Source organism: Ornithorhynchus anatinus, chromosome 1 (assembly GCF_004115215.2).
Source record: "Ornithorhynchus anatinus isolate Pmale09 chromosome 1, mOrnAna1.pri.v4, whole genome shotgun sequence".
NCBI lineage: Eukaryota > Metazoa > Chordata > Mammalia > Monotremata > Ornithorhynchidae > Ornithorhynchus > Ornithorhynchus anatinus.
In genome coordinates this window covers 184,453,907-184,568,676 of record NC_041728.1, presented here as the reverse complement: position 1 = coordinate 184,568,676, position 114,770 = coordinate 184,453,907, and the positions used below count along the sequence as shown (strand labels likewise).

General features: G+C 59.7%; 2 protein-coding genes across 3 annotated transcripts; both read right to left on the bottom strand.

The window, feature by feature from the left end:
• Positions 1–23,692: 23,692 nt before the first annotated feature.
• FAIM (Fas apoptotic inhibitory molecule) lies at positions 23,693–34,472 on the bottom strand. 2 transcript variants are annotated; one of them, XM_029071259.2, is made up of 5 exons: positions 34,372–34,472; positions 31,848–31,971; positions 27,309–27,537; positions 25,160–25,209; positions 23,693–24,425 (listed from the first exon to the last, which is right to left on the bottom strand). In XM_029071259.2, the coding sequence occupies exons 2-5, from the start codon at positions 31,956–31,958 to the stop codon at positions 24,276–24,278; spliced, it is 540 nt and encodes a 179-aa protein (XP_028927092.1). In that variant the 5' UTR covers positions 31,959–31,971; positions 34,372–34,472; the 3' UTR covers positions 23,693–24,275. The 2 variants fall into 2 exon arrangements, with proteins under 2 accessions (XP_028927092.1, XP_028927086.1); XM_029071253.2 differs by having other exon boundaries at positions 31,848–32,035; positions 34,372–34,465.
• Positions 34,473–48,775: 14,303 nt separating this feature from the next.
• On the bottom strand, positions 48,776–113,969 carry ESYT3 (extended synaptotagmin 3). The gene is made up of 24 exons (XM_029063267.2): positions 113,721–113,969; positions 98,977–99,018; positions 94,606–94,740; positions 94,413–94,489; positions 92,560–92,626; positions 88,161–88,250; positions 87,946–88,001; positions 84,775–84,895; positions 82,783–82,953; positions 78,764–78,846; positions 75,538–75,586; positions 75,294–75,383; positions 70,399–70,461; positions 68,038–68,100; positions 65,382–65,450; positions 64,228–64,314; positions 61,944–62,093; positions 59,129–59,359; positions 58,971–59,062; positions 58,659–58,760; positions 54,857–54,991; positions 52,810–52,918; positions 51,053–51,102; positions 48,776–49,616 (listed from the first exon to the last, which is right to left on the bottom strand). The coding sequence occupies exons 1-24, from the start codon at positions 113,967–113,969 to the stop codon at positions 49,580–49,582; spliced, it is 2,418 nt and encodes an 805-aa protein (XP_028919100.1). The 3' UTR covers positions 48,776–49,579.
• Positions 113,970–114,770: the final 801 nt, after the last annotated feature.

Below are 114,770 nucleotides of genomic sequence, written 5' to 3'. Positions count from 1 at the left end.
GCCCCAGGAGAAGGGGAGGCCCACATCTGAGGGGCCGGGGGCCAAACCTGTGGGTTTGGAGGCCCAGATCTGAGGGCCCGGGGGCCAAACCTGTGAGTTTGGAGGACCAGGGGAAGGGGAGGCCGGGACCTGTGGGCGCCGGGAGCTGGCTCTGAGGGTTTGGAGGCCCAGGGGAAGGGGAGGCCCGGATCTGAGGGCCCGGGGGCCAATCCTGGGGGTTTGGAGGCCAAGGGAAAAGGGAGGTCAGGACCTGTGGGCCCCGGGAGCCAGCTCTGAGGGTTTGGAGGGCTAGGGGAAGGGGAGGCTGGGACCTGTGGGCCCCGGGAGCTGGATCTGAGGGTTTGGAGGCCCAGGGAAAGGGGAGGCCCAGATCTGAGGGCCCGGGGGCCAATCCTGTGGGTTTGGAGGCCAAGGGGAAGCGGAGGTCGGGACCTGTGGGCCCCGGGAGCCGGCTCTGAGGGTTTGGAGGCCCAGGGGAAGGGGAGGCCGGGACCTGTGGGCCCCGGGAGCCGGCTCTGAGGGTTTGGAGGCCCAGGGGAAGAGGAGGCCAGGACCTGAGAGCCCGGGGGCCAAACCTAAGGGTATGGAGCCCCAGGGGAAGGGGAGGCCCGGATCTGTGGGCCAGGTGACCAAACCTGAGGGTTTGGAAGCCTAGGGAAAGGGGAGGCCCAGACCTGAGGTCCCGGGGACCAAACCTGAGGATTTGGAGGTGCAGGGGAATGGGAGGCCGGGACCTGTGGGCCCCGGGACCTGGCTCTGAGGGTTTGGAGGCCCAGGGGAAGGGGAGGCTGGGACCTGTGGGCCCCGGGAGCCGGCTCTGAGGGTTTGGAGGCCCTGGGGAAGGGGAGGGCGGAACCTGTGGGCCACGGGACCTGGCTCTGAGGGTTTGGAGGCCCAGGGGAAGGGGAGGCCGGTACCTGTGGGCCCCGGGACCTGGCTCTGAGGGTTTGGAGGCCCAGGGGAAGGGGAGGCCGGTGCCTGTGGGCCCCGGGAGGCGGCTCTGAGGGTTTGGAGGCCCCAGGGGAAGGGGGAGGCCGGATCTGAGGGGCACGGAGGGGCCAAACCTGTGGGTTTGGAAGGGCCAGATCTGAGGGCCCGGGGGCCAATACCTGTGGGTTAGGAGGCCCAGGGGAAGGGGAGGCCCAGATCTGAGGGCCCGGGGGCCAAGCCTGTGGGTTTGAAGGGCCAGGGGAAGGGGAGGCCAGGACGTGTGGGCGTCGGGAGCAGGCTCTGAGGATTTGAAGGCCCAGGGGATGGGGAGGCCCGGACCTGTGGGCCCCGGGAGCCGGCTCTGAGGGTTTGGAGGCCCAGGGGAAGGGGAGGCCCAGATCTGAGAGGCCGGGGGCCAAACCTGTGGGTTTGGAGGCCCAGATCTGAGGGCCCGGGGGCCAAACCTGTGGGTTTGGAGGCCCAGGGGAAGGGGAGGCCCAGATCTGAGGGCCCGGGCGCCAAACATGTGGGTTTGGAGGCCCAGAGAAGGGGAGGCCGGGACCTGTGGGCCCCGGGACCTGGCTCTGAGGGTTTGGAGGCCCAGGAGAAGGGGAGGTCGGGACCTGTCGGCCCCGGGACCTGGCTCTGAGGGTTTGGAGGCCCAGGAGAAGGGGAGGCCGGGACCTGTGGGCCCCGGGAGCCGGCTCTGAGGGTTTGGAGGCCCAGAGGAAGGGGAGGCTGGGTCCTGTGGGCCCCGGGAGCCGGCTCTGAGGGTTTAGAGGCCCAGGGGAAAGGGAGGCCAGGATCTGAGGGCCCGGGGGCGAAACCTGTGGGTTTGGAGGCCCAGGGGAAGGGGAGGCCCAGATCTCAGGGCCCGGGGGCGAAACCTGAGGGTTTGGAGGCCCAGGGGAAGGGGAGGTCGGGACCTGTGGGCCCCGGGAGCCGGCTCTGAGGGTTTGGAGGCCCAGGGGAAGGGGAGGCCGGGACCTGTGGGCCCCGGGAGCCGGCTCTGAGGGTTTGGAGGCCCAGGGGAAGGGGAGGCCCGGATCTGAGGGCCCCCGGGGCTAAGCCTGTGGGTTTGGAGGCCCAGGAGAAGGGGAGGCCGGGACCTGAGGGCCCGGGGGCCAAACCTGAGGGTATGGAGGCCCAGGGGAAGGGGAGGCCCGGATCTGTGGGCCTGGGGACCAAACCTGAGGGTTTGGAGGCCTAGGGTAAGGGGAGGCGCAGACCTGAGGTCCCGGGGACCAAACGTGAAGATTTGGAGGCCCAGGGGAATGGGAGGCTGGGACATGTGGGCCCCGGGGGCCGGCTCTGAGGGTTTGGAGGCCCTGGGGAAGGGGAGGCCGGGACCTGAGGGCCCGGGGGCCAAACCTGAGGGTATGGAGGCCCAGGGGTAGGGGAGGCCCGGATCTGTGGGCCTGGGGACCAAACCTGAGGGTTTGGAGGCCTAGGGTAAGGGGAGGCCCAGACCTGAGGTCCCGGGGACCAAACGTGAAGATTTGGAGGCCCAGGGGAATGGGAGGCTGGGACCTGTGGGCCCCAGGGGCCGGCTCTGAGGGTGTGGAGGCCCAGGGAAAGGGGAGGCCGGGACCTGTGGGCCCCGGGAGCCGGCTCTGAGGGTTTGGAGGCCCAGGGGAAGGGGAGGCCGGGACCTGTGGGCCCCGGGAGCCGGCTCTGAGGGTTTGGAGGCCCAGGGGAAGGGGAGGCCGGGATCTGAGGGCCCCGGGGGCTAAGCCTGTGGGTTTGGAGGCCCAGGGGAAGGGGAGGCCGGGACCTGAGGGCCCGGGGGCCAACCTGAGGGTATGGAGGCCCAGGGGAAGGGGAGGCCCGGATCTGTGGGCCTGGGGACCAAACCTGAGGGTTTGGAGGATTAGGGTAAGGGGAGGCGCAGACCTGAGGTCCCGGGGACCAAACGTGAAGATTTGGAGGCCCAGGGGAATGGGAGGCTGGGACATGTGGGCCCTGGTGGCCGGCTCTGAGGGTTTGGAGGCCCAGGGGAAGGGGAGGCCCAGAAATGAGGGGCCGGGGGCCAAACCTGTGGGTTTGGAGGCCCAGATCTGAGGGCCCGGGGGCCAAACCTGTGGGTTTGGAGGCCCAAGGGGAAGGGGAGGCCCGGATCTGAGGGCCCGGGGGCCAAACCTGTGGGTTTGGAGGCCCAGGGGAAGGGGAGGCCTGGGGACCAAACCTGAGGGTTTGGAGGCCTAGAGTAAGGGGAGGCCCAGACCTGAGGTCCCGGGGACCAAACGTGAAGATTTGGAGGCCCAGGGGAATGGGAGGCTGGGACATGTGGGCCCTGGTGGCCGGCTCTGAGGGTTTGGAGGCCCAGGGGAAGGGGAGGCCCAGAAATGAGGGGCCGGGGGCCAAACCTGTGGGTTTGGAGGCCCAGATCTGAGGGCCCGGGGGCCAAACCTGTGGGTTTGGAGGCCCAAGGGGAAGGGGAGGCCCGGATCTGAGGGCCCGGGGGCCAAACCTGTGGGTTTGGAGGCCCAGGGGAAGGGGAGGCCTGGGGACCAAACCTGAGGGTTTGGAGGCCTAGAGTAAGGGGAGGCCCAGACCTGAGGTCCCGGGGACCAAACGTGAAGATTTGGAGGCCCAGGAGAATGGGAGGCTGGGACATGTGGGCCCCGTTGGCCGGCTCTGAGGGTTTGGAGGCCCAGGAAAAGGGGAGGCCCAGAAAGGAGGGGCCGGGGGCCAAACCTGTGGGTTTGGAGGCCCAGATCTGAGGGCCCGGGGGCCAAACCTGTGGGTTTGGAGGCCCAAGGGGAAGGGGAGGCCCGGATCTGTGGGCCTGGGACCAAACCTGAGGGTTTGGAGGCCTAGGGTAAGGGGAGGCCCAGACCTGAGGTCCCGGGGACCAGACGTGAAGATTTGGAGGCCCAGGGGAATGGGAGGCTGGGACATGTGGGCCCCGGGGCCGGCTCTGAGGGTTTGGAGGCCCAGGGGAAGGGGAGGCCCTGATCTGAGGGGCCGGGGGCCAAACCTGTGGGTTTGGAGGCCCAGATCTGAGGACCCGGGGGCCAAACCTGTGGGTTTGGAGGCCCAGGGAAAGGGGAGGCCGGGACGTGTGGGCGCCGGGAGCTGGCTCTGAGGGTTTGGAGGCCCAGGGGAAGGGGAGGTCGGGACCTGTGGGCCCCGGGAGCCAACTCTGAGGGTTTGGAGGCCTAGGGGAAGGGGAGGCCGGGACGTGTGGGCGCCGGGAGCTGGCTCTGAGGGTTTGGAGGCCCAGGGGAAGGGGAGGCCGGGACGTGTGGGCGCCAGGAGCCGGCTCTGAGGGTTTGGAGGCCCAGGGGAAGGGGAGGTCGGGACCTGTGGGCCCCGGGAGCCGGCTCTGAGGGTTTGGAGGCCCAGGGGAAGGGGAGGCCCGGATCTGAGGGCCCCGGGGGCTAAGCCTGTAGGTTTGGAGGCCCAGGGGAAGGGGAGGCCGGGACCTGTGGGCGCCGGGAGCCGGCTCTGAGGGTTTGGAGGCCCAGGGGAAGGGGAGGCCCGGATCTGAGGGCCCGGGGGCCAAACCTGTGGGTTTGGAGGCCCAGATCTGAGGGCCCGGGGGCCAAACCTGTGGGTTTGGAGGCCCAGGGGAAGAGGAGGCCCAGATCTGAGGGGCCGGGGGCCAAACCTGGGGGTTTGGAGGCCCAGGGGAAGGGGAGGCCGGGACCTGAGGGCCCGGGGGCCAAACCTGAGGGTATGGAGGCCCAGGGGAAGGGGAGGCTGGGACCTGTGGGCCCCGGGAGCTGGCTCTGAGGGTTTGGAGGCCCAGGGGAAGGGGAGGCGGGGACCTGAGGGCCCGGGGGCCAAACCTGAGGGTATGGAGGCCCAGGGGAAGGGGAGGCCCGGATCTGTGGGCCTGGGGACCAAACCTGAGGGTTTGGAGGCCTAGGGTAAGGGGAGGCCCAGACCTGAGGTCCCGGGGACCAAACGTGAAGATTTGGAGGCCCAGGGGAATGGGAGGCTGGGACATGTGGGCCCCGGGGCCGCTCTGAGGTTTGGAGGCCCTGGGGAAGGGGAGGCCGGGGACCTGAGGGCTCGGGGGCCAAACCTGAGGGTATGGAGGCCCAGGGGTAGGGGAGGCCCGGATCTGTGGGCCTGGGGACAAACCTGAGGGTTTGGAGGCCTAGGGTAAGGGGAGGCCCAGACCTGAGGTCCCGGGGACCAAACGTGAAGATTTGGAGGCCCAGGGGAATGGGACGCTGGGACATGTGGGCTCCGGGGGCCGGCTCTGAGGGTTTGGAGGCCCAGGGGAAGGGGAGGCCGAGATCTGAGGGGCCGGGGGCCAAACCTGTGGGTTTGGAGGCCCAGGGGAAGGGGAGGCCCAGATCTCAGGGCCCGGGGGCCAAACCTGTGGGTTTGGAGGCCCAGGGGAAGGGGAGGCCGGGACCTGTGGGCGCCGGGGGCTAAGCCTGTGGGTTTGGAGGCCCAAGAGAAGGGGAGGCCGGGACCTGTGGGCCCCGGGAGCCGGCTCTGAGGGTTTGGAGGCCCAGGGGAAGGGGAGGCCGGGGCCTGTGGGCCCCGGGAGCCGGCTCTGAGGGTTTGGAGGCCCAGGGGAAGGGGAGGCCCGGATCTGAGGGCCCCGGGGGCTAAGCCTGTGGGTTTGGAGGCCCAGGGGAAGGGGAGGCCGGGACCTGTGGGCCCCGGGAGCCGGCTCTGAGGGTTTGGAGGCCCAGGGGAAGGGGAGGCCCGGATCTGAGGGCCCGGGGGCCAAACCTGTGGGTTAGGAGGCCCAGGGGAAGGGGAGGCCAGGACGTGTGGGCGTCGGGAGCAGGCTCTGAGGATTTGGAGGCCCAGGGGATGGGGAGGCCCGGACCTGTGGGCCCCGGGGGCTAAGCCTGTGGATTTGGAGGCCCAGGGGAAGGGGAGGCCGGGACCTGTGGGCCCCGGGAGCAGGCTCTGAGGGTTTGGAGGCCCAGGGGAAGGGGAGGCCCAGATCTGAGAGGCCGGGGGCCAAACCTGTGGGTTTGGAGGCCCAGATCTGAGGGCCCGGGGGCCAAACCTGTGGGTTTGGAGGCCCAGGGGAAGAGGAGGCCCAGATCTGAGGGGCCGGGGGCCAAACCTGTGGGTTTGGAGGCCCAGATCTGAGGGCCTGGGGGCCAAACCTGTGGGTTTGGAGGCCCAGGGGAAGGGGAGGCCCAGATCTCAGGGCCCGGGGGCCAAACCTGTGGGTTTGGAGGCCCAGGGGAAGGGGAGGCCCGGATCTGTGGGCCTGGGGACCAAACCTGAGGGTTTGGAGGCCTAGGGAAAGGGGAGGCCCAGACCTGAGGTCCCGGAAACCAAACCTGAGGATTTGGAGGCGCAGGGGAATGGGAGGCTGGGACCTGTGGGCCCCGGAAACCGGCTCTGAGGGTTTGGAGGCCCAGGGGAAGGGGAGGCCCAGATCTGAGGGGCCGGGGGCCAAACCTGTGGGTTTGGAGGCCAAGGGGAAGGGGAGGCCCGGATCTGAGGGCCCCGGGGGCTAGGCCTGTGGGTTTGGAGGCCCAGGAGAAGGGGAGGCCGGGACATGTGGGCCCCGGGAGCCGGCTCTGAGGGTTTGGAGGGCCAGGGAAGGGGAGGCCGGAACCTGTGGGCCCCGGGAGCCGGCTCTGAGGGTTTGGAGGCCCAGGGGAAGGGGAGGGCGGGACCTGAGGGCCTGGGGGCCAAACCTGAGGGTATGGAGGCCCAGGGGAAGGGGAGGCCCGGATCTGAGGGCCCCGGGGGCTAAGCCTGTGGGTTTGGAGGCCCAGGGGAAGGGGAGGCCGGTACCTGTGGGCCCCGGGAGCCGGCTCTGAGGGTTTGGAGGCCCAGGGGAAGGGGAGGCCGGGACCTGTGGGCCCCGGGAGCCGGCTCTGAGGGTTTGGAGGGCCAGGGAAGGGGAGGCTGGAACCTGTGGGCCCCGGGAGCCGGCTCTGAGGGTTTGGAGGCCCAGGGGAAGGGGAGGCCCAGATCTGAGGAGCCGGGGGCCAAACCTGTGGGTTTGGAGGCCCAGATCTGAGGGCCCGGGGGCGAAACCTGTGGGTTTGGAGGCCCAGGGGAAGGGGAGGCCCGGATCTGTGGGCCTGGGGACCAAACCTGAGGGTTTGGAGGCCTAGGGAAAGGGGAGGCCCAGACCTGAGGTCCCGGAAACCAAACCTGAGGATTTGGAGGCCCAGGAGAAGGGGAGGCCGGGACCTGTGGGCCCCGGGAGCCGGCTCTGAGGGTTTGGAGGGCCAGGGAAGGGGAGGCTGGAACCTGTGGGCCCCGGGAGCCGGCTCTGAGGGTTTGGAGGCCCAGGGGAAGGGGAGGCCCGGATCTGAGGGCCCCGGGGGCTAGGCCTGTGGGTTTGGAGGCCCAGGGGAAGGGGAGGCCCGGATCTGAGGGCCCGGGGGCCAAACCTGTGGGTTTGGAGGCCCAGATCTGAGGGCCCGGGAGCCAAACCTGTGGGTTTCGAGGCCCAGGGGAAGAGGAGGCCCAGATCTGAGGGCCCGGGCGCCAAACCTGTGGGTTTGGAGGCCCAGAGAAGGGGAGGCCGGGACCTGTGGGCCCCGGGACCTGGCTCTGAGGGTTTGGAGGCCCAGGAGAAGGGGAGGCCGGGACCTGTGGGCCCCGGGAGCCGGCTCTGAGGGTTTGGAGGCCCAGAGGAAGGGGAGGCTGGGTCCTGTGGGCCCCGGGAGCCGGCTCTGAGGGTTTGGAGGGCCACGGGAAGGGGAGGCCGGGACCTGAGGGCCCGGGGGCCAAACCTGAGGGTATGGAGGCCCAGGGGAAGGGGAGGCCGGGAACTGAGGGCCCGGGGGCCAAACCTATGGGTATGGAGGCCCAGGGAAGGGGAGGCCGGGACCTGAGGGCCCGGGGGCCAAACCTGAAAGTATGGAGGCCCAGAGGAAGGGGAGGCTGGGACCTGTGGGCCCCGGGAGCCAGCTCTAAGTGTTTGGAGGCCCAGGGGAAGGGGAGGCCGGGACCTGTGGGCCCCGGGAGCCGGCTCTGAGGGTTTGGAGGCCCAGGGGAAGGGGAGGCCCGGATCTGAGGGCCCCGGGGGCTAAGCCTGTGGGTTTGGAGTCCCAGGGGAAGGGGAGGCCGGGACCTGTGGGCGCCGGGAGCCGGCTCTGAGGGTTTGGAGGCCCAGGGGAAGGGGAGGCCCGGATCTGAGGGCCCCGGGGGCTAAGCCTGTGGGTTTGGAGTCCCAGGGGAAGGGGAGGCCGGGACCTGTGGGCGCCGGGAGCCGGCTCTGAGGGTTTGGAGGCCCAGGGGAAGGGGAGGCCCGGATCTGAGGGCCCCGGGGGCGAAACCTGTGGGTTTGGAGGCCCAGGGGAAGGGGAGGCCCGGATCTCAGGGCCCCGGGGGCTAAGCCTGTGGGTTTGGAGGCCCAGGGGAAGGGGAGGCCCGGATCTGTGGGCCTGGGGACCAAACCTGAGGGTTTGGAGGCCCAGGGGAAGGGGAGGCGCAGACCTGAGGTCCCGGGGACCAAACGTGAAGATTTGGAGGCCCAGGGGAATGGGAGGCTGGGACCTGTGGGCCCCGGTGGCCGGCTCTGAGGGTTTGGAGGCCCAGGGGAAGGGGAGGCCCAGATCTGAGGGGCCGAGGGCCAAACCTGTGGGTTTGGAGGCCCAGATCTGAGGGCCCAGGGGCCAAACCTGTGGGTTTGGAGGACCAGGGGAAGGGGAGGCCCGGATCTGAGGGCCCGGGGGCCAAACCTGTGGGTTTGGAGGCCCAGGGGAAGGGGAGGCCGGGACGTGTGGGCGCCGGGAAGCTGGCTCTGAGGGTTTGGAGGCCCAGGGGAAGGGGAGGTCGGACCTGTGGGCCCGGGAGCCGGCTCTGAGGGTTTGGAGGCCCAGGGCAAGGGGAGGCCCGGATCTGAGGGCCCCGGGGGCTAAGCCTGTGGATTTGGAGGCCCAGGGGAAGGGGAGGCGGGGACCTGTGGGCGCCGGGAGCCGGCTCTGAGGGTTTGGAGGCCCAGGGGAAGGGGAGGCCGGGACCTGAGGGCCCGGGGGCCAAACCTGAGGGTATGGAGGCCGCAGGGGAAGGGGAGGCCCGGATCCTGTGGGCCTGGGGACCAAACCTGAGGGTTTGGAGGCCTAGGGTAAGGGGAGGCGCAGACCTGAGGCCCCAGGGACCAAACGTGAAGATTTGGAGGCCCAGGGGAATGGGAGGCTGGGACCTGTGGGCCCCAGGGCCCGGCTCTGAGGGTGTGGAGGCCCAGGGAAAGGGAGGCCGGGACCCTGTGGGCCCCAGGAGCCGGCTCTGAGGGTTTGGAGGCCCAGGGGAAGGGGAGGCCGGGACCTGTGGGCCCCGGGAGCCGGCTCTGTGGGTTTGGAGTCCCAGGGGAAGGGGAGGCCCGGATATGAGGGCCCCGGGGGCTAAGCCTGTGGATTTGGAGGCCCAGGGGAAGGGGAGGCCGGGACCTGTGGGCCCCGGGAGCCGGCTCTGAGGGTTTGGAGGCCCAGGGGAAGGGGAGGCCCAGATCTGAGGGGCCGGGGGCCAAACCTGTGGGTTTGGAGGCCAAGGGGAAGGGGAGGCCCGGATCTGAGGGCCCCGGGGGCTAGGCCTGTGGGTTTGGAGGCCCAGGAGAAGGGGAGGCCGGGACCTGTGGGCCCCGGGAGCCGGCTCTGAGGGTTTGGAGGGCCAGGGAAGGGGAGGCCGGAACCTGTGGGCCCCGGGAGCCGGCTCTGAGGGTTTGGAGGCCCAGGGGAAGGGGAGGCCGGGACCTGAGGGCCTGGGGGCCAAACCTGAGGGTATGGAGGCCCAGGGGAAGGGGAGGCCCGGATCTGAGGGCCCCGGGGGCTAAGCCTGTGGGTTTGGAGGGCCAGGGGAAGGGGAGGCCGGTACCTGTGGGCCCCGGGAGCCGGCTCTGAGGGTTTGGAGGCCCAGGGGAAGGGGAGGCCGGGACCTGAGGGCCCGGGGGCCAAACCTGAGGGTATGGAGGCCCAGGGGAAGGGGAGGCCTGGATCTGTGGGCCTGGGGACCAAACCTGAGGGTTTGGAGGCCTAGGGTAAGGGGAGGCCCAGACCTGAGGTCCCGGGGACCAAACGTGAAGATTTGGAGGCCCAGGGGAATGGGAGGCTGGGACATGTGGGCCCCGGGGGCCGGCTCTGAGGGTTTGGAGGCCCAGGGGAAGAGAGGCCCAGATCTGAGGGGCCGGGGGCCAAACCTGTGGGTTTGGAGGCCCAGATCTGAGGGCCCGGGGGCCAAACCTGTGGGTTTGGAGGCCCAGGGGAAGAGGAGGCCCAGATCTGAGGAGCCGGGGGCCAAACCTGTGGGTTTGGAGGCCCAGATCTGAGGGCCCGGGGGCCAAACCTGTGGGTTTGGAGGCCCAGGGGAAGGGGAGGCCCGGATCTGTGGGCCTGGGGACCAAACCTGAGGGTTTGGAGGCCTAGGGAAAGGGGAGGCCCAGACCTGAGGTCCCGGAAACCAAACCTGAGGATTTGGAGGCCCAGGGGAATGGGAGGCTGGGACCTGTGGGCCCCGGGAGCTGGCTCTGAGGGTTTGGAGGCCCAGGGGAAGGGGAGGCCGGGACCTGAGGGCCCGGGGGCCAAACCTGAGGGTATGGAGGCCAAGGGGAAGGGGAGGCCTGGATCTGAGGTCCCCGGGGGTAAGCCTGTGGGTTTGGAGGCCCAGGAGAAGGGGAGGCCGGGACCTGTGGGCCCCGGGAGCCGGCTCTGAGGGTTTGGAGGCCCAGGGGAAGGGGAGGCTGGAACCTGTGGGCCCCGGGAGCCGGCTCTGAGGGTTTGGAGGCCCAGGGGAAGGGGAGGCCCGGATCTGAGGGCCCCGGGGGCTAAACCTGTGGGTTTGGAGGGCCAGGGGAAGGGGAGGCCGGGACCTGTGGGCCCCGGGAGCCGGCTCTGAGGGTTTGGAGGCCCAGGGGAAGGGGAGGCCGGGCCCTGAGGGCCCGGGGGCCAAACCTGAGAGTATGGAGGCCCAGGGGAAGGGGAGGCCTGGATCTGTGGGCCTGGGGACCAAACCTGAGGGTTTGGAGGCCTAGGGTAAGGGGAGGCCCAGACCTGAGGTCCCGGGGACCAAACGTGAAGATTTGGAGGCCCAGGGGAATGGGAGGCTGGGACATGTGGGCCCCGGGGGCCGGCTTTGAGGGTTTGGAGGCCCAGGGGTAGGGGAGGCCCAGATCTGAGGGGCCGGGGGCCAAACCTGTGGGTTTGGAGGCCCGGATCTGAGGGCCCGGGGGCCAAACCTGTGGGTTTGGAGGCCCAGGGGAAGGGGAGGCCGGGACGTGTGGGCGCCGGGAGCTGGCTCTGAGGGTTTGGAGGCCCAGGGGAAGGGGAGGCCGGGACCTGTGGGCCCCGGGAGCCGGCTCTGAGGGTTTGGAGGCCCAGGGGAAGGGAAGGCCCGGATCTAAGGGCCCCGGTGGCTAAGCCTGTGTGTTTGGAGGCCCAGGAGAAGGGGAGGCCGGGACCTGTGGGCCCCGGGAGCCGGCTCTGAGGGTTTGGAGGCCCAGAGGAAGGGGAGGCTGGAACCTGTGGGCCCCGGGAGCTGGCTCTGAGGGTTTGGAGGCCCAGGGAAAGGGGAGGCCCAGACCTGAGGTCCCGGAAACCAAACCTGAGGATTTGGAGGCCCAGGGGAAGGGGAGGCTGGGACCTATGGGCCCTGGGAGCCGGCTCTGAGGGTTTGGAGGCCCAGGGGAAGGGGAGGCCCGGATCTAAGGGCCCCGGTGGCTAAGCCTGTGTGTTTGGAGGCCCAGGAGAAGGGGAGGTCGGGACCTGTGGGCCCCGGGAGCCGGCTCTGGGGGTTTGGAGGAACAGGAGAAGGGGAGGTCGGGACCTGTCGGCCCCGGGACCTGGCTCTGAGGGTTTGGAGGCCCAGGGGAAGGGGAGGCTGGGACCTGTGGGCCCCGGGAGCTGGCTCTGAGGGTTTGGAGGCCCAGGGGAAGGGGAGGCCCAGATCTGAGGAGCCGGGGGCCAAACCTGAGGGTTTGGAGGCCCAGGGGAAGGGGAGGCCCAGATCGGAGGGCCCCGGGGGCCAAGCCGGTGGGTTTGGAGGCCCAGGGGAAGGGGAGGCCCGGATCTGTGGGCCTGGGGACCAAACCTGAGGGTTTGGAGGCCCAGGGGAAGGGGAGGCGCAGACCTGAGGTCCCGGGGACCAAACGTGAAGATTTGGAGGCCCAGGGGAATGGGAGGCTGGGACCTGTGGGGCCCGGTGGCCGGCTCTGAGGGTTTGGAGGCCCAGGGGAAGGGGAGGCCCAGATCTGAGGGGCCGAGGGCCAAACCTGTGGGTTTGGAGGCCCAGATCTGAGGGCCCAGGGGCCAAACCTGTGGGTTTGGAGGACCAGGGGAAGGGGAGGCCCGGATCTGAGGGCCCGGGGGCCAAACCTGTGGGTTTGGAGGCCCAGGGGAAGGGGAGGCCGGGACGTGTGGGCGCCGGGAGCTGGCTCTGAGGGTTTGGAGGCCCAGGGGAAGGGGAGGTCGGGACCTGTGGGCCCCGGGAGCCGGCTCTGAGGGTTTGGAGGCCCAGGGGAAGGGGAGGCCCGGATCTGAGGGCCCCGGGGGCTAAGCCTGTGGATTTGGAGGCCCAGGGGAAGGGGAGGCCGGGACCTGTGGGCGCCGGGAGCCGGCTCTGAGGGTTTGGAGGCCCAGGGGAAGGGGAGGCCGGGACCTGAGGGCCCGGGGGCCAAACCTGAGGGTATGGAGGCCCAGGGGAAGGGGAGGCCCGGATCTGTGGGCCTGGGGACCAAACCTGAGGGTTTGGAGGCCTAGGGTAAGGGGAGGCCCAGACCTGAGGCCCCAGGGACCAAACGTGAAGATTTGGAGGCCCAGGGGAATGGGAGGCTGGGACCTGTGGGCCCCAGGGCCCGGCTCTGAGGGTGTGGAGGCCCAGGGAAAGGGGAGGCCGGGACCTGTGGGCCCCAGGAGCCGGCTCTGAGGGTTTGGAGGCCCAGGGGAAGGGGAGGCCGGGACCTGTGGGCCCCGGGAGCCGGCTCTGTGGGTTTGGAGTCCCAGGGGAAGGGGAGGCCCGGATATGAGGGCCCCGGGGGCTAAGCCTGTGGATTTGGAGGCCCAGGGGAAGGGGAGGCCGGGACCTGTGGGCCCCGGGAGCCGGCTCTGAGGGTTTGGAGGCCCAGGGGAAGGGGAGGCCCGGATCTGAGGGCCCCGGGGGCTAAGCCTGTGGGTTTGGAGGCCCAGGGGAAGGGGAGGCCGGGACCTGAGGGCCCGGGGGCCAAACCTGAGGGTATGGAGGCCCAGGGGAAGGGGAGGCCCGGATCTGTGGGCCTGGGGACCAAACCTGAGGGTTTGGAGGCCTAGGGTAAGGGGAGGCGCAGACCTGAGGTCCCGGGGACCAAACGTGAAGATTTGGAGGCCCAGGGGAATGGGAGGCTGGGACATGTGGGCCCCGGTGGCCGGCTCTGAGGGTTTGGAGGCCCAGGGGAAGGGGAGGCCCAGAAATGAGGGGCCGGGGGCCAAACCTGTGGGTTTGGAGGCCCAGATCTGAGGGCCCGGGGGCCAAACCTGTGGGTTTGGAGGCCCAAGGGGAAGGGGAGGCCCGGATCTGAGGGCCCGGGGGCCAAACCTGTGGGTTTAGAGGACCAGGGGAAGGGGAGGGCGGGACGTGTGGGCGCCGGGAGCCAGCTCTGAGGGTTTGGAGGCCCAGGGGAAGGGGAGGTCGGGACCTGTGGGCCCCGGGAGCCGGCTCTGAGGGTTTGGAGGCCCAGGAGAAGGGGAGGCCCAGAAATAAGGGGCCGGGGGCCAAACCTGTGGGTTTGGAGGCCCAGATCTGAGGACCCGGGGGCCAAACCTGTGGGTTTGGAGGCCCAGGGGAAGGGGAGGCCCAGATCTGAGGGGCCGGGGCCCAAACCTGTGGGTTTGGAGGCCCAGATCTGAGGGCCCGGGGGCCAAACCTTAGGGTTTGGAGGCCCAGGGGAAGGGGAGGCCCAGATCTGAGGGCCCGGGGGCCAAACCTGTGGGTTTGGAGGACCAGGGGAAGGGGAGGCCGGGACGTGTGGGCGCCGGGAGCTGGCTCTGAGGGTTTGGAGGCCCAGGGGAAGGGGAGGCCCAGACCTGAGGTCCCGGGGACCAAACGTGAAGATTTGGAGGCCCAGGGGAATGGGAGGCTGGGACATGTGGGCCCCGGGGGCCGGCTTTGAGGGTTTGGAGGCTCAGGGGAAGGGGAGGCCCAGATCTGAGGGGCCGGGGGCCAAACCTGTGGGTTTGGAGGCCCAGGAGAAGGGGAGGCCTCGATCTGAGGGGCCCGGGGGCCAAGACTGTGGGTTTGGAGGCCCAGGGGAAGGGGAGGCCGGGACCTGTGGGACCCGGGAGCCGGCTCTGAGGGTTTGGAGGCCCAGGGGAAGGGGAGGTCGGGACCTGTGGGCCCCGGGAGGCGGCTCTGAGGGTTTGGAGGCCCAGGGGAAGGGGAGGCTGGGACCTGAGGGCCCGGGGGCCAAACCTGAGGGTATGGAGGCCCAGGGGAAGGGGAGGCCCGGATCTGAGGGCCCGGGGGCTAAGCCTGTGGGTTTGGAGGCCCAGGAGAAGGGGAGGCCGGGACCTGTGGGCCCCGGGAGCCGGGTCTGAGGGTTTGGAGGCCCAGGGCAAGGGGAGGCCGTGACCTGAGGGCCCGGGGGCCAAACCTGAGGGTATGGAGGCCCAGGGGAAGGGGAGGCCCGGATCTGAGGGCCCCGGGGGCTAAGCCTGTGGGTTTGGAGGGCCAGGGGAAGGGGAGGCCGGTACCTGTGGGCCCCGGGAGCCGGCTCTGAGGGTTTGGAGGCCCAGGGGAAGGGGAGGCCGGGACCTGAGGGCCCGGGGGCCAAACCTGAGGGTATGGAGGCCCAGGGGAAGGGGAGGCCCGGATCTGAGGTCCCGGGGACCAAACGTGAAGATTTGGAGGCCCAGGGGAATGGGAGGCTGGGACCTGTGGGCCCCGGGAGCCGGCTCTGAGGGTTTGGAGGCCCAGGGGAAGGGGAGGCCGGGACCTGTGGGCCCCGGGAGCCGGCTCTGAGGGTTTGGAGGCCCAGGGGAAGGGGAGGCCGGGACCTGTGGGCCCCGGGAGCCGGCTCTGAGGGTTTGGAGGCCCAGGGGAAGGGGAGGCCCAGATCTGAGGGCCCGGGGGCCAAACCTGTGGGTTTGGAGGCCCAGGAGAAGGGGAGGCCCAGATCTGAGGGCCCGGGGGCCAAACTTGTGGGTTTGGAGGACCAGGGGAAGGGGAGGCCGGGACGTGTGGGCGCCGGGAGCCGGCTCTGAGGATTTGGAGGCCCAGGGGAAGGGGAGGCCCGGATCTGAGGTCCCCGGGGGCTAAGCCTGTGGGTTTGGAGGCAAAGGGGAAGGGGAGGCCGGGACCTGTGGGCCCCGGGAGCCGGCTCTGAGGGTTTGGAGGCCCAGGGGAAGGGGAGGCCCGGATATGAGGGCCCCGGGGGCTAAGCCTGTGGATTTGGAGGCCCAGGGGAAGGGGAGGCCGGGACCTGTGGGCGCCGGGAGCCGGCTCTGAGGGTTTGGAGGCCCAGGGGAAGGGGAGGCCGGGACCTGTGGGCCCCGGGAGCCGGCTCTGAGGGTTTGGAGGCCCAGGGGAAGGGGAGGCCCAGATCTCAGGGCCCGGGGGCCAAACCTGTGGGTTTGGAGGCCCAGGGGAAGGGGAGGCCCGGATCTGTGGGCCTGGGGACCAAACCTGAGGGTTTGGAGGCCTAGGGAAAGGGGAGGCCCAGACCTGAGGTCCCGGAAACCAAACCTGAGGATTTGGAGGCCCAGGGGAATGGGAGGCTGGGACCTGTGGGGCCCGGGAGCTGGCTCTGAGGGTTTGGAGGCCCAGGGGAAGGGGAGGCCCAGATCTGAGGGGCCGGGGGCCAAACCTGTGGGTTTGGAGGCCAAGGGGAAGGGGAGGCCTGGGTCTGAGGGCCCCGGGGGCTAAGCCTGTGGGTTTGGAGGGCCAGGGGAAGGGGAGGCCGGGACCTGTGGGCCCCGGGAGCCGGCTCTGAGGGTTTGGAGGCCCAGGGGAAGGGGAGGCCGGGACCTGTGGGCCCCGGGAGCCGGCTCTGTGGGTTTGGAGTCCCAGGGGAAGGGGAGGCCCGGATATGAGGGCCCCGGGGGCTAAGCCTGTGGATTTGGAGGCCCAGGGGAAGGGGAGGCCGGGACCTGTGGGCCCCGGGAGCCGGCTCTGAGGGTTTGGAGGCCCAGGGGAAGGGGAGGCCCGGATCTGAGGGCCCCGGGGGCTAAGCCTGTGGGTTTGGAGGCCCAGGGGAAGGGGAGGCCGGGACCTGAGGGCCCGGGGGCCAAACCTGAGGGTATGGAGGCCCAGGGGAAGGGGAGGCCCGGATCTGTGGGCCTGGGGACCAAACCTGAGGGTTTGGAGGCCTAGGGTAAGGGGAGGCGCAGACCTGAGGTCCCGGGGACCAAACGTGAAGATTTGGAGGCCCAGGGGAATGGGAGGCTGGGACATGTGGGCCCCGGTGGCCGGCTCTGAGGGTTTGGAGGCCCAGGGGAAGGGGAGGCCCAGAAATGAGGGGCCGGGGGCCAAACCTGTGGGTTTGGAGGCCCAGATCTGAGGGCCCGGGGGCCAAACCTGTGGGTTTGGAGGCCCAAGGGGAAGGGGAGGCCCGGATCTGAGGGCCCGGGGGCCAAACCTGTGGGTTTAGAGGACCAGGGGAAGGGGAGGGCGGGACGTGTGGGCGCCGGGAGCCAGCTCTGAGGGTTTGGAGGCCCAGGGGAAGGGGAGGTCGGGACCTGTGGGCCCCGGGAGCCGGCTCTGAGGGTTTGGAGGCCCAGGAGAAGGGGAGGCCCAGAAATAAGGGGCCGGGGGCCAAACCTGTGGGTTTGGAGGCCCAGATCTGAGGACCCGGGGGCCAAACCTGTGGGTTTGGAGGCCCAGGGGAAGGGGAGGCCCAGATCTGAGGGGCCGGGGGCCAAACCTGTGGGTTTGGAGGCCCAGATCTGAGGGCCCGGGGGCCAAACCTGAGGATTTGGAGGCCCAGGGGAAGGGGAGGCCCAGATCTGAGGGCCCGGGGGCCAAACCTGTGGGTTTGGAGGACCAGGGGAAGGGGAGGCCGGGACGTGTGGGCGCCGGGAGCTGGCTCTGAGGGTTTGGAGGCCCAGGGGAAGGGGAGGCCCAGACCTGAGGTCCCGGGGACCAAACGTGAAGATTTGGAGGCCCAGGGGAATGGGAGGCTGGGACATGTGGGCCCCGGGGGCCGGCTTTGAGGGTTTGGAGGCTCAGGGGAAGGGGAGGCCCAGATCTGAGGGGCCGGGGGCCAAACCTGTGGGTTTGGAGGCCCAGGAGAAGGGGAGGCCTCGATCTGAGGGGCCCGGGGGCTAAGGCTGTGGGTTTGGAGTCCCAGGGGAAGGGGAGGCCGGGACCTGTGGGACCCGGGAGCCGGCTCTGAGGGTTTGGAGGCCCAGGGGAAGGGGAGGTCGGGACCTGTGGGCCCCGGGAGGCGGCTCTGAGGGTTTGGAGGCCCAGGGGAAGGGGAGGCTGGGACCTGAGGGCCCGGGGGCCAAACCTGAGGGTATGGAGGCCCAGGGGAAGGGGAGGCCCGGATCTGAGGGCCCCGGGGGCTAAGCCTGTGGGTTTGGAGGCCCAGGAGAAGGGGAGGCCGGGACCTGTGGGCCCCGGGAGCCGGGTCTGAGGGTTTGGAGGCCCAGGGCAAGGGGAGGCCGTGACCTGAGGGCCCGGGGGCCAAACCTGAGGGTATGGAGGCCCAGGGGAAGGGGAGGCCCGGATCTGAGGGCCCCGGGGGCTAAGCCTGTGGGTTTGGAGGGCCAGGGGAAGGGGAGGCCGGTACCTGTGGGCCCCGGGAGCCGGCTCTGAGGGTTTGGAGGCCCAGGGGAAGGGGAGGCCGGGACCTGAGGGCCCGGGGGCCAAACCTGAGGGTATGGAGGCCCAGGGGAAGGGGAGGCCCGGATCTGAGGTCCCGGGGACCAAACGTGAAGATTTGGAGGCCCAGGGGAATGGGAGGCTGGGACCTGTGGGCCCCGGGAGCCGGCTCTGAGGGTTTGGAGGCCCAGGGGAAGGGGAGGCCGGGACCTGTGGGCCCCGGGAGCCGGCTCTGAGGGTTTGGAGGCCCAGGGGAAGGGGAGGCCGGGACCTGTGGGCCCCGGGAGCCGGCTCTGAGGGTTTGGAGGCCCAGGGGAAGGGGAGACCCAGATCTGAGGGCCCGGGGGCCAAACCTGTGGGTTTGGAGGCCCAGGAGAAGGGGAGGCCCAGATCTGAGGGCCCGGGGGCCAAACTTGTGGGTTTGGAGGACCAGGGGAAGGGGAGGCCGGGACGTGTGGGCGCCGGGAGCCGGCTCTGAGGATTTGGAGGCCCAGGGGAAGGGGAGGCCCGGATCTGAGGTCCCCGGGGGCTAAGCCTGTGGGTTTGGAGGCAAAGGAGAAGGGGAGGCCGGGACCTGTGGGCCCCGGGAGCCGGCTCTGAGGGTTTGGAGGCCCAGGGGAAGGGGAGGCCCGGATATGAGGGCCCCGGGGGCTAAGCCTGTGGATTTGGAGGCCCAGGGGAAGGGGAGGCCGGGACCTGTGGGCGCCGGGAGCCGGCTCTGAGGGTTTGGAGGCCCAGGGGAAGGGGAGGCCGGGACGTGTGGGCCCCGGGAGCCGGCTCTGAGGGTTTGGAGGCCCAGGGGAAGGGGAGGCCCAGATCTCAGGGCCCGGGGGCCAAACCTGTGGGTTTGGAGGCCCAGGGGAAGGGGAGGCCCGGATCTGTGGGCCTGGGGACCAAACCTGAGGGTTTGGAGGCCTAGGGAAAGGGGAGGCCCAGACCTGAGGTCCCGGAAACCAAACCTGAGGATTTGGAGGCCCAGGGGAATGGGAGGCTGGGACCTGTGGGGCCCGGGAGCTGGCTCTGAGGGTTTGGAGGCCCAGGGGAAGGGGAGGCCCAGATCTGAGGGGCCGGGGGCCAAACCTGTGGGTTTGGAGGCCAAGGGGAAGGGGAGGCCTGGGTCTGAGGGCCCCGGGGGCTAAGCCTGTGGGTTTGGAGGGCCAGGGGAAGGGGAGGCCGGGACCTGTGGGCCCCGGGAGCCGGCTCTGAGGGTTTGGAGGCCCAGGGGAAGGGGAGGCTGGGACCTGAGGGCCCGGGGGCCAAACCTGAGGGTATGGAGGCCCAGGGGAAGGGGAGGCCCGGATCTGAGGGCCCCGGGGGCTAAGCCTGTGGGTTTGGAGGCCCAGGAGAAGGGGAGGCCGGGACCTGTGGGCCCCGGGAGCCGGCTCTGAGGGTTTGGAGGCCCAGGGCAAGGGGAGGCCGTGACCTGAGGGCCCGGGGGCCAAACCTGAGGGTATGGAGGCCCAGGGGAAGGGGAAGCCCGGATCTGAGGGCCCCGGGGGCTAAGCCTGTGCGTTTGGAGGCCCAGGAGAAGGGGAGGCCGGGACCTGTGGGCCCCGGGAGCCGGCTCTGAGGGTTTGGAGGCCCAGGGGAAGGGGAGGCCGGGACTTGAGGGCCCGGGGGCCAAACCTGAGGGTATGGAGGCCCAGGGGAAGGGGAGGCCCGGATCTGAGGTCCCGGGGACCAAACCTGAAGATTTGGAGGCCCAGGGGAATGGGAGGCTGGGACCTGTGGGCCCCGGGAGCCGGCTCTGAGGGTTTGGAGGCCCAGCGGAAGGGGAGGCCGGGACCTGTGGGCCCCAGGGGCCGGCTCTGAGGGTTTGGAGGCCCAGCGGAAGGGGAGGCCGGGACCTGTGGGCCCCGGGAGCCGGCTCTGAGGGTTTGGAGGCCCAGGGGAAGGGGAGGCCCGGATCTGAGGGCCCCGGGGGCTAAGCCTGTGGGTTTGGAGGCCCAGGGGAAGGGGAGGCCGGGAACTGTGGGCCCCGGGAGCCGGCTCTGAGGGTTTGGAGGCCCAGGGGAAGGGGAGGCCCGGATCTGAGGGCCCCGGGGGCTAAGCCTGTGGGTTTGGAGGCCCAGGGGAAGGGGAGGCCGGGAACTGTGGGCCCCGGGAGCCGGCTCTGAGGGTTTGGAGGCCCAGGGGAAGGGGAGGCCCGGATCTGAGGGCCCCGGGGGCTAAGCCTGTGGGTTTGGAGGCCCAGGGGAAGGGGAGGCCGGTACCTGTGGGCCCCGGGAGCCGGCTCTGAGGGTTTGGAGGCCCAGGGGAAGGGGAGGCCGGGGCCTGAGGGCCCGGGGGCCAAACCTGAGGGTATGGAGGCCCAGGGGAAAGGGAGGCCCGGATCTGTGGGCCTGGGGACCAAACCTGAGGGTTTGGAGGCCTAGGGTAAGGGGAGGCCCAGACCTGAGGTCCCGGGGACCAAACCTGAAGATTTGGAGGCCCAGGGGAATGGGAGGCTGGGACATGTGGGTCCCGGGGGCCGGCTCTGAGGGTTTGGAGGCCCAGGGTAAGGGGAGGCCCAGATCTGAGGGGCCGGGGGCCAATCCTGTGGGTTTGGAGGCCAAGGGGAAGAGGAGGCCGGGACCTGAGAGCCCGGGGGCCAAACCTGAGGGTATGGAGGCCCAGGCGAAGGGGAGGCCCGGATCTGTGGGCCAGGGGACCAAACCTGAGGGTTTGGAGGCCTAGGGAAAGGGGAGGCCCAGACCTGAGGTCCCGGGGACCAAACCTGAGGATTTGGAGGCGCAGGGGAATGGGAGGCTGGGACCTGTGGGCCCCGGGAGCCGGCTCTGAGGGTTTGGAGGCCCAGGGGAAGGGGAGGCCCGGATCTGAGGGCCCCGGGAGCCGGCTCTGAGGGTTTGGAGGCCCAGGGGAAGGGGAGGCCGGGACCTGTGGGCCCCGGGAGCCGGCTCTGACGGTTTGGAGGCCCAGGGGATGGGGAGGCCGGGACCTGTGGGCCCCGGGAGCCGGCTCTGAGGGTTTGGAGGCCCAGGGGAAGGGGAGGCCGGGACCTGTGGGCCCCGGGAGCCGGCTCTGAGGGTTTGGAGGCAAAGGGGAAGGGGAGGCCGGGACCTGTGGGCCCCGGGAGCCGGCTCTGAGGGTTTGGAGGCCCAGGGGAAGGGGAGGCCCGGATCTGAGGGCCCCGGGGGCTAAGCCTGTGGGTTTGGAGGCCCAGGGGAAGGGGAGGCCGGGACCTGTGGGCGCCGGGAGCCGGCTCTGAGGGTTTGGAGGCCCAGGGGAAGGGGAGGCCCGGATCTGAGGGCCCCGGGGGCTAAGCCTGTGGGTCTGGAGGCCCAGGGGAAGGGGAGGCCGGGACCTGTGGGCCCCGGGAGCCGGCTCTGAGGGTTTGGAGGCCCAGGGGAAGGGGAGGCCCAGATCTGAGGGCCCGGGGGCCAAACCTGTGGGTTTGGAGGCCCAGATCTGAGGGCTTCGGGGGCCAAACCTGTGGGTTTGGAGGCCCAGATCTGAGGGCTCGGGGGCCAAACCTGTGGGTTTGGAGGCCCAGGGGAAGGGGAGGCCCAGATCTCAGGGCCCGGGGGCCAAACCTGTGGGTTTGGAGGCCCAGGGGAAGGGGAGGCCCGGATCTGTGGGCCTGGGGACCAAACCTGAGGGTTTGGAGGCCTAGGGAAAGGGGAGGCCCAGACCTGAGGTCCCGGAAACCAAACCTGAGGATTTGGAGGCCCAGGGGAATGGGAGGCTGGGACCTGTGGGCCCCGGGAGCCGGCTCTGAGGGTTTGGAGGCCCAGGGGAAGGGGAGGCCCAGATCTGAGGGGCCGGGGGCCAAACCTGTGGGTTTGGAGGCCCAGATCTGATGGCCCGGGGGCCAAACCTGTGGGTTTGGAGGCCCAGGGGAAGGGGAGGCCTGGATCTGAGGGCCCCGGGGGCTAAGCCTGTGGGTTTGGAGGCCCAGGGGAAGGGGAGGCCGGGACCTGTGGGCCCCGGGAGCCGGCTCTGAGGGTTTGGAGGCCCAGGGGAAGGGGAGGCCGGGACCTGAGGGCCCGGGGGCCAAACCTGAGGGTATGGAGGCCCAGGGGAAGGGGAGGCCCGGATCTGTGGGCCTGGGGACCAAACCTGAGGGTTTGGAGGCCTAGGGTAAGGGGAGGCCCAGACCTGAGGTCCCGGGAACCAAACGTGAAGATTTGGAGGCCCAGGGGAATGGGAGGCCGGGACCTGTGGGCCCCAGGGGCCGGCTCTGAGGGTTTGGAGGCCCAGGGGAAGGGGAGGCCGGGACGTGTGGGCGCCGGGGGCTAAGCCTGTGGGTTTGGAGGCCCAGGGGAATGTGAGGCCGGGAACTGTGGGCCCCGGGAGCCGGCTCTGAGGGTTTGGAGGCCCAGGGGAAGGGGAAGCTGGGACCTGTGGGCCCCGGGAGCTGGCTCTGAGGGTTTGGAGGCTCAGGGGAAGGGGAGGCCCGGATCTGAGGGCCCGGGGGCCAATCCTGTGGGTTTGGAGGCCAAGGGGAAGGGGAGGCCCAGACCTGTGGGCCCCGGGAGCCGGCTCTGAGGGTTTGGAGGCCCAGGGGATGGGGAGGCCGGGACCTGTGGGCCCCGGGAGCCGGCTCTGTGGGTTTGGAGGCCCAGGGGAAGGGGAGGCCCGGATCTGAGTGCCCCGGGGGCTAAGCCTGTGGGTTTGGAGGCCCAGGGGAAGGGGAGGCCGGGACCTGTGGGCCCCGGGAGCCGGCTCTGAGGGTTTGGAGGCCCAGGGGAAGGGGAGGCCGGGACCTGAGGGCCCGGGGGCCAAACCTGAGGGTTTGGAGGCCCAGGGGAAGGGGAGGCCAGGACCTGTGGGCCCCGGGAGCCGGCTCTGAGGGTTTGGAGGCCCAGGGGAAGGGGAGGCCGGGACCTGTGGGCCCCGGGAGCCGGCTCTGAGGGTTTGGAGGCCCAGGGGATGGGGAGGCCGGGACCTGTGGGCCCCGGGAGCCGGCTCTGTGGGTTTGGAGGCCCAGGGGAAGGGGAGGCCCGGATCTGAGGGCCCCGGGGGCTAAGCCTGTGGGTTTGGAGGCCCAGGGGAAGGGGAGGCCGGGACCTGTGGGCCCCGGGAGCCGGCTCTGAGGGTTTGGAGGCCCAGGGGAAGGGGAGGCCGGGACCTGAGGGCCCGGGGGCCAAACCTGAGGGTTTGGAGGCCCAGGGGAAGGGGAGGCCGGGACCTGTGGGCCCCGGGAGCCGGCTCTGAGGGTTTGGAGGCCCAGGGGAAGGGGAGGCCGGGACCTGTGGGCCCCGGGAGCCGGCTCTGAGGGTTTGGAGGCCCAGGGGAAGGGGAGGCCCGGATCTGAGGGCCCCGGGGGCTAAGCCTGTGGGTTTGGAGGCCCAGGGGAAGGGGAGGCCGGGACCTGTGGGCCCTGGGGGCCAAAGCTGAGGGCCCGGGGGGCCGGATCTGAGGGCTCGGAGGCAGAGTGCTGGAAGCCGCATGGCTCAGTGGAAAGGGCCCGGGCTTGGGAGTCAGAGGTCGTGGGTTCGACTCCCGCCTCTGCCCCTTGCCAGCTGTGTGACTGTGGGCGAGTCACTTCACTTCTCTGGGCCTCAGTTCCCTCATCTGTCAAACGGGGATGAAGACGGGGAGCCTCACGTGGGACGACCCGATGACCCTGTATCTCCCCCAGCGCTGAGAACGGTGCTCGGCACATAGTAAGCGCTTAACAAATACCAACATTATAATTATTAGAGGGAGGGGGTCGGCCCCGAGGGCCCGGGTGGGGGGTGACAGGGGGCAGGATGCCGGGCGAGCTCGGTGAGCGGGGGCAGGCGGGGTGGTCAGTTTGATTGCAAATTGGGGTGGGGGACTCAACCTCTCCTCCTCCTCCTCCACCTCTCCCGAGCCTCAGTGGCCCGGCAGAGACGGACGTGGGAAGGTCACGGGTTCTAATCCCAGCTCTGCCACGTGTCGGCTGGGTGACCTTGGGCAATCGGGGGAGACGGACGGACAAAAAGCAAGACAACTTAATCACTGACTGTCCTCGTGCTCTGCGCGTGATAAGCGCTCAATAAATACCACTGACTGACTGTCGACGGTATTCACGAGTGCTGTGCGCTCGATGACCTTGAGCAAGTCACTTCGCTTCTCTGTGCCTCAGTTCCCTCATCTGTCAAAGGGGGACGAAGACCGGGAGCCCCACGGGGGACAACCTGATTGCCCAGCGCTTAGAACAGTGCTTGGCACCCAGTGAGCGCTTAAAAAATTTATTTAAAAAAGGAGGTCCCAGAGGCCCGGCCAAGCCACCTCTATTGGGGTCACAGGCCCGGCCCGGGTCACGACGGCCCTTTAGGGGTCGACCTCGGCGGGCAGTGCGGGCTCCCAGGCTGGGGGTCACCGTGGCGACCGCGGCGGCTCCGGCCCCGCAAAGGCCACGGGGCCGGCCGGGCCGTCCCCGCGGCTTCGGCCCCACGGGGCCGGCCGTGCCGCCGCCGCAACGTCACCGCGGCTTCGGTCGCACGATCCCCACGGCGTCGCCGCGGCTTCGGCCCCAGAATCCCCACGGGGTCCACACCACGCCGCCACCGCGGCCTCGGCCCCCGAACCCCCCGCGGGGCCGGCCGTGACTTCGCCACGGCGTCACCGCGGCCTCGGCCCCAGAACGGCCAGGGGGCCACCACGACGTCGGTCGCAGGGTGACCCCCGGCGTCCCCACGGGGGTCGGCGGGGCCCGCGTCTGCGGGGGCGGGGGGGGCGGGACGGGGCGGGGGGGGTCACTCGAGGGCCTCGGGGATCTGGCGCTCGCCGACGATGAGCGTGTGGACGATGCCCTCTCTGCGCTTCCCGCTGCTCACCGCCTTGATGTAGCAGTCGTGGCTGCCCACGCTGAAGTGCGTCTCCGTCCCGTCGTCGACGAACTCGCCCTGGGGAGCGGGCGGTCAGCCGGGGCCGCGAGGGGCGGCGCCGGGGAGCGGGCTGGAGGCCCACGGGGGGCAAGGGAAGGGCGACTGCTGGCGGGGCAGGAGGGTCAGCGATGGACGGGGGAGGGTCAGGGGGGTGGGAGGGTCCGTGCTGGGGCACTGGGGGACGGTCAGGGGTGGAGGGGGGGACGGTCAGGGGGGTGGGATCTTCCGTGTTGGGTCATTGGGGGGAGTCGGGGATGGAGAAGGGAGAGTCGGGGGGTGGGATGGACAGTGCTGGGGCACTGGGGAAGAGTCAGGGATGGAGAAGGGAGAGTCGGGGGGTGGGATGGGCAGTGCTGGGTCACTGGGGGACAGTCAGGGAAGGACAGGGAGAGCCAGAAGTGTTGGATGGTCATCACTGGAGGACAGTGAGGGATGGAGAGGGGACAGTCAGGGGGTGGGATGGAAAGTGCTGGGTCACTGGGGGAGTCAGGGATGGAGAGGGGACAGTCGGGGGGTGGGACGGTCAGTGCTGGGTCACTGGGGGGGACGGTCAGGGATGGACGGGGGAGAGTCAGGGGGGTGGGACGGTCAGTGCTGGGGCACCGGGGGACGGTCCGGGACGGAGAGTGGAGAGTCGCGGGATTGGACGGTCGCTGCTGGGTCAGTGGGGAGAGGCTGCGTCCGGGCTCGGGCCCCCTGGTTGGCGGACTTCTCGGCACCCGCCCCCCAGGGCCCCGCACCCCAGTACTCACCGCCGTCTCCATTTTCTGCCCGTTACACCACACGTCCATAGTGTCCTTCTCTGCCGGCGGAAGGGAGAGGGTCAGCGGCCTCGGGGGAGGGCGGGGCCCCCCGGCTCCTGAGCCCCCGCCACCCCCGGCGATGCCCACCCCGAGCCCGGGACCCGCTCCGACGACCCGAGGGCCGCCTCTCCCCGACCCTGCCCGGGGGAGCCCGGGGGCCCACCGCCACCGGGGAGCCCCCGGGCCTGGGGGTCCTTTGAGCTCGGGGGAGCCCCTCGCCCCGGGGAAGCCCTCCGGCCTGGGGGAGTCGACCGCCGAGGGGGACCCCTCCGGTCCGGGGAAGCCCGTCGGCCCGGGGGAGCCCATCACCGCGGGGCGGCCCTCCAGCCTGGGGACTGGCTCTCTTTATTGCTGAATGGTAAGAATAATGCCGGTGTTTGCTAAGCGCCTTACTATGCGCCAAGCACCGTTCTGAGCGCCGGCGAGGTCATCGGGTTGTCCCGCGTGGGGCTCACCGTCCTCATCCCCGTTTTACAGATGAGGGAACTGAGGGCCAGGGAAGTGACTTGCCCAAAGTCACACGGCTGACAAGCGGCGGAGCCGGGATTAGAACCCGCCACCTCGGGATCCCAATCCCGGGCTTTTTCCACAGAGCCACGCTTTCCAAGCGTTTAGCACGGTGCTCCGCACACAGAAAGCGCTCGATAAATACGACTGAATGAATGAGAAGCAGCTTGCCTTAGCGGATAGAGCCCGGGCCTGGGAGTCTGAAGGACCCGGGTTCTAATCCCGGTTCCGCCACACGTCTGCTGTGTGACCCTGGGCAAGTCACTTCGCTTCTCTGGGTCTCAGTGACCTCATCTGCCAAATGGGGGTAAGGGCATGAGCCCCACGTGGGACAGGGACTGTGTCCAACCCGATTAACTTGTATCTGGCAAGTCATTTCACTTCTCTGGGCCTCAGTTCCCTCATCTGTAAAATGGGGATGAAGACTATGAGCCCCATGGGGGACAGGGACTGTGTCCAACCCGATTTCCTTGCATCCCCTGGCCCCAGCGCTCAGTACAGCAGGCTTGAGAGTCAGGGGTCGTGGGTTCTAATCCCGACTCCGCCACTTGTCTGCTTTGTGACCTTGGGCAAGTCACTTCACTTCTCTGTGCCTCAATTCCCTCATCTGGAAAAATGGGGATTAAAAAACGTGAGCTCCACGTGGGACAACCCGATGACCCTGTATCTCCCCCAGCGCTTAGAACTGTGCTCTGCACATAGTAAGCGCTTAACAAATACCATAATTATTATTATTATTATTATTACAGTGCCTGGTACATAGTAAGCGCTTAACAAATACCACAATTATTATTATCTCCCCCAGCACTTAGAACAGTGCTGAGCATATAGTAAGTGCTTAATAAATACCACAATTATTATTATTATCTCCCCCAGCACTTAGAACAGTGCTGGGCATATAGTAAGCTCTTAATAAAAACCACAATTATCTCCCCCAATATTTAGTACAGTGCCTAGCACATAGTAAGTGTTTAACAAATACCAAAATTATTATTATCTCCCCCAGTGCTGAGAACAGTGCTGGGCACACAGTAAGTGCTTAACAAATACCACAATTATTAGTATTATTGTCTTCCCCAGAACTTAGTACTAGTGCCTAGCACATAGTAAGTGCTTAACAAATACCAAAATTGTTATTATTATTATTATCTCCCCCAGTGCTTAGAACAGTGCTGTGCACATAGTAAGCGCTTAACAAATACCACAATTATTATTATCTCCCCCAGCACTTAGTACAGTACCTAGCATACAGTGCTTAACAAATACCACAATTATTATCATTATCATCATCTCCCCCAGCGCTCAGAAGAGTGCCGGGCACATAGTAAGCGCTTAACCAATAGGACGATTGTTATTTTTATCGCCCCCAGTGCTTAGAACAGCGCCGGGCACGTAGTAAGCGCTTAAAAGACGGCACAATTATTACGATCACTGTCTCCCCAAGCGCTTAAAGAGCGCCGGGGACTCAGGAAGCGCTTCTCAAGTACCGCTATTATTAAAGGAAGCCAGGGGAGGCCGTCAGGCCCGGGGGAGGCGGTCCCCGGGGGCGGGGGGCAGCCCTCCGGCCCGAGCCCGCTCCCCGGCGGCGTACCGAGCACCACTCTCCAGTCGAGGCCGTCCAGGTGGAGCAGCCAGGTGTGGGTGGTCCTGGAGCGGTCCTCCCGGTGCTTCTTCAGGCTCTTGCCGTCGATCTCCAGCGTGTACTCGTAGGCGAAGCCGCTGACGGCGTCGATGCTGATGGAGGCCTTGGTCTGGGCGGCGCCCACTCGGAACGTCTCCTTCCCCACCAGTTTGAACAGCCACTCCCGCCGGATGGCCTCCTGGCGGCAAACACACACGGGCGGGCGCGGGCCCACGTGGGACCACGGGCCCGGCCTCATGGGGCGCGGGGACCCCTGGGGGGCTCCGAGTGGCCCCGGCGGGGGGGGGGGGTCTTGGGTGTCCTGGGGGGGATCTGGGGCGCTCTGGGTGGTCCTGGCGGGGGTCTCGGGTGCCCTGGGGGCGGCTGGGGTGCTCTGAGAGGTCCTGGCAGGGGTCTTGGGTGCCCTGGGGGGGGGGGTCTGGGGAGCTCTGAGTGGCCCTGGCGGGGGTCTTGGGTGCCCTAGGGGAGTCTGGGGCGCTCTGAGTGGCCCCGGAAGGGGTCTCGGGTGCCCTTGGGGGGATCTGGGGCGCTTTGAGTGGTCCTGGCGGGGGTCTTAGGTGCGCGGGGGGGTGGTCTGGGGCGCTCTGAGTGGCCCTGGCAGGGGTCTTGGGTGCCCTGGGGGAGGTCTGGGGAGCTCTGGGTGGTGCTGGTGGGGGTCTTAGGTGCCCTGGGGGGGCTGGGGTGCTCTGAAAGTTCCTGGCAGGGGTCTTGGGTGCCCTGGGGTAGGTCTGGGGCGCTCTGAGTGGTCCCGGCGGGGGTCTTAGGTGCCCGGAGGGGGATCTGGGGCGCTCTAAGTGGCCCTGGCGGGGGTCTTAGGTGCCCGGAGGGAGATGTGGGGCACTCTAAGTGGCCCTGGTGGGGTCTCAGGTACCCTAGGGGGGGTCTGAGGTGCTCTGAGTGGCCCTGGCAGGGTCTCAGGTGCCCTGGGGGGGTCTGGGGCACTCTGAGTGGTCCTGGTGGGGGTCTCAGGTGCCCTGGGGAGTCTGGGGGGCTCCGAGAGGTCCCGGTGGGGTCTGAGGTGCCCTGGGGGTGTCTGGGGCACTCTGAGTGGCCCTGGAGGGGGTGTTAGGTGCCCTGGGGAGGGTCTGGGGGGCTCTGAGTGGCCCTGGTGGGGGTCTTAGGTGTCCGGGGGGGGGGGGTCTGGAGCGCTCTGAGTGGCCCTGGCTGGGGTCTTAGGTGCCCTGGGGGGGATCTGAGGAGTCCTGAAGGGATCTTAGGGGCGCGCTGCAGCAGCGAGCACCACATGGGACAACCTGATCACCCTGTATACCCCAGCACTTCGAACAGTGATTTGCACATGGTAAGCGCTTAACAAATACCACCATTTATTTTCCGTTTTTAGTGGGGAGAGCACGTCAGAAGGTCATGGGTTCTAATCCCGGCTCCGCCACTCATCTGCTGTGTCACCCTGGGCAAGTCACTTCACTTCTCTGGGCCTCAGTTACCTCATCTCTTGAGACAGTGAGCCCCGTGGGGGACAGGGCCTGTGTCCAACCCAATTTGCCTTTATAACAATAATAATAATAATGATGTTATTTGTTAAGCGCTTACTATGTGCCTAGCACTGTTCTAAGCACTGGAATAGATACAGAGTTATCAGGTTGTCCCCTCATGGGCCTCACAGTCTGCATCCCATTTGACAGATGAGGTCACCGAGGCCCAGAGAAGTTAAGTGACTTGCCAAGGTCACACAGCTGACAAGTGGCGGGGCCGGGATTAGAACCCACCACCTCTGACTCCCAAGTCTGTGCTCTTTCCATAGCCACGCTGCTTCTCTTATCCACCCCAGTGCTTAGTACACTGCCTGGCACATAGCAAACACGTAAGAAATACTATTATTATTATGAGCTCTGTTTGTTTTATGGTACTTAAGTGCTGACTATGTATCAAACATTCATTCAATCGTATTTAATAATGGTGGTATTTGTTACGCGCTTACTGTGTACCAAGCACTATTCTAAGCGCTGGGATAGATATAAGGTGATCAGGTTGCCCCACATGGAGCTCCCAGTCTTCATCCCCATTTTCCAGATGAGGTCACTGAGGCCCAGAGAAGTGAAGCGACTTGCCCGAGGTCACACAGCAGACAAGTGGCGGAGTTGAAATTAGAACCCATGACCTCCGACTCCCAAGCCCGGGCTCTTTCCACTGAGCCACGCTGCTTCTCTCCTATTTATTGAGCGCTTACTGTGTGCCAGGCACCGTACTAAGCACTTAGGCACTGGACATTTTTCTAAGCGCTGGGGCAGGTTAATTAGGTCGGACACCGTCCCTGTCCCTCATTGGGCCTCACCGTCTTAAGTAGGAGGCGGAGGAGGTATTGAATCCCCATTTTACAGGTGAGGAAACTGAGGCCCAGAGAAATTAAGTGACTTGCCCAAGGTGCCACTGCAGGCAATTGGTGGAGAAATCGGCAGAGCCCGGATTAGAACCCAGATCTTCTGCCAGGCCCCTGCTCTTTCCACTTGGCCACGCTGCTTCTCTGATGCGTCTGGGGCGCTCGGAGGGGTCCTGAGGGGTCGGGGGTTTGGGGCGGGGGGGCTCTGAAGAGCCCTGGGAGGTTTTAGGGGGGGCTCTGAAGAGTTCTGAAGGGTCCTGGGGGGGGTTGGGGGGCTATAAAGGGTCCTGAGGAGTATTAGGGGGTGCTCTGAAGAACTCTGAGGAGTCATAGGGGTCCAGGGTGGGGGCTGAGCAGTTTGAGGGGCCCTGAGTTTTCTGAACACCTGGGAGGGGTCCGGGGGGCCAGGGAGGGCACCTTGAAGAGCTCTGAAGGATCTGGGGGTGCGGACTGGGGAGTCCTGAGGGGTCTTAGGGGGCTCTCTGAAGAGCTCTGAGGAGTCATAGGGGCCGTGGGAGGGGGGGGCGAAGGGCTTTGAGGGGTCTGGGGGGCTCTGAATAGCTACGAAGGGACCTGGGGGCTCGGAGGGGGCATCTGGAAGAGCTCTGAGGGGTCTGGAGGGCTCTGAGGAGTCCAGAGGGCTCTGAAGAGTCACAGGGGTCTTGTGGGGGGATCTGAGGGTTCTCAGGGGGTGCTCTGAAGAGCTCTGAGGGGGTTTTGGGGGGCTGGGGGACTATAAGGGATCCTGAGAGGTGTTAGGGGGTGCTCTGAACAGCTCTGAGGGGTCACAGGGGTCTTGTGGGGGGATCTGAGGGTCTCTGAGGGGCTTGGGGTGCTCTGAAGAGCTCTGAGGGGGGTTCAGGGAGCTGGGGGACTATAAGGGGTCCTGAGAGGTGTTAGGGGGTGCTCTGAAAAGCTCTGAGGAGTCATAGGGGTCTTGTGGGGGGCTCTGAAGAGCTCTGAGGGGGTTTCGGGGGGCTGGAGGACTATAAGGGGTCCTGAGAGGTGTTACGGGGTGCTCTGAACAGCTCTGAGGAGTCACAGGGGTCTTGTGGGGGGATCTGAGGGTCTCTGAGGGGCCTGGGAGAGACTCTGAAGAGCTCTGAGGGGTCTGGGGGGAGTTCCGGGGGGCTGAGGGATTGTGAGGGGTCCTGAGGGGGGTTAGGGGGAGCTCCGAAGAGCTCTGAGGAGTCACAGGGGTCCTGCGGGGGGGTCCTGAGGGGCTTTGAGGGCTCCTGGGGAGTCTGAGGGACCCCGGGGGGCTCTGAGGACCTCGGAGGGGTCTTGAAGAGCTCTGAGGAGTCTGGGGGTCTCTGGGGGGCATCTGGGGGTTGGGGAGGGCACGAGTTGTCCCCATGGAGCAGGCGGAGATTTCCCCTTTGGGAAAGCGGAGTCATTCATTCATTCGTATTTATTGAGCACTTACTGTGTGCAGAGCACTGTACTAAGCACTTGGGAGTCCAATATAATAATAATAATGATGAAGGAATCTGTTAAGCGCTTACTATGTGCCAGGCACCGTACTAAGTCCTGGGGTGGAGACAGGCAAGTCAGGTTGGACCCAGTCCCTGTCCCCCGTGGGGCTCACCGTCTGCATCCCCATTTTCCAGGTGAGGGAACCGAGGCCCAGAGAAGTGAAGCGACTTGCCCAAGGTCACACAGCAGACAAGGGGTGGAGCCGGGATTAGAACCCAGGCCCTTTTGCCTCCCAGGCCCGGGTTCTAACCGTTATGCCACGTTGCTTCCCAAAATAATAGACATGTTGGCCACCCACAGCAAGCTCACAGTCTACAGCTATAGGCCCGGGCCGTCCCCTGATTTACCCAGTGAATAATAAATGATTATTACTGTATTTAAGCGCTTACTGTGTGCCAAGCACTGTTCTAAGCACTGGAGTAAATACAAGGTAATCAGGTCGCCCCACGTGGGGCTCACCGTCTTAAACCCCATTTTTCAGATGAGGAAACCGAGGCTAGAGAGGTTAAGCAACTATCCCAAGGTCACACAAGTGGCGGAGGCGGAATTAGAACCCAGGACCTCTGACTCCCAAGCCCGGGCTCTATCCTCCAGGCCACGCTGCTTCCCTCGGCCCCGGGGCACCCCACGGCCCGCCGGCCTCCCTCCGCCCCCCGCCCCCCACCTCCCCTCACCTTCCCGTCCACGTAGACGACGCGCTTCCCGGACGTGGTCCCGTGTTCGAATTCGATCTTGTGGACGCCGTCGCTCAGGGCCACTTCCCACACGGCCACCAGGTCACCCATGGCGTCCCGGCGGCTGCGGGGGGCACGGCCGGGTGAGACCCCCCGCCGCCCGAGCTGATCACGGGGTGAAGCGCGGCCTGGGGGGGGGTCAGAGGACACGGGTGCAGGGAACCCCCAGCCTCCCCCGTCGGACCTCCCCGCCTCCGGCCTCGCCGTTCTCCGCGCCAAGGCTTGGCCCTGCCGCCCGGACCCCTTTCCTAAGACGTCGTTCGGTCGGCCGCTCCCCGCGACCCTTCGGCGGTCGCCCCGTCCCCTCGGCATCTCATTTACTCATTCATTCAACAGTATTTATTGAGCGCTTACTATGTGCAGAGCACTGGACTAAGCGCTTGGAGTCTACACTTCGGCAACAGAGAGAGAGACCACCCCTGCCCAATGACACCACTTATGTCCCTCTCCATCATTTATTATTTTTTATATTAACGCCTGTCTCCTCAACTCCAATAATAATAATATTAATGGCATTTCTTAAGTGCTTACTATGTGCCAAGCACTGTTCTAAGCGCTGGGAGGATACAAAGTGATCAAGTGGTCCCATGAGGGGCTCACAGTTTTAATGTCCATTTTATAAATGAGGTCACTGAGGCCCAGAGAAGTTGAGGGACTTGCCCAAAGTCACACAGCTACCAAACGGCGGAGCCGGGATTTGAACCCATGACCTCTGACTCTCAAGCCCGGGATCTTTCCGCTGAGCCACGCTGCTTCTCTGAGACCGACACACCTCTAAGTCACACCTCTTGTGGGTGGGGAACGTGACTATTTAATAATAATAATGTTGGTATTTGTTAAGCGCTTACTATGTGCAGAGCACTGTTCTAAGCGCTGGGGGAGATACAGGATAATCAGGTCGTCCCACGTGAGGCTCACAGTTAATCCCCATTTGACAGATGAGAAAACTGAGGCCCAGTGAAGTGACTTGCCCACAGTCACACAGCTGACAAGTGGCAGAGCCAGGATGCTGCACTGTCCTCTCCCAAGCATTCAGTACAGTGCTCTCCACACGGTGAACGCTCAAGAAATAGGATTGAATGAATAATAGAGCCTGTTGGTTCTATCGTCCACTTCCAAGCGCTCAGTACAGGACCAGGGAGAGAGAGGCTCCCCTCAGTGTCCCTCCCCTGAGGGTTGGGGCCGATCTGGAAAGTGTTGCTGGGCATTTTTGTTTGTTTGAGTTTTCAATGCTATTTGTTAAGCGCTTAGTAATAATGTGGGTATTTGTTAAGCGCTTACTATGTGCCGAGCGCTGCTCTAAGTGCTGGGGGAGATACAGGGTCATCAGGTTGGCCCACATGGGGCTCAGTCTTCATCCCCATTTTCCAGAGGAGGTCACTGAGGCCCAGAGAAGTGAAGTGACTTGCTCAAAGTCACACAGTTGACAGGGGGCGGGGCCGGGATTTGAACCCATGACCTCTGACTCTCAAGCCTGGCCTCTTTCCACTAAGAGTATTTACTGAGTGCTTACTATGTGCAGAGCACTGTACTAAGCGCTTGATTGCCGAGCGCTGTTCTAAGTCCTGGAGTAGATACAATAATAATAATAATGATGACATTTATTAAGCGCTTACTATGTGCAGAGCACTGTACTAAGCGCTTGATTGCCGAGCACTGTTCTAAATCCTGGAGTAGATACAATAATAATAATAATGATGATATTTATTAAGCGCTTACTATGTGCCGAGCACTGTTCTAAGCGCTGGGGGAGATACAAGGGGATCAGGTTGTCCCTCGTGGGGCTCACAGTTAATCCCCATTTTACAGATGAGGGAACTGAGGCCCAGAGAAGTGAAGTATCTCCCCCAGCGTTTAGAACAGTGCCCGGCACATAGTAAGTCCTTAACAAATATGCGTGGCTCAGTGGAAAGAGCCCGGGCTTGGGAGTCAGAGGTCATGGGTTCGAATCCCGGCTCTGCCACGTGTCAGCTGTGTGACTGTGGGCGAGTCACTTCACTTCTCCGGGCCTCGGTTGCCTCATCTGTAAAATGGGGATGAAGACTGTGAGCCCCACGTGGGACATCCTGATTCCCCTGTGTCTACCCCAGCGCTTAGAACAGTGCTCGGCACATAATAATAATGTTGGTATTTGTTAAGCGCTTACTATGTGCAGAGTATAGTAAGCGCTTAACAAATAGCAACATTATTATTATTATGAAGATGGCGACGGCCGGGGGCGGGGGGGGGCGGATGGGGGCGGGGGGGGGCGGATGGGGGCGGGGGGCTGATGGAGCCTCCACCGCGCATGCGCGCGGGCCGCGCTCCCTGGGCTCCCCGGCAACGGGGCCGGGCTGCCCTCCCGTCACCATGGCGACGGGCGGCACCTCCCTCCCGCGGGGGCTCTGGGGAGCCCGGCTGGCCGAGCCCCGGCCGTGGGGAGGGGGAAGAGGCGCCATCTCGGGTCGGCGCCGGCCCCGCTTACCTTTTTCCTCAGCCGCTGCCCGCCCGGTGGGAGGGGAAGGGGAAGGGTCTCGGGTCTCGGGTCTCGGGTCTCCGGTCTCCGGCCGCTCCCGCCCACAATGGCCGCCGCGCCGACCACGGAGCCGAACGACGACGCCAGGGATGACGTCACGGCGCAGGGCAGCCAATAGAGCACCGAGAGGCCGATGAGGAAGGAGCGCCGCAGCATCGATGCCTTGAGGCCCCGGACCCAGGGCCCTAGTCATCCATCCATTCATTCATTCAATAGTATTTATTGAGCGCTTACTATGTGCAGAGCACTGGACTAAGCGCTTGGAATGGACAAATCGGCAACAGATAGAGACAGTCCCTGCCCTTTGACGGGCTCACAGTCTAATCAGAGTTCACGTGCTCCGTCCTGCTGGCGATATTATCCATCCATCCGTCCATCCATTCATAATAATGTTGGCATTTGTTAAGCGCCTTCCATCCATCCATCCATCCATCCATCCATCCATCCATCCATCCATCCATCCATCCATCCATCCATCCATCATAATGTTGGTATTTGTTAAGCGCCTTCCATAGAGAAGCAGCGTGGTACAGTGGAAAGAGCCCGGGCTTGGGAGTCACAGGTCATGGGTTCGAATCCCGGATCCGCCACTTGCTAGCCGTGTGGCTTTGGGCAAGTCACTTAACTTCTCTACGCCTCAGTTACCTCAGTACAGTGCCTGGCACAGAGTAAGCGCTTAACAAATACCACGGTCATTTTATCATTGTTATTATTATTCCGTTTCTGAAACCTGAGGAGGCCCAGTGATGTGGACCAAGTGTGTGTGTTTGTGTGAATGTGTGCTGGGTGAGATTAGAGAAGCAGCGCGGCTCAGTGGAAAGAGCCCGGGCTTGGGAGTCAGAGGTCACAGGTTCAAATCCCCAGCTCTGCCGCTTGTCAACTGTGGGACTGTGGGCAAGTCACTTCACTTCTCTGGGCCTCAGTTCCCTCACCTGGAAAATGGGGATTAACTGTGAGCCTCACGTGGGACAACCTGATGACACTGTATCTCCCCCAGCGCTTAGAACAGTGCTCGGCACATATTAAGTGCTTAACAAATACCAACATTATTAAAGCACTAAACAAGTACCATAATTATAACTAGCACACTTCCCCCCCAGCCTTCAAAATCCTACCGAGCGCTCACCTCCTCCAGGAGGCCTTCCCACACTGAGCCCCCCCTTTCCCTCCGCTCCTCCTCCCCTCCCCATCGCCTCGACTCCCTCCCTATGCTCTACCCCCTTCCCTGCCCCACAGCACTTGTGTATATTTGTACATATTTATTATTCTATTTATTTTATTATTGATATGCATATATCTATAATTCTCTTTATTTTGTCGCTGTTGATGCCATCTACTTGTTTTGTTGTCCTCCCCCCTTTCTAGACAGTGAGTCCATTGTTGCATAGGGATGTTCTCTATCTGTTGCCAAATTGTACTTTCCTAGCGCTTAGTACAGTGCGCTGCACACAGTAAGCGTTCAATGAATACGATGGAATGAATGAATGAATTGAATGAATGAATGAGACAGATATCAATAAAAATAAACAGACACAACTATCAGTAAATAAAATTACAGGTATATACATAAGGGCTGAGGGGCAATCAATCAGTCATATTCATTGAGTGCTTAATGTGTGCAGAGCGCTGAACTAAGCACTTGGGAGAGGACAATAAAACAATCAATAGACACATTCCCTGCCCACGAGGAGTCTACTATAAATAAATAAAATTACAGATACACAAGCATATATCGATAATAATAATGGTACATACTAAGCATTTACTAGAAGAAAATAGAGAAGCAGCGTGGCTCAGTGGAAAGAGCCCGGGCTTAGAAGTCAGAGGTCATGGGTTCGAATCCCGGCTCCGCCGCTTGTCAGCTGTGTGACTGTGGGCAAGTCACTTCACTTCTCTGGGCCTCAGCGACCTCATCTGGAAAATGGGGATGAAGACTGTGAGCGTCACGTGGGACGACCTGAGGACCCTGTATCTCCCCCAGTGCTTAGAACAGTGCTCTGCACAGAGTAAGCGCTTAACAAATACCAACATTAAATAATAATAATAGTAAATAATTATTATTTACTATGTGCTAAACACTGCTCTATGCATTGGGGTAGGTTCAAGCTAGGTTGGACACAGTCCCTGTCCCACATAGGGCTCACAGTCAATCTCCATTTTACAGATGACATAACTGAGGCCCCCAAGAAGTGAAATGACTTGCGTAAGGTCACACAACGGACATGTGGTGGGGTCAGGATTAGAACCCGGGAACTTCTGACTCCCAGGCCCGGGTTCTAGCCACTAAGCCAAGCTGCTTCTCGTAAGTGGAGCTAAGATGGGGGAGATGAATAAAGGTAATAAATCAGGGTGATGCAGAAGACTGTTGGAGAAGACAGTTGAGAAGCAGCGTGGCTCAGTGGAAAGAGCCCGGGCTTAGGAGTCAGAGGTCGTGGGTTCTAATCCCGGCTCCGCCACTCGTCTGCTGTGTGACTTTAGCCGAGTCGCTTCACTTCTCTGTGCCTCAGTTCCCTCCTCTGTCAAATGGGGATGAAGACTGTGAGCCCCACGTGGGACAACCTGATGACCTTGTATCTCCCCCAGGACTTAGAACAGGGATTGGCACATAGTAAGCGCTTAGCAAACACCAAAATTATTATTATTAAGTCGAAAGGAGGGCTTAATCAGGGAAGGTCTCTTGGAGGAGGTGGGCCTTCAAGATGGTTTTGAAGGAGGGGAGGGTCATTGTCGGTGGGATTTGAGGAGGGAGGGCGTTCCGGGACAGAGACGGGAAGTGGGTGAGCGGTTGGTGGTAAAATAGATTCATTCATTCATTCAATAGTATTTATTGAGCGCTTACTATGTGCAGAGCACTGTACTAAGCGCTTGGAATGGACAAATGGGTAACGGGAAGTGGGTGAGCGGTTGGTGGTAAAATAGATTCATTCATTCATTCAATAGTATTTATTGAGCGCTTACTATGTGCAGAGCACTGTACTAAGCGCTTGGAATGGACAAATGGGTAACGGGAAGTGGGTGAGTGGTTGGTGGTAAAATAGATTCATTCATTCATTCAATAGCATTTATTGAGCGCTTACTATGTGCAGAGCACTGGTCTAAGCGCTTGGAATGGACAAATCGGTAACAGATAGAGACAGTCCCTGCCCATTGACGGGTTTACAGTCTAATCGGGGGAGACAGACAGACAAAAACAATAGCAATAAATAGATGGAGGGACCGCGAGAAGGTTGGCATTAGAGGAGTGGAGTGTGCGGCGGTCTGGGCTGGAGAAGTAGAGAAACGAGGTGAGGAAGGAGGGAGCAACGGGATGGACGGCTTTAAAGGTAGAGCCTAGTGAATAGAGCTCAGGCCTGAGAGGTAAAAGGACTTGGGTTCATTCATTCAATAGTATTTATTGAGCGCTTACTATGTGCAGAGCACCGTACTAAGCGCTTGGAATGAACAATTCGGCAACAGATAGAGACGGTCCCCGCCCTTTGACGGGCTCACGGTCTAATCGGGGGAGACGGACGGACGAGAACGATGGCGATAGATAGAGTCGAGGGGAAGAACGTCTCGTAAAAACCGATGGCGACTGAATAGAATCGAGGCGATGTACATTTCATTAACAAAATAAATAGGGTGATGAAAGTATATACGGTCGAGCGGACGAGTACGGTGCCGAGGGGAGGGGAAGGGAGAGGGGGAGGAGCGGAGGGAAATGGAGGGAAGAGAGGGTTAAGCTGTGGAGAGGTGAAGGGGGGGTGGTAGAGGGAGTAGAGGGAGAAGGGGAGCTCGGTCTGGGAAGGCCTCTCGGAGGAGGTGAGCTTTAAGTAGGGTTTCGAAGAGGGGAAGAGGATCAGTTTGGCGGAGGTGAGGAGGGAGGGCGTCCCGGGACGGCGGGAGGAGGCGGCCCGGGGGTCGACGGCGGGACGGGCGAGACCGAGGGACGGGGAGGAGGTGGGCGGCGGAGGAGCGGAGCGTGCGGGGTGGGCGGGAGAAAGAGAGAAGGGAGGAGAGGTAGGAAGGGGCGAGGGGATGGAGAGCCTCGAAGCCTAGAGTGAGGAGTTTTTGTTTGGAGCGGAGGTCGACAGACAACCACCGGAGGTGTTTAAGAAGGGGAGTGACAGGCCCAGATCGTTTCTGCAGGAAGATGAGCCGGGTGGTGGAGTGAAGAATAGACCGGAGCGAGGCGAGAGAGGAGGAAGGGAGATCGGAGAGAAGGCTGACGCGGTAGTCTAGCCGGGATATAACAAGAGCCTGTAGCAGTAAGGTTCTAATCCCAGCTCTGCCTTTTCTACAAAAACGTTCAGAACATGTCACCCCACTCCTCAAAAATCTCCAGTGGTTGCCCATCCACCTCCTTATCAAGCAAAAACTCTTCACTCTTGGCTTCAAAGCCCCCCATCCCCTGGCCCCCTCCTCCCTCACTTCCCTTCTCTCCTTCTCCACCGCAGCCCGCACGCTCCGCTCCTCTGCCGCCGGACACCTCCCTGGCCCTCCATCTCACTTATCTCGCTGCCAACCCCTGTCCCACGTCCTGCCTCTGGCCTGGAACACCCTCCCTCCTCAAATCCAACAGAAAATGACTCTTCCCCCGGCCCACCTCTTCCAGGAGGCCTTCCTTAAGCCCCCCATTCCTCTTCTCCCACCCCCTTCTGCGTCGCCCTGACTCGCTCCCTTCCTTCATCCCCCCTCCCAGCCCCTCACCACTCATGTCCACATCCCTCATTTATTGATTTCTATTCATGTCTGTCTCAGTCATGTCAGTGCCTTTGACACTGTCGACCATCCCCTCCTCCTCCATACCTTATCTCACCTCGGCTTCACGGACTCTGTCATCTCCCGGTTCTCCTCTCACCTCTTTGGCCGGTCATTCTCGGTCTCCTTCGCCGGAGCCTCCTCCCCCTCCCATCCTTTAACTGTCGGAGTTCCTCGAGGGTCAGTTCTCGGCCCTCTTCCGTTCTCCATTTACACTCACTCCCTCGGTGAACTCATTCGCTCTCACGGCTTCGACTACCGTCTCTACGCGGATGACATGCAGATTTACATCTCCGCCCCCGTCCTCTCCCCCTCCCTTCGGGCTCGCGTCTCCTCCCGCCTCCGGGACGTCTCCACCTGGATGTCTGCCCGCCACCTAAAACTCGACGTGAGCGAGACCGAGCTCCTCATCTTCCCTCCCGAACCCGGTCCTCTCCCAGACTTCTCTATCACCGTGGATGGCACGACCGTCCTTCCCGTCTCTCGGGCCCGCGACCTTGGTGTCATCCTTGATTCGTCTCTCTCGTTCACCCCGCACATCCTATCCGTTACCGAAACCTGCCGGTTTCACCTCTACGATATCGCCGAGATCCGCCCTCTCCTCTCCACCCAAACGGCTACCTTACCGCTACGGGCTCTCGTTATATCATGGCTAGACTACCGTGTCGGCCTTCTCTCTGACCTCCCTTCCTCCTCTCTCGCCCCGCTCCGGTCTATTCTTCACTCCGCTGCCCGGCTCATCTTCCCGCAGAAACGATCTGGGCCTGTCACTCCCCTTCTTAAACAACTCCAGTGGTTGCCCGTCGACCTCCGCTCCAAACAAAAACTCCTCACTCTAGGCTTCGAGGCTCTCCGTCACCTCGCCCCTTCCTACCTCTCCTCCCTTCTCTCTTTCTCCCACCCACCCCGCACGCTCCGCTCCTCCGCCGCCCACCTCCTCGCCGTCCCCCGGTCTCGCCCGTCCCGCCGTCGACCCCCGGGCCGCGTCCTCCCGCGGTCCCGGGACGCCCTCCCTCCTCACCTCCACCAAACTGATCCTCTTCCCCTCTTCGAAACCCTACTTAAAACTCACCTCCTCCGAGAGGCCTTCCCAGACTGAGCTCCTCTTCTCCCTCTACTCCCTCTGCCAATCCCCCTTCACCTCTCCGCAGCTAAACCCTCTTTTCCCCCTTTCCCTCTGCTCCTCCACCTCTCCCTTCCCATCCCCACGGCACCGTACTCATCCGCTCGACTGTATATATTTTCGTTACCCTATTTATTTTGTTAATGAATTGTACATCGCCTCGATTCTATTTAGTTGCCATCGTTTTTACGAGATGTTCTTCCCCTCGACTCTATTTATTGCCATCGTTCTCGTCTGTCCGTCTCCCCCGATTAGACCGTGAGCCCGTCAAACGGCAGGGACCGTCTCTATCTGTTGCTGACTTGTTCATCCCAAGCGCTTAGTACAGTGCTCTGCACATAGTAAGCGCTCAATAAATACTATTGAATGAATGAATGAATGAATGTCTCCCCCATTCTAATAATGTTGGTATTTGTTAAGCGCTTACTATGTGCAGAGCACTGTTCTAAGCGCTGGGGTAGACACAGGGGAATCAGGTTGTCCCACGTGGGGCTCCCGGTCTTCATCCCCATTTTGCAGATGAGGGAACTGAGGCCCAGAGAAGTGAAGTGACCCGCCCACAGTCACACAGCTGACAAGTGGCAGAGTCGGAATTTGAACCCATGACCTCTGACTCCAAAGCCCAGGCTCTTTCCACTGAGCCACGCTGCATTCTAGACAGTCAGCTCATTGTGGGCAGGGAATGTATCTGTTTATTGTTGCATTATACTCACCCAAGCGTTTAGTACAGTGCTTGTTGATTGACCGATAATATCGCCAGCAGGACGGAGCACGTGAACTCTGGTTAGACTGTGAGCCCGTCAAAGGGCAGGGACTGTCTCTATCTGTTGCCGATTTGTCCATTCCAAGCGCTTAGTACAGTGCTCTGCACATAGTAAGCGCTCAATAAATACTATTGAATGAATTTGGAGGGAGCCTGTAAACACAGAGAATACGTTCAAATGACTACATTTAAAGCAGCATGGCCTAGTGACAAGAGCCCAGGTTTGGGAGTTAGAGGATAATAATAATAATGTTGGCATTTGTTAAACACTTACTTTGTGCCAAACACTGTTCTAAGCACTGGGGGAGAAACGAGGTAATCAGGTTGCCCCAGGTGGGGCTCTCCGTCTTCATTCCCATTTGACAGATGAGGTCACTGAGGCTGAGAGAAGTGAAGTGACTTGCCCAAGGTCACACAGCTGACAAGTGGCGGAGTCGGCATTAGAACCCACAACCTCTGACTCCCAAGCCCGGGCTCTTTCCACCGAGCCATGCGAGGATGTGGGTTCTAATCTCGGCACCGCCACTTATCTGTTGTGCGTCCTTGGGCAAGTCACCTCACTTCTCTGGCCCTCAGTTCCCTCGCCCGTCAAATGGGGATGAGTGCGAAGCCCCACGTGGGACAGGGACTGTGTCCAACCTGATTAGCTCATACCTATCCCAACGCTTAGAACAGTGCTTGGCACATAGTGAGCACTGTACTGGACGATTTACCAGTCTAGCACAATATGGGAAGGAGAGAGATCAGAGACAGGATGGTAAATCGTCCAGTATAGCACTTAACTAGTACCACAGTCATTATTATTATTGTTGTTCTCGAGTCAGGGTCAGGCGATCGCAATGACCACAGTGCGACTGAAGGCCCACCTCCTCCAAGAGGCCTTCCGAGGCGAAACCCCACCTTTCCTCATCTCCCGCTCCCTTCCGCCTCACCCTCACTCGCTCCCTTTGCTGTTCCCCCCCTTTCTCCCCACTGCACAGCCCAGAATATATGTATACATTTATAATTATATTTATTTATATTTATTTATTTATATTTATTTATTTTATTTCTGTTGATGCCTATTTACTTGTAACGTGGCTCAGTGGCAAGAGCCCGGGCTTGGGAGTCAGAGGTCATGGGTTCGAATCCCTGCTCTGCCACTTGTCAGCTGTGTGACTGTGGGCGAGTCACTTCACTTCTCTGGGCCTCAGCGACCTCATCTGTCAAATGGGAATGAAGTCGATGAGCCTCATGTGGGACAACCTGATGGCCCTGTATCTACCCCAGCGCTTAGAACAATGCTTGGCACATAATAAGTGCTTAACAAATACCAACATTATTAGCGTGGCTCAGTGGAAAGAGCACGGGCTTGGGAGCCAGAGGTCATGGGTTCGAATCTTGACTCTGCCACCTGTCAGCTGTGTGACCGTGGGCAAGTCACTTTACTTCTCTATGCTTCAGTTCCCTCATCTGTCAAATGGGGATGAAGACTCTGAGCCTCATGTGGGACAACCTGATGACCCTGTATCTACCCCAGCGCTTAGAACAGTGCTGTGCACATAATAAGTGCTTAACAAATACCAACATTATTATTATTATTGTTGTATTGATGTGTGTCTCTCCCCCCTAGACTGTAAACCCCTTGTGGGCAGGGATGACTTCTCTTTATGGCTGGATTGTACTTTCCAAGCGCTTAGTACACCAATCTGCCCACAGTAAGCACTCAATAAATACGATTGATTGGATGGATGGATGGATGGATGGATGGATGGATGGATGGATGGATGGATGGATGGATGGATGGATGGATGGATGGATGGATGGATGGATGGATGGATGAATGAATGAATGAATGAACGAACGAACGCGAGAAACCCCATCCTCGCTGCACTCTCCCCGCATGCGCAGTTCAACGAATGGGCCCTGGCGCTCTCCCCGCATGCGCAGTTCAGCATCTAGGCCCAGGCGCTCCCCCCGCATGCGCAGTTCAGCAACTACGCCCAGGGGCTCTTTCCGCATGCGCAGTTTAGCAAATAGGCTCAGGCCCTCCCCCCGCATGCGCAGTCCGGTGAAGAGGCCCCCCCCTCCCCCCCCCCACCGTTAAGCACGCGCCCCCAGCATGCGCACCTAAGAGAGAGGCTCCACCCTCCTCCCTTCATTCTCCCCGCATGCGCAGTCCGGGAACTAGGCCCCCGTCCCCGCGCGCCCCCGCCGCATGCGCATCACGGAGAAGCCCCGCCCTCCCCACATGGTCCCCGCATGCGCGGTCCGGGAAATGCCCCCCCCAACAAGAGCACCCGGAAGAGAAGTTCGCCCTCCGCTCATGCGCAGTTGAGGGCCGACCTGCGCCGCTCTTTTCCGACGCTAGGGGGCCTCCTGGGTCAATCTCACTTCTCTGTACCTCAGTTTCCTCATCTGTAAAATGGGGATTCATAATAATGTTTGTATTTGTTAAGCGCTTACTATGTGCAGAGCACTGTTCTAAGCGCTGGGGGAGATACAGGGTCATCGGGTGGTCCCACGTGAGGCTCACAGTTTTCATCCCCATTTTCCAGATGAGGGAACTGAGGCCCAGAGAAGTGAAGTGACTTGCCCACAGTCACACAGCTGACAAGTGGCAGAGCTGGGATTCGAACCCATGACCTCGGACTCCCAAGCCCGGCCTCTTTCCACTGAGCCAGGCTGCTAGGCTGTGAGCCCCACGTGGGACAACCTGATGATGCCCTTGTATCTACCCCTGCGCTTAGTACAATGCTTGGCATATAGTAAGGGCTTAACAAATACCATCATTATTATTATTATCTGTGACTGTGGGCAAGTCACTTCACTTCTCTGGGCCTCAGTGACCTCATCTGTAAAATGGGGATTAACTGGGAGCCTCAAGGGTGACGACCTGATGACCTTGTATCTCCCCCAGCGCTTAGAACGGTGCCCGGCACATAGTAAGCGCTTAACAAATACCAATATTATTATTATTATTACCTCCACATCACACAAGAACTCATCACCGTTGGCTTTAAAGCCGTCAATCCCCTGGCCCCCTCCTACCTCCCCTCCTTTCCTCCTCCATCCCAGCCCGCACACTCCGCTCCTCTGCGCCTCGAACCTCCTCCCCGGGCCTCCGGCTCGCCCGTCCCGCCGCCGACCCCTGACCCACGTCCTGCCTCTGGCCTGGAACACCCTCCCTCCTCAAATCCCCCCCGACAATGACTCTCCCCCCCATTCAAAGCCTTATGGAAGGCCCACCTCCTCCAAGAGGCCTTCCCGGACTAAAATCCACCTTTGCCTCATCCCCCACTCCCTTCTGCATCGCCCCGACTCGCTCCCTTTGCTCTTCCCCTCTCCCAGCCGCACACCGCTTATGTCCACATCGGTCGTTTTATTTATCTGCATCGATGTCTGCCTCCCCGCCTCCAGACTGTGAGCTCCTGGTGGGCAGGGAATGTCACTGTTTATTGTTATATTGTCAAAACAAAAAAAAGATGGTATTTGCTAAGCACTTACTATGTGCCAAGCACTGTTCTAAGCACTAGGGTAGACACAAGGTTATCAGGCTGTCCCACGTGGGGCTCACAGTCTTCATCCCCATTTTCCAGATGGGGGAACCGAGGCACAGAGAAGTTAAATAACTTGCCCAAAGTACACAGCCGACAAGTGGCGGAGCCGGGGTTAGAACCCATGACCTCCGACTCTGACCTTGTACTTTCCCAAGCGCTTAGTACAGTCCTCTGCACACAGTAAGAGCTTAATAAATACTATTGAATGAATGAATGAATGAAGGGACGCCCCTGCCCCTCCTCTCCCTGGGACCCCCACCCCCATCCTCTCCCCAAGACCCCCGCTCCCTCTCCCCAGCCTCCCTCCTCCTCCTCCTCCCTCAGATCCTCCACTCCACTTCTTCCCAGGAACCCCGACCCCCACATCTCTTCAGGATGCCTAACCCTAATTATAATAATATTCGTATTTGTTAAGCGTTCACTATGTGCCGAGCACTGTTCTAAGCGCTGGGGGAGATACAAGGTCATCAGGTCGTCCCACGTGAGGCTCCCAGTTAATCCCCATTTTACAGATGAGGTCACTGAGGCCCAGAGAAGCGAACTGACTCGCCCACAGTCACACAGCTGACAAGCGGCAGAGCCGGGAGTCGAACCCATGACCTCTGACTCCGAAGCCCAGGCTCTTTCCACTGAGCCACGCTAATAATGATAATAATAATAGTATTTGTTAAGGTTTTCAAGCACTGGTCAAACCGCTGGGGTAGTTACAAGCTAATCAGGTTATACACAGTCCTTGTCCCACATAATAATAATAATCATAATGATGGTATTTTTCTTAATGGTATTTGTTAAGCGCTTACTATGTGCCAAGCACTGTTTGAAGTGCTGTCTTAGGCACTTAGTGCCTGCCAGGTATTAAACGCTGGGGTGGGTACGAGCAAATCGGGTTGGACGCAGCCCCTGTTCCATGTGGGGCTCACTGTCTCCATCCCCATTTTCCGGATGAGGGACCCAAGGTCCAGAGAAGTGAAGTGGCTTGCCCGAGGTCACACAGCAGACAAGTGGCGGAGGCGGGATTAGAACCCAGGTCCTTCTGACTCCCAGGCCCCGGGCTCTTTCCGCTAAGCCACGCTGCTTTCCTCCACCTCTGCCTCTCCCCAGGACCTCCAACCTTTTAGACTGGAAGCTCTTTGTGGGCAGGGAATGTGTCTGTTTGTAATAATAATAATAATAATAATGTTGGTATTTGTTAAGCGCTTACTATGTGCAGAGCACCGTTCTAAGCGCTGGGGTAGACACAGGGGAATCAGGTTGTCCCATATGGGGCTCACAGTCTTCATCCCCATTTTACAGATGAGGTCACTGAGGCACCGAGAAGTGAAGTGACTCGCCCAAAGTCCCACAGCTGACAAGTGGCCGAGCTGGCATTCGAACCCATGACCTCTGACTCCCAGGCCCGGGCTCTTTCCGCTGAGCCACGCTGCTTCTCACTCTAATGGTTATACTGTGCTCTCCCAAGTGCTCAGTACAGTGCTCTGCACGCAGTAAATTCATTCATTCATTCAATAGTATTTATTGAGCGCTTACTATACTGTACTAAGCGCTCGGAATGGACAGTTCAGTAAGTGAAGCAGCGAGGCTCAGTGGAGAGAGCCCGGGCTTGGGAGTCGAATCCCAGCTCCGCCGCTTGCCAGCTGTGTGACTTTGGGCAAGTCACTTCACTTCTCTGGGCCTCAGTGACCTCATCTGGAAAATGGGGATTAAAAGTGTGAGCCCCACGTGGGACAACCTGATCACCTCGTATCCCCCAGCGCTTAGAACAGCGCTTGGCACCTAGTAAGCGCTTAACAAATACCACCGTAAACATAAGTGCTCAATAAATACAATTGAATAAATTTGTCGGGGGACACTGAGGCAGGCGGGGACAGGGCGTGTTGTCCCGGGCATCCACAGGGAGACTCTACCCTCAGGTCTCGTTCATCTCATCCGGTCATGGTCCACCTCATCTGGTCAGTGCAAGGGGACACTGAGGCAGGCGAGGGCGGGGAGGGTTGTCCCGGACACCCTCGGGCCTTGTCCACCTCGGCCGGCCGGTGTCCGCTGCGGATCCCTCTCCCCCTCCCTCCGGGCTGGCATCTCCTCCCGCCCCCGGGACGTCTCCGCCCGGATGTCGGCCCGCCACCTCAAACTCAACCTGTCCAAAACGGAGCTCCTCATCTTCCCTCCCAAACCCCGTCCTCTTCCTCACTTCCCCGTCACTGTGGACGGCACCGCCGTCCTTCTTGTCTCTCAAGCCCGCAACCTCGGCGTCACCCTTGACTCGTCTCTCTCGTTCACCCCACACATCCGATCCGTCACCAAGGCCTGCCGGTCTCACCTTTATAATATCGCCAAGATCCGCCCTTTCCTCTCCACCCAAACAGCTCTCTTACCGCTACGGGCTCTCCTAATATCCCGGCTGGATTATCGTGTCAGCCTTCTCTCTGATCTCCCTTCCTCCCGTCTCTCCCCGCTCCGGTCTATTCTTCACTCCGCCGCCCGGCTCATCTTCCTGCAGAAACGCTCCGGGCCCGTCACTCCCCTTCTTAAAAACCTCCGGTGGTTGCCCGTCGACCTCCGCACGGAACAAAAACTTCTCACCCTGGGCTTCGAGGCCGTCCGTCCCCTCGCCCCCTTCCCACCTCTCCTCCCTTCTCTCTCTCCACCGGCCGCCCCGCCCGCTCCGCTCCTCCGCCGCCCGCCCCCTCGCCGTCCCCCGGTCTCGCCCGTCCCGCCGTCGACCCCCGGGCCGCGTCCTCCCGCGGTCCCGGGACGCCCTCCCTCCTCGCCTCCGCCAAACTGATGCTCTTCCCCTCTTCCAAGCCCTACTGAGAGGTCACCTCCTCCGAGAGGCCTTCCCACACTGAGCTCCCCCTTTTCCCTCTGCTGCCTCTGCTCCCCCTCTACCCCCCACTTCCCCTCCCCTCAGCTAAGCCCCCTTTTCCCCCCTTTCCCTCCGCTCCTCCCCCTCTCCCTTCCCCTCCCCTCGGCACCGTGCTCATCCGCTCGTTTGTACATATTTTTATTACCCTATTCATTTTGTTAATGAGATGTACATCCCCTCGATTCTATTTATCGCTATTGTTTTCGTCCGTCCGTCTCCCCCGATTAGACCGTGCGCCCGTCAGTGGGCGGGGACCGTCTCTATCTATTGCCGATCTGTCCATTCCAAGCGCTTAGTCCGGTGCTCTGCACGTAGTAAGCGCTCAATAGATACTATTGAATAAATGAATGAATGGGTGAGGCCCCACGTGGAGATGGGGGGACGCAGAGGGGACGTGCAGGGGACACGCAGAGGGCGGACGACACCGACGGGACGTTTCGACTGGCGCATTTTATTGCGAAGCTCCGCAAGTAAACCAAAGAGAGTCAAGCTTGGGGGAAGGGGAGGGTGGGATCTGGGGGGGCTCTGCCCCCATCCCTCGCCCCCCTGGATCGAGTTACAGGGGCTTCGACCCCCACCGCCGTCCCCCATCCCCTTCCACCTGCAGACTCGGGAAAGCGCTCAATAAAGACCACCGATTGACAGATTCCCTAGCAGAACACCGCTCAGACAGTGTGGCCCAGTGGACAGAGTGGGGGGGCGGCGGGGCAGGACCCGTGGGTCCTCGTCGTAGCCCTCCGGGAGACCGTCACCTCTCCGGACCTCAGTTTCCCTCTCTGTTCAGTGGGGAGAAGGTCCCCGTGCTCCCTCCCTCTAGCCCCTGCAGCCCTGTGGGGGGCGGGGACTGTGCCCAACTCGATCATCATAATAAAAATATCGATAATAATTATGGTATTTGTTAAGTGCTTACTATGTGCCAGGCACTGTTCTAAGCGCGGGGGTAGATACAAGCTAGGCGGGTCGGACACCGTCCCTGTCCCCCGTGGGGCTCACAGTCTTCATCCCCATTTTACGGATGAGGGAACTGAGGCCCGAGGTCACACGGCAGACAGGCGGTGGAGCCGGGATTAGAACCCATGCCCTTCTGACCGCCAGGCCCGGGTTCTAGCCGCTAGGCCAGGGCGGCTCCACCCCAGCGCTCCGCACAGTGCGAGCGCGGAACCGATGCCGTCGTCAAGAGAGGACGGGACGGCTTAGACGCCCCGGCCCGGACCCGAAGCTCCCCAAGCTGAGTGGGTTCCGGCTGGGCCGGATCGCCACCCCTCACCAAGGACGGCGAATTGCTCCCACCCTCTGCGGACGATGGGCGGACCACCACCCCCCGCCCCCAGCCCCCCGCCTGGCTCTGACCAATAACCCAGGCGTCGAAATCCCAGGACGTCCGGTTTTACACAACCCACCGGAAGGCTGGGCTGACATTCTGTCAGCTCCAGGGAGGACTGTCCACCCATCTGGGGTCGTCCGCCTGTCCTGGGTCAGCTGTGGGCCCGTCCATCCGGGGTCGTCCGACTGTCCATCCGGGGCCAGCTGCGGGGCCGTCCGTCCGTCTGGGGTCAGCTGAGGGGGCCGTCCGGGGTCAACTCCGGGGTCGTCTGTCCATCGGGGTCGTCTGTCCATCCGGGGCCAGCCGCGGGCCTGTCCGTCCGGGGTCAGTTCCAGGGCCATCTCTCCATCCGGGGTCAGATCTGGGGTCATCTGTCCGTCTGGGGTCGGCTCCGGGGTCGTCCGTCCATCCGGGGTCAGCGGCAGGCCCATCCATCTGGGGTCAGCTCCGGGGTCACGTGTACATCAGGGGTCAGCTGTGGTTCTGTCCATCCAGGGTCATCTTTCTGGGCGGATCAGCCGCAGGCCCGTCCATCCGGGGTCATCTCCGCTATGTCTGGCCATCCGGGGCCGGCCGCAGGTCCGCCCTCCCGGGGTCAGCTCCGGGGTCGTCCGTCCATCCGGGGTCAGATCCGGGGTCGTCTGTCCGTCCGGGGTCAGCTTTGAGCCCGTCCAACTGGGGTCAGCCCCGGGGTCATCTGTCCATCTGAGGTCAGCTCGGGGGTCGTCTGTCTGCCCTGCGAGCCCTCCATCCGGGGTCGGCTGGGGGCCCACCCGTCCGGGGTCGTCCGTCCGTCCATCCGGGGTCAGCTGCGGGGTCGCCCATCCGGGGTCAGCTCCCACCTGCGTGGACAGACGGCCACCAGGGTCACATCGCCTGCGTGTCGGTGAGCAGCAGTCCACGCCCCGGTTCCAACGGGTTGTGGAGGGGGAGGTGGGAGGCCCCACCTCCTCCAAGAAGCCTTCCCCGATCACACCCTCTTTGCCCTATGCACTTGCCTCTGCGTCCTCTTGGGCTTCGGATATTTGCCCCACACCCAACCCTACGAGATGTACGCACGTATCATTAAATTATAGAGGATAAATTACTTATTTGATAATAACGTTGGTATCTGTTAAGCGCTCACTACGTGCCGAGCACTGTTCTAAGCGCTGGGGGAGATACAGGGGAATGAGGTTGTCCCACCTGAGGCTCACGGGGGAAGCGGCATGGCTCGGTGGAAAGAGCCCGGGCTTTGGAGTCAGAGGTCATAGGTTCGAATCCCCGCTCTACCACTTGTCAGCTGTGTGACTGTGGGCAAGTCATTTGACTTCTCTGGGCCTCATCTGTCAAATGGGGATGAAGACTGTGAGCCTGACGTGGGACAACCTGATGACCCCGTATCTCCCCCAGCGCTTAGAACAGTGCTCGGCACATAGTAAGCGCTTAACAGATACCAATATTATTATTATTATTAATCCCCATTTTACAGATGAGGGATCGGAGGCCCAGAGAAGTGAAGTGACTTGCCCACAGTCACACAGCTGACAAGTGGCAGAGCCGGGATTCGAAGCCATGACCTCTCACTCCCAACCCCGGGCTCTTGCCACTGAGCCACGCTGCTTCCCTGCATTTAGAGTAATGTCCGTCTTCCCCTCTAGACTGAAAGCTCACTGTGGGCAGGGGACGTGTTGACCAACTCTGTCATTTTGGACTCTCCCAAGCGCTTAGTCCAGTTCTCGCTACATTGTAGGGACTCGCTAAATACCGTTGATTCCTTCATTCGGTCGTATTTATTGAGTCCTTACTGTGTGCAGAGCACTGTACTAAACACTTGGGAGAGGACCATACAGCAATAAGCAGACACAATCCCCGCCTACAACGAGCTGACAGTCCAGAGGGGGAGACTCAGACATTAATATAAATAAATAAAATGACAGACCTGGACATACGTGGTGTGGGGCGCGACGGGGGGATATGAATGAAGGGAGCGAGTCGGGGCGATGCAGAAGGGAGCGGGAGAAGAGGGGAGGAGGGCGCAGTCAGGGAAGGCCTCCTGGAGGAGGTGGGCCTTCAGGAAGGCTTTGAGAGGGGAGAGTCGTCGTCTGAGGGATTTGAGGAGGGAGGGCGTTCCGGACCGGAGGCGGGACGTGGGCCGGGGGTCGGCGGTGAGATAGATTGGTTTGGGGAGGATGGGGACGGCCATGGGGGTGGCTACGGAATGGGAGCCCCTCTTCCACCCGCCCCCTGGGAATTCCAACCCCGGGAATTCCAGCTTCCCCATCCCGTCTGGACTCACCATCGCGTAAACCCTCTGATCAAATCTTCCCCGGAGAGATCAATCAGGACCTGCGGCAGGACAGAGCACGAGGCGGGAGCGGGGCCCGAAGGGGTGGACGGCACCCCGGACGTACGCTCGAGGGGGGCACCGGACACGGAACCTCTGACCCACCCACCTCTGCCCGGGCCTCGCGGGGCTCAGAACGTGCCCCCCTTGCTGATGGTCAGGGGACCGGTGAGACCCCCATTCCCTGGGGTCTGCGATTCCCTGCATCCTCTGGGGACGGGGACGGAGGCCCTCTTGGAATAGACCCCAGAGGGAAGCTGGAACGATTAGCAGGTCCGGAGGGGATCGGAAAATTCAAGCATAAAGGTCCATGCTGGGGCTTGGAGGGGAGGGGAGAGTCGGGGGGGGGGAGTGCGGGGTGGTCCTTGTGGGGTCACTCGAGGAGAGTCAGGGGTGTGGGATGGTCCGTGCTGGGTCAGTGGGGAGAGTCGGGGATGGAGAGGGGAGGGTTGGGGGGGTGGGATGGTCCGTGCTGGGTCACTTGGGGAGAGTCAGGGGTGTTGGATGGTCAGTAATAGGTCCCTGGGGAGAGTCAGGGATGGAGAAGGGAGAGTCGGGGGGTGGGATGGTCCGTGCTGGGGCACTGAAGAGAGTAAAGGGTGGAAAAGGGAGAGTCGGGGGGGTGGGTTGGTCCATGCTGGGTCAGTGGGGAGTGTCAGGGATGGAGAGGAGAGCCCTGGGGGGTGGGCTGGTCCCCGCAGGGTCATCTGGGGAGAGTCAGGGGGTGGGAGGGTCCCCGCAGGGTCATCTGGGGAGAGCCGAGGGTGTTGGATGGTCAGTAGTAGGTCCCTGGGGAGAGTCAGGGATGGAGAGGGGAGAGTCAGAGGGGTGGGATTGTCTTTGTTGGGTCACTGGGGGAGAGTCAGGGGTGTTGGACGGTCCGTGCGGGGTCACTGAAGAGAGTCAGGGGTGGAGAAGGGAGAGTCAGGGGTGGGGGATGGACAGTGCTGGGGCACTGGGGGAGAGTCAGGGAGGGAGAGAGGACGGGCAGGGAGGTTGGAGGGTCCAGGCTGGGGCACTGGGAAGAGTCAGGGAGGGAGAAGGGAGAGCCGGGGGGGTTGGACGGTCCACGCTGGGGCATCGGGGAGAGTCAGAGGTGTTGGATGGTCCGTGCTGGGTCACTGGGGGGAGTCAGGGTGGAGAAGGGAGAGTCGGGGGTGGGATGGACAGTGCTGGGTCATCGGGGGAGAGTCAGGGATGGACGGGGAGAGTCGGGGGGTTGGACGGTCCGTGTTGGGTCACTGGGGGGAGTCGGAGTGTGAGAAGATCGACCCTTGACCACGAGGGTGGGGTCCGGGAGAGTGACCGGTACCCGCCTCCTCCCACTTTCCTGTTGGAGAATCAAGGGCCGGGGGGGGGGGGGCCGCTGGGGAATGTCAGCCCCTGGATAACTGTGGTATTTGTTAAATGCTTACCGTGTGTCAACCGCTGTACTAAGCGCTGGGGTAGATACGAATTAAGCAGGTTGGACACAGTCTCCGTCCCACACGGGGCTCACAGTCTTAATCCCCGTTTTCCAGAGGAGGGAACCGCGGGCCCAGAGAAGTGAAGGGACTTGCCCAAGATGACCCAGCAGATAAGTGGCAGAGCCGGGTTTGGAACCCATGACCTCTGACTCCCAGGCCCGGGCTCGATCTACTAGACCACGCTGCTTCTCCACGGGGAAGCCCCCAGGCCGGCAGGGTGGCCGCCCCCAGCCCCAGCCTCACCTGCCCCAGGCTCTTTCCTCGGTAGGAGCCCCCGAACCTCCGGCTGTTCTTCACCGCGACGTCCAGCGAACGCCCCTTCGCCTCCTCCAGACCCACCGAGAACTCAAACCTGCGGGCGGGGAACGTGTCCGTTCAATAATGTTGGTATTTGTTAAGCGCTTACTATGTGCAGAGCACTGTTCTAAGCGCTGGGGGAGATCCAGGGTCATCGGGTCGTCCCACGTGAGGCTCACAGTTAATCCCCATTTGACAGATGAGGTCACTGAGGCCCAGAGAAGTGAAGTGACCCGCCCACGGTCACACAGCTGACGAGTGGCAGAGCCGGGAGTCGAACTCATGACCTCTGACTCCAAAGCCCGGGCTCTTTTCCACCGAGCCGCGCTGCTTCCGTTTATTGTTCTAGTGTCCTCTCCCAAGCGCTTAGCACAGTGCTCTGCACCCAGTAAGCGCTCAGTACGAACAACTGAATGAATGAACGGGTATCCATTTATTGTTATACTGTCCTCTCCCCAGCGCTTAGTACAGTGTGCTGCACATAGTAAGGGCTCAATCAATACGATTGAATGAGTGAACGAATATATATCCGTTTATTGTCATATTGTCCTCTCCCCAGCGCTTAGTACAGGGTGCTGCTCACAGTAAGTGCTCAATCAACACGATTAAATGAGTGAACGAATACGTGTCTGTTTATTGTTATAGTGTCCTCTCCCCAGTGCTTAGTACAGTGCTTTGCACGAAGTAAGTGCTCAGTACATGCAATTGAATGAATAGGTGTCTGTTTGTTATATTTTCCTCTCCCCAGGGCTTAGTACAGTGCTTTGCACACAGTAAGCGCTCAGTACATACGATTGAACAAATGAATGAATAGGAGTCTGTTTATTGCCCTCTCCCAAGCGCTTAGAACGGTGCTCTGCACACAGTAAGCACTCAATACATATGGATTGAATGAATGAATGCGCCTGTTTATTGTTATACTGTCCTCTCCCAAGCGTTTAGTACAGTGTGCTGCACACAGTAAGCGCTCAATAAATACAACTGACCGATCGATTGACAAAACAAATGACCGAGGGTCACCCAAACTCCCACCACAAAAAGGCTGCTGTTTCTATCATTCACTCATTCATTCATTCATTCGATTCTATTTATGGAGCACTTACTGGGCGCAGAGCACTGTACTGAGCGATTGGGAGGGCACACTGATAATAACTGTGATATCCGTACTAAGCGCTGGGGCGATTCCAGGCAAATCAGGTTGGACCCGGTCCCTGGCCCACACGGGGCTCCCAGTCTCCATCCCCATTTCCCAGATGAGGTCACCGAGGCCCAGAGAATAACAGTAATAATGATGCCGACTATGTGCCGAGCACTGTTCTAAGCGCTGCGGTAGACACGAGGTCATCAGGCTGTCCCACGTGGGGCTCACCGTCTTCAGCCCCATTTTTACAGACGAGGCCACGGAGGCCCAGAGAAGTGAAACGATAATAGTGTTGGTATATAGAAAAGCAGCGTGGCTCAGTGGAAAGGGCACGGGCTTTGGAGTCAGAGGTCATGAGTTCGAATCCCAGCCCGACCACCTGTCAGCTGTGTGACCGTGGGCAAGTCACTTTACTTCTCTGGGCCTCAGTGACCTCATCTGTCAAATGGGGATTAAGACTGTGAGCCCCACGTGGGACATCCTGATTCCCCTGCGTCTACCCCGGCGCTTAGAACGGTGCTCGGCACAGAGTAAGCGCTTAACAAATACCAACGTTATTATTATTTGTTAAGCGCTTACTACGTTCTGAGCCCCGGGGTAGACCCAGGGCCATCAGGTCGTCCCCCGTGAGGCTCGCGATCTTCGTCCCCATTTGACAGACGAGGGAACTGAGGCCCAGAGAAGTGAAGCGACTGGCCCACAGCTGCCAAGCGGCCGGGGATCCGAACCCATGACCTCTGACTCCCGGGCCCGGGCTCTTTCCACTGAGCCGCGCCGTTTCTCCTCCGAGAGAGCAACGAACGGGCACGGTCACCGTCCACGCCGAGCTCTGAGCCCTGGCCTCGCACGTACCTCTCGTCGTACTGGGGGTTGAGGGTCTTCCTCCTGACGGACGTGCGCTTCCGACCGGCCCAGCCCCTGTCGGGCAGCAGGTAGACCCGGACGTAGGCGTCGGCCCCGCCGTCGCGGCCGCGGGGGAGCAGGTTCCTGGGGGCGGGGGGGGACCGAGACGGGGTGCTGGGGGGGGACGGCCCACTCCACGGGGGGCTCGGGTGGACCCTGGGTTCGAGGGGCCGAGCCACAGTGGCCACCTAGATCCCGAACCCCACCCTCTGCACTCCCCTCCAACCTCTTCTTTGTGAATAATGTTGGTATTTGTTAAGCGCTTACTAGGTGCCGAGCACTGTTCTAAGCGCCGGGGGAGATACGGGGTCATCGGGTTGTCCCCCGTGAGGCTCCCAGTTAGTCCCCATTTTACAGATGAGGTCCCTGAGGCCCAGAGAAGTGACCTGCCCACAGTCACCCAGCTGACGAGTGGCCGAGCCGGGAGTCGAGTGGAAAGAGCCCGGGCTTCGGAGTCAGAGGTCATGGGTTCGACTCCCGGCTCTGCCACTGGTCAGCTGGGTGACTGTGGGCGAGTCACTTCACTTCTCTGGGCCTCAGTTCCCTCGTCTGTAAAATGGGGATTAACTGGGAGCCTCACGTGGGACGACCCGACGACCCCGTATCTACCCCGGCGCTTAGAACGGTGCTCGGCACATAGTGAGCGCTTAACAAATACCGACATTATTATGACCTCTGACTTCGAAGCCCGGGCTCTTTCCGCACTTTCATTCAATTCAAAGGTATTGACTGAGCGCTTACTGAATGCGCAGCACTGTACTAAGCGCTCGGGAGGGGACAATACAACACTAAATAGACACATTGGTGGCTCTGTGGAAAGAGCCCGGACTTGGGCGTCAGAGGTCATGGGTTCGAATTCCGGCTCGGCCACTTGTCAGCTGGGTGACTGCGGGCAAGTCACTTCACCTTTCTGAGCCTCAGTTCCCTCAACCGTAAAATGGGGATGAAGACCGTGAGCCCCGCGTGGGACAACGTGATTACCCTGCGTCTCCCCCAGCGCTTAGAACAGTGCTCTGCACATAGTAAGCGCTTATCAAATGCCAACGTTCCCTGCCCACGAGGAGCTCGCGGTCAAGCCGGGCGGGGAGACTGACGTGAATAGAAGAAAAGAGGGAGGTGGACGTAAGCGGCGCGGGGCTGGGGAGGGGGGATGAAGAAAGGGAGCGAGTGAGGGAGTCGCAGAAGGGAGCGGGAGAAGAGGAGAGGAGGGCGCAGGCGGGGAAGGCCTCTTGGAGGAGGGGGCCGGGGGATGGGGCGCTTGGAAGCCACGACCGAGGAGCTTTCGTTCGATGCCGAGGTGGATGGGCAACTACGGGGGGTTTTTAGAGGAGGGGGATGACACGTCCCCAACGTTGTTGTGGAAAAATGATGCGGGGAACAGAATCTAATAATAATGACGTTGGTATCTGTTAAGCGCTTACTACGTGCCGAGCACTGTTCTAAGCGCTGGGGTAGACACGGGGGAATCAGGTTGTCCCACGTGGGGCTCACGGTCTTCATCCCCATTTTACAGATGAGGTCACTGAGGCCCGGAGAAGTGAAGTGACTCGCCCACAGTCACCCAGCTGACAAGTGGCAGAGCTGGGATTCGAACTCATGACCTCTGACTCCAAAGCTCTGACTCTTTCCACTGAGCCACGCTGCTTCTCGTGACTGGAGTGGGGAGAAACAGGAACCTGGAAGGTCAGCAAGGAGGGTGAAGCAAGCAGCGTGACGTAGCGACTGGAGCACAGGCCTCGGAGTCACAAGGTCATGGGTTCTAATCATCATGATAATGTTGGTATCTGTTAAGCGCTTACTACGTGCCGAGCACTGTTCTAAGCGCTGGGGTAGACACAGGGGAATCAGGTTGTCCCTCATGAGGCTCACAGTCTTCATCCCCATTTTCCAGATGAGGGAACTGAGGCCCAGAGAAGTTAAGTGACTTGCCCACGGTCACCCAGCTGACAAGGGGCAGAGCCGGGATCCGAACCCATGACCTCTGACTCCCGGGCCCGGGCTCTTTCCACTGAGCCACGCTGCTTCTCTAATCCCGGCTCCGTCACTGTCTGCTGTGGAAAAGTGCGCTAGTCACCTCACTTCACTGGGCCTCGGTGCCCTCATCTGTAAAATGGAGACTATTAATACTAATGTTGGGATTTGTTAAGCGCTGACTATGTGCCGAGCACCGTGCTAAGCGCTGGGGGAGATACAGGGTCATCGGGTTGTCCCACGTGAGGCTCACAATCTTAATCCCCATTTTACTATTAATAATAATAATGTTGGCATTTGTTAAGCGCTTACTATGTGCAGAGCGCTGTTCTAAGCGCTGGGGGAGATTCAGGGGAATGAGGTTGTCCCACGTGAGGCTCACAGTTAATCCCCCTTTGACAGATGAGGGAACTGAGGCCCAGAGAAGTGAAGTGACTTGCCCACGGTCACACAGCTGACGAGTGGCAGATCAGGGATTCGAACCCATGACCCCTGACCCCCCCCAAGCCCGGGCTCTTGCCACTGAGCCACGCTGCCTGAACCCCATGTGGGACGGGGACTGTGTCGACCGATTCGCTTTGTATCCACCACAGCTCTTAGTACAGTGCCTGACACATAGTAAACACGGCTTAGTGGAAAGAGCACAGGTTTGGGAGTCAGAGGATGTGGGTTCTAATCCCGCCTCCACCACGTGTCTGCTGTGTGACCTTGGGTAAGTCACTTCACTTCCTCTGTCCCTCAGTGACCTCATCTGGAAAACGGGGATTAAGACGGTGAGCCCCACATGGGACAACCTGATTCCCCCGTGTCTCCCCCAGCGCTTAGAACAGTGCTCGGCACGTAGTAAGCGCTTAACAAATCCCAACATTATTATCATTATTATTATTAGGAAGGACGGTAGCGGTGTCTACGGCGATGGGAAAGGCGGGGGAGGCCGGGGTTTGGGCGGGAAGACGAGGAGCTCGGTTTTGGACCTGGGAAGCTTGAGGCGACGGGAGGACGACCAAGTAGAGGGGCCTCGAAGGCGGGAGGAGATGCGAGACCGCAGAGAGGGAGAGACGGCGGGGCCGGAGAGGGAGATTTGGGGATCGTCCGCGGAGAGGTGGGGGTCGAAGCCGTGGGGGCGGACGAGTTCTCCGAGGGAGCGGGTGGAGACGGAGACCAGAAGGGGACCCGGCACTGAGCCTCGAGGGACCCCCACGGCGAGGGGGCGGGAGGAGGAGGAGGAGGAGGAGGAGGAGGAGCCCGCCGAGGAGACGGAGAATGAAAACCGGGAGAGGACAGTGTCTCCCCCTGTAATAATGAAAATATGATAGTAATCATTATTATCGTATCTGCTAAGCACTTACTCTGTGCCAGGCGCCGTACTAAGCGCTGAGGTGGATACAAGCGAACGGGAGCGGGCCCGGTCCCTGTCCCACGTGGGGCTCACGGTCTCGATCCCCATTTTCCAGTCGAGGTCACCGAGGCCCAGCGAAGTGAAGCGACTTGCCCGGGGTCCCAGGGCAGACGGGCGGCAGAGCCGGGATTAGAACCCATGACCTTCTGACCCCCAGGCCCGGGCTCTACCCGCGACGCCACGCTGTGGACCGTAAGCTCCCCGTGGGCGCAGGATGTGTCTGCTTACTGTTCTCTTGTCCTCTCCCAGGTGCTTAGTACAGTGCCCCGCACCCAAGCCGGGCTCCGGAAATACCAACGGATAAACGATCCCCCCCCCCCCCGTGGCGGGTTTGTCTCCTGGCGCCGATCGCAGTGCTCCGCACAGGACGGGTGCTCTCACCTGCAGCCGCAGACCAGCACGACGAGGCAGCGTCGGAGAGGGGCGTAGCGGACGGACAGCTGCACCTCGCCCAGGGTGGCCCCGCTGGGGAGGTCCGGCGGGCTGGGGGGGGAGAGGGGAGGGACGGACGCGCGGCGGCCTCGGTGACCCCTGGACCCGCCCTTTCCCCCGTCCCCCCAACGCCCCAGCCCTCTTTCTTCCCTCCCCGCCGTCCCGCACCCCTAGCCGAGGGGGCCAGAGACCCCCCCACCCCTCCGCGTCCACCACGGGGGCCGGGAGGCCTCGCCCGTGTGCCGGCCACGTGGCGCCTACCGGTCGTCGAGGTCGCCGTCGCTCAGCTCGAAGCAGGAGGAGCCGAGGGAGCCGAGGGAGCCGAGGCCCGGGTCCGAGGGGAGCGGGGCCCCGGCCGGGGGCGCCCCGGGAGGCCGAGGGGGACGGGGGGACTTGAGCGGTCGCGGGGGGCAGGGCACGGCCAGGAACCGGGGCGGGGGGCTTTGGTCCGCCGGGCCCGCCGCGGCCTCCCGGCTGGGCCTTCGGGCCTCCTCGGCCGCGGCCGGGGCCGCGGGGGTCTCGGGGGGCGGGCGGGCCCGGTCCTCGGGGTCCCGGCCGCCCCCCGACCCCTCGAGCGGCACGGGGCCTTCCTTCAGGGCTTCCGGGCCGGTGTAGGGGCTCCCCGGCTCCCGTTCCTCCGTCTGCAAGAGCTGGGGGACGCCCCCGGCCCACGCGACACGGCCGGTCAGAGACCCCCCCCGCCCTCGGAGACCCCCGCCTCGCCCCAGGCCTCGGCCTCCCCTCCGCCCCGCACGGCCTCCCGGCTCCCTCCGCCGCCAGGGACACCGATGATCACCGTAATAACCGTTGAGCGCTCACTAGGTGCCAACCACTGTTCTAAGCCCTGGGGTGGATACCCGATTTGCTTGTAATGATAATAATTGTGGTATCTGTTAAGCGCTTACTGTGTGCCAGGTACTATAATGATAATAATAATGCTGGTGTCTGTTAAGCGCTTCCTATTTGCAGAGCACCGTTCTAAGCGCTGGGGGAGACACAGGGTCATCAGGTGGTCCCCCGTGGGGCTCCCGGTCTTCATGCCCATTTTCCAGATGAGGGACCTGAGGCCCAGAGAAGTGAAGTGACTAAGGTCACGCAGCAGACAAGTGGCGGAGTCGGGGTTGGAGACTCTTGGCAGTCAGAGGTCGTGGGTTCTAATCCCGACTCCGCCACTTGTCTGCTGCGTGACCTTGGGCAAGTCAACTTCACTTCTCTGGGCCTCAGTGACCTCATCTGGAAAATGGGGGTTAAAAATGTGAAGCCCACGTGCGACAATCCGATCACCCTGTATCTCCCCCGGCGCTTAGAACAGTGCTCGGCACATAGTGAGCGCTTAACAAATACCGTGATTATTATTATTATTAGTAGAACCCCCCGCCTTCAGACTCCGAGGTCCGGGCTTTAGCCACTGGGCCACAGTGCTCCTCCTTAATTGCCAGCTGTGTGACCTTGGGCAAGTCCCTTCACTTCTCTGTGCCTCAGTTTCCTCATCTGTAAAATGGGGATTAAGACTGTGAGCCCCAGGTGGGACAACCGGATCACCTCGGATCAAAACCCAGCGCTTAAAACAGTGCTCGGCACGTAGTAAGTGCTTAACAAGTACCGACATTATTATTATTATTATTGATGAAGATAATGGTATTTGTTAAGCACTTACTACGTGCAAAGCACCGTCCTAAGCGCTGGGTGTCCGTTCTCAGGGCGGAGGGAGGTCTACCCTTGGTGGGCAGGGGAGGGGGCTGGGCATCCATTTTCGGGAGGGGGAAAGGAGGGTGGTGAGGGGATAGTGGGAGCCCGCTGTGGGCGGGAATCATCTCTCTTCCTTGCTATACCGTCCTCTCCCAAGCGCTCAGTACAGTGCTCTGCACTCAGTAGAGAGAAGCAGCTTGGTTTAGTGGCAAGAACCCGGGCTTGGGAGTCAGAGGACATGGGTTTTAATCCCGGCTCCGCAACATGTCTGCTCTGTGACCTTAGGCAAGCTACTTAATAATAATGATGATGACGATGGCATGTGTTAAGCGCTTACTACGGGCCGAGCACTGTTCTAAGCGCCGCAGTAATAACAGTAATAATGATGGCATTTGTTAAGCGCTTACTAGGGGCCGAGCACTGTTCTAAGCGCCGGAGTAATAACGGTAATAATGATGGCATTTGTTAAGCGCTTACTAGGGGTCGAGCACTGTTCTAAGCGCCGGAGTAATAACGGTACTAATGATGGCATTTGTTAAGCGCTTACTAGGTGCCGAGCACTGTTCTAAGCGCCGGAGTAATAACGGTACTAATGATGGCATTTGTTAAGCGCTTACTACGTGCCGAGCACTGTTCTAAGCGCCGCAGTAATAATAGTAATAATGATGGCATTTGTTAAGCGCTTACTAGGGGCCGAGCACTGTTCTAAGCGCCGGAGTAATAACGGTACTAATGATGGCATTTGTTAAGCGCTTACTAGGTGCCGAGCACTGTTCTAAGCGCCGGAGTAATAACGGTACTAATGATGGCATTTGTTAAGCGCTTACTAGGTGCCGAGCACTGTTCTAAGCGCCGGAGTAATAACGGTACTAATGATGGCATTTGTTAAGCGCTTACTACGTGCCGAGCACTGTTCTAAGCGCCGGAGTAATAATAGTGATGACGATGGCATTTGTTAAGCGCTTACTAGGGGTCGAGCACTGTTCTAAGCGCCGGAGTAATAACGATACTAATGATGGCATTTGTTAAGCGCTTTCTAGGTGCCGAGCACTGTTCTAAGCGCCGGAGTAATAACAGTGATGACGATGGCATTTGTAAAGCGCTTACTAGGTGCCGAGCACTGTTCTAAGCACCGGGGGGAATACGAGGTCATCACGTTGTCCCCCGTGGGGCTCACGGTCTTCATCCCCATTTTCCAGATGAGGTCACTGAGGCCCAGAGAAGCGAAGCGACTTGCCCCAAGTCCCACAGCAGACGAGTGGCGGAGCCGGGATTAGAACCCACGCCCTCTGCCTCCCAAGCCCGGGCTCTTTCCACCTAGGCCGCGCTGCCCGCGCCTCGGTTCCCTCATCTGACAAATGGGGAAGACCGGGAGCCTCACGTGGCATCACCTCCTTACCCCGTATCTACCCCAGCGCTTAGAACAGTGGCCCATGAGAAGCGCTTAAGCCACACCAGAATTAGTATTCTCATTCCAGGAAGCGCTCAGTAAGTAGGACCGAAGGAACGGAGGGATGGAGGAGCGGGGAGGGGTGGCGGACTCACTCTGACGACGAGCTTCATGGTGAGGAGGCTGTCGAGGCCGGAGTGGGCCAGCTGGAACCGCTCCTCGAAGGCCGAGTCCGGCTGGGCGAGGACGGGGGCCAGGGCCACCTCCAGGACCCCCAGGGCGCAGTCCTGCTCGTCGTCCACCACCTGCCCGACGACCCCCGACCCCCGGGATCATCCTCACGGCTCCCTCCGGCCCGGCCTCACCCCGACCCGGGCCTCCGTCTCCCCACCCGAACGGGCTTCTGTCTCCCCTGAGCCCGTTGTCGGGCCGGGATAACCGTTATAATGTAGGTATTGGTTAAGCGCTTACTTTGTGCGGAGCACCGGTCTAAGCGCTGGGGGAGACACGGGGGCATCAGGTCATCCCACGTGAGGCTCCCGGTTCATCCCCATTTGACAGATGAGGTCACTGAGGCCCGGAGAAGTGAAGCGACTCGCCCGCGGTCACACGGCTGACGGGTGGCAGAGCCGGGAGTCGATGTGGCCCAGTTGGCGCTCAGTACAGCGCTCGGCACCCAGTAAGCGCTCGATAAATACGGCCGAATGAACCGATGAACGATGAGGGGAGCCCACCCACCTAGGGCGGGGCCGAGGGGCTGATGATAATAATAGTTAGGGCATCTGCTCATTCATTCAATAGTATTTATTGAGCGCCTACTACGTGCAGAGCACTGGACTAAGCGCTTGGAACGGACAGTTGGGCAACAGATAGAGACCATCCCTGCCCGATGACGGGCTCACGGTCTAATTGATTTCTTAAGCGCTTACTATGTGCCAGGCACCGTCCACCCTCTGCTCCTCCCCTTCCCCCCAGCTCAGCACTGTGCTCATTCAATAGTATTTATTGAGCGCTCACTATGTGCAGAGCACCGTACTAAGCGCTTGGAATGAACAAGTCGGCAACAGAGAGAGACGGTCCCTGCCGTTTGACGGGCGCACGGTCTGATCGGGGGCTCGCTCATTAGTATATATTATTTATTCCCCTATTTATTTTGTTAATGAGGTGTCCATCCCCTTCATTCTATTTATCGTGATTCTGTTGTCTCGTTTTTGGTTTGTTCTGTTCAGCTTCGCCCGTTACGACCGTGAGCCCATCGCTGGGCAGGGATCATCGCTCTCTGATGCCGAACTGTCCATTCCAAGCGCTTAGCACAGTGCTCTGCACACGGTAAGCGCTCAATAAATACGACTGAATGTAAGAATGACTACTAAGCGCTGGGTGGAGACAAGCAAAGCGGGTTGGACGCAGTCCCTGTCCCACGTGGGGCATAGAGATGCCGCGTGGATCAGGGGCAAGAGCCCGGGCTTGGGAGTCAGAGGTCATGGGTTCGAATCCCGGCTCCGCCGCTTGTCAGCTGGGTGACTGTGGGCAAGTCACTTCGCTTCTCTGTGCCTCAGTGACCCCATCTGTCAAATGGGGATGAAGACTGGGAGCCCACGTGGGACAGCCTGATCACCCTGTATCCTTCCCGGCGCTTAGAACAGTGCTTGGCACATAGTAAGCGCTTAACGGATGCCATTAGTTATGGGGATCCACGTCTCCATCCCCATTTCCCAGAGGAGGGAACTGAGGTCCAGAGAAGTGAAGCGACTTGTCCAAGATCCCACAGCAGACGAGCGGCGGAGCCGGGATTAGAACCCACGACCTTCTGACTCCCAGGCCCAGGACTCTTGCCACTAGGCCCCGCCGCTTCTACGTGCTCAACACGCCGCTTGACTGTTGTAGCCGCTTGTCTGTTGCGTGACCTTAGGCGAGTCACTTCACTTCTCTGGGCCTCAGTTCCCTCATCTGGAAAATGGGGATGAAGACCGTGACCCCCCCCCCCCCCGAGGGGGACAGGAACTGTGTCCGCCCTGATTAGTCTGTATCTCCCCCCAGGGCTTAGAACAATGATTGGCACATAGTAAGCGCTTAACAAGTACCATTATTATTATTATTTTTATTACATGCTTCCCCCCTCTTCTTTATGGTACTTGTTAAGCGCTTACTATGTGCCAAGCACCGTACTAAGCACTGGGGAAGATCCAGGCTAATTGGATCCCCACGTGGGGCTCCCGGTCTTAATCCCCCTTTTATGGGTGAGGAAACTGAGGCCCAGGGTAGTGAAGTGACGCGCTCGAGGTCACACCGCAGACAAGTGGCGGAGCAGGGATTAGAACTCAGGTCCCGGGGATTCCCGGGCCCGGGCTCTATCCACCGGGCGACCCAGCCTCAATTCTCCGCACCCCCCCCGCTCCACCCCCACCAAGTCTCCGCCCTCCCCCCTCCGCCCGCCACCTTCAGATGGAGCTGTTCGGCCGCCACGCTGCCCACGAAGAAGGTGAACACTTGGTTCCACACGGGGTCCTTGCTGTTGGCGCAGGTCTGGGGGATCGGGAGAGAAACCGGACCACCCGCTCTCGATTATCGGCCACGTGGATCATCCGCCGCGCGGATCATCCGCGGTGCCCGCGTCCTGGTTCTCTCGCCCCCCTACGCCTCCCCAGGCCATTGGGGCGGGGGCTCTGGCGCTCGTCCACATCCAAGATGACCCCGCCAAGGAGAGGGAGAGGGGCGGGAGGAGGACGGGGAGAGGATGACAGATGGGGAGGTGGAGAGATGGGGAGATGGAGGGATGCAGAGATGGAGAGGTGGAAGGATGCAGAGATGGGGGGCTGGAGGGATGCAGAGATGGAGGGATGGAAGGATGCAGAGATGGACATACGGGGGGCTGGAGGGATGCAGAGATGGAGAGATGGAAAGATGCAGAGATGGGGAGATGGAGGGTTGGAGGGATGCAGAGATGGAGGGATGGGGGGCTGGAGGGATGCAGAGATGGAGAGAGGAAGGATGCAGAGATGGAGAGATGGACGGATGGAGAGATGCAGAGATGGAAGGATGCAGAGATGGAGAGATGGGGGGCTGGAGGGATGCAGAGATGGAGAGATGGAAGGATGCAGAGATGGGGAGATGGAGGGATGCAGGGACGCAGAGATGGAGAGATGGAAGGATGCAGAGATGGACATATGGGGGGCTGGAAGGATGCAGAGATGGAGAGATGGGGGGCTGGAGGGATGCGGAGATGGAAGGACGCAGAGATGGAGAGATGGAGGGATGGAGAGATGGAGAGATGGAAGGATGCAGAGATGGAGAGATGGGGGGCTGGAGGGATGCGGAGATGGAGGGATGGAGGGATGCAGAGATGGAGGGACGGAGAGATGGAGGGGTAAGGGAATGGAGAGGCAGAGAATAACAATAATAATAATGATGGTATTTGTTAAGCGTTTACTATGTGCGAAGCACTGTTCTAAAGTGACCTGGGGAGATGGGATGGAGGGATGGGGAAGAGGCCAATCCGGCGGGCTGACCGGAGTCGGAGTTCCGGTCCCGTGGGGGGCCCCGGCCGGTCCGCCTCTCCTCCCCCGGCCCCCCGGCCCTCCCCTCCGCCATACCTTGCTCTTGACAATCTTCCTGCCCACCGACAGCTTCACGTAGGCCGACGGGTCCTTGTCCACCCGGGCCTGCGGACGTGATAATGACGTCGGTATTCGTTAAGCGCTTACTATGTGCCGAGCGCTGTTCTAAGCGCTGGGGGAGATGCAGGGTCATCAGGCTGTCCCACGTGAGGCTCGCGGTCTTCATCCCCGTTTTACATTTGAGGCGACCGAGGCCCCGAGAAGGGAAGCGACTTGTCCAAAGTCACCCAGCGGACAGGGAGCGGAGCTGGGATTAGAACCCATGACCTCTGACTCCTAAACCCGGGCTCCTTCCACTGAGCCCCGCCGCTGGGGTCAGGGCCGGGGGCGCGGAGGCCGGGGAGGCCGGGAGACCCTTCCCCAGAGGCAGAGCCGACCCAGCTGTCCATGAGGGGTGGGAGGGTGGTCTCTGACCCGGCCCCACCTCGACCTTTTCCCTGGCCTCCCTCTCCCCCCATTCATTCTGCCAGGTGGCAGAGGCGGGATTAGAACCCATGACCTCTGACTCCCAAGCCCGGGCTCTTTCCACTGAGCCACGCTGCTTGTCTAAGGTGAGTACTCCTGAAACCCCCCTCCTCCAGGGGCCTGCCCTGATTCACCCCCAGCATCCCTAATCCCATTCATTCATTATTCATTCTTTCAATCATATTTATTGAGGATTACCGAGTGCAGAGCACTGTACTAAACACTCGAGAGAGTCCTCCTCCTGAAACCTGCCTCCTCCAGGAGCCTGCCCCGATTAACTGTATATATCTTTATACAGATATATATTTATTTTGTTTAATGAGATGTACATCACCCTGATTCTATTTAGTTGCCATTGTTTTTATGAGATGTTCTTCCCCCGACTCTATCTATCGCCATCGTTCTCGTCCGCCCGTCTCCCCCGATCGGACCGTGAGCCCGTCAGAGGGCGGGGACCGTCTCTATCCGTTGCCGACTTGTCCATTCCAAGCGCTTAGTCCAGTGCTCTGCACATTGTAAGCGCTCAATAAATACTAATGAATGAAGGAATGAATAATTTTGGTATTTGCTAAGCGCTTACTATGTGCCAATCACTGTTCTAAGCGCTGAGGGAGATACAAGGTGATCCGGTTGTCCCACGTGGGGTTCACAGCCTTCAACCCCATTTGACAGATGAGGGAACTGAGGCCCAGAGAAGTGAAGTGACTCGGCCAAAGTCACACAGCAGACGAGCGGCGGAGCCGGGATTAGAACCCTCGACCTCTGACTCCCAAGCCCGGCTCTTTCCACTGAGCCGCGGCCGCTTCTCAACTGTCTTCTCCAAACTATGTGCAAAGCACCGTTCTAAGCGCTGGGGGGATTCGGGGTCATCAGATTGTCCCAGGTGGGGCTCACAGTTTTAATCCCCATTTTACAGATGAGGGACAGAGAAGTTAAGTGGCCTGCCCAAAGTCACACGGCTGGCAAGCGGCAGAGCCGGGATTAGAACCCACGACCTCTGACTGCCAAGCCCGGGCTCTTGCCACTGAGCCACGCTGCTTCTCAACACCCCTAACGCTAACCTGCTTTCCCCGCCTTCACCGCTTCCTGAAACGCATCTCCTCCAGGAAGCCTGCCTGGACCTATTTCCATGATCCAGACCTTCCTAGTTTCCATCTGCTCCCTCGGTCTCGGCCCTGGCCTTTCGTCCTGGACCGTGGGCTACCGTCCTGGGCTCTGGGCTACCGTCCTGGGCTCTGGGCCACCGTCCTGGGCTCTGGGCGACCGTCCTGGGCTCTGGGCGACCGTCCTGGGCTCTGGGCCACCGTCCTGGGCTCTGGGCGACCGTCCTGGGCTCTGGGCGACCGTCCTGGGCTCTGGGCCACCATCCTGGGCTCTGGGCTACCGACCTTGGCTCTGGGCTACCGTCCTTGGTCTCTGGGCTACCGTCCTGGGCTCTGGGCCACCGTCCTGGGCTCTGGGCTACCGTCCTGGACTGTGGGCTACCGTCCTGGGCTCTGGGCGACCGTCCTGGGCTCTGGGCTACCGTCCTGGGCTCTGGGCTACCGTCCCGGGCTCTGGGCTACCGTCCCGGGCTCTGGGCGACCGTCCCGGGCTCTGGGCGACCGTCCCGGACTGTGGGCTACCCTCCCGGGCTGTGGGCTACCGTCCTTGGCCTCCGGGCTACCGTCCCGGGCTCTGGGCGACCGTCTTGGGCTCTGGGCGACCGTCTTGGGCTCTGGGCTACCGTCCTGGGCTCTCAGTCTACATCTTCCCCTTCTTTTATCTCCAGGCGGCCGGCGAGCACAGCGCTCTGCACAGCACCCGGCATCCGGACCCATGACGGGCCCCCTGACATCGAACCAGCACCCCGCCCGGCATTCTGATTCTCTCATTCGATCGTAGTCACCGAGCACTTACTGAGCGCAGGGCACTGTACTAAGCGCCGGGGAGAGGACGATCCCCAAAATAAAACGGACCCGTTCCCTGCCCGCGACGGGCTGAGCGCGTGTCGTCAGACCGGGGCCCTTCGACGTCGGCCCCGCGTCGGGCCTTGGGCCGAACCCCGTCGGCTCGTGCCGTCCTATTTATCGAGCGCCCGCTGCGTGCTGCGCTGAGCGTTGGGGCGAGGACAACGGGACAAGAAGGGGACCCGTTCGCCGGCCGCGGGGAGCCCGCCGTCTCTCACCTTGGCCAACCTGGGCAGCTTCTTGGCGCGGTACTCTCCGTTGACGAAGTCGAACGGGCTCCTCTGGGCCGAGGGGGGCGGAGGGGAAGGGGCCGGTCAGATCCGGGGTCCGGGGGAGGACCCCCGGGCTCAGGGGGGGCGGGCAGGAGTTTGCCGGGGGGGTCGCGGTGGGGAAGGGGCGCGGAGGTCGAGGGTCACGGGGATCGACGGATCGATCTAGAGAAGCGGCGTGGCTTAGCGGAAAGACGGTCGCGACGATGATAAGGATGGCGTCTGGGCAGCGCTCACTATGTGCCAAGCGCTGTTCTGAGCGCTGGGGGAGATGCGAGGTCATCGGGTTGTCCCCCGGGGGGCTCCCGGTCTTCGTCCCCACTTTTCCGGATGAGGTCACCGAGGCCCAGAGAATAATACTAGCGTTGCTATTTGTCAAGCGCTTACTCTGTGCCGAGCACTGCTCTAAGCGCTGGGGGAGATAGGGGGTCATCACGTTGTCCCCCGGGAGGCTCCCGGTCTTCATCCCCATTTTTCCGGATGAGGTCACTGAGGCCCAGAGAAGTGAAGCGACTGGCCCAAGGCCACCCGGCGGACGAGTGGCGGAGGCGGGATTAATAATGTTGGTATTGGTTAAGCGCTTCCTCTGTGCAGAGCACCGTTCTAAGCGCTGGGGGAGATACAGGGTCATCGGGTGGTCCCACGGGAGGCTCCCAGTTAATCCCCATTTTCCAGATGAGGGCACCGAGGCCCAGAGAAGCGAAGTGACTCGCCCACGGTCACCCGGCTGACAAGCGGCGGAGCCGGGATTAGAACCCATGACCTCTGACTCCCGAGCGTAGACTTCTTCCACTAAGCTACGCTGCTTCTGCAAGACACCGGGCCTGGGACTCAGGAGGACCTGGGTTCTGATCCCGGCCCCGCCCCTTGTCAGCTGGGTGACTTTGGGGCGAGTCACTTCACTTCTCTGGGCCTCAGTGACCTCATCTGTCCAATGGGGATGAAGACTGGGAGCCCCATGTGGGACGGGGACTGTGTCCAATCGGATGACCTTTTATCTACCCCAGCGCTTAGAACGATACTCATCTGTAAAATGGGGGATTAACTGGGAGCCTCGCGGGGGACAACCCGACGACCCTGTATCTGCCCCAGCGCTTAGAACAGCGCTCTGCACATCGTAAGCGCTTAACCAATACCGACATTATTATTGTTACGTAGTATGCGCTCAACAAGTACTATCATCATTATTATTATTGTATCTAACCCAACGCTTAGGACAGAGCTTGGCACCTAGTGCGTGCTTAACAAGTACTTTATAATGATAATAATCATTCTTATTATTACAAGATAATGTCACAAGGTAATAGTTATTACAGGCCAATCAGGTTTTCCCACATGAGCCTCATAGTCTCAATGTCCATTTGACAGATGAGGTAACTGAGGCCCAGAGAAGTGAAATGACTTGGCCAAGGTCACACAGCAGACGAGTAGCGGAACCGGGATTCGAACCCACGTCCCCTGACTCCCAAGCCCATGCCCTTTCCACTAAGCCACTCAGCCTCATTGTCGTAGCCATCCCAGCGTTCAGAACAGTGCTTGGCACATAGTACGCGCTTAACAAGTATCCTTGTTATTATGATCGTTGTTGTTGTATCTACCCCAGCGTTCAGAACAGTGCTTGGCACACGGCACGTACTAAGCAGCGTGGCTCAGTGGAAAGAGCCCGGGCTTGGGAGTCAGAGGTCATGGGTTCTAATCCCGACTCCTCCAGCTGTGTGACCTTGGGCGAGTCACTTCACTTCTCTGGGCCTCAGTTCCCTCATCTGGAAAATGGGGATTAACCGTGAGCCTCCCGTGGGACCACCCGATGACCCCGGATCTCCCCCAGCGCTTAGAACGGTGCTCTGCCCGTAGTGAGCGCTTAACAAATACCAACGTTATTATTCTCTGGGCCTCGGTTCCCTCATCTGGAAAATGGGGATGAAGACTGTGAGCCCCATGGGGACAACCTGCTCACCCTATATCCGCCCCCAGCGCTTAGAACAGCGCTTGGCCCGTTGTAAGAGCTTAACAAATACCATCATTATTATTATTATTATTATCATTATTCGCCAGTACCATTATTATGACTATTATTGTTGTTGTATCCACCTCAGTGCTCCGAACAGTGCTTGGCACATAGTACGCGCTTAACAGGGATCATATTATCATTAGGATGATTACGGGCAGGGAGCAGATGCTTTGTGGGGGGTGGGGAGGAGGGAAGGGTACGGGGGCGGGGGTCCCCGGGGTCGCTCCCAGGGAGGTCGCAGACGCCGTCCGGCGGTCGGGGACGGGGGAAGGGGCGAGGGGGTCTCGGGGGTCTCTCACGGGCAGGTTGCAGGCGCTCTCCAGGAAGACGATGAGGAGGGCGGTGTTGAGTCCACGGGGGTCCTGCGGACACGGGGGTCCGTGATGCCCCCCCAAACCAGCCCCCTCCCCCTTCTGAGCCCCAAGGCCGGGGATTGACCCTGCTGGGGGCCCAGGCGGGGGGCGGGGGGTGTCTCCTTCACTCCCAACCCCCCAGACCTCTTTCCCACTGCTAGCCCCCCCAACCTCCCAGGCCCACCCCGAATCCCCTCCTCCCGGAGCCCCGATCCCACCGCCTGGGAGCTCTGTGTCCCCTCCCCTTGGTTTCCACCCCTGCGATCCTCATGTCACCCCCCCCCCCCGCCCGCCACAACCCATTCCCCTCCCGGGACCCCCCCAGAACCTCGCGTCCCCTTCCCCCGGCCTCCACTTCCACCCCTTGGCACCTGCAGGTTGTCCCCCCGCCACCCCAGGCCCCTTCCCCTGACCCTCATGTCCCCTTCTGCTTCGCCCTGACTTGCTCCCTTTATTCACCCCCCCGTTCCCAGCCCCACACCACTTAATAACAATTATGGTCCTTGTTAATAATAATGTTGGTCTTTGTTGAGCGCTTACTATGTGCAGAGCCCTGTTCTAAGCGCGGGGGGAGACACAGGGTCATCAGGTTGCCCCACGTGAGGTTCACAGTCTTCATCGCCATTTCCCAGATGAGGTCACTGAGGCCCAGAGAAGTGAAGCGACTCGCCCCCGGTCACCCAGCTGCCAAGTGGCAGAGCTGGGATTCGAACCCATGACCTCTGGCTCCCAAGCCCGGCCTCTTTCCACTGAGCCACGCTGCTTCCCTAGGTTAAGTGCTTACCGAGTGCCAAGCACTGTTCCGAGCGCTGGGGTAGATACCGGTTCGTCAAGTTGGACACAGTCGCCGTCCTACGGGGGGCTCACGCTCTTAATCCCCATTTTGCACGGATGAGGGAACCGAGGCCCAGAGAAGTGAAGTGACTTGCCCAGGGTCACACAGCGGACAGGTGGTGGAGTCGGAATTAGAACCCATGACCTTTTGATTCCCAGGCCTGGGCTCCGTCCCCTACACCATGTTGCTTCCATATGCCCTTATGTCCGTATCTGTCATTTATTTATTTCTATTCACACCTCCCTCCCCCTCTAAACTCTAAGCTCGTTGTGGACAGGGAACGTGTCCGTTTATTGTCGTACCGTTCTCTCCCGAGCGCTTAGCGTAGTGCTCTGTACACAGTAAGCGCTCAGTAAGTACCATTGAATAAATGAACGAACAAATGACCTTTCCCTCTCAGAAACCTCATAATAATAATAACGTCGGTATTTGTCAAGCGCTTACTCTGTGCCGAGCACTGTTCTAAGCGCTGGGGGAGAGACGGGGGAATCAGGTTGTCCCCCGTGAGGCTCCCGGTCTTCATCCCCATTTTCCAGATGAGGTCACTGAGGCCCAGAGAAGGGAAGTGACTCGCCCACAGTCACACAGCTGCCAGGTGGCAGAGCCGGGATTCGAACCCCTGACCTCGGGCTCCCAAGCCCGGGGCTCTCGCCACTGAGCCACGCTGCTTCTCTAATGATGGCATCTGTCAAACGTTACTGTGTGTGTCAAGCACTGTTCTAAGCGCTGGGGTAGATACGAGGCCGTCAGGTCGTCCCACGTGGGGCTCACGGTCTTCACCCCCATTTTCCAGATGAGGTCACTGAGGCCCAGAGAAGTGAAGTAGCTACCGCGGCAGACAGTGGCGGAGCAAGAATTAGAATGATAATGATAATATTAATGTGGGTATTTGTTAAGCGCTTACTATATGCCGAGCACTGTTCGAAGCGCTGATCCCCGTCCTCTGACTCCCAAGCCCGTGTTCTCTCCCCTAAGCCTCGCTGCTCCTCTTCCCCGTCTCCACCCCCGTCCCCTGGGACCCTACGTGGCTCAGTGGCGAGAGCCCGGGCTTGGGAGTCAGAGGTCATGGGTTCGAATCCCGGCTCTGCCCCTTGTCAGCTGTGGGACTGTGGGCGAGTCACTTCACTTCTCTGGGCCTCAGTTCCCTCATCTGGAAAATGGGGAATTAACTGTGAGCCTCACGTGGGACGGCCCGATGACCCTGTATCTCCCCCAGTGCTTAGAACAGTGCTCTGCACATAGTAAGCGCTTAACAAATACCAACATTATTATTATTATGTTGTCCCCGATGGCCCAGCCCAGTCCCCCTTCCCCGGGACCCCCTTGTCACCCCTTTCCTCCTCCCCCGCTTAAGTCGGTCATTTATTCATTTCTATTCACGTCTCTTTACCCCTCTAGACTGTCACCTCACTGTGGGCAGGGAATGTGTCTGATTATTATTCTAGTGTCCTTTCCCAAGTGCTTAGTACAGTGCTCCGCGCACAGTAAGCGCTCAATGAAGACAACTGAATGAATATGTGTCTGTTTATTGTCGTACTGTCTTCTCCCGAGCGCTTACTACGGTGCTCCGCACACAGTTTAGCACTCAATAAAGACAACTGAATGAATATGTGTCCGTATACTGTCGTATTGTCCTCTCCCAAGCGCTTACTACAGTGCTCCGCACACAGTAAGCGCTCAATAAATACAACTGAATGAATGTGTGCCTGTTTACTGTCGTATTGTCCTCTCCCAAGCGCTTAGTACAGTGCTCCGCACACAGTAAGCGCGCAATAAAGGTGACGGAATGAACGAATACGTCTGTTTATTGTTGTCCCCTCCCGAGTGCTTAGTACAGTCCTCTGCACACAGTAAGCGCTCAAAAAAGGCGATCGAATAAATGAATACGTGTCTGTTTACCGTTCCACTGTCCTCTCCCAAGCGCTCAGTACAGTATTCCGCACACAATAAGCGCTCCATAAATGCTATTGAATGAATGAATGAATGAATGAATATGCATCTGTATATTGTTGTACTGTCCTTTCCCAAGTTCTTAATCCAGTGCTCCGCACACAGTGAGCGCTCAATAAATATGATGGAATGAATGAATGAATGAGAGAATGAATGAATGAATAAGCCCAATGGCTACCTCGTTAATCCAATCACTGGCCCTCTCGGGCCCGGAAGCCGGCATCAGCCTCCCCGCCGACCTCCCGGCCTCCTGCCTCTCCCCTCTCCGGTCCAGACTTCACTCTGCCTCCCGCGTCGTCTCTCTCCAAAAACATCCCAGCCGTGTCACCCTCTCCCTCAGATATCTCCGTCCACCGCCACGTTAAGAGCAGCAGCGCGGCTCAGTGGCAAGAGCCCGGGCTTGGGGGTCAGAGGTCGTGGGTTCTAATCCCGCCTCTGCCACTTGGCAGCTGGGTGACCTTGGTCCAAGTCACTTCACTTCTCTGGGCTTCAGTGACCTCATCTGGAAAATGGGGATGAAGACCGGGAGCCCCACGTGGGGCAACCTGATGACCTTGTACCTACCCCAGTGTTTAGAACACTGCTTGGCACATAGTGAGCACTGAACAAATATCAATATTATTATTAATAAACAAAACTTCCTCACCATTGGCTTTAAAGCCGTCCACCCCCCGGCCCCGTCCTCCCTCCCCTCCCTTCCGTCCTCCTCCGTCCCGGGCCGCACGCCGCGCTCCTCCGCCGCCGCTCGCCTCCTCCCCGGGCCTCCGGCTGGCCCTGCCCGCCGAAGAGCCCCGGCCCGCGTCCCTCCTCTGGCCCGGAACGTCCTCCCTCCTCAAATCCCACAGACGGTGACTCTTCCCCCACTTCAAAGCCCTATTGAAGGCCCACCTCCTCCAGGAGGCCTTCCCAGACCAAGCCCCCCTTTTCCTCATCTCCCGCTCCCTTCTGCGTCCCCCCGACTCGCTCCTTTGCTCTTCCCCGCTCCCGGCCCCGCACCGCTCAGGTCCACATCTCTATTTTATCTATTTGTATTGATCTCTGTCTCCCCTGTCTTTAGAGAAGCGGCGCGGCTCAGTGGAGAGAGCCCGGGCTTGGGAATCGGGGGTCGTGGGTTCGAATCCCGGCTCCTCCACTTGTCAGCTGTGTGACTGTGGGCAAGTCACTTCACCTCCCCGTGCCTCAGTGACCTCATCTGAAATGGGGCTGAAGACTGGGAGCCCCACAGGGAACAACCTGATTCCCCTGTGTCTACCCCAGCGCTTAGAACGGTGCTCGGCACATAGTAAGCGCTTAACAAATACCAACATTATTATTATTATTGTTAGAACGGTGCTTGGCACATAGTAAGCGCTTAACAAATACCAACATTATTATTACTAGAACGGTGCTTGGCACATAGTAAGCGCTTAACAAATACCAACATTATTATTATTATTAGAACGGTGCTTGGCACATAGTAAGCGCTTAACAAATACCAACATTATTATTATTATTAGAATGGTCCTTGGCACATAGCGCTTTACAAATATTATCATTATTATTAGACTGTGAGCTCACTGAGGGCAGGGATTGTCACCATTTATAGTTGTCTTGTTCTTTCCCAAGTGCTTAGTACAGTGCTCTGCACACAGAAAGTGCTTAATAAATACAATCGTATGACCGAAAGAAGGTATTTTGTTAATGAAATGTACATCGCCTTGATTCCATTTATTTGCAATTGTTTTAATGAGATGTTCATCCCCTTGACTGTATTCATTGCTATTGTTCTTGTCTGTCCGTCTCCCCTCATTAGACTGTAAGCCCGTCCAAGGGCGGGGACTGTCTCTATCCGATTTGTCCATTCCAAACGCTTAGTCCAGTGCTCTGCACCTAGTAGGCGCTCAATAAATACTATTGAATGAATGAACGAATGAATAAATGAACGAATGAACACCACCCCCTCCCTCCCAGGACCCTCGTGTTCCCCTCCACAGGCTCAGACCTCTCCCTGGGACCTTCGGGTCACCTCCGTCCCCCCTAAACCCGGGGGTTCCCTCCCGGGGTCCCCGGCCCTCACCTGCGGGGGCGGGTCCTGGGCGGCCACGAGGGTCATCCATTCCAACCGCAGGTGCAGCCGGCCTCGGGGAGCGTCGCTCAGGGGGAACCACTGGACGGGGGTGAGGGGTGGGGTCAGGCCGCGAGGGGCCTCGGCACCCCGGGGGGGGTCGGCTCGGGGGCAGGGGACGGGCCGGGGCATCGCCATCCCCCTCCCCCCAGCCCTCCCTCCCACCCACTTCACCCCCGCGCCCCGACGGTCACACCTCGTCAACCGTCCGGTTCGTCTTCACGTTTCCAAGACTGATCTGCAAACTGAAAAGTCACGCATTCGCTAAGAATAATGATGATGGTATTTGTTAAGCGCTTACTATGGGCCCAGAACTGTTCTAAGCGCTGGGGTAGATAAGAGTAATCCAGTTGGACACCGTCTCCGTCCCACACGGGGCTCACAGTCTTCATCGCCGTTTTACGGCTGAGGGAACTGAGGGGGCGGAGAAGTTAGGTTGACTTGTCCTCGTTCATTTAAAATAATAATAATGAGGTTGGTATTTGTTAAGCGCCGACTATGTGCCGAGCACTGTTCTAAGCGCTGGGGGAGATACAGGGTCATCGGGTTGTCCCACGTGAGGCTGCCGGTCTTCATCCCCATTTTACAGATGAGGGAACTGAGGCCCAGAGAAGCGGAGTGACTTGCCCCCGGTCACACAGCTGTCAAATGGCAGAGCTGGGAATATGAAATTCATTCATATTCAGGATTGAATGAGTGAATGAATTTATCGAGCGCTCACCGTGTGCCCAGCACTGGACTAAGCGCTTGGGAGAGAACGATACAACAATAAAGAGAGACATTCCCTGGCCACAAGGAGACTAGAGGGAGAGACAGAAATGAATAGAAATGAATAAATGAGCCCGGGTTTAGGAGTCAGAGGTCGTGGGTTCTAATCCCGGCTCCGCCACTTGTCAGCTGTGTGACTTTGGGCCAGTCACTTCACTTCTCGGTGCCTCAGTTGCCTCATCTGTCAAATGGGGATGAAGACTGGGAGCCTCCCGTGGGACGACCTGATGACCCTGCATCTACCCCTGAGTTTAGAACAGTGCTCGGCACATAGTCGGCGCTTAACAAATACCGACATTATTATTATTATTATCAGATGGACGTAAGTGGTGTGGGGCTGGGAGGGGGGATGAAGAAAGGGAGCAAGTCAGGGCGACGCAGAAGGGAGCGGGAGAAGAGGAAAGGAGGGCGCAGTCACGGGAGGCCTCTTGGGGGAGATGGGCCTTCGGTAAGGCTTTGAAGGGAGGTAGAGTCATTGTCTGGCGGATTAGAGGGCGTTCCGGGCCAGAGGTAGGATAATAATGTTGGTATCTGTTAGGCGCTTACCATGTGCCGAGCACTGTTCTAAACGCTGGGGGAGATACAGTGAACCAGGGGTCGGCGGCGAGATCGACGAGATCGAGGGACAGGGAGAAGCTTAACGTTGGAAAACCCCTTTCGCCGTCCGTCAGCCGGGCCCCTCTTCCCTCGCCTCGCTGCTCTCTCACTCCAGCCCAGCCCGCACGCTCCGCTTCCCTGCCGCTCAGTGGACCTCGATCTCATCCGTCTGGCCGCCGACCCCTCGCCCACGTCGTCCCTCGGGCCTGAAACGCCCTCCCCTTTCGGATCCGACAGCCCGCCGCTCTCCCCGCCTTCGAAACCCTGCTAAAATGCCATCTCCTCTAAGAGGCCTTCCCTGAATAACCTCTTTTTTCACCATCCGAGTCACTAAACCCTCATTTCCTCTTCCCCAATCCCTTCTGCGTCGCCCCTTCCTCTTGGATTTGCTCCCTTTATTCACCCCTCCCTCGGTCCCGCAGCACTTCTGTCCACGGCCGTCATTTTATAGTAATGCCTCTCCATCCTCGAGATTGTAAGCTCCTTAATGTTGGTATTTGTTCAGCGCTTACTATGTGCAGAGCACTGTTCTAAGCGCTGGGGTAGACACTGGGTCATCAGGTTGTCCCACGTGAGGCTCACAGTCGATCCCCATTTTACGGATGAGGGAACTGAGGCACGGAGAAGTGAACTGACTCGCCGACGGTCACACAGCTGACGAGTGGCGGAGTGGGGATTCGAACCCATGAACTCTGACTCCCAAGCCCAGACTCTTTCCATTGAGCCACGCTGCTTCTCTTGTGGGCGGGGGGTCATGTCTATCAACTCTGTTGTATTGGACTCTCCTAAGCACTTAGTACAGTGATCTGCATACTCTAAGTGCTCAGTAAGTACAACCGATTGATTGAGAATCAAAAAATACATGAAGTAGACAAAATATTCATGAGCCTTAAGGAGTGGAATAATTCTCAAGTGCTCAAGCACTCAACCTAGATAACTGGGAGTTAATCGATAAGAATAAATCATTATGTTTTTATTAAGCGCTTCTCATCTACTAAGTACTGGGATGGATGTATTAATATTTTGCTGAATTGTACATCCCAAGCGCTTAGTCCAGTGCTCTGCACATAGTAAGTGCTCAATAAATACTATTGAATGAATGAATGAATGATCAGGTGAGACAAGGTCCTTGTCCCACATGGGGCTCCCAGTCTAAGTAGGAGGGAGCGGGATTGGCCCCCCCATTTTACAGATGAGGAAACTGAGGTACAAGGAAGGGAAGTGACTTGCCCAAGGCCACACGGCAGACATGTGGCGGAGGCGGGACTGGACTCCTGATCCTTCTGACTCCCAGGCCTGGGCTCTTTCCACTAGGCCTCGCTACTTCTCTATGACAATAAATAATAACAACGGTGGTATTTGTTAAGCGCTTAATATGTGCAAAGCACTGTTCTAAGTGCTGGGGAGATACAAGATCATCAGGTTGTCTTACGTGGGGCTCACAGTTTTAATGCCCATTTTCCAGATGAGGTCACTGAGGCACAGAGAAGTGAAGTGACTCGCCCGAAGTCACACAGCTGGCAGGCGGCGGATCGGGGATTCGAACCCACGACCTCTGACTCCCAAGCCTGGGCTCTTTCCACTGAGCCACGCTGACAAGCGAAATGACTTACCCAAGGTCACAAAGCAGATGAGTGGCGGGGTGGGGAATGGAATCCAGATCCTTCCCAAATCCTATTCCCGAGCCCAGGCTCTTTCTAATAACCCACATTACTTAAATAATGATAATAATAATTATGGAATTTGTTAATTGCTTATTAGGTGCTAGGCACTATATTCAGCGCTGGGGTGGACACAAGCAAATCAGGTTGGACCCCGTCCCCGTCCCACATGGGGCTCACAGTCTCAATCCCCATGATCCAGATGAGGGAACTGAGGCCCAGAGAAGTGAGGTGACTCGCCCACAGTCACACAGCTGACAAGTGGCAGAGTCGGAATTAGAACCCGTGACCTTCTGACTCCCAGCCCGGGGCTCTCTCCATTAGGCCATGCTGCTTCTCTCCTTCAATCCATCAATTAAGTAATCCATTAATAAAGGCTATCGGAGTGAGCCTTACCTGCCCAGGAAATCATCCTTATCCGGATCTTCGTCGTATAAATCCACTTCCAGATCCTGCCCGGGCACTTCGTACACGATGAACTTCGAAAAGGAAGGAAGGCCGAGAGAGAGAGCGTTCAGAGCCAGGAGATTATCCCGGTGCACGCGCATGCACGGAGCGGGGCAGACCCCCTTCCTCCCTCCCCTGCAAGCGCCGATCCCATTTCCCCAACGACTGAACCATTCCCGGGCTTGGGAGTCAGAGGTCGTGGGTTCGAATCCCGCCTCTGCCACTTGCCAGCCGTGCGACTGTGGGCGAGTCACTTCACTTCTCTGGGCCTCGGTTACCTCGCCTGTAAAATGGGGATGAAGACCGGGAGCCCCACGGGGGACAACCTGATGACCCCGTATCTCCCCCAGCGCTTAGAACAGTGCTCGGCACATAGCAAGCGCTTAACAGATACCAGCAGCAGCGCACAGTAAGCGCTCAATAAATATGATTCAGGGAAAAATCATTGTGGCATTTACTGGAAGTGCTTAAACTCCAACCAGTCCTCTGCCCGGCAAAATTACTTCTCCACCCCTGCCCATTGCCCTCGCCAGTTGTTCCTGATATTTTAACTCCCTCCCCTGTCCCCCTGCCTCTCCCACAGTGCTCTGCACATAGTAAGCGCTCAATAAATACTATTGAATGAAAGGATCCCTTGCCCCTAATGACCCGGCCCCCTACCCGATTGGGAAAATTGAAACCATCAGGTGTCTTCTCCCTAAAATCTCCCCCGACCCTCCCTCCTTCTGTCCCTGCTTCAACCCTCCCAACGTGGCTCAGTGGCAAGAGCCCGGGCTTGGCAGTCAGAGGTCATGGGTTCGAATCCCAGCTCTGCCACTTGTCAACTGTGTGGCTGTGGGCCAGTCACTTCACTGTGCCTCAGTTCCCTCATCTGGAAAATGGGGATGAAGACCGTGAGCCTCACGTGGGACAATCTGATGACCCTGTATCCCCCCCCCAGCGCTTACAACAGTGCTCTGCACAGAGTAAGCGCTTAACGAATACCAACGTTATAATCATTATCTTTCCCATCAGTATCTCTAGAGGAGATATCCTGCCTTCTCTCAAAACCCACCCCCTCCACCTGCGCATCCGACCCCATTCCTTTGCACCTTGTCAAAACTCTCGCCCTCCTCCCTTCTTCCCTCCTTGACCGCCATCGTCACCCCTTCATTCTCCAATGGCTTCTTCCCCACTGCTTTCAAGCCTGCCCCGAATCTCCCCCACCCTAAAAAATCCCTCCCTTCACAGGTCTCTCCAGCTATGGCCCCTTCTCCCTCCTACCCTTCCTCTCCAAACTCCTTGAGCGAGTCGCCCACACCCGCCGTCTCAAGTTCCTCTCCTCCGATTCTCTCCTGGATCCCTTCCAATCTGGCTCCCGGCCCCTTCGCTCCACAGAAACCGCCCTCCCAAAGGTCACCGACGATCCCCTTCTTGCCACACGGCCTCTACTCCATCCTAATCCTCCCCGACCTCTCGGTTGCCTCGGACACTGCGGGCCACCCCCTTCTCCTGGAAACGTTGTCCAACCTCGGCTCCCCGGACCCCGTCCTCTCCCGGTTCTCCTCCTACCTCTCCGGCCTCTCGCTCTCCGTCTCCTCGGGGGGCTCCCCCTCCGCCTCCCACCCCCTCACTGTGGGGGTCCCTCCAGGCTCGGTTCCGGGTCCCCTTCCAGCCTCCATCTCCACCCGCTCTCTCGGAGAACTCATCCTCCCCCACGGCTTCAACTGCCACCTCTCTGCGGACGATTCCCAAATCTCCCTCCTCAGCCCTGATCTCTCTCCGTCTCCGCAGTCTTTCAAGACATCTCTACATGGATGTTCTCCCATCACCTCAGGCTTAACACGTCAAAACCAAAACTCATTATCTTCCCACCCAGACCCCATCCTTCCCGAGCGGCGTGGCTCAGTGGAAAGAGCCCGGGCTTGGGAGTCGGAGGTCATAGGTTCGAATCCCAGCTCTGCCACTTGTCATCTGGGTGACTGTGGGCGAGTCACTTCACGTCTCTGGGCTTCAGTTCCCTCATCTGTAAGATGGGGATGAAGACTGGGAGCCTCACGTGAGACCACCTGATGACCCTGTATCTACCCCAGCCCTTAGAACAGTGCTCTGCACGTAGTAAGCGCTTAACAAATACCAACATTATTATTATTCCCCTGACTTTCACGTCCCTATAGACAGCACCACCATCCTTCCGGTCATCCTTGACGCCCCTCTTTCAACCCACATATTCAATCTATCCCTAAACCTTGTCGGATCGACCTTCACTACATCACCAATATCCACCCTTTCCTCTCCATCCAAATTGCCACCACATTAATCCAAGGATTTATCCTCTCCCTCCCGGATGACGGCATCAGCCTCCTCGCTGACCTCCCTGCCTCCTGCCTCTCCCCACTCCTGTCCAGATTTGATTCTATTTAATTGCTATTGTTTTAATGAGACGTCCTTCCCCTCGATTCTATTTATCGCCATTGTCCTCGTCCGTCCGTCTCCCCCGATTAGCCCGTGAGCCCGTCAGAGGGCGGGGACCGTCTCTATCTGTTACCGATCTGTCCATTCCAAGCGCTTAGTCCGGTGCTCTGCACACAGTAAGCGCTCAGTAAATACTATTGAATGAATGAATGAATTCGCTCGGCTGCCCGGATTACTTTTCTACAAAAACGTTCAGTCCACGTCTCCCCACGCCTCAAGGCTTTCCGGTGGTTGTCCCTCCGCCTCCGCATCCAACAAAAACGTCTCACCGTCGGCTTTAGAGTCCTCCATCACCTTGCCCCCTCCTACCTCACCTCTCCTACAACAAGCCAGCCCCTCCTCTTCCACTGCTCCCCGCACCGAGGGGGCTGGAGGAGAGCTCGCTTCACGCCCGGGGCCGGTCCGGGCCCGGGGCTGGACCGTCCGTGCCCACGGCCGATCTGTCAGCCTGGAACTGACTCACCCGCCCAGGGTCTGCCCGGGCCCGAGATGGGTCTGTCTGTGCCCGGGGCCGGTCTGTTTTTCCTGCCCATGCCCAGGTCTGGTCTGCCTGTGCCTGGAGCCGGTCTGTCTGTGCCCAGGGCCCATGTGTCTGTGCCCGGGGCCGGTCCGTCTGCCCAGGACTGGCCTCTCTGCCCAAATCTGGTCTGTCTGGGGCAGGGCCCACCTGTCCGTGCCCAGGGCTGGGCTGTCTGCCCAAATCTGGTCTGTCTGGGGCAGGGCCCACCTGTCCGCGCCCGGGGCTGGCCTGTCTGCCCAAATCTGGTCTGTCTGGGGCAGGGCCCACCTGTCCGCGCCCGGGGCTGGCCTGTCTGCCCAAATCTGGTCTGTCTGGGGCAGGGCCCACCTGTCCGTGCCCGGGGCTGGGCTGTCTGCCCAAATCTGGTCTGTCTGGGGCAGGACCCACCTGTCTGTGCCCAGGGCCATCTGTCCTTGGCAGGGCCCGTCTGTCTGCCCCCGGGGACTGGTCTGTCTGAGCCTCGGGCGGCCTGTCTGTGCCCGAGGCCGGTCTGTCTGCCCTAATCTAATCTGTCTGAGGCAGGGCCATCTGTCTGCCCTCGGGTCTGTCCTGTCCGTCTCTGGGGTCGGTCTGTCTTCCCAGGACTGGCCTTTCTGCCCCCAGACTCCGGTCTGTCCGCGCCCGGGGTTGGTCTGGCTATGACCAGGCTGGCTTGTCTGCCCGGGCCTGGTCTGTCTTTGGCAGGGCCCATCTGTCCGGGCTCGGGGCTGGTCTGGCCGGGCCCAGAGCCAGTTTGTCTGTGGCAGGGCCCGTCTGTCTGCCCCGGGGTCTGGTCTGTCCGTGCCCGGGGCCGGCCCGTCTGTGCCCAGGGCCAGTCCGTCTTCCCAGGGCTGGCCTGTCTGCCCAGGTCTGGTCTGTCTGTGGCGAGGCCCATCCGTCCGCCCCCGGGGCCGGTCCGTCCGCCCCCGGGATCTGCCCCGCCCGTGCCCAGGGCCGGTCCGTGGCCGGGCCCGGTCCGTCCGGGACCCCCGGGGCGTCCGCCGCCCTGACCCACCTCGAAGACCTCGTTCCAGACGGGGTCGAGGCTGTGGCGGACGGTTCGGGTCCGGAAGCGCTCCAGCCCGATGTGGACGATGGCGTAGGGGTCCGACTTGCCCCGCACGCCCAGGAAGCTGTCCTTCGCCGCCAGCTGCTTCCCCGCCATCACGAACACCCGGATCACACCCTGCCAGGCGCACCCAATACGCACACGCCGGGCACGAGCAGACACAGACGGCAACCACACAAGACACCCGACAGGCACACAGAACACACACACGGGGGAGACACAGAGAAGCCCCGATCACCGAGGCGTCGCAAGCTCTGCCTGGGCACCGCGTGCGAGCCATTTATTTTCACCCGACCACCGGGCCGGAGGCGTGTGGAGGGGAGGGGGGCCCCGTCCCTTGTCCTCTACCCCGTGTCCACCCCCTTTATGCCCCAGCCGGGACCGGGAATTTGAAGAGAGGAACGGAGGCGGAGGCTCGGAGAGGTTAGGCGACCCGGCCGAGGTCACCCGGCCCACGGGGACGGGAACCCGGGTCTTCCGAAGGCCGCCCCCGTCCCTGCCCCCCACCCCCGGTCTCCGTGGCCTGGGACCCCCCGACCTCACACCCCCGGCTCACCCAGGCACCCCCCGCCGCTGCCCAAAACTCCATCGCTGGGCCCGGCCCCCCAGAGTCGCCAGCCCAGCGAAGCGGGGCCTCTGCCGCTCCTCCCGACGCTGCTCCCCCAGCTCTTCCCGCTCCCTCTGCCTCTACTCCCCCAATCCCTCCACTTCACTTCTCTGGGCCTCAGTTACCCCATCTGGAAAAGGGGGACGAAGACTGTGAGCCTCACGTGGGACAACCTGATCGCCTCGTATCCTCCCCAGCGCTTAGAACAGTGCTCGGCACGTAGTAAGCGCTTAACCGATGCCATCATTATTATTATCATTCTCCGGGCCTCAGTTACCTCATCTTGAAGATGGGGATTAAGTCTGTGAGCCCCATGTGGGAAAACCTGATAACTTTAGCGTGGCTCAGTGGGAAGAGCTCAGGCATAGGAGTCAGGGGTCATGGGTTCTAATCCCTGCTCTGCCACCTGTCAGCTGTGTGACTTTGGGCAAGTCATTTAACTTCTCGGTGCCTCAGTGACCTCATCTGGAAAACGGGGATGAAGAATGTGAGCCTCACGTGGGACCATTACCCTATATCTACCCCAGCGCTTAGAATAGTGCTCGGCACATAGTAAGGGCTTAACAGATACCAATATTATCTACCCCAGTGCTGAAAAAACAGTGGGTGACACATAATAATAATGTTGGTATTTGTTAAGCGCTTACTATGTGCAGAGCACTGTTCTAAGTGCTGGGGGAGATACAGGGTCATCAGGTGGTCCCACGTGAGGCTCACAGTTAATCCCCATTCATTCATTCATTCAATAGTATTTATTGAGCGCTCACTATGTGCAGAGCACTGTACTAAGCGCTTGGAACGGACAAGTCGGCAACAGATAGAGACGGTCCCCGCCGTTTGACGGGCTCACGGTCTGATCGGGGGAGACGGGCGGACGGGAAACGATGGCGATCGATAGAGTCGAGGGGAAGGACGTCTCGTAAAAACCGATGGCGACTGAATAGAATCGAGGCGACGTACATTTCATTAACAAAAGGATGAGGTAACTGAGGCCCGGAGAAGCGAAGTGACTTGCCCACAGTCACACAGCTGACAAGCGGGAGTCGAACTCATGACCTCTGACTCCCGAGCCCACGCTCTTTCCACTGAGCCACGCAAGCGCTTAACGAACACCGTCCTTATCGTTTTTGTTATTATTCCCTCCCCCGGCCTCCCCCCGCCGCTGCTCCCCCAGCTCCCCCAGCTCCCTCGGCCACTTCCCCGGCTCCCACCGCTCTGCGCTCAAGACAGCTCGGGACCCATCTAGGCCACGGGACTCTTCTAGACGCCTCTCCCCAGGGCGGGCAGGTCACCCTCGCCCCTCTCCCGCCCCCCGCTCTCCCAGGACTCACACAGGGCAGCGGGAAGCGGAGCTGGCTCACGTCCAGGCCCTTCTTGACGGGGACGGTCACCCTGTTGGGCAGGACCAGGTGGGCGGCGATCAGGTCCTCGATGAGGCTGTCGGTCACCTCGCTGCCGGAGAGGATGGGGACGGGGGGACCGACGGTTGGGTCCCCTCCCGGGAAAAGCCCCCACTCCACCCCCGGGCCCCGAATCCTGCCCCTCCGTGTCCCTTGGGAAACACGGCCCTTTCATATATCACGGGAAGCAGCAGCTGAGCCTGGGCTTCGGAGTCAGGGGTCACGGGCTCGACTCCCGGCTCCGCCACTTGTCAGCTGGGTGACCGTGGGCGAGTCACTTCACTTCTCTGGGCCTCAGTGACCTCATCTGGAAAATGGGGATTAACTGGGAGCCTCACGGGGGACAACCCGATTCCCCTGTGTCTACCGCAGCGCTTAGAACAGTGCTCTGCACATAGTAAGGGCTTAACAAATACCAACATTATTATTATTATTAGATTCTAATATAATAATAACTTGACAAATACCAACATTATTATTATTATTAGATTCCAATATAATAATAACAACAAATACCAACATTATTATAATAATGTTGGTATTTGTTAAGCGCTTACTATGTGCCAAGCACTGTTCTAAGCGCTGGGGTAGACACAGGGGAATCAGGTTGTCCCACGTGGGGCTCGCGGTCTCGATCCCCATTTTACAGATGAGGGAACTGAGGCACAGAGAAGTTAAGTGACTCGCCCACAGTCACACAGCCGACAAGTGGCAGAGCTGGGATTCGAACTCATGAGCCCTGACTCCAAAGCCCATGCTCTTTCCACTGAGCCACGCTGCTTCTCTGTATAATATAATATAATATATTATTATTATTAGATTCTAATATAATAATAACGATAATATATAATAACAAATAATAATAATAATAATGTTGGTATTTGTTAAGCGCTTACTATGTGCCGAGCACTGTTCTAAGCGCTGGGGTAGACACAGGGGAATCGGGTTGTCCCACGTGGGGCTCACAGTCTCAATCCCCATTTTACAGATGAGGTAACTGAGGCCCAGAGAAGTGAAGTGACTCGCCCATAGTCACACAGCTGACAAGGGGCAGAGCCGGGATTCAAACTCATGACCTCTGACTCCCAAGCCCGGGCTCTTGCCACTGAGCCACGCTGCTTCTCCGAGCCACGCTGCTTCTCCAACTACCAACATTGTTATTATTATTAGATTCTAATACAATAATAATAATAATAATAACGTTGGCATTTGTTAAGCATTTACTATGTGCAGAGCACTGTCCTAAGGGTCATCGGGTTGTCCCACGTGAGGCTCACAGTCTTAATCACAGGTGTTATTAATAACCAATATATAATCTGAATATAATACTAATAATGATGGCATATTTTAAGTGCTTCGTGTCAAGCACTGTTCTAAGCACTGGCACTGTTCTAAGCACCCGCACTTTGCTGTGGCCTAGTGGCAAGAGCCCAGGCCCGGGAATCAGAGGAGGCGGGTTCTAATCCCGGCTCCTCCTCTTCTCTGCCGTGTGACTTTGGGCAAGCCTTCATTTCTCCGTGCCTCAATTATGTCATCTGTAATATGGGAATTAAGACTGTGAGCCCCACGTGGGACAATCTGATGAGCCTGTATCTACCCCAGCGCTTAGAACGGTGCTTGACATGTAGTAAGTGCTTAAGAATAATAATAATAATGTTGGTATTTGTTAAGCGCTTACTATGCGCAGAGCACTGTTCTAAGCGCTGGGGTAGATACAGGCTCATCGGGTTGTCCCACGTGAGGCTCACAGTTTTAATCCGGGCTTGGGAGTCAGAGGTCATGGATTCGAATCCTGACTCTGTCACTTGTCAGCTGACAGGTGGCGGAGCCGGGAGTAGAACCCACGACCTCATGACTCCCAGGCCCGGGTTCTGGTCACTAGGCCAGGCTGCCTCTCACCTTTTATGTTTTGGGGGTTTGAGTTTTCAGTGGGGGAGAATATGGGGAGGGGAGAGGGGGCGAAGAGACGGTGAGAAGAGAAGCAGCGTGGCTCAGTGGAAAGAGCACGGGCTTTGGGGTCAGGGGTCATGAGTTCGAATCCCGGCTCTGCCGCTTGTCAGCTGTGTGACTGTGGGCAAGTCACTTCACTTCTCTGGGCCTCAGTGACCTCATCTGGAAAATGGGGATGAAAACTGTGAGCCCCACGTGGGACAACTTGATTCCCCTATGTCTACCCCAGCGCTTAGAACAGTGCTCCGCCCGTGGTAAGCGCTTAACAAATACCAACGGTGGCGGCGGGGAGAGGAGAGGGGGAGGATGGGGAGAAGCTGCAGAGCCCCCGCAGAGGGTCTGGGTGGTCCCCCTGCCTGGCATCCCGGGAGATCAAGAAAGAGCCCGGGCTTCGGAGTCAGAGGTCGTGAGTTCGACTCCCGGCTCTGCCGCTCGGCAGCTGGGTGACCTTAGGCAAGTCGCTTCACTTCTCTGGGCCTCAGTGACCTCATCTGGAAAATGGGGATTAACTGTGAGCCTCACGTGGGACGACCTGATGACCCGGCATCTCCCCCAGCGCTTAGAACAGTGCTCTGCGCACAGTAAGCGCTAAACAAATACCAACATTATTATTATATTACAAACAAATCGGGTTGGGCACATTCCCTATCCCCCATGGGGCTCCCACTCTCCATCCCCATTTTCCGGGGGGGGGGGGGGGGGGACTGAGGCCCGGAGAAGTGAAGCGACGTGCCCAAGGTCACACAGGAGACGAGTGGCGCAGCCGGGATTAGAACCCACGACCTTCTGACTCCCACGCCCGGGCTCTACCCACTGAGCCAGGCTGCTTCTCTAGACTGTGAGCTCATTGTGGGCAGGGAATGTGCCTGTTTATTGTTCTTTTGGGCTCTCCCAAGCGCTTAGTACAGTGCTCTGCACCCAGTAAGTGCTCAATAAATGATCGAATTCATTAGAGAATCACCCGGTCTCTGTCCCCCAACTCCCGGCCTCCGTTTCCCCAACTCCCATCTGCCCACACCCGGCCTCCGTGCCCTGTCTCCTACCTTCCACCTCCACCCCCCCGCTCGCTGACCTCTACCCCCATCCGCCGATCCCCTCTCTCCGTCCCTTGACCCCCCCCACTGCCCCGTTCCATCGCCCGGTCAACCTTACTTGATCCCTGGAGCGTCCAAAAAGTTGGTCAGGCCCGTCCAGTTGATCTCCAGATGCTGGGAGGGGCAGAGAGTCCAGTTTGGGCCGGGGGAACCACCCCAGACTCGGTCTCCCCACCCGGGATCCCTCCCCCACCTCCACTGAGGCCCGCTGCCTGATTTCTGTCCTCCGGCCCCTTTCCTGAGCGCCTCCCGGCCCTCGGGGAGGACTCTCACCGGTTTATGGAGGAAGAAAATGGTGACGGCCCCCAGGAACGGCTTGTCGATGAGCAGCGGCTCCAGGATGACACGCAGGGTCCCCTGCAGCTGAAACCCGACCAGAAATTGTCGTGGGGTTGGCTCGGCGCTTACTATGTACCGAGCGCCGCGCTGAGCGCCGGGGGAGATCCGGGGTAATCCTGGCCCCGGGCCCCTCCTCTCCCACCCTGGCCGAACGAAACTCTTAAGCCGTGAGCCCGTGGCGGGCAGGGAATGTGGCTGAGTGTGGTTGTATTGGACTCTCCCAAGCGCTCAGTACAGTGCTCTGCACCCAGTAAGCGCTGAAGAAATTTGATTGATTGACCGGGGAGCTGCTCCCTCTAGACTGGAGGCTCCTTGTGGGCAAGGAATGTGTCAACCAACAGAGGACTCTCCCAGGGGCTTAGAAATAATAATAATACTAATGATAATAATGGCATTTGTTAAGCGCTTACTATGTGCAAAGCACTGTTCTAAGCGCTGGGGAGGATACGAGGTGACCAGATTGTCCCACGTGGGGCTCCCAGTCTTCATCCCCATTTTCCAGATGAGGTCACTGAGGCCCAGAGAAGTGCAGTGACTTGCCCAAAGTCACACAGCTGACAAGCGGTGGAGCCGGGATTCGAACCCATGATCTCTGACTCCCCAGCCCGGGCTCTTTCCACTGAGTCACGCTGCTTCTCTTGGTTCTCTTAGTACAGTGTTTGGCACACAGTAAGTGCTCAACAAATTCCAGGGAAGATGCCTGTTTAATAATAATGATAATATTTGTTAAGCGCTTACTATGTGCCAGACACTGTACTAAGCACTGGGATGGAGTGCAAATCGCGTTGGACACAGTCCCTGTCCCGCTTGGGGCTCACAGTCTCAATCCTCATTTTACAGATGAGGTCACTGAGGCCAGGAGAAGTGAAGCGACTTACCCAAGGTCACTCAGCGGACAAGTGGCAGAGCCGGGATTAATAATTATGTTATTTGTTGAGCACTCGCTATGCGCCAAGCACTGTTCTAAGCGCTGCGGTAGATTCAAGGTCATCATGTTGTCTCACGTGGGCCTCACAGTCTTAACCCCATTTTAATAATAATGATGATGGTATTTAACTGCTTTCTACGTGCCAAGCACTGTTCTAAACGCTGGGGTAGATACAAGGTCATCAGGCTGTCCCACGTGGGGAGCAGCGTGGCTCAGTGGAAAGAGCCCGGGCTTCGGAGTCAGAGGTCATGAGTTCGACTCCCGGCTCCGCCACTTGTCAGCTGGGTGACCGTGGGCGAGTCGCTTCACTTCTCTGGGCCTCAGTTCCCTCATCTGGAAAATGGGGATGAAGACCGTGAGCCTCACGTGGGACGACCCGATGACCCTGTATCTCCCCCAGCGCTTAGAACAGTGCTCTGCACCTAGTAAGCGCTTAACAAATACCAACATTATTATTCTTATTATCACGAATCCCATTTTAATGATAATAACGAAGGTATCTGTTAAGTGCTTTCTACGTGCCTAGCACTGTTCTAAACGCTGGGGTAGATACAAGGTCATTAGCTTGTCCCACATGGGGCTCAGAGTCTTGGGGGAAGCAGCGGGGCTCAGTGGCGAGAGCCCGGGCTTGGGAGTCAGAGGTCATGGGTTCGAATCCCAGCTCTGCCACTTGTCAGCTGGGGGACTGTGGGCGAGGCACTTCACTTCTCTGGGCCTCAGTGACCTCATCTGTCAAATGGGGATTAAGACTGTGAGCCATCGAGGAGATCCCGTCCCATCCCACCCCGCTTCCCACTTTCCCGGCGGGAAAGAGAAGAGCAGGGGCCACCGAGGCCTCCCGCAACCTCGGGGGGGGGGGGCCGGTGGCCGCGGAAGCCAAAATTGTGGCTTCGGGTGTGAGGCCACGGACTCTGAATCACTAGGAGCCTGAAATTCTGCTCCTCCCCTTGCGGTCACGTTGTGCGACTCTGTTGTACTTAATCATGATTATAATAATGATGATGATGAGGAGGATGATGGTACTCGTTAAGCGCTTCCTATGTGCCAGAAACTGTCCCAAGCCCTGGGGCGGATACAAGTAAATCGGGTTGGACGCAGTCCCTGTCCCCCGTGGGGCTCACGGTCTCTAGCCCCATTTTAATAATAATGTTGGGATTTGTTAAGCGCTTACTATGTGCAGAGCACCGTTCTAAGCGCTGGGGGAGATACAGGGTCATCGGGTCGTCCCACGCGAGGCTCCCAGTTAATCCCCATTTTCCAGATGAGGTCACTGAGGCCCAGAGAAGTGAAGTGACTCGCCCACGGTCACACAGCTGACAAGTGGTAGAGCCGGGAGTCGAACCCATGGAAACTGAGGCACGGAGAAGTGAAGGGACTTGCCCCAGGTCCCACAGCAGATAAGTGGTGGAGCCGGGATTAGAACCCATGACCTCTTATTACCAGGCCCGGGCTCTATCCGCTCCACCATGTGCTCTGCACACAGTAAGCGAAGCAGCGGGGCTCAGTGGAGAGAGCCAGGCTTGGAAGTCAGAGGTCATGGGTTCTAATCCCGACTCCACCGCTTGCCAGCTGTGTGACTGTGGGCCAGTCACTTCACTTCTCTGGGCCTCAGTGACCTCATTTGGAAAACGGGGATTAAAACTGTGAGTCTCACGTGGGACAACCTGATGACCCTGTATCCGCCCAGCGCTTAGAACAGTGCTTTGCACCTAGTAAGCGCTTAACAAATACCACTATATGTATATAATCAATAGCTGTAATATTACACAGTATTACTTATTACATATCATATATTACATAATAGTATGTTTGATTGTGATTATGTCCGTATCGTCCATATCTGTAATTTATTTTAATGCCTGACTCTCCCACTACACTGTAAACTCCTTGTGGGCAGGGAACGTGTCTACCAACTCTGTTAGACTGGACTCTTCCAGGCATGTGATAATAATGATAATAATAACAATATCAATAATAACGATGGTATTTTTAAGTACTTACTATGTGCCAGGCACTATATTAATAATAATGATGGCATTCGTTAAGCGCTTCCTATGTGCCGAGCACTTTTCAAAGCGCTGGGGTAGATACGAGGTAATCGCGTGGGGCTCACAGTCTTAATCCCCATTTTACAGATGAGGGAACTGAGGCCCAGAGAAGCAAAGTGACTTGCCCAGAGTCCCACAGCTGATCAGTGGCGGAGGGGGGGATTAGAACCCATGACCTCTGACTCCCAAGCCCGGGCTCTTGCCACCGAGCCACGCGGCTTCTCTAAGCATTGGAGTGGATCAAAACATGATTGTAACAACTGTATTTGTTACGTGCTTACTGTGTGCCAGGCCCTGGGGCTCAGTGGAAAATCACGGGCTTAGGAGTCAGAGGTCATGGGTTCTAATCCCAGCTCCACCACTTGTCAGCTGTGTGACTTTGGGCAGGTCACTTCACTTCTCTGTTCTCAGTTCCCTCATCTGGAAAATGGGGGTGAAGACTGTGAGCCTCACGTGGGACAACCTCATTACCCTGTATCTCCCCCAGCGCTTAGAACAGTGCTCGGCACTGAGAAGCACCGTGGCTCAGTGGAAAGAGGCCGGGCTTGGGAGTCGGAGGTCTTGGGTTCGAATCCCGGCTCTGCCACTTGTCAGCTGTGGGACTGTGGGCGAGTCACTTCACTTCTCTGGGCCTCAGCGACCTCATCTGTCAAATGGGGATGAAGACCGTGAGCCTCACGTGGGACGACCCGATGACCCTGTATCTCCCCCAGCGCTTAGAACGGGGCTCGGCACGTAGTAAGCGCTTAACAAGTACCAACATTATTATAGTAAGCACTTAACAAACACCAGCATCATCATCATCATCACTGTCCTAGGCGCTGGTGTCGCCAAATTGTCCATTCCATTGCTCTGCACTGTGCTCTGCACATAGTAAGCGCTCGATAAATACTATTGAATGAATGAATGACACAGTAATAATAATAACGATGGTGCTTATCAATAATAATAATAACGTTGGTATCTGTTAAGCGCTTACTATGTGCCGAGCACTGTTCTAAGCGCTGGGGTAGACACAAGGGAATCAGGTTGTCCCACGTGGGGCTCACAGTCTTAATCCCCATTTGACAGATGAGGTAACTGAGCGCTCACTATGTGCGGAGCCCTGTTCCGAGCGCTGGGGGAGATGGAAGACGATCAGGTTGTCCCCCGTGGGGCTCCCAGTCTTCATCCCCATTTGACGGATGAGGGAACCGAGGCCCAGAGAAGTGAGGTGACTTGTCCGAGGTCACACAGCAGGCGAAGCCCTTCGGACTCCAAGGCCCGGGCTCTAGGCGCTAGGCCGAGCTGCGGCAGGCTGGCGAGAGGACCCGGGTCCACCGGCTCCCAGCTGGGGGGCGGAGGGGGGGACGCTCACCTGGATCCCGCTGATTCCGGCTCTCATCTTCTGGAGCTCCACGCTGATCTCGCAATCCCCGATGTAACTGGAGGGGCGGAGGGTGGTCACCACCGGCCCCGGGACCACCCTCTCGCCCCCCGCCCGCCGCCCCCTTAATCCTGCAGCTCAGTCCTCTGCCTCCTCCAGAAAGTCTCCTGGATTCGCAGGCATTCATTCAGTCTGCACACAAAGGTGTGTGCGGAGCACTGTACTGAGCGCTTGGGAGAGGAAAATAGAACAACAAACGGACGCATTCCCTGCCCACAACGAGCTGTCAGTCTAGTCCCACCTGACATTAATAATCATGATGGCATTTAAGCGCTTACTACGGGCCAAGCACTGTTCTAAGCGCTGGGGGAGATACAAGGTCATCGGGTTGTCCCACTTGAGGTTCCCAGTCTTCGTCCCAGAAGCAGCCAGCGTGGCTCAGTGGAAAGAGCCCGGGCTTTGGAGTCAGGGGTCATGGGTTCGAATCCCGGTTCTGCCACTCGTCAGCTGTGTGACTGTGGGCGAGTCACTTCACTTCTCTGTGTCTCAGTGACCTCTCCAGTGAGCCACGCTGCTTCTCTGACATTCCCCCCGAGAACCCCAGGACCTCCTCGCCTTCTCACGGTGTCCCGGGCCTGTCATCCCCGCTGGGTTTGGCTGTCGGGAGTCTGTGCTTCCCCACGCCCCCCGGCCCATCCAGCCCAGGACTCTGTCTTCACCAGGGGCACCGACAAATGGGAACCCCTCACCATCGGCTTTAAAGCCCCCCATCCCCTCGTCCCCTCCTCCCTTCCCTCCCTTCTCTCCTTCTCCATCCTGGGCCACACACCGCGCTCCTCTGCCGCCGCTCGCCTCCTCCCCGGGCCTCCGGCTCGCCCGTCCCGCCGCCGACCCCCGGCCCGCGTCCCGCCTCCGGCCCGGAACCCCCTCAAATCCCACAGACGATGACTCTCCCCACCCTTGAAAGCCTTCCTGAAGGCCCACCTCCTCCGAGAAGCCTTCCCGGTCTAAGCCCCCCTCTCCTCTTCTCCCGCTCCCTTCCGCGTCGCCCCGACTCGCTCCCTTTCTTCACCTCCCCTCCCGGCCCCACACCGCTTCACATCTGCGTCCCTCATTTATCGATTCTATTCATGTCTGTCTCCCTATCTAGACTGTCAGCTCATTTTGGGCAGGGCATGTATATTGTATATATTGTATATTGTCTTCACCCAGGAGCTTAGTAGAGTGCTCCGAACGCAGTAAGCGCTCAATAAATACAATTGACTGACTAATAATAATGTTGGTATTTGTTAAGCGCTTACTAGGTGCCGAGCACCGTTCAAAGCGCTGGGGGAGATACGGGGTCATCGGGTTGTCCCACGTGGGGCTCGCACACTTTTAATCCCCATTGTGCAGATGAGGGAACTGAGGCCCAGAGAAGTGAAGTGACTCGCCCACAGTCACACAGCTGACAAGTGGCGGAGCCGGGAGTCGAACCCGTGACCTCTGACTCCGAAGCCCAGGCTCTTACTGAATGAATGACTCTCCCCTCCTTCAAAGCCTTACTGAAGGCCCATCTCCTCCAAGGGGCCTTCCCTGACTGCGCCCCCCTTTCCTCTTCTCCCGCTCCCTTCTGCGTCCCCCGACTCGCTCCCTTTCTTCATCCCCCCCAACCCAGCGCCGCACCGCTTACGTCCATATTCCTGATTTCTTTCTTTCCATTCACATCTGCCTCCCCCTCTAGCTGGTTGTGGGCAGGGCCTGCGTCGGTTCGATCGTCCTCTCCCAAGCGCTCCGCACCCAGTAAGCGCTCGACGACCGACTGACCGACCCCCCAGGCCCCGGACGCCCCCCGGCTGACTGACCAGATCTGGAGATCCAGGGTGATCCGTCTCCGGTTGCTCTGGTCGGTGTGGGCCTTGACCCCGTTGATCTTGGGGCACTGGAAGACCACAGAGGACCAGACGGTCACCCCCGCCCTTTCCGAGAGGTCGACCTGGCCGCGGGCCCTCCCCATCCCCGGCCCCGGCCCGTCCCCGACGTGGCCCCCCAACCCACCTTCTCCCCGAAGCAGAGCTTGGTGAAGGTGAAAGTTCGCAGGTGGCTGCTCTTCTCCCGGATCTTGGGCTCCAGCTTCTCCTGGAATTTCTTCTCCATGATCATGCCCAGGTAGGGCCAGATCTGAGCCACGATCTGACGGGACACGGAGGATACCCAGCCGGGCCCGGAGAAGCCCCCCAGACACACAAGCCAAGACACACAAGCGCACAGCGACCCAGACGCGCGCTCCACGGATCCCTCTGCACGAGCTGGGGGCGGGAGGAGCGGGGGGGTCTCCCCGAGCCCGGGCTTTAGGGTCCGGACCTGACCGTGTCCCTGACCGAAGGTAATAATAACAATGTTGGTATTTGTTAAGCGCTTACTATGTGCCGAGCACTGTTCTAAGCGCTGGGGTAGACACAGGGGAATCGGGTTGTCCCACGTGGGGCTCACGGTCTTCATCCCCATTTTACAGATGAGGGAAATGAGGCCCAGAGAAGTCAAGTGACTTGCCCACGGTCACACAGCTGACAGGTGGCAGAGCCGGGATTCGAATCCATGACCTCTGACCCCAAAGCCCGGGCTCTTTCCACTGAGCCACGCTGCCGTCCCAGCCCCCGACCATCGAGAGAACATGGCGGAGGGGTATCGGATTGCCTGTAGTCCAGGGTGTTTGTCTGGTGGTGGTAGGAAGGGGTCCCTGACCTTTAACCCAGAGGGTCCTCGGTCTGGCTTTGTTATTATTATTAATAATAATATTTTTATATTGTATAATTATATATTATAATTATATATACTATATTATATATAGTATATAAATTATATACTCAGAGGTCATGAGTTCGACTCCCGGCTCTGCCACTTGTCAGCTGTGTGACTGTGGGCGAGTCACTTCACTTCTCTGTGCCTCAGTTACCTCATCGGTAAAATGGGGATTAAGACTGTTATTAATAATGGTATTTTTTAAGCACTTACTATGTGTCAGACACTGTACTACGCTCTGGGGTGAATACAAGCCAATCGGGTTGGACCCAGTCCCTGTCCCACGTGGGGCTCACCGTCTCCACCCCCATTTTTCAGATGAGAGAACTGAGGCCCAGAGAAGCGACTGGCCCGAGGTCACGCAGCAGACAAGAGGCGGAGCCGGAATTAGAACCTGTGACCTTCAAGCGCTTAGTACAGTGCTCTGCACACAGTAAGCGCTCAATAAATATGATTGAATGAACGATCTTCTGACCCCCCCCCCCCCAGGCCCTCGTTCTATCCACTAGGCCGTGCCGCCGCTTGGAACACCTGAGGGTGAATGAGTGGCCGGGGGTGGTCTGGGACCGGGGGCCGGTGACCAACTGCCCGTGAGATGGGGTGGGGAGTGAGGATTGGACAGCCAATAATAATAATAATAATAATAATAATTATGGTTTTTGATGATGATGATGATGGTCTTTGTTAAGCGCTTACTATGTGCCGAGCACTGTTCTAAGAGCTGGGGTAGACACAGGGAAATCAGGTTGTCCCACGTGGGGCTCACAGTCTTAATCCCCATTTTACAGATGAGGTAACTGAGGCACCGAGAAGTGAAGTGACTTGCCCAAAGTCACACAGCTGACAAGTGGTGGAGCCGACATTCGGACCCATGACCTCGGAGTGGGGAGTGAGAATTGGACAGCCAATAATAACAATAATAATAATTAGGGCATTTGATGATGATGATGTTGGTATTTGTTAAGCACTTACTCTGTGCAGAGCACTGTTCTAAGCGTGGGAGTAGATACAGGGTAATCAGATTGTCCCACGTGGGGCTCACATTTTTTAATCCCCATTTTTACAGATGAGGTAACTGGGGCCCAGAGAGGTGAAGTGACTTGCCCAAGGTCACACAGCAGACAAGTGGCGGAGTCGGGATTAGAACCCACAACCTTTGACTTCCAAGCCCGGGCTCATTCCACTAAGCCAGGCTTCTTCTAAGAACTGGGCGGAGGAGGCCCGGGTTGCGGGGGGGTCAGAGATGGAAGCAGCATTGCCTAGTGGATAGATTCCGGGCCTGAGAGTCAGAAGGTCACGGGTTTTAATTCTGACTCTGCCACTTGTCTGCTGGGTGACCTTGGACAAGTCACTTCACTTCTCTGGGCCTCAGTTCCCTCATCTGTCAAATGCTGATTGAGACTGTGAGCCCCACACGGGACAGGGACTGTGTCCCAACCCAATTAGCTGCATCCGCCCCAGCGCTTAGTACAGTACAGTAAGAGAAGCAGCGTGGCTCAGTGGAAAGAGCCCGGGCTTGGGAGTCAGAGGTCATGGGTTCGAATCCCAGCTCTGCCCCTTGTCAGCTGGGTGCCTGTGGACAAGTCACTTCACTTCTCTGGGCCTCAGTGACCTCATCTGTCAAATGGGGATTAACTGTGAGCCTGACGTGGGACGACCTGATGACCCTGTATCTCCCCCAGCGCTTAGAACAGTGTGCTGCACATAGTAAGTGCTTAACAAACGCCAACATTATTATTATTATTCTTATTACAGTGACTGGCACATAGTATACGCTTAACAAATTCCACAATTATATTTATTAGAAGACGGCTGAGAACTGGGGGGCGGAGGCTGAGGGGGTCAAGGGCTGGATACCCCTGTGTCTCCAGGGCAGAAGATGAATAAAAGCTGGGGCACTGTGGGGTCAGGGGCTTGGGGGGGGTTATAATAATGTTGGTATTTGTTAAGCGCTTACCATGTGCAGAGCACTGTTCTAAGCGCTGGGGCACATACAGGGTCATCAGGTCGTCCCACGTCAGGCTCACAGTTAATCCCCATTTTCCAGATGAGGGAACTGAGGCCCAGAGAAGTGAAGTGACTCGCCCACAGTCCCACAGCTGACAAGTGGCAGAGCTGGGAGTCGAACTCATGACCTTTGACTCCGAAGCCCAGGCTCAGCTGGACACCCCTGAGTCTATAGAGCAAAAGATGGCTGAGAACGGAGGTCTCGGGGGGGGGGGGGGGTCAGGGGCTGGACACCCCTGTTCTGCAAAGTTGGGGGGATTGAGGGGTGGTCAGGGGCTGGACACCGTAATCTCTACTCTAGACTGTAAGCTCGTTGTGGGCAGGGACTGTGACTACTGTTTATTGTTGTAGTGTCCTCTCCCAAGCGCTTAGTACAGTGCTCTGCACGCAGTAAGCGCCCAAGAAAGACGACTGAATGAATGAGTGCAGGGCAGAAGATGGCTGAGAGCTGGGGGACTGGGTGGTGGGGGGGTCAGGGACTGGACACCCCTGTGTCTCCAGGGCAGAAAATGGACGACAGCTGGGGGGTTGGAGAGGTCAGGGGCTTGGGGGGGGCGGGGGGGGTGAGAGGATGGTCATCCCCGTGTCTGCAAGGTTAAAACCAGTCAAGAACTGGGGGACTGTGGGGTCAGGGGCTTGGGGGGGCTCAGGGGCTGGACATCATCAGCATAATGATAATGATGGTATTTGTTAAGCGCTTATTATGTGCCAAGCACCGTTCTAAGCGCTGGGGGGGATACAAGGCAATCACGTTGTCCCACGTGGGACTCGCGGTCTTAATCCCCATTTTCCAGATGAGGTCACTGAGGCCCAGCGAAGTGAAGGGACTTGCCCAAAGTCACACGGCTGATAAGTGGTGGAGTCGGGATTAGAACTCATGACCTCCGACTCCCAAGCCCGGGCTCTTGCCACCGGAGCCATGCTGCTTCTCTGCACAACCCTGGGTTTCCAGGGCAGAAGCTGCTGGGGGGCTGGAGGGCTGGGGGAGGGGCGGGTCATGGGCTGGACACCCCCTGTGTCTGCTGGGGTGGGGGTCTCGGGGTCTGGGGGAGGGTCTCCCTCTGCCTATGATTTTCTGGGACGAGAATCCCGGCTCCCCCCCAACGCCTGCTTTCCCTCTCCCTGCCCCCAAAGCCCCCTCAGCCGCCACCCCCCGACAACCCCCGCCCCTAATAATAATAATAATAATAATAATAATAATGTTGGTATTTGTTAAGCGCTTACTATGTGCTGAGCACTGTCCTAAGCGCTGGGGTAGGTACAAGGTAATCAGATTGTCCCACGTGAGGCTCCCGGTCTTCATCCCCATTTTACAGATGAGGGAACTGAGGCACCGAGAAGTGAAGTGACTCGCCCACAGTCACACAGCTGACAGGTGGTGGAGCGGGGATTCGAACCCATGACCTCTGACTCCTAAGCCCTCGCTCTTTCCACTGAGCCGCGCTGCTTCTTCCCTACTCCAGGACGCCCCCCAAACTGCTCCCCCTCCATCCTTCTCCCCCCACCGCTCTGGGGCCCCATTCATTCATTCATATTTATTGCGCGCTTCCTGTGTGCAGAGCACTGTACTGAGCGCTTGGGAGAGGACAATACAACAACAAATAGGCACGTTCCACTCACCTTGTTGACCCACTCGACTCGCTCCACATCTGGGAAGTGGATCTGGAGGGGACAGAGAGAAGGTGGAGGTCAGAGCCCCTCGTCCCCGAAAACTGAGCTCTAACGCCAGGCCGTGAGCAGACCCTCCCCGCCACACTCACCCCCCATAATCATGATTGTGGGATCTGTGAAGCGCTTACTATGTGCCGGGCACTGGACTAAGCGCTGGGGTGGATACGAGGCGTGGTTCAGTGGAAAGAGCCCGGGCTTCGGAGCCAGAGGTCATGAGTTCGACTCCCGGCTCTGCCACTTGACAGCTGTGTGACCGTGGGCGAGTCACTTACCTTCTCTGGACCTCATCTGTAAAATGGGGATTAACTGTGAGCCTCACATGGGACCACCTGCTTACCCTGGATCTACCCCGGCGCTTAGAATAGTGCTCGGCATGTAGTAAGCGCTTAACCAATACCAACATTATTATTATTATTATTATTACGAGGAAATTGCGTAGGATACAGTCCCTGCCCCACGGGGGGCTCACAGTCTCCATCCCCACTTTACAGATGAGGGAACTGAGGCCCAGAGAAGTGAATAGTAATAATAATGATTGTATTTGTTAAGCGCTTACTACCTGCCAAGCACTGTTCTAAGCCCCGGGGTAAATGCAGGGTGGTCAGGTTGTCCCAGGTGGGGCTCACCCCTTTGATCCCCATTTTACAGATGAGGTCACTGAGGCACAGAGAAATAAAGCTACTTGCCCAAGGCCACACAGCAGACAAGTGGCCGAGCTGGGATTAGAACCCAGGTCCTTCTGACTCCCAGGACTGGGCTCTAGCCACTAGGTCATCTAATCACTTCTCTGTGCCTCAGTGACCTCATCTGTAAAATGGGGATGAAGACTGTGAGCCCCACGTGGGACATCCTGATTCCCCTGTGTCTACCCCAGCGCTTAGAACAGTGCTCGGCACATAGTAAGCGCTTAACAGATACCAACATCTGGATGACCTGTTTCAGAAGGGTCAGAAGCGTCTTGTCGCCTGTCCGTCCTCCCCTCCTCTCCAGTGAGCCGGGCCTCCAGGCCTCGGTGGGGCCCTGGATGATAATAATAATAATAATATGGTATCTGTTAAGCGCTTACTATGTGCCAGGCTCTGTCCTGAGCACCAGGATGGATACAAGCAAATGGGGTTGGACACAGTCCCCGGCCCACGTGGGGCTCACGGTCCCAATCCCCATTTTACAGATGAGGGAACCGAGGTCCAGAGAAGTGAAGTGACTTGTCCAAGGTCACACACAGCGGCTAAGTGGTGGAGCCGGGATTAGAACTCCTGACCTTCTGACTCCCAGGCCCGGGATCCACCATAACCTCTCAACCTCTCCGTACGTGGTGATGCCCAGCACGGTGCCTCTCACCCAGCAGGTGCTCACTACAGCACCCTACCCTTGGTGTATGTTCTATGCGGCGCCTGGCACCTAGCAGGCTCTCAGCACAGTGCCAGGAACACACTCAGCACTCAGCACAGTGTCCGGAACCCGGCCGGCACTCAGTACAGCGGTCTGGCGGGTTTGGGGTGTTGGGGCTAATCAAGGAAGGCTGCTGGAGGAGGCGGTTTCAGTGTGGCTTAGTTGATAGAGCACTGGCCCGGGAATCAGAAGGACCTGGGTTCTAATCCCGGCTCCGCCACGTATCTGCCGTGGGACCTCGGGCGAGTCGCTTCGCTTCTCTGGGCCTCAGTTCCCTCATCTGTAAATTGGGGATGAAGACCGTGAGCCCCCTGTGGGACCGGGACTGGGTCCAACCCGATTACCTCGTATCTACCCCAGAGCTTAGAACAGTGCTTGGCACAGGCAGCGCTTAACAAATACCATAATTATTATTATTACCGGGAGGTGGTGAAGGCAGGAAGAGCTGAGGTCTAGTGGGTTTGGGGTGTTGGGCTCAATCAGGGAAGGCTTTGGGCGGAGGTGGTTTCAGGAGGCGGTGAAGTGGGGGAGAGCTGGGGTTTGGGGTTAATCCGGGAAGGCTCGGGGAGGAGGCGGTTTCGGGAGGAGGGGAAGACATGGAGACCTGGGGGCTCTGGGGCGACGGGCTTAATCCGGGAAGGCTCCCGGAGGAGGCGGATTCAGGAGGCGGGGAAGACGGGGAGAGCTGGGGGCTCTGGGGCGACGGGCTTAATCAGGGAAGGCTCCCGGAGGAGGCGGTTTTAGGAGGTGGCGAAGACGGGGAGAGCCGGGCGCTGGCGGGTTTGGCGTGATGGGGTTAATCGGGGAAGGCCCCTGGAGGAGGCGGTGAAGGCAGGAAGGGCTGAGATCTGCGGGTTCTGGGGGCGGGCGGGCAGGGAAATCCTGGGGATGAGCATCGTGGCCTGCTCCCTTCCCTCCCCCACCCCCGGCCGGCGCCACCGCTGATTCACACCCGGAAAACCGGTCCGACTCCCAGCTCCGCACGTGGGCCCGCGGCCCTGGAACCGGGGCGGGACGGAGGAGAAACAGCCCCTTCCTCCTTACCCAGGCGGGCCTCCGGGCCTCCGGGCCCGTCCCTCCTTCCCCTCTGCGAGCGCTTAGTACAGTGCCCTGCGAATACTCAGAGATCCGCCGCGTGACCCTGAGCGAGTCCCTTCGCTTCTCTGGGCCTCGGTTCCCTCATCTGTCAAATGGGGATAAGCGTGTGAGCCCCAGGTGGGACAGGGGCTGGGTCCAGCTTGATTGATTTGTTCTGCTCAAGAAATATCACTGATTGACTGATTGGAAGGAGGGGTTGGATCGGATGACCTTCAAAATAATAATAACGATGATGATGGTATTTGTGAAGCGCTTACTATGTGCCAGGCACTTGTCTAAGCGCAGGGTGGCACGGCTCTGTGGAACGAACAAGGGCTAGGAAGTCAGAGGATGTGGGTTCTAATCCCAACTCCACTGTGTGACCTTGAGCGAGCCCCTTAACTTCTCCGTGCCTCAGTTCCCTCATCTGTAAAATGGGGATGAAGACCGTGAGCCCCACGTGGGACAACCCGATGACCCCGTATCTCCCCCGGCGCTTAGAACAGTGCTCGGCCCATAGTAAGCGCTTCACAAATACCATCATCATTATTGTTATACAAGCCAATCAGGTCGGGCACAGTCCCTGTGCCACGTGGGGCTCACAGCCTCAACCCCCATTTTCCAGAGGATGTCGTTGGTATTTGTTAAGCGCTCACTATGTGCCGAGCACTGTTCCAAGCGCTGGGGTAGACACGGGGGAATCAGGTTGTCCCACGTGGGGCTCACGGTCTTCATCCCCATTTTACAGATGAGGGAACTGAGGCACGGAGAAGTTAAGTGACTTGCCTCCAGAGGAGGGAACTGAGGCCCAGAGAAGTGAAGGGACTTGCCCAAGGCCACACAGCAGATAAGTGGCGGAGCCGGGATTAGAACCCATGACCTCTGACTCCCAGGCCGGGGCTCTGTCCACTTTGCCACGCTGCTTCTTGCCTTTGTGGAGCTCAGGGCCCAGGGGTCAGACGCTGGCCGGGAAGGAGGACTTCCCGGGAAGTTCATGCACTTGTCTAACCTGAGTCTTGCCTGCTGTAATAATAATGATAATAATGTCGGTATTTGTTAAGCGCTTACTATGTGCGGAGCACTGTTCTAAGCGCCGGGGGAGATACGGGGTCATCGGGTTCTCCCCCGTGAGGCTCACAGTCTTCATCGCCATTTTCCAGATGAGGGAACTGAGGCCCAGAGAAGTGAAGTGACTTGCCCACGGTCACCCGGCTGACAAGTGGCAGAGCAGGGATTCGAACCCATGACTTCTGACTCCCAAGCCCGGGCTCTTTCCACTGAGCCACGCTGCTTCTCTGTATCCTGGCCCATTTCCTTCCGATTGCTCACCGGCTTAGGATCTCGGGGTTATTCCCCTAAAACGGCTGTTCCGGAAACAGGAGGGCCGAAGGACTACCGCAAGGGCTTGAGAGGCGGCGGGCCTGGGAGTCGGAAGGCTCTGGGTTCTAATCCCCGCTCTACCCCTTGTCTGCTGTATTACCTTAGGCGAGTGCCTTCACTTCCCCCTGCCTCAGTTCCCTCATCTGCAAAATGGGAATCAAAACTGTGAGCCCCATGTAGGACAGGGACTGTGTCCGACCTGATTAGCTTGTATCTACCCCAGTGCTTAGAACGGTGCTTGGCACATAGTAAGCGCTCAAGTTAGAGAAGCGGCGTGGCTCAGTGGAAAGAGCCCGGGCTGGGGAGTCAGAGGTCATGGGTTCTAATCCCGGCTCCGCCCTTTGTCAGCTGTGTGACTTTGGGCAAGTCACTTCACTTCTCTGGGCCTCAGTTCTCTCATCTGTCAAATGGGGATGAAGACTGTGAACCCCACGTGGCCCGACCTGATCACCTGGTAACCTCCCCAGCGCTTAGAACAGTGCTTTGCACACAGTAAGCGCTGAACAAATGCCATCATTATTATTCGATTAGACTGTGCGCCCGTCATTGGGCGGGGATTGTCTCTATCTGTTGCCGAATTGTATATTCCAAGCGCTTAGTCCAGTGCTCTGCACGTAGTAAGCGCTCAATACATACGATTGAATGAATGAAGTACCGCCAAAACCCCTCCCCAGAAAAAAACTTCCGGGTGTTGAGGCGGAGTAAGTCTCCGAATGAGACAGGGGCTTAAAGAGGCTTTGGGAGGCTCTTCCGACCTTCTGCCTGGATTACCCGGAGGCAGGGGGATGGCCTGGATGACCCACTTCTGCAGGGTCAGACGCTGGGGGACGGGGTGGTGTCTGTCCAGCCTCCGAGGGTCCAGCCGTGCCCGGGACCCCCAGCTCACGGAGGGAAAGGCTTTGGAAGCCGGAAAATCCGGAGGGAAGGTGAGGCCCGGGGAAGCCCTCCGCCTCTGCCCCGACGGTGACCGACTGTTCTCCTGAATGACCGCTGCACCGGTCAGGGATGGACCATGAGAGAAGCAGCACGGCGCAGTGGACAGATCCCGGGCCTGGGAGTCACACGGTCATGGGTTCTAATCCCGACTCTGCCCCTTGACGTCTGCATTACCTTGGGCAAGTCACATCACTTCACTGGGCCTCAGTTAAGGGATCGGCAAAATGGGGATGGAGACTGTGAGCCCCACGTGGGACAGGGACTGTGTCCAACCTGATTGGCTTGTATCCACCCCAGTGCTTAGTACAGTGCCTGGCACATAGTAAGCGCTTAACAAATAGCATTATTATTATTACTGTTACGCTGTTATATTGTTCTCTCCCTAGCACTTAGTACAGCGATCTGAGCATAATAAGCTCTCTATAAATACCATCGACTAGCTGACTCTCCCCCGGTGACCCAGCACGGACGATCCAACCACCCCCCGACCGTCCCCTGTCCATCCCTGACCCTCCCCGGTGACCCAGCGCTGTCCATCCCACACCCCTGACCGTCCCCTCTCCATCCCTGACTCTCCCCCGGTGACCCAACATGGACCGTCCAACCACCCCCGACTGTCCCCTGTCCATCCCTGACTCTCCCCTGGTGTCCCAGCTCTGACCATCCTACACCCCGACCGTCCCCTCTCCATCCCTGACTCTCCCAGTGACCCAGCATGGACCGTCCAACTCCCCCCGACTGTCCCCTCTCCATCCCTGACCCTCCCCGGTGACCCAGCATGGTCCGTCCCACACCCCTGACTCTCCCCTGTCCATCCCTGACTCTCTTCAGGAACCCAGAATGAATCATTCAATGCCCCGGCTGTCCCCTGTCCATCCCTGACTCTCCCCTGGTGACCCAGCACAGGCCATCCCACACCCCCGACTGTCCCCTGTCCATCCCTGATTCTCCCCCGGTGACCCAGCACGGACCGTCCAACCCCCCGCGACTGTCCCCTGTCCATCCCTGACTCTCCCTTGGTGACCCAGCACGGACCCTCCCACCCCCCCCCGACTCTCCCCTCTCCATCCCTGACTCTCCCCCGGTGGCCCAGCACGGACCCTCCCACGCCCCTTACTTTCAGTCAAACAATAGTATTTACACTTACTGGGTGTAGAGCCCCATGCTATATAATAATAATAATGATTGTCGTATTCATTAAGCTCTTACTTTGTGCCAGGCATTCTACTAAGCACTGCGACGAATACAAGTAAATTGGATTGGACACGGTCCCTGTCCCACATGGGGCTCACAGTCTCCATCCCCATTTTCCAGATGAGGCCCAGAGAAGTGAAATGACTTGCCCAAGGTCACACAGCAGACGTGGCGGAGCCGGGATTAGAACCCGTGACCTTCTGACTCCCAGGCCCGGGCTTTCTCCACAACGCCGTGCTGCTTCTCACTATATACAACACAGTAGAGTTGGTGGACATGTTCCTTCCGCAAAGACGTTTTCAATATAGAGGGGAAAACATTAAATTATGGATAGGGAACAGTGTAAGGACATAGATATAGAGAAGCAGCGTGGCTTAGCGGAAAGAGCCCGGGCTTGGGAGTCAGAGGCCGTGGGTTCTAATCCCGCCCCCGCCGCTTGTCAGTTGTGTGACCTTGGGCGAGCCACTTCACTTCTCTGGGCCTCAGTGACCTCATCTGGAAAACGGGGATTAAAACTGTGAGCCCCATGTGAGACAACCTGATGACCTTGGATCTACCCCAGCACTTAGAAGAGTGCTTGGCACATAGTAAGCGCCTAACAAAGACCATCACCATTATTATTTTATTATAAGTGCTCTGGGGCTGAGGAAGGGCCGAATAGCAAGTGATTAAAGGGCACAGACCCAGGAGCAAAGCGGACGCGGAAGGGAGTGGGAGGAACTGAAATATGGGCAGGGATTGTCTCTCTTTATTGTGGAATTGTACTTTCCAAGCGCTTAGTAATAATAATAATAATAATGTTGGTATTTGTTAAGCGCTTACTATGTGCAGAGCACTGTTCTAAGCGCTGGGGTAGATGCAGGGGAATCAGGTTGTCCCACGTGGGGCTCACAGTCTTCATCCCCATTTTACAGATGAGGGAACTGAGGCCCAGAGAAGTGAAGTGACTCGCCCACAGTCACACAGCTGACAAAGGGCGGAGCCGGGATTCGAACCCGTGACCTCCGACTCCCAAGTCCGTGCTCTTTCCACTGAGCCACGCTCCTTGCTCTGCACACAGTAAGCGCTCAATAAGTACGACTGAATGAAATCAAGGCTTCGTGGAGGAAGGTCTCTTGGAGGAGATGGGCTTTTCAGGGGGCATGGAAGCCGGGGGGAGCGACCGTCCGTCGGCTGTGAGGAGGGAGGACGTTCCTGACCAGAGGGAGGACGCGGGCGAGAGATCGGCGGCGAGAGAGATGAGACGGAGGGGCAGAGAGAAGGTTGGCGTGAGAGGAGCGGACCGTGCGGGCCGGAGGAGGAGGAGGAGAGCGGCCCGGGGAGGGAAGAGGGGGCGACCCGATGGACGGCCTGAAAGCCGACGGCGACGGGTTTCTGTTTGGTGGGGAGGTGGACGGGCGACCACTGGAGGAGTCGTCGACTGAGTCGGGAAGGAGTGGCCTTTTAGGAGCTGAAGCTTTGTATTGATTGTAATAATAATAATAATCTTGGTTAAGCACTTACTAATAATGTTAATAATAATGTTGGTATTTGTTAAGCGCTTACTATGCGCCGAGCGCTGTTCTAAGCGCTGGGGTAGACATAGGGGAATCAGGTTGTCCCACGTGGGGCTCACAGTCTTCATCCCCATTTTCCAGATGAGGGAACTGAGGCCCAGAGAAGTGAAGTGACTTGCCCACAGTCACACAGCCGACAAGTGGCAGAGCCGGGATTCGAACTCATGAGCCCTGACTCCAAAGCCCGTGCTCTTTCCACTGAGCCACGCTGCTTCTCTAAGCACCACTGTGTACTATGTACTATGTACTATGTACCACCACTGTTCTGAACGCCAGGGTGGATGCAAAATAATCAGGTCGGACAGAGTCCCTGTCCTCCGTGGGGCTTCCAGTTTAAGGGAGAGGGAGAACAGGGATTGGATCCCCATTTTACTACCTCTGCCTCAACTTCCTCTAATAATAATAATAGTAATAGTAATAATCTGGGGTACTTGGTATGCATCTACTATGTGCAAGCGACGTACTGTGAGAAGCATCGCGGCTCAGTGGAAAGAGCACAGGCTTGGGAGTCCAGAGGATGTGGGTTCTCTATCTGGCTCTGCTACTTGGCAGCTGTGTGACCTGGGCAAGTCACTTAACTTCTCTGTGCCTCAGTTACCTCATCTGGAAAATGGGGATGAAGACCGTGAGCCCCAGGTGGGACGACTTGATTGGCTCGTATCTACCCCAGTGTTTAGAAGAGTGCTTGGCACATAGTAACTGTTTAACAGATACCATCATTATTATCCCGGCTCTGCCCCTCGTCAGCTGGGTGACTGTGGGCGAGTCACTTCACTTCTCTGTGCCTCAGTTCCCTCATCTGTAAGATGGGGATTAACCGTGAGCCTCACGTGGGACAACCTGATGGCCCTGTATCTACCCCAGCGCTTAGAACAGCGCTCCGCACGTAGTAGGCGCTTAACAAACAAATAACAACATTATTATTATTAGGGACTGCATTCAAAAAAAGATTAATCGGGTCTTTTGCAGGCTAGCGGCCTAGTGGAAAGAGTGTGGGTCTGGTAGACAGAAGGACCTGGGTTCTAATCCCAGCTCCGCCACTCGTCTGCTGTATGACCTCGGACAAGTCATTTCACTTCTCTGGGCTTTAGTTACCTCAGCTGTAAAAAGCGGATTAGAGCTGTAAGCCTTATTCATTCAATTCATTCAATAGTATTTATTGAGCGCTTACTATGTGCAGAGCACTGTACTAAGCGCTTGGAATGGACAAATCGGTAACAGATACAGTCCCTGCCTGCCTGTAAGCCTGTCCCTTTGACGGGCTTACAGTCTAATTGGGGGACAAGGATTGTTTCCAACCTGATTATCTTGTCTCTACCCCAGAGCTTAGTACAGAGCCCGGCACCCAGGGCTCTGCACACAGTAAATGCTCAATAAATACCTTGGATTGATTGATTTTAAAAATACCATTAAAAAAAGGGAGGGGGGACTCACGGTCTAAGGAGGAAAGAGAACAGGTATCGAATCCCCATTTGACAGAGGAGGTAACTGAGGCCCAGAGAAGCGAAGGGACTTGCCCAAGGTCACACAACAGACTAATGGGGGAGCCGGGGGTAGAACCTGGGGCTTCTGACTCTCCGGTCTGGGGGTCTTTCACTGAGAGTGATAGCGATAATTGGTAAAGCACACTACTATGTGTCAAGAACTGTTAGAGAAGCAGCGTGGCTCGGTGGAAAGAGCCCGGGCTTGGGAGTCAGAGGTCATGGGTTCGAATCCCGGCTCCGCCACTTGTCAGCTGGGTGACTGTGGGCAAGTCACTTCACTTCTCTGTGCCTCAGTTACCTCATCTGTAAAATGGGGGTTAACTGTGAGCCTCACGTGGGACAACCTGATCCCCCTGTATCTCCCCCAGAGCTTAGAACAGTGCTCGGCACATAATAATGCTTAACAAATATCAATATTATTATTATTACTAAGCGCTAGGCTGCTGGGTCACTAAGCACTAGGCCACGCTGTTTCTTCTCACCCAATCCAATGGCCTCTACTCCATTTGTACAATTGTACCGATTTGTCCATTCCAAGCGCTTAGTACAGTGCTCTCCACATAGTAAGCGCTCAGTAAGTACTACTGAATGAATGAATACTCCATGAGAAGCAGCAGGGCGCTGTGGATAGAGCATAGGCCTTGGAGTCAGAAGGTCAGGGGTTCTAATTCCGGCTTCGCCGCTTGTCTGCTGTGTGACCTTGGGCGAGTCACTTTACTTCTCCGGGCCTCAGTCACCTCATCCGTAAATGGGGATTAAGACCGTGAGCCCCACGTGGGACAGGGGACTTTTGTCCGACCCGATTTGGTTGCATCTTCCCCAGTGCTTGGCACGTAATAAACGTTTAACAAATACCACAATTATTAGCCTGATCCTCCTCGACCCCTCAGCTGCTTTGGACACTGTGGGCCACCCCCTTCTCCTGGAAACGTTATCCGACCTCGGCTTCACTGACTCTGTCCTCTCCTGGTTCTCCTCCTCGCCCTTGGGAAGAGGACAGAAGTTAATAGACAAGATCCCTGCCCTCAAGGAGCCGAGAGTCCACGGTGAACAGAACACTGTACTGGGCGCTTGGGGGAGTCCAGTACAATTCTTAGACATGGTCCCTGCCTTCGAAGAGCTTACATACACTCTACAGTGTGCAGCGCACTGGCCTGAGCATTTGAGAGAGGACAATACTACAGTGCTCTGCACAGGAAACGCTCAATAAGTATGACTGAATGACAGAATGAATGAAAGTAGACACTTCTCCGCGGTGACTCCCAAATCTTCCTCGCTAGGCTTCCTCCTCCCTCCTGCAAGCCCCTCACCCAACTCTGCACCTCCTTCGGCCTCCAGGATGTCTCCACTCAGATGTCCTCAGGACATGTCACCCCCCTCCTCAAAAATCTCCAGTGGTTGCCCATCCACCTCCACAACAAACAAAAACTCCTCACCGTTGGCTTTAAAGCCGTCCGTCCCCTCGCCCCTCCTACCTCTCCTCCCTTCTGTCCTCCTCCCGCCCCCCAGCCGGCACACTCCGCTCCTCCGCTGCCGTTCACCTCCTCCCCGGGCCTCCAGCTCGCCCGTCCCGCCGCCGACCCCGGCCCCCCGTCCCGCCTCTGGCCTGGAACCCCCTCCCTCCTCCAATCCCACGGACAATCATTCTCCCCCCTCTTCAAAGCCTTATTAAAGGCCCATCTCCTCCAAGAGGCTTTCCCAGATTAGGCCCCCCTTTTCCTCAACTCCCATTCCCTTCCGCGTCGCCCTGACTTGCTCCCTTTGCTCTTCCCCTCTTCCCCAGCCTTACAGCACTTATGTCCAGAGCTGTCATTTTATTTATTTGTATTGATGTCTGTCTCCCCCGGCTCTAGACTGTGAGCTCACTTTGGATAGGGAATGTCACTGTTTATTGCTGCATTGAACTCATAGTACGGTGCTGGGCGCACGGTAAGCGCTTAATCGATAAAATCAAATGAATGAACGAATGAATAACCTGGCGGCACCTCAAACTCAACATGCCCCTTCTTCCCTCCTGAACCCTGTCCTCCCTGGCTTTTCCATCTCAGTGGACAACACCATCCTCCCCGGCCCAGAAGCCCACAACTTGAGGTCATCTGCAACTCCTCACTGTCTTTCAGCGCTCACATTCAACACTGGGGGTCTCCGAGGGCAGGGCCAGCTGCGGAATGTGTCCGTTTATCGCTGTAGAGTCCTCTCCCCAGTGCTTAGTACACTGCTTTGCACCCAGTAAGCACTCAGCGAATACAACTGAATGAATCTCATCTTCACTGGAGGCCCCCAAAGGCTGAGCTGGATATATCTCGTCTACACCGGAAGCTCCCGAGGGCGGGCTGGGATACGTCCCGTCTACACCGTGGGCTCCCCGAGAACACGGCTGTGTATGTCCTGTCCGTGCTAGGAGCTCCCCAAGGTCGGGACAGTGTCCATCCTGTCTACACCTCACCTCGCTTCTCTCCTTCTACAACCCCAGCCCGTACACTTCATTCAATTACATTTACTGAGCGCTTACCGTGTGCAAAGCACTGTACTAAGCGCTTGGGAGAGGACAATACAATAACAAATAGAAACATTTCCCACCCACAACGAGCTCACATCGCTCCTCTAATGTAGCTAAGCTTCTCACTGTGCCTCGATCTCGCCGCCGACCCCTGGCCCCCGTCCCGCCTCTGGCCTGGAACGGCCTCCCTCCTCAAACCGCACGGACAATAACTCTCCCCTCCATCAAAGCCTTCTGAAGGTTCATCTCCTCCAAGAGGCCTTCCCTGACTAAACCCCCCCCTTCTCTTCTGCGTCGCCCCAACTTGCTCCCTTTATTCATCCCCCTCCTCGCAGCCCCACGGCACCTATGTCCACATCCCTCATTTATTTATTTCTAGTCACATCTGTCACCCCCTCTAGACTGTAACCCCGTGGTGGGCAGGGAATGTGTTTGTTTACTGTTGTATTGTCCTCTCCCAAGCACTTAGTACAGTGCTCTGCACACAGTAAGGACTCAATAAATACACCTGAATGAATGAATACAGCGGGAGGTCTCTCTGAGGGCAGGACCGGGTCCATCCTGTCTACACCACGGGAAAGCACAGCTTATATGTCCTGTCTAGGCCGGGGGCTCGCCGAGGGCAGGATCATGCCCATCCCGTCTACACCGGGGGCTCCCTGAGGGCTGGATCGTGTCTGCCCAGTTCTCCTCCTCCCGCAGCCCCGTCCAGTCTAGCCGTCGGGACCCGAAACCAGGGCTAACATGCTCTGGCGCTCAGTACAGGGCCCTTGCTTTGTGGATGCTCATTAAACACCTCTAGTCTTCCTGCTGGTCCTCTTGGGACCTCCACAGCTCTAGCCCCGCGGCCTCCCAGGCTCAGAGACTAGCCCTCCGGCTCCCACTGACCACCGGCCGCCCCGACCCCGTGCTCTGGTCAGAGATGCGGAGGGAAGACGGGAGAGTGGGGGACGAGGAGGCTGGGGAGGAGAAAGAGGAGGCCGAGGAGGGGAAGGGGAGGCCGAGGAGGAGAAAGGAGGCCGAGGAGGGGAAAGAGGAGGCCGAAAAGGGAAAGAGGAGGCCGAGGAGGAGAAAGAGGAGGCCGAAGAGGAGAAAGAGGCGGCTGAGGAGGGGAAAGAGGAGGCCGAGGAGGAGAAAGAAGAGGTCAAGGAGAAAAAAGAGAAGGCTGAGGAGGAGAAAGAGGAGGTCGAGGAGAACAAAGAGAAGGTCGAGGAAAAGAGGAGACTGAGGAGGAGAAAAAGGAGGCCGAGGAGGAGGAACGAGTTTGGGAAGAAGAGGAGAGGAAGAAGAAGAAGAGGAGGAAGAGGAGGAGAAGGGGGAATGAGAGGAGGAGGAAGAGAAGGAGGAGGAGGAAGAGGGATGAGGGGAGGAGAAAGAGAAGGAGGAAGAAAAAGAGGATGAAGAATGAGAGTAGAAGGAGGAGGAGGAAAAAAAGGCTGAGGAATGAGAGTAGGAGGAGGAAGAAAAAGAGGATGAAGAATGAGAGTAGAAGGAGGAGGAGGAAGAAGAGGCCGAGGAATGAGAATAGGAGGAGGAGGAGAAGGAAGAGGAGGAGGAAGAAGAGGAGAAGGAGAAGGAAAAGGAGGAGGAGGACACGGGCCAGCTCACGGCGAAGGCATGTGTGTGAGGCCTACGGGAACCCCGCCTCCCGGCCTTGACACTGAGCCCCAGGAATTTGGTTGGGAAATCCAGCGGCCTCCTGGGCCCGGCCCGCATCCGCCACCCCCGCCCGCCGCCCGTCACCCATCAACCGCACCCTGGACCGGCACCTGTCTCCCCTGGCCCGTGGCCCGCGGCCCATGGCCCAGAGCCGGCCGGCACGTGTTCGCCCTTGTGCGGCGCTGGCCCGCGAGGCGGCTGGACCCGGAGGGGCTTCTGCCCCCTCCCCGCCTGACCTCTGACCCCCGGGTGTCCCCTGGCACATCCCTCCCCGTGCGCCCCACCCCCTCAGAGAACCCGGGGTTCCCCAGACCCCCCGCAGGCCCCTCACCTTTCCATGGCTGAGGGATCTCTCCTTGCACCCCTCCTGTCCCCACCTCGGCCGCCTGCCCTCTGCATGGCACAGGGGTTTCCCCCACGCACCCTTCCCTCCCCACGAGATGTCAGGGTTTCCCCATGCCCCCTGCGGCCCACCGAGGCCCCCTCTATGGCACAGAAATATCCCCGTGTGGCCCCTCAGCTCCCCACAGCCCCATAGCACAGGGGGCTTCCCCGTGACCCCCTCCCGCCCCCCGAGGCACGGGGGTTCCCCAGATCCCCCTGCAGCCTCTCGAGGCCTCCTTCCCTCTCCGTGGCCCAGGGGGCTCCCCAGGCTCCAACCTCAGCCCCCCGCAGCCCCCTCCCCCTCCATGGCCCAGTGGGCTCCCCGTGCACCCCTCTGCAGCCCCTCGAGACCCCCTCCCTTTTCCGTGGCACAGGGGTTTCCCCTTGTGCCCCTCCCTTCCCCCCGAGACCCCGGGGTTCTCCAGTCCCCCCTGCGGCCACCGGTGACCTCCTCCCCTCTCCATAGCACAGGGGTCTCCCCTTATGCCCTTCCCGCCTCCCGAGGCACTAGGGTTCCCCAGGCCCCCCCGCGGCCCCCCGTGCGCCCCCTCCCCTCTCCGTGGCAGAGGGGTCTCCCCGTGCGCCCCTCCCGCCCCCTGAGGCCCGGGGGTTCCCCAGGCCCCCTGCAGTCCCCTGTGACCTCCTCCCCTCTCCACGGCCCAGGGGGCTCCCCGTGAGCCCCCTCCCCTCTACAAGGTCCAGGGGTCCCCCCGTGCGCCCCTCCTTCCCGCTGAGCCCCCGGGCTTCCCCAGGCGCCTCCGGGGACCTCCTCCCCTCTCCACGGCCCGGGGGGTCTCCCCTTGTGCCCCTCCCTTCCCCCGAGCCCCCGGGCTTCCCCAGGCCCCCCCTGCAGCCCCCGGTGACCTCCTCCCCTCTCCACGGCCCAGCCGTTCCCCCGTGCGCCCCTACTTCCCCCTGAGACCCGGGCTTCCCCGGAGCCCCCCTGCAGCCCCTGGAGGCCCCCTCCCCTCTCCAGGGCCCCGGGGGCTCCCCGGGCGCCCCTCCCTTCCCCCGAGCCCTCGGGCTTCCCCAGGCCCCCCCCCCCCCCCGCAGCCCCTGGAGGCCCCCTCCCCTGTGCGGGGGCAGGGATCCCCGCCCGGATCCCCTCTCCCCCGGGGTCCCCGGACTCACCGAGGCGTGGAGCTGCCGCCCATCGCCGCGGAGCCGGTCGGGGGGCGGCGGGGGCCGGAGGGCCGCGCGGAGGCGGCTGCTCTTCCCCCGCCGGGTCCGCCGCCACCAGAGCCCCAGGCCGGCGGCCAGGACCAGCCAGCCGGCCCCGGCGCCCAGGACCCCCGCCGCCACGGCCGGGCCCACCACGGCCAGCGCCCGCCACGCCACCTCCCGCGCCCCCCGCCACCCCCCGACCCCCGACCCCCACATCCCACGCTCGCACCGCCCTCTAAGCGCTGCGGCCCGGCCAGACCCGGCCCGGCCCGGCCCGGCCCGGCCTCCTCCCCGGAGGAGGAGCGGCAGCAGGAGGAGCAGGAGCCGGGGCCGCCCCCGCACTCTACTAAGCGCTTCTAATAATGCTCCCCGTAGTCCGGCTCTGCCCCTGTGGGACTGTGGGCCGGTCACTTCACTTCTCTGGGCCTCAGTTCCCTCCTCTGGAAAATGGGGATTAACCGGGAGCTTCGCGTGGGACGCCCTGATGACCCCGGATCTCCCCCAGCGCTGAGAACGGTGTTGGGCGCATAGTAAGCGCTTAATAATAATGATGTTGGTGCTCGGCGCTGAACAAATACCAACATCATTACTATTAAGCGCTTACTATGCGCCGAACACCGTCCTCAGCGCTGGGGGGATACGAGGTCATCAGGTTGCCCCCCGTGGGACTCGCGGGCTCCATCCCCATTTGACAGACGAGGTCGCCGAGGCCCCGAGGATGATAATGTCGGTGTTCGTTAAGCGCTTACTATGCGCCGAGCACTGTTCTAAGCGCTGGGGGAGATACGGGGTCATCAGTTTGTCCCCCGTGGGGCCCGCGGTCTCCTTCCCCATTTGACAGACGAGGTCACCGAGGCCCGGAGAATAATAATGTCGATATTTGTTAAGCGCTTACTAGGTGCCAAACACTATTCTAAGTGCTATCTGTGGCCCAATCGTACATCCCAAAAGCTTAGTACAGTGCTCTGCACATAGTAAGCGCTCAATAAATACTATTGAATGAATGAATGAATGAAT

Coding starts and splice junctions, on each gene's coding strand:
- FAIM (XM_029071259.2), bottom strand. CDS start 31,958: ATGGGTGACCTGGTGGCCGTGTGGGAAGTGGCCCTGAGCGACGGCGTC. Junction 27,538..31,847: donor TCGTCTACGTGGACGGGAAG/GTGAGGGGAGGT, acceptor GTTTGCCGCCAG/GAGGCCATCCGGCGGGAGTG. Junction 25,210..27,308: donor CGACTGGAGAGTGGTGCTCG/GTACGCCGCCGG, acceptor TTCCGCCGGCAG/AGAAGGACACTATGGACGTG.
- ESYT3 (XM_029063267.2), bottom strand. CDS start 113,969: ATGTGGGGGTCGGGGGTCGGGGGGTGGCGGGGGGCGCGGGAGGTGGCG. Junction 62,094..64,227: donor CCGAACAGCTCCATCTGAAG/GTGGCGGGCGGA, acceptor GTCGTCGGGCAG/GTGGTGGACGACGAGCAGGA. Junction 51,103..52,809: donor GAGGAAAGAGCCTGGGGCAG/GTGAGGCTGGGG, acceptor GTCCTGCCGCAG/GTCCTGATTGATCTCTCCGG.